Source organism: Rhipicephalus sanguineus, chromosome 3, assembly GCF_013339695.2.
Source record: "Rhipicephalus sanguineus isolate Rsan-2018 chromosome 3, BIME_Rsan_1.4, whole genome shotgun sequence".
Lineage (NCBI taxonomy): Eukaryota > Metazoa > Arthropoda > Arachnida > Ixodida > Ixodidae > Rhipicephalus > Rhipicephalus sanguineus.
The window spans coordinates 148,044,129-148,168,061 of NC_051178.1; the positions used below are offsets into that span (position 1 = coordinate 148,044,129).

Here is a 123,933-nt window from a genome sequence, read left to right on the forward strand (position 1 = left end):
TTAGCAGTCCACAAAGAAGAGACGAGACAAGCACTAGTGCTAACAACTTATGAGTAGCGCCAGTGCTTGTCTCCTCTCTTTTTTATGGCGTGTACTCCCAGAACTTTTTGCAGAGGGGTGCATGCGCATGGTGGGGGGGAAGGGGAGGGGGGGAAGCATTCAGCACTGACAGCCTTTCTATGACTTTAGAGAAAAAAGGCGAAGCACAGGAATAATAGACGCTCTTTTCCTGTGCTTCGTCTTTTTTCTGGTGGTGCTTAGGTGTCTAAATTTTTTTCCTAAACTTTCTATCACTGCCGTTACATGACCGGCAAGCAGGCCCGTAGCCAGGATTTTTTTTTTTTTTTTTTGGGGGGGGGGGGGCACTTGCTGAAAACCTTGACTATTTGAGAAAAACACCTATATTTATTATTTACTTTTGGTAAAAACACGTACTTCACCACAATGTTGGGGGCTACGGCTACGGGCCTGCCGGGAAGGTTAGTCAAATAGTAGTGTGTAACGTGCAGACTTGGCTGCCAACAGAGAAGGCCGGGACCTGAATGTGCTAATCAAGCTTTGTCGCTTATTGCTAGTGCGTAGAAAAATATTATCCGAAATTCCAGGGAAGGGCAGCCCTTGAACCCCTCTCCGGACGCCCATGAGCCCAACCGAAGTTTTATAGTCTAACTACAGCTTCCTCGATCAGTCTAAAACTACCAGAAATGGGAATGGCTGTGTATGCGACATTTTCATTCGTCTTGTGCAGTCGACGTGATAGCACATTTTTCGCCAACTGGAAAGCTCTCTCTCAGGCAAGTCGAATCTTTCACGACTCCTTCATTAATCTTATTCCATCTTGTGGGTTTCCGCCGCACATATTACTACAAAAAAAAAGTAATGATAGTAAGTTCGTCTACATTACGTTTCAAAACCACGATAGGATTGTGAGACTCGCCGTAGTGGGAGAATCCAGATTAATTTTGACCACGATGCATGCGCACGCGCGTTTTTGAATTTCGCCCCCACCGACAAACACAGCTGCCATGGCCGGGAATCGAACCCGCGCCCTCGGGCTTAGTTATCACCACCTAGAGGCTTAGCAGCAAGTACACGTTGCCTCTGTCGAAATATGGAAAAAGAAACATTACAGGATAGACAAAAAAGAAGAAAAAAAGCAGAAACCGTATTTATTTGGAGAGGAAGATTTTAATTTAACAAAATTCATTGATGGTCTAGTTGGTTCATATATATATATATATATATATATCAGGCCCGTAGCCAGGGGGGGTCTAGGGGCTCGGGCCGAAATTTTGTTGAAGTAGGTGATTTTACCTAAAATTAATGAAAATAGGTGTTTTTCTCAAATAGTCAAGGTTTTCTGCAAGTGGGCCCCCTCCGAAAAATATTCCTGGCTACGGGCCTGGTGTGCGTGTGTGTGTGTGTGTGCGCAAACCTCATTAGAACATACTCGTTAGATGACTAAATTTGTTCCCACTTCGTTTGAAATTGGGAATTCGATGGAGTACAGCGCAACGGGTGCAACAGTTACAAAACAAAAAGAGGCGGACGAGCGCTAACTTCCAACTGAAATTTATTATCGAAAACATTGAAATATACGTATACAAACAGAACTTGAAGCTACAGTCATCTCGAACAAGTAGGATAAAACAACAATTTAGAGCAAAACATTTGAAGACATCAAACACCGTGACAATGTTTGTTGTCTTTTGTCCGGGTCCTTTTATCTGCAATGCTTCTACATGCGCGCATACGGAGAGAGTTGGTATGAATACAGCCAGATAGAGTTTCGCGTCATCTTACCGACGCGCTGGGAAAGCTAACGCGCGCCGCGCCGCTGCCGCTACGAGGAAACTGACGATAACGTGATGGAAGTGTCCGCTTACGCAGAGCTCGCCCATCGTTCGAGGTTTGCTTGAAAAATGCGTCGAGAACCACAGTTACGTTAGAAAGGCTACGATAGAGTGCATATAGGGCATAATAATAGTAATTGTTGGAGTTTTACGTCCCAAAACCACGATATGATTATGAGAGACACCGTAGTGGAGGGCTCCAGAAATTTCTACCACCTGGGGCTCTGTAACGTGCACCTAAATCTAAGCACCCGGGCCCCTAGCGGCCGGAATCCGATCCCGCGTCCTTCGTGGCAGCAGTCAAGCACCGTAACCACCGCGGAGGACTACTCTGAGGTAAATGCATTAGTCGATGGTTGTCATTTCACTGCGAAAAAAAAAAAAAGTTTTCCACCGTAAACTGGTCCACAATCGCAAATGAGAGCTTCCTAGACTAGAGACCTTAAAAAATAACGAAAAGTAAAGGAAAATCTTGATTCATTCGAGCTCTGGCGCATGGCACAAGTGGACGGTTTACAAAAATGTTCATGACAACCTTGCTACAAGTTTTTCTTATTTCCCCAACCACCAAGCGCTCGCACCCAGTTCCAGTGAAAGTGCGGCACCCGAACGACAGGTGCGGTGCTCAGCGGCAACAGTACAATGAAAAAAAAAAAAAAAACCTTTGCAGGACAGCCGGCCGTCTTGCAGATTTTTGCAAACCGTCCATTGTATGGACCGACATAGGCGTGCGAGGGGGGGGGGGGGGGGGGGGGGGCGCTGGGATAAACTTTCGCCCGCCTTGCTGGTTGCTCGTTGAGATGCTGCGTGAACTCGAACGCGCGAAGAAAAGGTGACATCAGATTAGTGCCGGTGCTCCTTGTGTTCCCCCTTCTCGCAGCTGGCGAACAGAAGAAAACGTGGAGATCTCGAAAGAACGCGGGGACTAAACGACTGTGTGTCCTCCCCCGCAGTGACACGCTCTAATGAGGGTGGACGCCATGTTGAGGTAACCAGCGCAGAGAACCCGTCTGTGACGTCACGTGAAAACTATGTATATTCTCTTTTCGAATCAATCGTCTGTTTTGCTTTTATTCTAATATTTATTCGCAGCAATGGATGCCATGAGTGAGCGTCCCCTTTATAACGGGGCGGTGACAACGTGCCACCAGGCTCGACAAAAAAAAATATTTTTCCTTTTTTGTTAATGTTGGCCTAATGCCTCTACTTCGATTAAATCTATCTTAATATAGGAAAAAAAAAAGAAACGTAAATTCTCAGCCCAGTTCTCTGCCCTTTACGGCAGAATGTCCTTATATTTCCCAATATTTATTTTTGTCCTTTCTCTCTAATTTTCTGCCACTAATATACTAACCGTCTCTTACTTATTTCAATCGCGGGTGTGTTCAGCTTTCCATTGTTGTCTCTAAGACCCAAGGCTTCATGTAGGCTCGTGCCCAAACGTACACCTGGGTGGATGTCTCCACATTCAATCAGAACATGCTCCGTCGTTTCCTTATCTTCCCCGCAGCACGTGCATTGTTCTTCTTCTTTACTGAATCTCACTTTATAACTACGCGTTCTAAGGCAACCCGATCTCGCTTCAAACAGTAAAGCGCTTCCCCTTGAATTATCGTAAAATGCTTCCCTCCTTATTTCATTTTTGCCTTTTCGATAGTTACTCTGCCGTCCAGTAAATCCTCTCTGCCTCTCTGACATTTCGCTTAACGCTCTTTGTTGCCATATCGCTGACACCACCAGCCGTATATTTAATAGTGAGCCTCCTAGTTCTTTTTCTCCACTGTGTGTCCACGCTCTTCCTTGTTACGAATGAGGTAGGCCCCCTCTGGTGCGCAGCGTCAATACGGGGTCCTGGCATCCCACCGCTGCCACCACTGTTAGGAATGAGGTAGCGTGGCCCATCGCTACCGCCACCGTTGTGTTCCGATGTCGTCCCTCAGGCTCGCTGCTGGGAATACGCGTCGTTGTATCCCACCTCTGGAACCGCTGTTGGGACTCGGGTTGCGTGACCGGTGCGAACACGGGTGTGCATCGTGAGTGATTCTTTATTTCATTAAGCAGGAAACAACGAGGAAGAAGGTAGGAAAGAGGGGAGGAGTGCACGATAACTGCTCGGAGTAGTCAGTAAGGGCGAGGTGAAGAAGGAAAAGATTTTATGTACAGACTATTTACATGTTTTCGCTCTCAGTCAACATGACTGTCAGCCCGACCATGTCGGCTGGTTCGACTCGGTTCGACCTCGTTCCTCTCCGTTCGACGGACCGGCAATCGTCTAGCCGTACATTGTCCTGTTGACCGTCCGCCGGTCGCAAGTGTTGACTTCGCCAGTTGTAGTTGATGGCTTCGCCAGTTGCAGTTGTTGGAAGCGCCATTGTCTGTCCCTTCCATCGCCCTCAGGAATGCTGCTCTCAGTCGTTAAGCAGCGTGAAGGCATGACGACTGGTGTCAGCTGTCGGGGCCAGCTGGGCGAAGACGCCGTTTTCCAGGGTCCCTCATTGTTGGAAAGTCGGCGACATTGTGGCCTCTGTGCTGAGGCACAACGTCCTATACAAATAACGGAATGGGTTGATTAGAAGCGCCATGAAGGTGACATTTCTATTTTCGAACTTCGAGCGAGAACTTCACAGCCAGCACGCCAATGTGACGTCATTGTGCACCATTTCTCTATGAAAAAAAAAAAAAAAGCAGGCGTCATCAAATCTATGACGTCACGGCGAGGTGGTATAAGGCGGCGTCGCCATGCACGCATCATTTAACGATACGAATGGCTTAGTGGGGAAAATAAGAAAAATCTAGGAACTTTAATAGAAGGGTAATGTAAGTCCTCACTCGACGTGATCCCCCTCTCCACACACATTCCTTAGCTGAAGTGTGCTCGAGTTTCGCAGGTGCATCGGGCCAGACACACTCCCACGCTTCTTCCACGAAACTGCCTACCCGGTTTGGGCAGGTGTCAATGACAGCAGGCAACGAGGAGTGATTCGGGGAGATGGGATAAAAGGAGCTTCCGAAAAAGCCGCAGGTCGTTTTGCCTGCACTGCTGCTTTAGGCCCCTCTGCGGGCCATTCTCTCTCTCTCTCTTTTTGCTTCCATTTTCTATGTAAATAGTTGTGTTATAAAACGTCCAGCGATGAAGACGTCTTCTTCCGGAGCAACGTTTCGAAGACGGCGGCGATCGACTGATTTTCACGAAGTTCCTCCGACCCCCTCTCATGCGCAGCCGGCGTCTTCCGAAATATTCTTCCCAACCTAGAAGATTGACAAAGCCATGCACGTCTAAGCAGGTTTAATATTTGACACGCACTCGAGCGTATACAAGGTGCGAACGCGACGTGCATGTCTCCCTCGTGCTACCATTTTCATCTCCTTCAACATATACCCCCTCCCCCCCGTGTTTTCTACCGCTGATCTCCCAGTCATTAGCGAGTGGGGGACGCGTCCCCCGATGTCAGCTAAAGTCCCTAGATTTTAAAAATCTAGGGACTTTAATGTCAGCGTGTCTGCTGTGGCTGCGACGCTTCGGTACACGAAGTGCGTCGCAGGCTTTCTGCCTTCCAAGATGGAGCTTTAGCAAATCTCGGGGGCGTGCTTTCTCGGTCTCCGCCACCGTGCTCTCTGCCTTGATAATTACATTTGTTAAATACGTTTTTATATGTGCTTACAAACTAAAATAAAAATAATTAAATAACTAGTTCAGTAAATTAATTAAATTCATGCAATCAAAGTGCTTTTTAATGGATCTACTGACATTTTTTGGAAAGTATATGGATTTTAGCTGGTCCGGCTACTGATTTTGTCTTCGGGCCATCTGGCAGCACTGGCGGCGATCTCCATCGCGACAAGAACCTGTCCGATTTCTCCCAACTTCGGACGAAAATTTACTGGTGGTTTACAAATACAGCCTAGGTTGGTGTTCTTTTAACAAATACGTTTCAATCAAATCCTCGAAGCGCATTGGATCTGCCATTTCTTTTGATATATTCTCCGGTATGCGTGGATGGCGTGGTTTGTTTATCTTTCGTCGGTTTATTCAATTGATCGTTGTTTTTTCGGCTGTACATTTATGCGCACTGCATCGATTGAAGCGCAGTCGTCCATTGGCGTAGCTAGAGAATGGGGAGGGATGTAAACCCCCCCCCCCCCCTTTTCAGAAAATTATGGCAGCTTTGCACTAGAGGTGCCAAGCCTGAAGGAAGAGCGGAGCTGTAGCTGGGTGGCCTTCCCCGTTTCTCTTTACTAACGCGATAGCGTTAAAGAGCTCATTTCGCAGAAATTCCGGTGTCGGCGTCGTTGGCTGTGAGCGAAAAATCAGCGTTGTCCGTGACCGAAAAATCGAGAAAGATGGCAACCATCTTCGGTTCGAGTGCGAATCAAACTCAGGCCTTCTGCGTGACAAGCAGGTGTTCTACCACAGAGCCTCGCCATTGCTTGAAACAGCTTCGGAAAAAAAAAAAAACACTATATGAATGTCTTGTACTGGGAGGAGTCTCCTTAACGCACGTAATATTGCGATGCAGAAGCGTAGAATCGTGCGAGGCTTCAAAAGAATTGCGCAACGTGTGGGTGTCTATTACGAAGCGCTCAGACATATGTGATCATCATCAGCAGCAAAAGCACCAACAAAGTGAGCAGCTGCGTAGGTTCGCGTGTTGCCTTACGGACGCGTAGAGGGCCCTTCGCTGATTCGCAAAAGGAGGCATTATGGCGTAGTGGACACTTCGCAACTGTACTTGCAGTAGGAATTCTAGGATAGTTCTAAACGGCCAATTTTGCGCGCACAGACTTTCGTTTTCTTGCGGCACGGTTGAGGCGTGCACCGAGAACCGAAGCCAAGCTACTCTTGAAGGCGAAGGTCAAGCGTCCTCCAAGCTTTCTTTTTACAGCGAAAGCTGTAATGAGATCATTTCAACGGCAGTTTTTGGCGCCGTAGTTGTCCGCCGCCGCCGCCGGTGTCCGTAACCACTATCGCTCGAAATAAGAAAAAAAAAACGAAATGAGAAAAAATTTCCACGATGGAACGGGGTTCGAACCTGGGCCCTCTGCGTGGGAGCCCAGTGTTGTACCTGAGAGCCATGCCGGTTTTTTTTTTTTCTTTCATGGTATTTATTCAACATAGGATAGCACTTGAAAGCAATTGAATACAAAGAACTAATATGTTGATTATGCTCTTATCGCAACACAATGACGAACAGAAGGCACTACAGAATTCGCAATCACCTCAAGTAACTGATTTTCCAATTGCATGCTAGAACAGCGGTAAGGATAAACACCTCACCAATGCCGTATACCATTCTGGTTGATATTCCAGTTGCTCGTAGACATCTCTTAGCTGAGTGACCAACCTAATGAATTGGGCTGTTGAGGAAACTATCGGCTCTGCGTTTCTCTGCAACATGCGCGTCTTCCACAGGCTATGCATTCCAATGAGAAGAAACATGTCGAATGGTATGTCATTACAACCCGCTGGCAAGAGATATCGCACGGAATGGGAATTTAGCACAAAGTCTTTTCGAAGAGTTCGTTGGAGCACATCCCAAAATAACATTGCATCTCTGCAGCCTATAAAACAATGTTCAATTGTTTCTGGCACATCACACGGAGGACAATCTACGGACGACACAAAAATGTCTCTTGAACGGAGCCAAGTCTTCACAGGCAAGGTATCTGAATGTAATTTAAAAAAGAATGTTTTTGTCGATGGTGTCAGCGGCATTTTACGTACTCGATCTAGGACATCATGCCCTGGCAGTCCCAAGTATTTTGCACGATATAGTGGTGGCGGAAAGAGCATCGTTATTAAATCTCTGTAAAGATGTTTGCGGGATACACAGCACAAATATTCATTTGAAAACCTATATTCATTTGAAAACCTAACTGTTACAAAACGAACAGATAAATAAACTTCTCGCATAAATCCCCACAGACATGGTCGTGGAGAAGAATCAGATGAAACTACTAGATCAGGCAGCACATTTACCAGATTTACCTGCAAGAATGCTCGAATAATAGGGTGAGAAACGTCGCGGAAAAAGAAGTAGCGAGATACAATTTGCCACACGTACAGATGTACTAGACCTAGCGCACCTGCACTAACTGGTCTGAATAGATTGTCTCGTCTCATGGATTCATATGTTGATGACCATATAAATGTTGCAAATTTACGGTGAAAGCTCTGAATATGCGATCTAGCACAATGCAGCACTTGTAGTACGTAGAAAAGTTTTGTAGGCCAAAAACTTGTTGCACGTTTCCGCTTTACCGAAAATTGAAAGGTTATGTGGTATAAAAGATTTAGCATAACGCTCAAGGCCTGCCACCCTATCTTTCCAGTAGTGTGAGCTTGACTTGTGTGCACTTAGTGGAACACCAAGATATTTTGGTGGCACTACAGACCACTCAATACCGGCAAACTGATCAGGTGTAGATCCCCATGACCCAAACCACAAACCTGAACTCTTAGAATAGTTCACCTCTGCTCCTGAGCTAGACGCTACCAAATTGTTCTACTACATCAACAATCCTTTCAATGCTGGGTTTGTCAGTACAAAAAAAAGGCAATGTCATCTGCATATGCTAAAACTTTAACTTCATTCTCTAGCAGTCTGAAGCCTTGAATATTGTGTGAATAATACGCAAGCACAACGGTTCTAAGTATAGAGAAAAAGGAGCGGCGACATAGGACATCCCTGCCTAACAGAGGATCTGACAGATATAGGCTGCGAGAGATGACCGTTCACTATTAGGCGGGTAGAACAATTATTATAACAAAGTTTCACTCCTTTTAACAATGTTGAGCCGACATTAGCGTGCTGTAAAAGGGAAAACAGAAACGAATGAGAAACACGGTCAAATGCTTTTGCGAGGTCAACTTGCAGTAATGCGAGTTGGTCGAAAGAATTTGAGCAAAAATCTAGAATAGTTCGAGCGGTGTGGATGTTAGTCTGTATAGAACGGCCTTTCAGTCCACATGTTTGATGGGGTCCAACAACAATCGACATTACAAACTGCAACCTGTTAGCTAAAATCTTGGCAAAAATGTTATAGTCTACGTTACATAACGTAATGGACCTGTAGCCATCAGCATGACGTAATTTTTCTTTATCAGTACTTTTTGGAATCAAAATTGTGTGACTTTTGGTGAAAGACTGCGGAAGAGCCTCGATCTCTAACGCCTCTGTGAAAATTCTCATTAGAATGGGACATAGACGTCCCTTAAATGCCTTATAAAATTCACCCGATATTCCATCAGGACCTGGTGTTTTCGATAAAGGTATTTGCTCGATGGCAAGTTCGAGCTCTTTCTGAGTAACAGGACTGCTTACAAGTGAACAATCTTTCATCTAATGGCTTAATGAGGGACATGAACTGATCGAGAAGTTGATCATTTTGAGGCTAGCATCAATGTTCGGTAGTTATTTTCAAATTCTGCCATGATATCATCTGCATTGGTCACCAAAGTACCATTAGAGTATACTTCCCATATCGTTTTTGACATTGCGTGACGGTGCTCGTCGAGCAGAGCCTGACGGGTTGGTTTCTCGGAATTTAGAGCTCGATTATTTCGCGAGCGAATACGCGCACCTCTGTAGCGTTCTGCATTAAAATTTTGAAGTTCACATTTGATACTAGCAATTTCTTCAACACACGAACCAGGTGCTTCACACTCTATCTCATAAAGGCTTCTGAGGCTATTCTCTAGCATCTTTTCTTCGTTTCTCTTATAGAACGACTTTACAGAACTTTGTTCTATATAGCGCGCACCTTTTGCTTGAACAACTCCCAAGCAGCAAATAAAGGTAAATCAGCGTTAAAGCAAGTGGTCATAGTACTACACACCTCAGCAGTAAATTCTTTGTCGCTTAAAAGGTTGGAATTAAATTTCCAAAGAGCCCAGCGAGGACGGAACGTCACATTGGAATTTTTACCTAGTTGAGCAATGACGATGCAATGGTCTGAAAACGATACCGGTTCAGTAACACATGACCACCCACAAGAAAGAATGGTTGAAGAGATGTAAATTCTATCGAGACGTGCATGAGAAAGTCCTTGAATGTGCGTGTACGAACAACTCCCTCTGTGTGAGGCTCCAATATCCACAAGTCCAGCAATTTCAGTAATCTCAGCCAACACCTCACCGCTCTTGTCCCTGCGAGAACTGTGCCCTACACGGTCATTATCATCACAAACACAATTAAAGTCGCCCATAAGCACTGTCTCTCTACCACAATCTATAGCAGGGGGGCCATACTTTCAAAGAAAGCAACGCGTCTACCTATGTCATTAGAGGCGTAAATATTCACCAAACGCCATGCAACACCTTGGAGCACAAAATCACAACATATAAATCAGTATCAACCTGATAGCTGAAGGCGGAATAAGGGAGATTATTCTTAAGTAACAAAAGACAACCTGCCGACAAACCCACAGAATGTAACACACATATGTTATAATCATGCTGAAAGAGCCGGGCCCTTTCAGTCTCGTCATCACTCTCAAGCTTTGTCTCCTGAACTGCGACAAAGTCGAAACGCTTGCCTGTAAGCAGCCGACGAAGTTGCAATTGTTTCTGCCGAGACCTAAGCCCTCGTAAATTTAAGGTGGCGAAGGTGAGCTGCATGGACGCCATGATGACTACACACCGCTTTTCTATTCCAAGCTGTCAGGGGGCGTGGAGGGTGAGAAAGAAACTTCCCTTGCACTGCCGCCAGGCCGTCTGCACCTTGATTGTCGATGCTTTTCTTTGTGTTTAGATGGTCGCCGACCACGTGATTGCTTTGGTACATTGATGTCGTTTTCCTCAGAGGACACAGATGTGTAGGAGGCGCGGCGTTTGGGAACTGTTGTGTCTATCTTGGTGGACACCTCAACAGCAGGTACGGGAGCATTACCTTGGCTCTGTCGCTGGTGAGGAGCACTGCTCGTAGCGACGACAGGATCTGCCGTGACGCCCGTGTTTTTGGCTGACTTGACATCCAGAGACGCCATATCAGCACGTAGTGGCTCCGCCTCACTCCGACACGCAGTTGCCTCGCATCTCTCGGACACGGAGGTGTTCTCGGAGAACGTAACACTGGTTGCTGACGCGTCTGCTGGTACCGACGTATTCATTGTGCTTATGTCCACAGCGTTAACTGTTGGAAGGTCACCTTTCGCATCAATGACCTCTGTAACATCCATTATGTGCTCTTTAACGGCATCCTCTTGAGGCCGGGTTCGGTGCCTTAGCTTATCGGCATAAGACAGTATACACACTCATCCGCAGAATGTCCAAAACGGCGACAGTTCTCACAACGAGGCGTCCGACAATGCCGACGTATGTGACCAACTCTGTTGCAACGTAGGCACAGAGGTGGTCTCCCAGGAATCAATAGAAGACTCTGTACGCCGCAGACAGTAAGCACATGTGGAATTTCCGCAACAGTGACTCCATCGGCTAACGAGAGCACAACATCACGGTTAAGGGTCTTCATGTCCTCCATGTCTGCTACACGCCAACTTTCTCTACTTACTGAAGTCACTTTTCCGAAAGGTTGAAGTGCTTCACGTATATAGAAGTCTTCCAATCGTTCTGGAAGCCACAGCAGCTTCATCTTGACCTCTGCTGGCTCCGGGTCTATGACGATACAGCGGCGGTTTTTAACCATCACTTCACTGAGTGCAACGAGTTTGGTCTTTGCTGACTCCGACTTGCAGGTGACCATCCAGACATGCGACATCTGGAACTGTCCAATTGAACTTATCTCCTTCAGGTCAATAGCATTCCGTAGGGCGTCTCTAAAGTCTTGAACTCGATAGGGGCGGCCGGCTAGGTCAGCGTGGAGAAATACAGAGTCGGCGACGAGCTTACCGGTTGGCAGACGCGGAAGTATACGGTGCGGTACTCATTACTACTGGCAGTAGCCTGAGCAGTACCTCGGCTAGAAGCCGATGATTCCATTGGTGCGGAGAACATCAGATGATGATGATGATGATGACCTCTCACTAGTGGCGCTTACCCATGGAGAACATCAAAAACACGACCGTTTGGAACGTCGTCTTTGTCTTTGTCTTGCAAGGCAGTTCCAAGCACCGACAGAGCCATGCCGGTGCTTGGAACTGCCTTGCAAGAAGACGCTATACAGGCTTCATGTCAAGAAGGAACCACATTAACATAACAATAATAATAATATCTGGGGTTTTACGTCCCGAAGCCACGATATGATTATGAGAGACGCCGTAGTGGAGGGCTCCGGAAATTTCGACCATCTGGTGTTCTTTAACGTGCACCTAAATCTAAGTACACGGGCCTCTACCATTTCGCCTCCATCGAAATGCGACCGCCGCGGCCGGGATCGAACCCGCGACCCCACATTAACATAGCGTGGTAGAAGAGTACAATAAGCACCAAGCGTCGCACAACGCGAATTCTGTAACTAGGCGTCACACAATGCGAATTGCGCAACGAGTGGGCTGTTGGATGCTTCCAACCCATTACAAGGGGCTCTGCAATAATTCTTCATTGTCATCAGGCACAACACCAACAAAGTGCGCATAATGCCTTACATGTTCTTAGCGGGTACCACGGCTCTCCGTTGAATGAAAAAAAATGGCATAGTGGCTGTTTCCCTACTTCACAGAAATTATGATGAGTTATAGCGTAGTGGGTTCCTCGCAAGTGCACTTGCATTGGTTGCCTAGGAAGCCCATAAGCCCATCATCCATTTCCTCAGGGTCTCAATAAATTTCTTCCCTCCTCTCTCTGTCTCTCTTTTTTCACGTCAACGTATGTTACATTGCATGGAGAGTGAAATAGCGACCGGGCGTCACCTAATGCGAATTACGTAACTGGTGGGCCGTTTAAAGCTTCCAACCAATTACAAAGGACTGAGCCACAATTCTTCATCGTCATCAGTCGTCACGTAAACAAAGTGCACATAATGCCTTACATATGTGTAGCTGGAACCTCGCTTCTGCGCACAATGATGAATAATGGCGTTGTAGGTGGTTCCCAACTTCACAATGATTTATAGCGTAGTGGGTACCTTGCTAGTGTACTTGTATTAGTAGCCCCAAGAGAGTTTACAACGGGCTCTAGAAATGCCGCTCTTCCAGCTTTCGCTGTGACTGTGCTGTGCTTTCCGCGCAGGCTTGGCGTTTTTTCGCTTTCCCTCTATTTCTTTCTCGCTCCTTCTATATTTCTTTCGCTTTCTTCCCGTTCTTTCTCTCTCTCTGTTTATCGCTTCATCTTTCTATCTGTTTTTTTTTCTCTCTCTCTCTTTCTTTCTCTCTCTGTTTATGCTTTTCCGTCTTCTCATATTTTTATGTCTTTATTCCCTTTATTTCTCTCCATTTTCACTCCATCTTTCCTTCTATCTCTTTCTCTCTCTCTCTTTCACGTGTTCGTTTTAGAGTTTTAGCAGGGTTACGGAAATACGGTACGCAAATACGGTAAGGAAGTACGGTAGCGTTCCTCCTTTCCCGCTCGTTGTGCTTTTGCCGCTCCCCGTTCCAGTGACAATGCGTACCCCAGACGACAGGTGTCTCGTTAATAATGCGTAGGCTGACGGGCAACAATGAGGCGTGACAACCCCACAGTAATTTTTGAAAAAGCCTTTGTGATGTTGGAGTGCCTTCACCGGCAAACGGTCGCGACCTGGAAAGGAGGAGCGGTACCGTCATACTAAAATCCTTTTTACCTAAGTACCGACAACTGCCTCCTCAGCCGGCCCTCTCTCAAGCGAGTTGGCGTCTGCCGCCATTTTCTTCCGCGAACGCGGCGCGCCTTTCTCGTATACCGTCAAATTAGTGAGCGGGCGACGCGTTTTACCAGGTGCTGGAAAAGCGTTAGGAAGAACATGGTTACCGAAAACGAGCGTTAAATCAATGGTTGTCGGTACTTAAGAAAGCAGAGGGAAAAATCTCTTCATACGTCAGCGTATCTGCGTACCGTATTTCCGTATCTAGCTAAAACATATCCACCTGAGGAGTTTTGCACGACGGAGCACACGGGCCCTTCAACACTATTCAACACCCCCCCCCCCCCAACTTTTTACTTGCGGGTTGCGTAGACTGAAGTATGGGCAGATGAGTGCAGCAAGAGCGGCAGCGGTAGGGTCACGCTGTCCGAAGTTATTCGTTCTAGAAAATACAAAAAAAGAGAAGCCTACCCTCAATTCAATTTTCGTCAGGTCACATGACCCCATTTACTCTCGCCCTGTGACGTTTATGAGCGCCCCAATAAAATGAGCTGAAAACTCCTACGTATGGGAAGCTTGCACATCATTGTTGCTTGTAGACCGCGTTGCCATAGTAACAAACATGGTGCCTGACTTGTCAGAATTTCAGCGGGCGCTGCTGCTTTGAAGCGAGGCTTTGTGTTCTTTTCACATTCCATATCGTTGTTCCATATCTCCCTCCTCTCATCATGAGAAGGGAACTTGTGGAATGACAAGGGCGGTGAATCACGGTTGGTTTGTTCGGTGAGGTGCCCGACGACCTACGAGGGTGCAGCGACATCAATTCAACGAAGAAGGGGATTACTTTCACCGGTTCAGCAACAACCAAGAGCCTACCACACGTGCTGAAAGAGGCAGCTGGCAAACTTACAAAAGAGAAGAGGGAAGAGAGAGAAGCCTTTCATATGGACATCTGACCCGCGCAAGGAAAAAGATTCAGATGCGAAATGGCAGCCAGCGCCTCTGTCGTGCTTTGTAGTTGTAGTGATCTGTTTTTTCTTGCGATGGCGTATATTTGGGGATCAATGAAGAAGCACAGAAAAAAAACGAAACCCAATAGTAATATTAATTTCGATGCCACGGCGCGATCGTTTCTAACGTTACGTTTATCCAATCATAGGCCTGCGCTCTTCTCCGTCATTTCCGCCCGCAATAGTTCTGGCGAGCGCCACTACGCGCTGATGCGGTCGGCAGAGGATGTAGTGATAGTAGTGACTTTCTTGCTTGATTAAAATACTAAATCATTTGATATCGGTGCTTATACCTATGCTAGAATTATTCCCAGCTATCAATCTACGCAAAGCAGAAATAAAAAATAGGTGCTTCAAAAGTATTGGCAGTGGCGTAAATCCAGTTAAATCGCAAGGGGGGACACACATCTTGCCATGGCGGCCATATTGCTTTTATCTTTATTTATATAAAATTTTAAATCATGCTTTGAAATAATTTTTTTTTAAAAAACGAGCATGAGTTCCCAGCTCATGTAACTGCATTGTTCTACTGAGTCTTCTCCGAAAGCGCTCAAGCGGCAGTTGCGATTTCAATAGTCTCACACAGCTGAAGGATATTGACCACAGGCGTACACACACTACAATATAAACAGACATTAACTAAAAAAAGTTGATTGTACCAAGGAGGTAAACCTCCTTGGATTGTACTACACTTAACTCTCAAGCAATTCAAATATATGGCGTTTGAAAGACAAATCTCAAGGGGGGACAATGCAAGGGGTGTCCCCCCCAGCCTGAACACAAGGGGGGTCCGGACCCCTCTGATCTCCCCGGGATTTACGCCAGTGGTTGGAGGGCCCCTTCAAACATCTTCACTGTAAAGTGAGTGAAGGGAGCGCGTGCCGGTTTACGATTATGATAGTTTCTTTTTTTTTTTTACGACGGACCACAAGTTATGCCTCGCCCCTTATTTGCCACGTGCGCGTGTTCATTTTCGCATATGTGCCACGTATGCATAGTTAACAATCGAATGCTACGAAAAAAAAAAGGGGGGGGGGGGCGATTAAAGTTGTCGTTACTTCCAGTATCATCAAATAAATGAACAAAGCAAATGAATCCGAAAGAGTGAGCTGGAGCTGTATAACAGGTGTGGCATAAATTATGTCCGATGACGGACATAACTCATAGACATGTCCGTCACCTACGCAATAACTAACGGACAAAGTTTATACGCCTCATATCAATAAAATTCACGCGACTTAGCAGAATGGTACTACTTGTTGTGCAAGTCGGTACATGGCTTGACAATGTAATTCGGTGCAGTTTAATGATATAACTTTAGAAAAAGGGAGAAGACAGAAAAAGCACCAGTTTTAGTTCCAAGCTTTCTCTTCTCTTTTTTGCTGAAGTCTTTACGCTGCGCCAATTTAGTGTTTATTATACAATATGTTGCAACGCACAGAGCACAAGCTAAACTAAGTCGCATATATAAAGTAACAACAAATATATTATCGTTTTCACAGTAAAGGAAGTATGATACCATTTTGCAAAACAAACCATCGCGAATCGTCAAAATTCGTTCGCAACTCTTGCCCTTGCATAAAAGCTCTTTTTAAGGGCACCGGTGCAAGATACGGCGGCTGTTGCCCTGAGGGATAGGCGACATTAGGACAAGGTCTGGAAAGTGAGCCGCGGCAGATGGAACAACAAACACGGCCGTCAGTTCACGGTGACCGGAAGCTGGCCGAGGAAACGGACGGGCTGCAGACCATCGGTGCGGCGGTACTCTCGGCCAGCTTGTTCTAACGGTGACCTGGTGCGGCGTATGCGCTGCTCAGTATAAATAAACAAGCGGAAATGGCTGCAGACGAGACGAGAGGGTCAGTGTGTAAAGACGCAGCTATACACGCGGAAGGACATGAGATGGCGATTGAGTACCGCGGATGGGCAAGGGCACGAGCTCCTGAAAGCCCATCCAAAGGCTCCACCGCAATCGTGGGCCCGCGCGACTCACAGAACATGCGAAAAAATGAGAGACGCATTAAATAACGCAGTGTTTGCTTCCTGGAGAAGCAATAACAAGGGTGCTGCATGCAAGACCGCTTGGAGGGAGAGGGTGTGACTTCGACGCAACAACTGCCGAAATCTAAGCCGGCCTTGGCAGCAGTCCACTACTGTAATCTCCAGCGGGGGCTGCCCCGAGCATCGCATGAACGCGCGCCGTCTCTTCTATCAGCTGTAGCGCTTAGCTTTGCTAGCTGGCGCATCTTCCAACCGAAGATGGCGGCACCACGGAAAGTCGTCGCTCGCGCAGCTCCGTTAATCGCCGCGCTGTTGGTACACGCCTGCTGGCAGCCGGTCGAGTCTGTTTCGCTGGAGCGGTACCTACAGGACCCGCTTCCGGTACCCGACTTCAACATATCCACTCGCTCGTCCCTGGTAACAGTACGCGGTCGCTTCTGGGACCTGCAGCTGCACGGGCTGTCGGCGACCCGGCTAGAACGGGCCACGGCCAACCTGACCGGACAGACGGTGGAACTTGCCACGCGCACCGATCTGGTCTCGCTGCGCGGTCAGTACGTGCTGAGCGGGGACTTCGCCTTCGTCTCGCTGCACGGCAACGGCACCTTCTGGATGAACGCCGCCAATGCGGTGGCGACGGCTCGCGCAGAGCTGGAGCGAGGACCCCACGGGGGACCTTGGGTGCGAACGGTGAGCGCCAAGCTGGAAGTGGACGACATCAACCTGCACATGGAGAACCTGATGGGCGGCGGCCGCTGGTCGACATTCAGCAACTCGTTGCTCAACCAGATCAGCGGCACGGTCTTCAAGCAGGTGCGTGCGTCAAGGAGTGCGACTTTCAAATGTTTACGTAATGCCAGCGGATATACAAAATATGGCCACATGAGTTCTTGAGAAGATGCACAAATATAACTCAAATTAGATCAATTGTACCTGCCACACCATTGAAATGCGGGTCGCTACCGAAATGGTAAACTCGCATATCTCGCGTCAGTATAAATTCGTATGTCCGTGCATCCGCCCAACGATAATCATCAGCCAGTTCATCTCGAGGACAGGTTATCTTTCTTTTTTTTACCTTTCGTATTCTACGCATATTTATATGCTGTGCATGAGCTCAGTGTTTAAGTGCAGTGACCGCATTCTCTCGCATATTACTCTTCAACAACACGGCGAACTGGATTTCCAGTTTTCTTGCTTCGCTTTAGGCATTCGCTATCTGACTAAAAAACGTGCAGTGCGGTGGAAACTAGAGTTTCTTGCAGTAACAACGATAGAACAAAGTCATAAGTACATTCATAACCGCACGCACGTCACTAGTATAACGGGATAAGAGAGAGAGTGAGAGAATTATTAACGCATGCACTTAGAGGAGTGCAGCATAGCCCTATCAAACAATTTGAAATCGAGAACAGCACGTCAGAACTTGACAATGTGAACTTTTTATTGCGCTAGTCAATTTCCAGCTCGAATTAATTTATAAACTTCCTTTATTTTGCCGAGCGTGTGGTCCGCACTTCAGCGTGTGTCTGTCTGTCCGTTCTAGTAACGTTGGTCTGTCCCTGGTTGTTTGCAGGCCGAGCAGTCTCTGCGAGGCGAGATCGAGGAGAACGTGCGGCGGCGCGTGAACGAGGAGCTGTCTCGTGTGCCGGTGAACCTGACGGCCGCTCGCTCCGAGCGGCTGGTGGACGCCCTGCTGGAGCGCACCGCCGAGCAGCTGCTGCTCGTCGACCCGTACTCGTTGCCGGACCAGGCGCGCTCCTTCGACCAGGACCTGCTCGTACTTCGCGCGCAGGGAGAGATGCGCCTCGTGGACGGCACGCTACACGGCCTGTCCACCATTCGACGCACGGGAGAGGTGCTCGCCTTCTACCAGGTATGTACATATGCGTGCCCAGGGTTCTCCGACAATAAGGGGGAGGGGGGCGAAGTTTTACCGCCTCCCTCTCCCCACCCACTCTTCCTGACCCCCTCCCACTAAGGGGCCCTTACGATCAGGTCAAATACCTCGAAAAGTTTCAGTCTTACATGTATATACATATACGCACATACGAACATACTCAAAGTATGCTTGAACCTCTCCTTCCGTCCCCCCCGAAAAAAATTTCTGGCTACGCCCCTAGCGGCTGCCCCCACTGTGCGCACGCCTATATGTATATAAAGGTTGGTTATATTAATAGTGACAGACGTGTACCGAGAGAAAGGGAATAATTCTAATTAATCTAGGTGGCGCGCGACTACTGACCCGCGTACCATGTAAGCACGCGGAGTTTGTCGCGTCTGGTCGGTCGGCATCTTGCCAAGGTGGGCCGGTCTTTCAGATTTTCTGCATAGGATTAAACAGGAGGTGGTGCTTGAGAGAGAAAAATATTGATGCTGATCTTGAAGACAGAGTACAATCCGCCGTCACGAATGGATGGTGGGGATTTCCGCACCCCATGCTCGCTTGCCGACAAACAGTATAGGTCATTCCATGCTTAACGTCCCGGACATTACGCTCGAACCTCTCAAATCTTGTTCTAAAAAATTTTGGCCAATCACTTTACAGAACTATTCGCCCTCCTACACAATTTTTGACGGAGCGAATTTTTTATTTGAAAGTTGCCGAGGTGGACGAAATCTAAAGGCTGCTGAAAAAATCTCTCATAAATACAATATACTACACGGAGCGCCTTAAATCTCAGCTAGTTGCTAGAAAAGGAACGGCGCTTTCTTCTTCGCTCCAATTGGCATTCGCTGTTCTCTTTTACGATATGCTTTTTGGTGAGGCACTAAGGCTATTCTGCGCCAATTTTGACAATTAAAAAAAAATCTACAATGTCTATAACCACCATATGCCTACATCCTATGCCCAGATAGTTGTCAGTAAGCATGGCAAAAAAGTACGGAAGTCGATGACCGAATAACTTTGAAGAGGAAGAGGCGCAAACATAGAAAAATGTGTGAAATGACTCATGTTCAGGCACATGCAGATTGGTGATGCGGTCCAACTAAAAATGCATGCTTGCACTCATTTGGAAGCATAAACAAAGGAGATTAATTTCAGAAAGTTTAGTCGGAATGATTTTAGTTTTAAGCGGTCAAAAATTTTTATGCTGAGCATCCGCCGCGTTCCTAGCGCGTCGGCCCGTAAGTTCGCTTCAGTGTGCCGCGCCTTTTTTTGGAACACCGGAAAGATTCGGTGGCTGTGCGGGTGGTAGGATTTGTGTTCTTTCACGTTTTGCACGCGTTCGTCAGCTTTCGGCAGAGCTGCCTACAAAGTTTCAGGTGGGTCGCTTAGAAATATGTTACAGAGGGCGATTCTTTTAGAACTCACCTATTTCATTCAGCTGTAGTTTTGTTACAAAGTACCCGATTTTAATGCAGTTTGTGGCACGGCATTCAGGAAGGATGAAAATTTAATGGCTCTTCCCGTGTTTTTGTTGTGGAAAGCAAAACAATAAAATAAAAAAAATAACGAAAGCCGGGGGATGGCTTGCGCATATAAAACGTTGTAAGGTTGTAAAAAAAAAAAAAAAACTTGTCATGCGGCACACTAAACGGGACTAGTAAAGGTTTGTAAAGGTTATTAAAGAGATCAATGTATATAATCACCTAGCCTACAGCAGGTGTTGAAAATGACAACCCTCCTGGCGTAGTCATAAGCGTGCACACTCACCGCTCCATGTTGGCTGCAACACTCTGCAATGTGTCGGCAGTGATGTTTTGCAATACCCCTAAAAATGTCGTCTTTTAATTCGCCCAGTGTCCTTGGCAAATCGGGATAGATACGACCTTTGAGAAAACCAACATATGAAAAAAACCTGAGGACGACAGATCTTGAGACCTCGAAGGCTTCTTGTATGGAATGTCGCGGTTTTCGTTATTTTTTTTTTCTGCCTTGCGCATTAAAAAAAAGAAATAAACGGATAGGCCGTTAAATCTTCACCTTCCACAATCTTCTGCCGTGAACCGAATTAAAATCGGAAAATTTGTAACAAAACTGCAGCCCAATGAAATAGGTCCGATCTAAATGAGTCACCCTGTATAATAAAAGCACATAACATACAGGGTTTTTTTTTTTTTTTTAGACAATGCAGGTTTTTTACAAAAATCGTATGATAGTATAAGGTTCCTGTCGTTTTCGCACACGAACTCCACGTCGAGGCGGAAATACTTTGCCGCAGTTAAAACGACATTGATGCGATTAATGAACAAACTCATTAATTAACTTTTTAATGATTTATTTCAGAGCAGGTGTTTATATTAGAAAGTTATAGTGCGTGCCAATTTATGGCATACCAACTTTTTAGAAATTACGAAAGTTGCACGTAATTAGAGATATTCGTCATCTAATGTCAAGGCCGATACCGAAACTGATTGCGCCCGGCCAGCGCCTCCTCTATCTCCCGGCGCGCAAAAAAAAAAAAAGAAAAACGCGGCCACTCGTTTACATCAGGCCGAAAGAACACGTGACAAGGAAGTGACGAAATTTAAGTGCGTGCCGATCGTATCTTTTCGTGAAAAGCGGCAAGTAATCTCAGCTGTGCTAGCGGATCGCCTTATACCTTTGCATGTAGTGTTTGGCGCTTATCTGTTTCGAGCTGTGTGCAAAAGAAAAAAAAAAAAAAACCGATATCAACCTTTTTTTTTTTAATATGCCTGTCCAGTATGGGATCTTCATGGTCAAACTCTAATCTATATAAACTTGAACGCATACAAAACCGCGCTGCACGCTTTGTCAGTGGCAGTTACAACTTTAACTCCAGTATCACCTGCATTAAAAGTAAATGGAAACTTCTTGAGCAGCGCAGAAAATTCTTGCGATTAAAGTTTTTCCATTCCATCTTTTGTGATGAAATTCGCATTAACAAAAGTTTGTACATGATGCGCCCATACTACGTGTCACACAGAAATGATCGCTCGAAAAAAACCCGTGAGATGTCAGCTGTCGTACCGGTGCCTTCGCTCATTCTTTTTTTTCCTTTCACTATTCGTGAATGGAATGAGCTGGATGCGTGTATTCTCGATCTTCCCGCTGATGCTTTTCATTCGTCACTACGAGATGTGTGCTTTTCGTGAATGCGCACGCACTGCTGCGCGAATGTATATGACTTTTTTGGACTGTACAACTGTGTGATTTTTTTTACCCCCCCCCCCGTACAATAATGCCCACTTGGGCGATGTAGGTTGTACTAATAAATAAATAAATAAATAAATAAATAAATAAACGCGTTCAGAATACGACGACCAGTGGATGCGACATGCGCACACTCATACATAAGTTGCTATATATTGTTGGAGTTTAGAGACGCCGTATAGTGGATGGCTCCGGGAATTTCGACCACCTGAGGTTTTTCTTTAACGTGCACCTAAATCTAAGTACACGGGCCTCAAGCATTTTCGCCTCCATCGAAAATGCCGCCGCCGCGGCCGGGATTCGATCCCGCGATCTTCGGGTCAACCGCGGCGGGTTACATAAGTTGCTGTTCACCCCCGAAGGTGATACAAATGGACATTAAAACAAAAAGAAAGGTAAAACTGGTGCACCTTCACGCTGTTATTCCGAGATCAAACGGAACAATCAAGCTCACATTCAAGGTCATGGAACAATTAATTTTTGGCTGATGTCGTGACCGTACGTGGCAGCCACGATGAAGTCCGCGCGTGTCTTTGTTATGGTGGAGTTGGAGACGCGGCCGGAACGCGACTGGCGTTTGTGAACAACCCACCTCTTTTTCCCTGCCCTCGCGCACGATTGTCAAATGCGTTCTGTCGTAACCTCCCTTTTCTCGTTCACGCAGCTTCTCATAGTGTTAGTACCCGAACATGGCGACCACGATGACGCCTGTAAACCGTGCAAACTCTCTATTAGGCGAAGCGAAGAATCGGCGGTCAGTCAGCAGAGGAATATTTGAACGCGTGAAAACAAACAAACGAAAAAAAAAAACAAACTAACAAGCAAACAAAGGAGATTGGATATGAACACCCTCAAAAACAATTAATAATAATAAGCGCATACCAGTCACGTCGGTCGTCTTCGTCCTCTAAGCAACCTCTCATTTTGTTCCGAACGCATGGGGTGCTCTACGCGATAGTAATTTCTTTCTTGCGATTTTTTTGTTTCTTATTTTTAAATTCGTGTCAGTGTGACATACATTGTGTTCCATGGGTATAACGGCGCCAGCTTTAGCCCCTATGAGCGAACGCCTCCCATCTCCGGCGTGGTCTAGTGGCTAGGATACCTGGCTCTCACCCAGGAGGCCCGGGTTCGATTCCCGGCGTCGGAAGTGTGTGGTCTCATGGTGTAACGGTTAGCACTCTGGACTCTGAATCCAGCGATCCGAGTTCAAATCTCGGTGAGACCTTTTTTTTTTTTGAACGTGGTAATATATACGAATTAAATTTTATTGTTCGTTTTTCTTTCAATGAACCATGCATTCATGGACACGCCCCGCCCCTTTCTTTTCTTCCCCCCTGCCCCCCCCCCCTTTTTTTTACGCGTAATGCTAATTGAATGCGAGCTTTGGTTTATTATTCTTATTATGCGGCAGGGCTACCAGGATGACAACTGAATGAAGCAGGGGAAATTAGAGGAAAAGATCGAAAAGCGATCGGCGACGATGTCACAATTAAGCAACTCGATATAGTAACAGTAGGACCGCTATACAGTCGTCGAACGAATCGAACCTTCTTCATAGCGAACACTGAAAGAATCTTGGGCATCTCTTGAAAACAGGACGGGATGACGTCACTCTCCCCTCTTGTCACGTCACGTGTTGGATGGACATGCGTCACTCAGGGGCGGGGACGGCGCACGTGCTTTCCTCTCCCTTCTCCTAAACTTCTGTGTACCATACGATGGAAGGAAAGAATACTTTTGAGAGAGAGAAAGAAATTGTCGACGGCGGAGTCGCCCGAGGTGGACGGCACCGCCGTGGCCGACGTTTATAGATCAAATATTATTATTGACGGGATATACTGTGCTCTTAGCTAGACCACATTCTTCAAGTTAATAAACGCACTAGAATTGCTGCAATGATACATATGTACGTCAGTTTTCGTGGTATTCGTGACACGCTTGCCAACCGCAAAAAAAAAAAAGGCGAATACCTCGAGTATATTGAAACAGCGATGTTTGATTCAATCTACAAAATTTAGTACCATTAAATTTCTACGCGTTTTATAGATGTTATGTAACCCCGGGTTTTCTACGTTTCAAATTCGTATGTTTCGAGCATGCAGCATTGCTCAACTAGTGTGGTCTCGATGCAACGGAGATGGGAAGGCGCAGGGCAAAGCGAGCACCTTATCACTGCACAAAACGGATGCCTGCGAAGCGTGCGCAGGTCTTTTTTTAAGTTCGTGAGTAAACTAAAGTACGTGTCCTCTGTGAAGTAACTAGAGTAAAGGGCAAGTACAGTGTTTGCGCAATTCTGATTCGGGCATGCGCAAACGTTGTAGCAAAATCCTGCGCGCTAACTGCGATAAATTAAACGATGCGCTAAGACACCCGCCCAATGAACCGAATACGAAACCTCTTTCGCTAGACTCCGCCCGCCTCCTCCCTGCTCACCTCCACTCAGACTTAAAAAAAAAAAAGAAAAAAAAGTGAGAGAGAATTACGCCACTTGCGTGTCAGTGGTATGTGGCATTTCGCTGACGCGCACGTCGCGGACTTTTCGCGGTGAAGTAAATATTTACTGACCTTTCGAATAATTAATTTGGTCTGCATATAACGCGAAACGTAACAGTATAAGGCTCTTGTTTAGGCTATAGTTGATGCATTCTCGAACACATAGCAGGGCTGCCCGAAAAAGGCACGGACAGGACAGGCGCAATCGGTTGTGCCAGTATCCGCGTAAAAACGGAAAATTTAGGCTTTTCTTTCATGGCAAAGTGTTGATGGAGTAGCGCGAGCTACAACACAAGGACACGCGTTTGTCTTCGTATCTTGGTGTGTCTGTCCTCGCTACTATCACACCGTGATGCAACTATCGCATTCTGCCGCCCTCACTGCAAGCTCCTTTTTCCTGGCATAGACGACGAACGGGGAAGGAGAAAGGATCCGTGGGGTGGCTGGCCTTTCCATAACTCCAACGTCCCGTGGCGGAAACCAAGCGATGCGAGCCGTACTTGTCATCTTTTGTCGGCGCAGCAAAGGGCAGGCTTTAGAAATAATAAAAAAAAAAGCGCACTTCGAACTTCCTGTCTGCAACTACTCGCACTCGGTTGCAAAATATCCTTGCAGGAAAGGCAACTTAGGTATTCGTAAAGATCTGGCGAAGTCAGATAAGAAGGTGATCCTGGTCACCGTTCTCGATTGTGATATTTTTAAGGCGAAAGCCTTAGATGCCTCATCAAACCCGAAAATTGACCGTCGCTGTCCAGCGGCGTCGGGGACGAGTAATGCAAAAAATCATCACGTGATAACGCCACCATATGACGCCACAATGACGTCATAGATCGCCATAATGACGTCATTGTAACGACACATGACGACGTCATCACAGGACATCGCCCTTGGTCAAAGGTATGCAGATCACGGAGGCAGTGCAAAATCAGGTGAGGATCGAGTCTCCGATCCAGAAAGCTTCCGGAGGATGGCAGGGCAGAATCAGTACATCTAGAGTTACTGTATATGCTACCTTTAGTAAAGGTAGCATATACAGTAACTCTAAATACATCGACTGAGAAGGAAAAGAACGTGGCTTTCGCCTTCGAGTCTTCTTAGGTGAATGCATAACTGTGAGTTTGAGGAAATTTGCTCCAGTCGCAGGTATTGAACCCGGAACAGTGATATTGACATTAGTGCTGTGAAAAAGAAATTATTTTGAAAAAAATATATACAAATTTCGGCCGCCGAAACCACCATTCCGCCAATTTGGCAATTTCTGAATTTTGAGTGTACTTAGCGAAAAAATAGTCCAGTTCTCGGTCACTGTACTTTTTAACAACAAAGAAGAAGTGAAATGCAACTTTATGACCGTTTTACTCCACTTTGCTGTGGAAGGAGTTTTGACACCAGCGGCGGTGGTCTAGTGGTTATAAAGCTCGACTGCTGACCCGAAGGTCGCAGGATCGAACCTCGTTGAGGCGGCCGCATTTCGATGGAGGCGAAATGCCCGTGTGCTTAGATTTAGGTGCATGCTAAAGAGCACCAGATGGTCCAAATTTCCGGAGCCCCATAATGATATCGTGGTTTTGGGAAAGAAAAATTGCAATTTTGAGAAAGAAAAATCACAAACGTGGTAAACGCCCCAAAATACCTGTAATTCAGGAATTTGTTGCTGTAAGCATGCAGGTTAAACTGAGGATAATAAAACTCGGTGGATATTGACTTTGGTACTTACGCTTTCTTTCGAGATAATTTCCGTGGCTTTGCCACGCACCGATATACTGTACTGTGCTGATAAGTGTGTGGTTTACCAAAAACGCCGAAGTATGGAAATGGTTTTTAAAAAAATGTCATTTTTATTTTATTAGCTCTCTGGTTAAAATCAAGTACGTCGTCTACCATTCTGCGTAAAAAAATTGCATTATCTGAGTGCAAGTTACAATTGCGTCAAAAGTGACCAACTCAGCCTAGCGGCCGCACCATTGCCTTCTTGCTGCAAATCGGATACAGGTTGTTGAAAAATAACTGCAGCTGAGATAGCCAAAGAAGCTGTTCAAAAAAAAAAAACGCGTTTACGTCACATGGTGCCGCAGCTACCGCAGCTCTCTATTGCGATCCGCCATAGACGTGCGCAGGGTTTCCCTTCAGGGGGTGGGGCGAAGGTTCATCGCGGCGCCACCCTCCCTATGAAGACAATGTATGGGGCAGACTGTGCGCCTCCCCCCCCCCCTTTTTAGGTGACTAGGGGAGCGCCCCCACCCCACCCCCTCCGTGCACACGCCTATGCGATCCGCCGTCTAGCAACCTTGAGGAGACTATCGTGGCAAAGGGCGCTTACATCACATCAGTGCCACCTCGATTGTTGGTGAACTCTGCGTAGTGAGCGATGGGAGACCTTGCTGTCCAGCCCCGCCCTGGCAGACCAGCTTTGGCTCGTTATACCAGGGTCCGGGCGGTGAGAGAAGCATGGATTCCCGTGAAGAAGGGACCACTACCATCTGCCACATGCGCCGAAAGCTCATTATTAAAGTTTTTGATTCATTGCACTGCGCGCGGCAACGGTGTATCACTCTGAAAAGTGAAAGCCGTTAATCGCCAGCAAGGTCCATATTATGCAACAAAAGCTCTGCCGGCAGTCTTGCATATCAGAGTTCACATTAGGTCAAACCAGACACGCCGTCGCCGTGCTGTCCCGAACAAAGCCCACGTGCGAGAAGAACGATAGAGCGGCCCGCGCGCTGCACGATGTGGGCGCGAGGATTGAGCCGGGGACATGATGTTGGCTTCCTGCGCTCTGTGTTTCCGGCTCGCCTAGTCGCGTATTCGGAATGGCGCCATTTGACACGAGGAGATCGGCACACTACCGACGCAAATTATTACACCACTGTTACAGTAAATTGTGACAGCGAGTGCTATGCGGCCATAGAAGAGATCTGTTCCATGTCTGGCAAGGGACAGGCGTGCGCAGGGTTCCCCATCAGAGGGCGCAAAGTTTCAATTCAGTTTCTCCCCCTCCACCTCCCCTCCCATTGGTCGAGCACAAGATACAGCATGCTTAACCATGGACCATGGATGAAAAAATTGGCCGCGTATCTGCGTGCTTCGTTGCAAACATAGGCATGCGCAGGCTTTCCTATCAGGGGTGGGGGCGAAGGTTCATCGCAGCTCCCCCCCCTCCTAGGTTATTAGAGGGGGTGGACGCCCCCCCCCCCCCCCCCCCCTGTGCGCACGCCTACGGCTGTAAATGTCATCGAAAGACGATAGTCTTCTGCCGGCCGTACTACACGAGTGCTGGTCTCATCCGCGGCCAACCGTGATGCTGATCCCAGGGCCACTGCCAGGTGGCAGCACCATATCGTCGGCAGAGGGCTTTTTCGTGCACAGCGGCGCATTTTCAGCGCAGCCTAAGAAACACTACGGTCTTTAGAATTACATATCTATGTATTTTCTAGTAAAGGAACACACCACCTAATACTTACGTATTGATGTTGCGCCTCAGACATGCGTGATATTTGCTTTTTGATCGACAAAGTTCATAAGTATGAACGCAGCTACCAGTTCAAGATGGCTGGGCGTTCAGCAAGTGCTTAAACTTTGGCCGGGTGGCTGAATCGCGTGACAGACAGACAGACCAAAATTTCTGCGTTCAAGTATCCCAAGAAAGACTCATCTTTAAAAATGAAAACGAGCGATGATGTGCTTCTCAAATTGTCCTGCTTTTGGTGCCTGCCTTTCCGGGAGTAAAGCTGGGAAGTAGAGTTCTTAGAATGCGACAAAACCTGCGCGGCCATAACACTGCTCTTTAAACAATGACGGGACAGGCCCGACTTAGAGTATGGAGCAGATTTGCCTCCTCCCCCGTGCGCACGCCTATGGCTAGAGAAATCTAAAAACTTTTTTGCCTTCCAGGCGCGATACTTGTGGCTGATTGTGACTCACAAGCACTATATACACGCAGGACGGCACGCTTCTGCTTGAGGCGGACGTGGGCTTCTCGAACCTGACGGGTCACTGGCGCTGGTGGGCGCAGCTGCTGGGCGCTGGCCCCTCGGGCGACGCCTCGCTCGGCGTGCAGGGCCTGTCGCTGCACCTGCGACTCGCGCTGCCCCTGCAAGAAGGGGGCAGCCCCACCGTGCTGGGACCCGTGCGGCTCGAGGCCCTCGAGCTGCGCGACATCGGCCAGGTGTGGCTCAACCTCGGCGGCCTGGGCACGTTTGACTTCTTGCTCGAGGCGCTCGTCAACCTCGTCACCAACGTGTTCAAGTGGTCGCTCGCCGAGGCCGCCCTCGAAGCTGTGGCCGTCGCCCTGAGGACGGAGATCGCCCAACTGCCACCCTTCGAGCTGCGCTAGAACGAGCACGTGCCGAGCGCAGGACTCGTGAAATACTCGAGACAGTTCCTAAACAGTGTCGTCTGGACAGCTGGGAATTTGTGTGCTCTTGAAGTGGCCAACACTTCTATCGCAATCCGCATTTCGCGTATTCTAGTGTATTCGTGCAGATAAGTTGGTCGGTCAGCTGATTGGATCCCGGCAGTGTGGCTAAATCCGCTCCGGGGTACAGGCCTCGAATTGGGCGGCATTAATTGTCAATGGAGATAGTACTGTCCTCTAAGCATGGCTTACGTCCACTTTGGTGGATTGGCCACCAGGGCTAGACAAAATGATTAGTGAACTGTGTTATTAATGAGAAATTGAGGATCAGCCGAAATAAATATACAGTAATATGCATACAGTCCAACCGCGATGTAACGAACACGGACATAACGAATTATCGGTTATAACGAGGCATGTGAAGAATAGTCCGGCCCCAAAAAACAGCGTGAGGAATATACGCTTATAACGAATTTTCGGATATAACGAAACCATTTCCGTGTCAGACGCGACTTTTACTGTACCAATTCAGTTTTTGGTAAGGAAACCATCTGAATTCAACTACGAACTTTCCAGCGGCTCTGCAGACATACCTATGTCAACTTACTAATGAGGACGCTTCCTAAGACGTAATATTAAAAAAATAAATGCTTCCAAATGGGACGCGTCTTTTTGTTCTCCTCCAGAACAATGGAGCGTACGAAAGGTGCCCATGAGCAGGCACAACTAACAAAAGAGGAAATGAGGAAACGTGGTATTCCTTAAAATTTATGATTCCCATTGTGTGGCAGGCAGGGGCGTAGCCAAGGGGGGGGTTGGGGGGGTTCAAACCCCCCCCCCCCCGAAATTTTTCAATTTTGCTTGCGTATATATACACGCGCACATACAAACGCACGCACAAACATACATAAAGTATGGTTGAACCCCCCCCGAAAAAAATTTCTGGCTACGCCCCTGGTGGCAGGCACGTGCCATTTGCGTCATTCATATTTGTGAGGTCCAGCACCAACATCACAACGCATAGTGTTGACATAGCACACTAAAGGGGCCCTGCAACACTTTTCGAAGTAACCACCGAATGGCTCCATTAAAGGAGTTTATTGCCTCACGAATTGACCGCCGCAACAATTTTTAGAATCTGTCAAGTACGAGCGGAGTTAAAGAGATTTGTTGCACGCTGTAATTGCTCTCTCTTTTCTCTTGCCCCGACAAGCGTGCTGGAAGCTAATCAGGGAGGGATTGCTCGAGGGAAAGAAGTTACGTCCCGCACCTTCATGACCTTGAGCACTTTTTCTTTGAACGCGCGGCTTACTTTTAGTGTGGTAGCAAGCGTGGGCGCGGGCACAAGGTGACCTTGTTAACTATGCAGCTAATGATGCTCATATCAGCCAATGACCTTGAAGTTGTGTATGTAGCAAGGTCATTTGGGTATATGGCATCATTTGTAAAAAGAAGAGGGAACGATTTCTAGCTGACTTTGAGAATTAATTGTAAATTCCAGGCCGCATGCTGCGCTATAATATTTGGCTCGCGTGTTTTCAGGAGCCTCGACTACCGATCGGCAGCGTTTTCTGACCTTGCTGAAAAAGTGTTGGAGCGTCCCTTTAAGGTGGAGCCCTCATTACTGTTTCTGATCTCTTTCAGGTCAGTCTGACGTGATTTGAGCCATTGTTTGGCATAGGCAGAGTTGTGGATGGTGGGGGTGGGGGTGTGTTCAAAATCCTTCAGCCCGCCTCCACAGTTTTTCAAAACCCACTGTATGTAGTATATACACCATAATAAAACATGTACAAATACGTAGTACATCGCATGGCATCAGGATTGGCTCACCAAGCCACCCCCTTTTGATTAGTACATTCCGGTATTGGTGTGCTTTACTCAGCCAGACAAGAAAGTGGGGAGGAGGTGCAAGAGTCAGATAAAGTTTTGCTTCAAATGCACTCATGCCTAGCATAAACAATGTTTGTAAACATAGAGTGGACACTGTTTACGTAAAGCCGTCTGTCACATTGGCTTGGTGTTGTTCAGGTAGGGCAACAAGTACAAGGCATTTCTTGGATAAACGTTTCATATACACCTATGAACATAGAATAAATTTTCTCTTGCCTTGCATAAACTTGAATTTATTGCCTGCGAGCAAGACAGTAGTATACTATGTTTGTCCGTTGAAAACACAGCGACTCGTGAGCAATGCTTCGTAAAATTTAATGGCCGTACCAACAGTAAAAAACACACTCAACAAAGAATAAAATTTGGATGGAACAACAAACGTCATCACTGTTTGTTCCCTTGGCTCTCAATAAATCAATTAACTCATAGCCCCTGAGCACAGAAATGCTGCTCTGTGTTGCAAAAATACATGTTACTGTACTTCTCATTGTGACACAATGCCTTAATGTAGGTTAATAAATACATTTGAGCTGCACAAAATGCTGCAGTCTAGTCAATGACACAGTACCTAGTGACCAACATAACGGATCACAAAATCAATCGAAGAACACGTGGTCAGGTAAGCTCACTGCTTGGGAACTGTGCAGGAATAAGGCAACTGCGATGGATAGATGAAATGAATTATGACTTAAAGTACAAGATGCTTTTTCATGCATGAAAAAAAAGGGATGCTGAGGAGTCTGCAGCCTTACTATACTAGTACATGTTACTATGTGCAGTGCTGAAAGAATGCCCAAGCTCTTCAGTGAAGAGATGCCACGTATACTAAACTTGCAGTGAGAAGACCATCAGAGGTAGGCACCCCAGCCAACATACATCTGGCACAGGTTGACCTCGCTAGTTGCCTCCTGCATCAGTAAAAAAAAAAGCAGTGCACAAATACACGAGGATGAATTCAAACAGTGGTTACTTTGAGCAGATGAAAACAAACAAAAGCCATCTGCAAGCCAGAGGAAGTGAAAAACCTGAACGAAGCCACACACGCAACTGCGCATTCTAATCCATTCTCGCCGTAATTACCATTGCATCGCTGCCGCTACATTGCAGGCTCACACAACACAGACACATAGCATAGTCATGCAACACCATCATGCAACCAATACCGATTTGCACATACCATATTTGTATGGATACAGCATTACACTCTTAACTTAAACATTGCATGAACTTTTTAGACCAGAAGTAAAAAAAAGGAAAACCAAGGGGACTATAAATCGAATTAGCATTTAAAAATACGAGAAGTATCCAGGAGCCAAAAAATAGTGTGTTGTAGGTAGCCTGTACTATATTTGACTACATGCTAACGAACAAAGTATGACAGCATGCTGCACCAAGGAACGAAATGTAAGTACGCCAGGATATACATTAATAAAAATTCGGCAGATCCCATGCCTTGTGGGAATCGGTTTCATGCGGAGCAGTCAGCAAGTAGTTCTATGTTGCATCTTTTGGCTTTGAGCCAAGCGTTACGAGGTGGATTTATGTGTTTTTGTAAGTGTAGCAGTTGTGTGAACATTGTGGGCTTACAAGGCACATCGACAACACTGGCGTTTAAAGGGTAACTTACGGTCTGACGTAACATCAGCACTCATGTTAGAGCCCATGCATTCGTATTATCGAAACGAAGTACACTTTACGGTGCGATGATGTAAATATCATACGTAACTTTTCTTAGCGCATTCCTCTGGTGTTGAGCAATGCTTGAATAAAGCTTGCTGAACCATAGGAATACAAATGTAATGCTTATTAGACTGCTATAAAAGCGGAGCCAACACTGGAACCACAGACATTAACCTGACATGACGCCTGTATCGTAGGAGTACATATGCAGTGTTAATTGCTTAGTTATAAAATTAGATAGCCAACACCACAACCACAATTGACGTTGCACCAACATTGCACCTGCATGGGGTGTTTTTCCAAAGCAGTTTCTAGACCTGGTGTGGCTCTGTGGTAGAATACCTGACTGCCACGCAGAATGCTTGGGTTCGATTCCTGCTGGGATCCTAAATTTTATTCTTTGCATTCGTTGGATCAACGCTGTCGATGTTGGTTTTTCTTAATGTTCTCGAATTTAAAGACCAATGTTTGTTCTTGCTGTTTCTGGGTAGATATAAACTGTCAATCACCTATGGCGCATACCCATACACCGTGGTTCCTGCGCGGCCCCTGGTAAACGGTTATGTGCCACACATGTCTTGAAAGGGTTCGACGAACCCGACAAGATTTTCATGTTATTCATGTCATGACGAGACATTCATCTTCATGAAAACCCCTTACCCTCCTGCCATGGCAATTTAGGTCAACACCCAGTTAAGGAGGCGATCACAAGAGCATCCAGACATAGGTGGCTAGATAGCTAGATAGACCGACAGATACATAGATAGAAACGCTCAAAGTGCCTTGGGTTCACTAAGAAATGCTTCGCATTTAAAAAATATCCCATGTACAAGCATTATGACCAGAGATGAACTGCTATTGGCTAGTGAGAGTATTTCATAACATAAGTGAGTACTGAGCACACAGAAGTGTCATCATGTAAAAGAAAGTGTAATGTCGTGCCACATGAATTATGAGCCAAGAGGAACTCAGCTGCAGCCATAGTACTAGAATACGCTTCAGTACAACACCATGTTGTGGTGCATGAGGCACTGACGGTACATAGACATCACGCTAGAAGATTCTGCTGTCAGCCCATAGAACTAGTTTGTACTATTGTTCTCTCATCCTCTTCCCTTAATTTGTACGCTAACTTTATCTAAAATATTTCAGGAAATTGTTCACTGGATGGATCCCCATTCCCTTAAAGATACTTTGTTATTCACTGTATTTAAATCAGCGAGAGTCCTACCTGAATAAGGCTGTCCACTTGACCCTCAACAGAAAGCGGTGGTCCAGCAGGCTTGTTGCGACCCCGGTAGACACCCTTTAGCCTCTGCTCGATTCCATTCACATTGACCAGGGCCTGACAACGGGCGCATAGAGAGTGAAGTAATGTCAAGGCACACCAACATAATGCAAGGCCTGAAACAGAGTAACTGAGATGCACAGTGTATAATGCAAGAGATAACAAAAAAGTGCACAATTTAACAAAAATGTATACACATAGCAAGGTAGACAATTGGGCTAGTTGGTACGTTTCAGTGATGGAATGAAGGTAGCACAAAGCAACTGAAATGAGAGATTTAAACAGGACACCACTAGTACAAGTGCTTGTGGTGTCCTGTCTAGCTCATTATGCCTGTTGTTTTGCGCTACTTTTATTGCCTGCACAGGCAAAAAGAGCTAGACAGGACACCACAAGCACTTGTACTTGTGGTGTCCTGTTTAAATCTCTCATTTTTGTTGCTTTGTGCCACCTTCATTTCATCATGTACACATAGCACATAAGAAACAACAATGTGATGTTAGGGGTGGTGTCACCACTGGTGGTGTTTTGTGAGGCCTGTGTTGTACCGCGATCATGTAGCTATGATCGTGCCCCGCCGTCCAACCGAGGCTCATGCACGGCGTTCGACGAGAGCCCTCGAACAAACGACCACATCAGTCCGACGCCGATGAACAAAGAGCGCGAGGCCCTCTGTTCTTTTATTCTTGTTCCTTTTCCAATGTACAATGTTGTTGGCCGAATGGCCTGTTTCACAACTGTTCCAGTCAGTTAACGGACGTTCGGTGGATTACCACTAGATGACCTCATCAGACATCACATCATCCCCTCCTTGAAAAAGGCGCTCTTAGTTAGTGAAAGCAGAATAACAACGTTACATCCTAAACAACAAGCATGTCTGAAAATATGACATTCACACACGAAAGTAAAGAAATAATGATAAAAAATATTGGAAGGTACTTCTCACATTAGAACAACAAAACGAAAGAAAAAGAAACACAACAGACATATTAATGCACCGAGCAGCAAAATTACAAGACCTCGCATCAAGAGGCTAAAAACTACATCTTGTAGTCCCTGGTCCATCTTGGCGGTTGGCGCTTGCGTACTGGACGTCCAGTTTGAGCGTTCGAATCCGCCTGTTCGCTGCTACTGTCAGCTGATGGTGGCATCGCGTTATCTTCCCCCTCCTGGTTGCAGAGGTCTGCAGCGGTAGATGGCAGGTATTCAGGCGTTGGTACATCTACCTCAGTCAGAGTATTTCTGTGCGGAATATTTGTGGCATTATGGGTAACATCAGAGCCTTCGTCCGTGAGCGGGCAGCCGAAATAGCGAGCTAGTCCGGCATATGAATAATCTGGGTGTGGAAGGCATTCATCAGTCGCTGCACGCGGCGGTATTCGCACTAATTTCGAAACATTCCAAGTCTTACCGTCACTAAGTAGAAATGAGTTTTGACCTCTCCTTTGCATGACTTGAAAGGGGCCTAAGTATTTGTTTGTACCTGTTCGGTGTGACCGAACTTTAACAAAATCCCCAACTTGTACTAAGGGGTACTTGGCGCCTCTACGCTTATCGACATAGGCTTTCATCTGTTGCTGCTTACTCTCTATTCTGTTGCGAGTTTGCGATTTCAGAAATGAACTGTCCTCTGATTGCGCTCCATTATGGGACTGATTGGTAGTTACGTTCTGCGGCAGATTTGGTTTTCGGAACTTTGAGTTCGCGTTACTCAAATCCAATTTTGTTCGAGGCTGTCGGCCATGTAAAAGTACTGCGGGAGAAACTCCCGTTGTCGCATGCGGTGAAAATCGATACAAGGCTAGATACTCCAGAACGGTCTGTTTCACTGGTTTGCCTTCCAGCTGTGCGACCTGTATTGCTTCCTTCAGTACTCTATTAAACCGTTCGAGTAAGCCATTGGATTGCGGATAATAATTCGATGATTTGCAGTGCTGAATGCCTCTTTCCTTTAGAAAATCCTGGAACGGTTTGGAAATGAATTGAGGACCATTGTCGGTAACGATTTGGCTTGGGAATCCCTCTCTGCTGAAGAGAGATTTAAGAAAATCCATGACGTCGTGCGATGTCGTGGAGGAAGTAAAACATACTTCCGGCCATCGAGAGTAATAATCCATGACAGTAATTGCATAAGTTGGACTGGGTGTGATGTTCAAGGGTCCGACTATATCCATGGCTAACTTTTGCCAGGGCTGATCTGGCCAAGGAACAGGTTGTAAAGGCGCAAAGGCCGGTTTGGCCGACTTATCTGCTGACTGACATATGAGACAATTTTTGACACATTCCTCGACTTGCCTATCTAAATGAGGCCACCAGTATCTCTCTCTTAGAAGTTCCTTTGTGCGGACTATGCCAGGATGCAATTCATGTGCCAAATGCAAAAAAGTGGAGCGAAGCACTTCGGGAATTACTATGCGATCTGCGCGCATTAGAAGACCATCTACCAGGGACAATTCATCTTGAATGTGAAAAAATGGGATCAGGTCAGCCGATAGCGCCTTCTTATGTAACCAGCCTTTACTGAGTTGCTGAATTACTTTAGTCAACGTAGGGTCATTGGCTGTAGCAGCCTGTACGGTAGCTTTGTCAACTGCCGAAGTTACCAGCGACACTATTTCTTCTTCTTCCTCAGTACTGGCGTTATGTTCGTTGATGGGCAGTCTTGACAAAGCGTCTGCAACGTTATTTTGCGTGCCTCTGCAATACTCTATTTGAAAGTTGTAATACAGTAACCGAGCTGTCCATCGAGAAATGCGTAATGGTCGACGACCAGAATCTCCAGCTGATAGTAAAGCAACTAATGCTTGGTGATCGGTTCTGAGTGTAAAGCGTCTACCCCACAGATACACGTGCCATTTTTCGCAAGCGAATAAACACGCAAGCGCTTCACGTTCCCCTACTGAATATTTCCTTTCAGCCGGTGAGAGGGTGCGTGATGCAAAGGCCACTGTGTGAAGATGTGATCCCTCCTTTTGCTGTAAGACCGCTCCTAACCCGACGTCCGACGCGTCCGTAGTGACTATGACAGGTAGCTCAGGGTTGAACATCTGCACAACAGGTTTGCATGCCAACCTCTCTTTCAACTGGTCAAAGCCCTTCTGAGCTTCAGCCGTCCATTCGAATGACTGACCTTGTCGGAGCATTTTGCGCAACGGTTCCACCAAATCTGCATAATGATGTAGGAACTTGGCATAGTAGCCGGTCAATCCTAGGAATGACTGAAGGGACTTGATGTCATGTGGTGCAGGTGCACTAACTATCGCTTTAATTTTTGATTCCATGGGAGAGAGACCTTCAGCCGAAATGTTGTGTCCCAAAAATGTTAGTTCTCGCACTGCGAAAACGCATTTATGATTCAATTTCATCCCTGTGTTGTAAATGCGTGATAGCACTTCCTTCAAGTTGCGGTCGTGCTCCGACTTGGTCCTTCCCCAAACCAAAATGTCATCTAAATAACAGACTACGTTAGCACAACCCTTCAAAACATTTGACATAAGCTTTTGAAACGTAGCTGGGGCGGAAGCTAGTCCAAAACACACTCTTTTAAATCTAAATAGTCCCTCATGAGAAATGAATGTTGTCAACTCACGACTGTTTTCTGTAAGTTCTACTTGATGGTATGCCGAGGCTAAGTCCAGCTTTGAGAACCATGTGGCTCCGGCGAGCAGTTGCAGAAGCTCCTCGGTATGCGGAAGAGGGTAACCGTCGACTACGATGGCCTTGTTGGGTTCCCGCAAGTCCACACACAGGCGCAGCGATCCATCCTTCTTTTTCACTACAACCAGTGGAGACACCCACTCCGATGCGTCGACGCGTTCGATTATGTCTTCGTGTTCCAAGCGTGCTAGTTCGTCAGAGGCCTGCTGTCTGAGTGCCAGAGGAAGGCGTCTCAGTTTGGCACTCACGGGAGTTACATCCGGTCGGCGTTTTATCTGATGCACGTAGTCTTTGACAAATCCAAGGCCTTCTGAAAACAGTGCTTCAAATCCTGGAGGCGTGTTTTCCGGAAGCTCCAAATGATTTGTAGTAGTGTGAAGGCAAGTCAGGGTTGAGCCTACAATATTAATTTGTAGCTTCTGGATGGCGTCAAGGCCGAGCAGCGAAGTACCTTTCTGTGTGACGTAAAATGTCACAGTTGCTTGAGTACCGCTGTATTCGATCTCCGCTTCGAAGGTGCCGAGACTAGAAATCAACTTGCCAGAATAGTCCCGAAGACCCAGCGCTGAAGGAGACAAGGTGCAAAATCTTGCAAAATATTTCTGAAAATCGGCGTTATTTACGAGGGATACGGCAGCGCCAGTATCCACAAGAAGAGGAAGCGTATTTCCTTTAAATGTTATGCGGACAATGATTTCCTTCTTGTAACGTGGCAGTTCTACGCCAAGAACATGTGGAGAATTCAGGACAACATGTTCTTCTACAGTGGAGACAGCGGCTTGCGACGCTCCCACTTCTGCGGACTGTTGTTGACGGCAAACAACCGCAAAATGTCCAATCTTCCCACATTTGTGGCACTGTTGACTGCGGGCTGGGCAGTTTCTTGCATTTGCTTTGTGCTTCATGGAACCGCAACGGTAGCAAAAGGATCGACGATCGTTATCTTGGTTGCTTCTGGCACCTTCTTCTGCTGCACGGACGCCATGGCGCAAGCCCGCTGCTGCGTAGTTGCGTCGAACGCTATCTGGCTCATAAACGGGCGCGCGAAATCCAGAAGGTGCTTGAAGGACACACTGCTCATCTAGCGTCTGATTTTGCACTGCAGATTCGTCGATGCGTTGGACTGGTGCTCCATCATAAACAGCGTTAGCTTGCTGTATTGCTTCCAAAGCTTTGCCGATTTCTTCAGCCTTGGCCAACGTAAGTGTTCGGCCAGCGTTCAAGAAACACTCGCGCAACGCTGGGCTGGAGACTCCTTCAACGACTTGATCACGTATGCGTTCGTCGAATGTCGAACCAAATTCACAAGTCAACGCCAGTTGTTTGAGTTCAGCGACATACTGGGTGAAAGGCTCGCCCGGCAGTTGCAGCCTCCTGCAGAACTGATGCCTCTCAACGATGAAATTTGTTGCATCCTCGAAGAGCAGGTTTAAGTTATTCAGTAACTCCGTGTAGTCGTCGGATTCTCCCGTGCGACGCTCAGATGTCGAAACCGGTGCAGTTGAAACTTGAGGTTGCGGGGCTGTGGGCGTTGCGTCTGTAGGGACGCTGGCTGCTGCTGCTTGCTTCACTTCTTCATTGTTAAAGTACTGACGCTGTCCCTCCGCTCCGAGTGATGTCAGGAGAAGAGCCGCTTTTCGCTCTGCTGACCAGTCGCTGCCTCCGACCGACACAAGGTACGCCTTGAAAAGCTTTAGCCATCGCTTCCACGGCACCGGAGGGTTACCAGGTGCAGATAAGAACGGTGCTGGAGCTATGACTGACATCATTCCAGAAGAGGCACGAGTGACGCACACAGGAAACTGAAGTCAAGCGTAAATAATTGTAAACTGAAGCGTTGCACTCACAAGTTTTTTTCTCGTCGCCATTTTGTTGTATCGCGATCATGTAGCTATGATCGCGCCCCGCCGTCCAACCGAGGCTCACGCACGGCGTTCGACGAGAGCCCTCGAACAAACGACCACATCAGTCCGACGCCGATGAACAAAGAGCGCGAGGCCCTCTGTTCTTTTATTCTTGTTCCTTTTCCAATGTACAGAGCCGTCCACTTCTACCCTGAACACCGCACCGTGCGGCCTGCGCTCCGCGGAGCGCCTCTGCCGGGCGCTTCGGAAACTAGCGCGCAAGCGCAATGACAGCTGTAGGCGGGGCCTTCGCCGCGTCGTCTGCTGGAGCGCGGCTGCTCGACCGAATTGCGCCTGCTTCGCGGTGAAGCAAGCATAACCCTTGTTATAAGCGCACGCGAATTGAGAATTTGGTGCGGTTCTCGAGAAGCGCAGAGACTGGCTTTTTTGCAAGCAATCGTACAAGTAATAAACCTCGGCCCATACATGAGCAAAACTTTCAAGCGGCGCTGGCACTGCCACAACTGAGTGATTCGGCGGAACAGAAAGAATATCCCGCAGCTCACACGACTGTTTTTGATCAGCGCAAAGTTGAGCGCCGCAAAATTAGTGATGAATATATCGTGTAAGTTCTGACATAACATCTTGGAATGTTTGAAAATTTTGATTAGTTACTAACCTGTAAACAAAAGAATGTGACTTGTCCGTTAATCTTAGAAAACTGATATTATAGCATTTATGTGTTACGAATAGCGCTGTTTTCATGTGCTGCCGAATTTAACTCGCCAATATTCCACCCTATTCACTGCCTACTGGCAGCCGTGTTTCTTCGTGCTATTGATGCATAGAAATTAAGAAACGTTCTAATAGAGTTTTCAGCAGAACTCGTACGGGGCAATGAGTGCACCAAACAAGCGCCGATGACAAATTTTTACTGCTGTGAGCAGGTGCAGAATAAAGCTTCATTCCTTTTTTGTCTTTGGGCGACACAAGGCCCGCTTATCGCTTCATATCTTTCTTGACTCGAAACGTTAGCCCACTGCTCATGTGACCCTTCAATTCGTAGCGCCGTCAAACTTTTTTTTTTATCGCCGCGTAATAAAGGGGCTGCATATGTTCGGTAGTACTTCATTCCAGTATTGCCTCCCGATTAAAGGACCATGCCGACAGTACCGAAAGACGAAAGACGACGCATCGTAGATTTCTGCCTTAGAAGATATTCTCAACGTGCAATATCTGCGATGACGAACCGTCATCTTGCAACTGTCAACCGGATCATTCAAGCGTACAGGAATGAAGGACGCAGGAACGAGAACCGCACCAACTTCCCAATTTGCGTGCCCATATAACAAGAGTGATGCTTGCTTCACCGCAAAGCAGGCGCAATTCGGTCGAGCAGCCGCGCTCCAGCAGACGACGCGGCGAAGGCCCCGCCTACAGCTGTCATTGCGCTTGTGCGCTAGTTTCCGAAGCGCCCGGCAGAGGCGCTCCGCGGAGCGCCGGCCGCACGGCGCGGTGTTCAGGGTAGAAGTGGACGGCTCTGTACAATGTTGTTGGCCGAATGGCCTGTTTCACAACTGTTCCAGTCAGTTAACGGACGTTCGGTGGATTACCACTAGATGACCTCATCAGACATCACAGCCTGCATGCAGCGGCTTAGTTGCAGGCCTTGCATGAAAGAGGATGTCTAAACAAACAAACAAACAAACAAACAAACAAACGGACGGACGGACGGACGGACGGACGGACGAACAGACACAGACAAATAAATAAGTTAGCAAGCAAGCAAATAAGGAGTTGCCATGAAAGAACAAGTAAATAAGATGTTTCAATTTCTTTCTGCAAATGTGGCACAGCACACAGTACTTTTGCCCTTTCGTTTATTGCATGCAGACCAAACCAGGCTTACTGGTTCACACTGATTCCCTTCTGTCAAAGCAAAATACCACAGAACACCGCGTGTCAAGTGATTAGGCTGCACTTCTTTCACACTAGCTTGCCTTTTCATTGATGATCTCTCCCGACTCCGACTGATGACCTCTTGCACCTTTCGGTGCTTTGCTCCACTCAACGAGAGGGTCATGAACAAATGGTTTCAGCACACTATAAGAGAAAAACAAACAAACCAATTGCAACGAAGAACCAGGTTTCAGTACAGTACAATAACCGAAATGTGCAAACTGTGAAATGTGTGTGCATAAAAAGAAAAACTTCATATGCAACATATCCATAAAGAACACTGCAGAGTTGGAGGATGATCTGCTCTGGTTTTCACCTCATCAGGGCATCTGTCTCGTTCCTCATGATACGTAGTGTTACTTCACATGCTTTTCTGAAGACACCTTCGTATCCCAGAGGACCCTGAAAGTTGCAAAAGAACATTAAGGTGGATAAATATGTAGATTAAGGTGGACAAATATGTAGAAATAACAGAAGTATACTTTGCTGGCAAGCAAAAGCTGTATACTATATGCTACCTTATGGTCTGAAAGTCATGGAAAAGTGATGAAGCTAAATGTCCTTTCTGCTATCTATAAATTTCGGGGGGCCCTTTCTTTCGAGACGTACAAAGCATGTTGCTGGTGACAGAATCAGCTTGTTCATTCCTTGCGATACCCACATTTGATAGCAATCAACAAAATGTCCACTGCCTCGCTATAGTACCATACTACAGTACCATACCATACACGGTGGAAGAAGGCTATGTTTGGCTATCATACTATCAATATCAGGCAACAAATTTATAGGTTGGACGTAAGAACACAATAAACTCACCATGGCATCTACCATGTTGTGTGTCAGGCGGAAAGGAACCTTCTCTGGCCAGTCGAAAGTTTCACCCTGTTAAGAGTCATAAACATCGTCATTGTTTGTGCAGTGAATGCATACCCACCAACCCCCATAACTGTGACCTAGGTTATACAGAACCGATGTAATTAGTGTATGCAGCAAAGTAATAGAAAGAATTTGGACGATACGCAAGCAAAATAGGAGCGATGTGTCAACAATCACACATTATTTACACAATATGGATTGCTCATTGTGTAACTGTTGACTGCAAAAGCAACAAGCATCGCAGGTACTGGCACGCATTATCCTGCATCTCACAAGCAACAAGTCTGTCAAATTTTGTGAAGGCAACGCTTTTACGTGTTTGCAAGAAAGCAAGCACTGAGGAGCTGTCAGCCCGAGATTCCTTAATTAATATATGACTGCTCATATCTCAAATAAGGAGGAAGCAAAGCGTGCAAGCACTTGAAAACCCCAGCAACCAGAGTAGAGAAAAGGTTTCATGCCTTGTTGAAGAGACAGTTGAAATCGACGTGCACGGCGTCTCCGCACGAAGCGTCAAAGAGGATGTTCTCGCCGTGTCGGTCACCCAGACCCAGGATGAAGCCAACAATGCTCATCACAGCAACAGTCTGTGCGTATGACTGCCTTGCAGTGTACCTGAGAGATTAAGACATATAAGTACACACATTAAAACAACAGATGACCATACAGGCAGCTGCTACACCTAAATTTTGTTGAGGTTTATGAAAATTTGTATCTTAAAAACCAGTGTCTGTGCAGAAAGTGCACCTGTTACAGACTTGTGAATGTTCAGCCTGAAAAGTGAGTTGTAACAGTTTTGCCATATACCCATGTCATCATAGTCTAAATATGTGGAATATGAAACAGAAGGCTTTCTAGTTAGCATTGTAAACAGATTTTTGCATTGTATATTTACTATATCTTGCGTTAAGCACATTTCATGCATTCAACTTCAGCCAATGCAAGCTAATACAATTGGTATTGATCACATAACAGCCAAGCAGTACTGCATACTGTGAAAAAGAAAGTATATAGTTTCTGTTATATTTTCCCATGCAGAAACTTCTTGAAGAAATGTCAGTAATAGGGACACTGCATTTCCGAATGTTGGGATGTTTAGAGTGTGAAAGAGCAAACTTTCATGGTATGATCACTGTTCCTACACTTTCCTGTCTTATGTGCATTGTAATGTCTGAGTGAACACGCCAACAATTTAGTGGAAAGCACACTTCAATATTTGTGTCTATTTTCTACAATGTTCGATATTCAGTGCTAAGGTGATCTCAGCACCGCTTTCATGCTGTTGTGATGTGATCCCTTGTAACTAAATAAAGTGTGCCACCCTTACTGAACAAATTTGTCAGCAACAGTCTATAATAAATGTGGCATGTCAAGGCCTGAACGAATGTGTGCAAAAATAACTACGGCAGCAGCAGTACAGCTTTACTGAAAGTAGAAGGCACACACAATTGAATCGCGATATTATTGATGCAGATACTGTAACGAATCAATGGATGTAATGAAGTAAATATATGGCATTTCTAGCTAACATCAGAGAGTAATGAATGTAGTGCGCCTTTAACAAATATACATAGGATGCAATGAAGCTAGTACTTCGATGCCTGATACGACTATGTTGGAATGAATTTTGATGGTATGAGCAAACTTGCAGCTATGCATTCAGGTTGCAGAAGTTGAGCGTTGCGGAAGTTGACCATTGCAGTAGTCTAAACGTGGATGCCTTCTTCAGTAACAAAACTGTGCATCTTGGAACCAGATGATCTCATAATCTGAAGCTGTTGCAGTGAAGGAATGTAATATTTTCGCTAGCAGCAGTTCAATGGACTTTTAAAAAAGTTTGTGTGAACTTTATACATCAATACTTCCCACAATAAACTACAACAATCAGCTTCAGACCATTTTACTGACCAGGCAGTTGGGTCGGGGAAGTTCTTGCGGAACCATTCATAGAAAACAGGAGGAAATCGAGGAAGGAACTTTTCCTTGAATATGGCCAGTTTCTTCCTGTTCAGGAAAAAAGTGAGAACATAAATTAGGCTGAAGGTCATTCGCAATTTTTATTTATTAAAGCACACAGTCATGTTCCTTAAAGCTTCCACCACCACGCATTTCTTTTTGCTGCACACATATTCATCTTTTCTTGTAATAATACGGAGAGGGGAACATGGGAAGTTGAAGACAGTCATGGTCAACAGTTGACAGACAAGAGATTTCACTGGAACTAATGCTTTGACAAGGTAACATGCCCTCATTAAGACAAGTCCCCAGTTTGAAATGTTGCTTCCAGTGACATCACTTGCTCAACCATCATTAGTTATAGAACAGAATCTTACTCTATCAAACTACGCGACGTAGACGTGCTTTATTTTGCAAAGTGTGAACATGAATGGCAACAAGATACGCACTCGACACTTGCGCTGAGGTCAGGCATCATCTCCTTTATCTCCTTGCTGGAGACGAGCAAGCCCTTTTCGCGGTAGGTGCGGTTCAGAATGAGCCGGAATCCCTGCAGGTCTGGAATCCACTCTATGAGTCCACACTCCTCGTTCAGGGGAACCACATTCTATGTCCAGTAAAAAAAAAAAGAAAAGAGAGAGACAGAAAATGCAGAAAGCAGCACGAAGTTAAAACAATAGTACTGAGACTCTCACTATATAACTCATGAAAACAGAGCTCTGTAGGAATACTGAGTACTTTATCAGGCTACAGAATGGGAGTCGACCGAGGAAGCCATTTTGTTTGGCACAATTATATGAAGCCAACAAATAACGAAGCTAAAGGAAAAGTCTAGAACACATTATTTGTAGCTTTTAATTGAAGCCCAGTAATTAAAGGTAGAGGGAAATGAAAGTGGAAGAAAAAGAAAAGCAACTTGCCACCAGAGGGATATGAACCCACAACCTTCGCATTATGCAGACTAACAAGATTTAGTGTAACTAAAAATACGAGAGGTTGTCTTGACCACAGGAAACTACAATCCTTTTGCCCTATTTTGATAATATTTTGACGAGGGAATAACGCATATAATGAGGTAATACTACTACTACGTGCCAAGTCAAAATAGTTATAAGACACTACATACGTAGGTGCGTATGTGTAACCTGCGCTTGAGACCTTCAGCACTTTGTTTGAGGTAGCGGTTCATGAGGTTGTTGAATTCCATGAGCCGGCAGTCCTTGCGAAGGTCATCCTGTGCAGTCAAGCAAAACACATCAGTAATGCGAAACCAATTCCTTGTAAATGAGTCTTGAGAAGTGCAGGTTTGACAGATATAAATTGCAAGATGTTTAACCTAAGATCCTCTGTCACTTTAAAATCTTACACATAGCATAATATCTGCATCACTTATGCACCTCCAACAAGCCCAGAAACCTGCAACTGCAGAAATGAGCAGGCTCTCTATGGTCCGTCGAGATAGGTCTTTGACCTTTGAAGATAGGCCTTTGAAGACAATAAAGCTGGCGTATTTCTGCAGCCATTGGATGCCTTTAGTATTTACACAGAACATCTAAATATGCTAAATGGACATATTTTCACCAAGAGTGTAAGCCTCAGAGCTCTGAGTAACAGTACTCGAGCACGTTATTGTATGTTGCTAGTGAATGTTAAAAAAATAGTGTTTTGCAACAGCTATAGCTACAACTATTTGTGACATGGAGATCTTAGCTGCGAATTCTAAGCAGTGCATTTTCTAAGCAGTGCAGAACTGCATGGTTCCATGGTAGTGGGTTGCATACTGCAACAGATATTAGTGTGCCAATAAGGCCTGTCTATTGATAAGTGCTGTTTTATTTATACCATTGTTTCTATGGAAGTGTGACTACATTACAAGGATGGGCTCTTACAAGGATACCTCAGGACAATAAAGCATAACTCTATTGTCCTGAGGTATCCACATGCGTACTGGCATCCGAGTCCCCCCCTACCCTAAACATACTACACACGTGCACACACTTATGTGTGTGTATGTAACAAACACGCATACATATTTGTGTGCATGCGTTTAGGAACGCTAGCCAGGAGCAGGGTATTTGCCCAAAGATCAGAGACTGTGAACACAAGTATACTACTATAGCAGGATGCAATTGAGGAAGTCCTGAGAAGCCCCCCTCCCCCCACCCATATGACTGAAGCACGGCAGCCGATCGCCTCCGCGAAATAGTCCCGCTCATGCACATAGCAATGTTCTTCGAAGGCGGGAGCACCTGCCGTCCGGCTCACTACGTCAGTCTGGAGTGTGCATCCATTGGTGCAGGTTTGTGTACATCTGCCTTTGAGGAGGAAACGCCGCAGATTTTTAAAGTTGTGTCCGACTATAGGTATGTCTTTAAAAAGTATTATGAAGTGAAAGGAGATGCCTGTGTTGAAGTGACTAACTTTTGGCTTCAGCATCATAGCATAAGTCTTGCCATCACTGCCTTTCACACTGATCTTTTTTGGCTTCTGTAGTGAAGAGAGCACATCAACCTGAAATCAGAGACAATAAATGTTCATCAGTCATGAAACTTGCAGCGCCACAAACATGTGCGGACACGCTCACAAGTATGCAAGGTGAAGCTTCCCTGCCTCCAGATTAGTTCTAACCACTTGGCATTCTTTAATGTGCATTGCAATCTAAGTACAGGAACATTTCAACATTTCAACTTCATTGAAACTTGATTGTCGCAGCGGGAATCAAACCTGCAACCTTGACCTTCGTAATGCAATAACACAGCCACAAAGTTACAGGTGCGGGAAGTTTAAAATAAATGAAAACACTTTGAAAGAGCTTTTAGACACAATTTGTTACTTTGCAAGAGGAGGAAAAAAAATTCATCGTTTACACGGTCATTGATGGAAACCAAGTGGACGGGAGTCTGTGGGAACGGCTTGTGGTCCCTGGGCGTGCCAGCTGTTGGGAGTGACACTGATGTGGCCGACTGCAGAGGCAGTAGGATGCGGCTGAAACTCCTGCACATAGGACAGCACGAGTAGCCTGTGGTTATACACAGAAAGTTAAAACAGTTTAGTGCTCTCAGTATATCACTGCACTTTGTACCACAAAGCAAAAGCACAGCTGAGAAAAAGAAATAGTGAAAAACAAAACAAAGTGGTGAATTATGATACCAGCATCAGAAAAAGAACAACAACTAAGTGAGCAAAAGCATTTGACTTTGCAAAGATTGTGAGAATGATTAGCTGAAGTTACTTGACTGTTGATTGATATAGAAATAACTACACTACTGCATTTGTAAACGATAAGAGACTTAATCAAAAACAGGTTCTGTGGGTTTCTCCCGAATAAAAGACCAAAATTCAGTTAAGTAAAGTTAATTTCAGTACTCACAATGTTAGAACCAAGTACGACTATGTTTATAGTCAAGAAGGATCGAAGGTTGATCAAGTTAGTGGGCATTCGTTGTAGCAAAAGTTAGACGTGCAGACACGGACATTAGAGAGGCTTTGCTGCATTACACTTGTGTTGCCTGCTTCCCTTCTCTTACATCTACGTATGCCCACCTAACTTCTAAGATTAGGTTAATCTATTGTGGTACCAAGCGTGAACATGAGACATAGGACCAGAGAACAAGGACGCAGCACTATGTCCTCGTTCTCTCGTCCTGTGTCTTGCGTTTGCGCTCAGTACCATAATGAATGATTAGCTCCAACTTGCCCACCTCGCAACATTGTTGATTAGGTTAAGCCAAATTATGGCAAATGGCAATAACGTGGGCCAGTCTAGAAACTTACGGCTCCCTCAGCATCTCATGAAAGCCCTTGACGTGCTGCGAGATTTGAAGGACGTTGGTCTCCCCGACTGGCCGGTTGCACAACTCGAGCAGCCTCTCGCAGAGGGCCAACGTGTCGTTCAGGAACTTTGCCAGGCTTGGGTTCTGCTGCCGTGCCAGCTGAAATACTTCCTGACAGCGCCGCACCCGCATCGGGTACGAGGACTGCACGACGAGTTCGATATGTCAAGTGAGTTCACTGGTTGACTCCAGTCCTCAATGTCGCATCAAACGCTCTTCCCGAAACAGTCAACAACAGTCCCCCTCTCCTCGCACCCCAAATGCAGATGCGAAACGTCTCGATAAAAGCTGCCGTTCAATAAATGAAGTAGATGCACGAGGTTTGCTACATGGTGACATTCCTGACAAAACCCATCCTAATGCTAGTTGTGGTGATAGTGCTTCTTGAAAGGCCCACTGAACGGAGGAAATTTTGCCTTGGCAATATCAGTTATAAACAACCGCTACATATAACAGAAACAATCTTGATAAACCTGAAGGAGACACTGGTCCTTAACTTTCTGGAACCTACATAATTTCTGGCAACTAGCCATGACACTGTCTTCCTTGGTTTCAGTATCAGAAATGTCAATTTCTGCGAGTTTTTTCATGGCGTATCTAATTTTTTGCATGGAGACCACAATTCCCTTAAGGTGTCTGAAAATCGGCTCTTTACGCTGTTAAAAGCTTTCATTTGCAGTTGTCCCTTCAAAGTAATCTGGAACACCTTTATTTACTGTTCCCTGCATCTCTTCTATGACACCTCACAGCTTTATGATGAGTGTTACACCATTATTTCATATTAAAGCCCCTAATGGCTGGTACAATTGAGCTGACATTTTACTAATTAATCTGCAAAAGAAATTGAAAGACAAGCAATAGCTGTTCATGAATCAGGCAATTGGGCCTGTACAAATGCATTTGCATGATGAAAATATATGGGAAAAGAAAAGGAACAGCTCACTGAGCTAAATGCGCTGCACAGCCTCATTAACGAATAGCAAAAATATCGGTAGTACTGATGTTTCAATCAGTAGCACAGGCATGAGTAACTGTTACCTTGGAAACTGCAATCATCATCCATACTGCTTGCGGTGCGTAGGTGGCGAGCAGGCGAGCTATGATCTCCTAAACAGAAAACAGGAACAGAGGCATTGAAAGAAGAACAAAGAGTCAGTTGAAACTAATGCAGACATATGCATAAAAGTATAACATGAGTCAAGTAGGAAAGCTGTAATGTTTTCAGCAAGTGCACATCAGTGCATTGAGAGCAACTTTGGTGATGGCCTGCTAGACGGTAAAGGAAAGGTCATCTGGGGTTGCATTTAGGAACAATGACTTTTGGGGATAATGCCATAATACTGTATAATACCGTACCCACAGCCCTAACTTTAACTCTACAAAAAGAAAAAAAAGAATTAGCAGAAGTTCGCTAACAAGTGCTTCGCATTTAAAGGGGTCATGAAGCACCCCTTGGGCTTGTTGAAAAAACACATCCTGCGGAAAGCTGACACGGCTATGAACTGCTCTGCCAAATATTACAGTCGTGCGCGCCGCGTAATGGCCACAAGCGGAGCGCGAAGTTGCCGTTTCCCCAGGCACCCTCTTTTCAAACAGAGGCCGGTTCTCACTCTCGTCGGTGGGCGGGGCGTCTGTCCGTTTACGTCGCGGATCTGTCAGTTTACGTCGCAAGAGACATAGCATGCTTACTGGCCGATAGCCGACGTAAATCGAGAGCGGCGTTCGGATCAGATGCGCTTCTTGCCGCGGGGTGCCGCCACTTGCCAGCGCCGCACTCCTCAGTACACGGTAGCCGCACTTGCGCAAGCGAATCACAGCGGGAGAGCGATCGCGTTTCATGACGCGCGCTGACGTAACTTCTTTCCCCCATGCCATCCCTCCCTGTCTAGCTTCCAGTGCGCTCGTCGGCACGAGAAAAGAGAGAAAGCGTTGGGAGCGTGCGCCAAACATGCGCCAAACCCCCGTAACTCCGCTGATTCTTGACGGATTCGAGAAATTTTTGCGGCAATCGATTCGGAAGGCAGTACACTCCGATACTGAGGTCATTAGATCATTACTTGGAAAAGTGGTTCATGACCCCTTTAAAAAACATGCATATAACCTGCACCCCCCTTTTAAGCACATTTTTTCATTTTTTGATGCAAGTTATATGTGAGAAAATAAGGTATAGCTTTGAATGCATAGTGTTTGGGTGGTTGCGGAAAGGTGGGCAAGTAGACGCTTCAAATCGTTGGACTTGCAAGACCCGACATCCCGCAAATCGACACTGTTGCCGAAAGTGATAGTCTCAGAGCGCCCCTGGAATCGATGGCACTGTCAATTGGAAAATTAGCTGGCATATTACGTATCTGTTTGACCTATTTGGCAACATTTGCCAGGTAACACTAACACGATCAACTGACACAAGTAAAGACGACAGGATGGCATTGCATTCAACACTCAAGTGATGTGCTATGTGTTTGGAAGTGCTTATGGTGGCAAAGCATCAGCACCCGAGAAAATGAGATGGCTTTTTTTTTGGCAGAGGAATAATAGCACTTTCCCCAAGCATTTGAAAACATGGGGGAAAAAGAAAAGAGAGGTAAAGTTGCTAAACCTTTCCTTCCAACAGCCTGGGAATGACACTGACACTTGCCCAAACTGACACTTAGTTGACCCGCTTGATAAGGGCGTAAGCTGTCAGTTCTTGAGCAAAAGGAATGGGGAGATGCAGATGTGCTTCCCATTTTCAACCCTAGCAATGTGAAAGAGGTAACTCACCTTCAGCATCGCTGACACTCGCTCGTGTGAATGGCAGATCCTAGAGATGAGCTGTGGCATTGCAGTGAAGAACAAGTATGGTGGAAGCTGGTTCAGGAGCAAACCCAGTGCCTGGAGAAACGCGAGAAAGAGGCTTACACAAGTTGTGCAAGGAAACCGTTGTGCGAACAAAACGAGACACATTTACAGGGAAGTGACCAGTGCTGACGACAAGGGACCGTGGAAGATTACTTAAACAAGTACTGAGTTGCAAGTAAAATTTGTTTTGCAAGAACAGTGGGCATATAACAAAGGAAATAATGCATGCATACTGCGCTGTAAACAAGCAAAAAAAGGAACAGAGGGGAAGGATGCATACGATATTCAATGAACGAAAGAAGGGAACAATTAACGTCACCTATAACCTCCTCCGCTTCATTATCTGTTGTTTTTCATTAATACAATAAAGGCATGGATGACATTGCTGGCAATCGTATGCAATCACTTGGCATTGGCAATCCAATGCAACCTTTTTCATGGAGGGCAACTGAAGCCGTACCAATGCAGATGCACTCATTCTTATTTCATGTGGTACATATGCCTATGTAACAAGGCAGGTGCTCTTAATCTTGTGATGACATATTAATGTTCTTATAAACAAGGGACTGCAACCACACTGTCTGCACTGCGCACTGCCACAAAATAATTTGGCAGCGTAACACACCTTCTATGTGAAAACTGTTATTTGCAACATGAAAGTGTGAAACTTAAAGTTTCAGTTAATTACATGATACAGAGCTACACCACTCATTGATACGTGTCCAACTCGCACTGTCCCAATAAACAGGAAGGCGAAATGATGGTCTCATATTTTAAGGCGAAAGCCTTTAATGTCTCATACTCTCAGTGTCCGTCCATCCATCCATGCCCTGGCACGGTGCCAGCTGTGGCCTCTCCCCCACACTCTCTCAGCAATCATGTGATGGCACAGCAGCGCAGAGAAACAGTTGCGTGTTGCTCCTTCCAACGCGCGTTGTGCAACTGTTGCACAATGCGGCGGCGGCCTCTGTCCGTTAATGCGCAACAGTTGCGCATTGCTCAGTTGCGTAACGCGGCGGCGGCATCCGTCGGCGGAGTCGAATGGCCACAGGCTTTCGCCGAACACACTTTGAAATTTACAAAGTGTCCTTCAATATTTTTGTCTGGCATAACTATAAGGTGTAGGGAGCAAACACATGCATTGCTATTACTGTTGATATCAAAAGTAAATATGCAACAAAAAGCCAGCTAGCTAAATGTTGCCTGTAAAATCCCTTGTGTCAACTAATGTGAATAGTCCCTTCAACAATCAAACTAATTAACCCTAGTCAACTACAATAGATGTACTAATCGATTGCACGAGACAAGACCCTAGTCAACTACAACAGATGTACTAATCGACTGCACGAGACAAGTACTACCAACATACTGCCTGCTACATTAGCAATCTTCACTGCGATGACAAGTTCTCCACAGCAAGGAAAACATTTATGGCCGATCGTCCCACATGAAGATTTATGAGCATGCGACAACAGAAACCTGCCAACTTTAACATTTTCAAACTCCCGAGCACCAAAGCAAACAGGGTAGCATGCATATTTAGAAAGTTTGCCCTGAACCCATGCCTTCTCAGGGTTAGTACGCATTTTAACGAAGATGATTCCCTTTTGTAAGCAAAACATAAGTAGCGCAAACATTGCAAGAAAATGTGGCATTTTGCACATGCTTAGTTCACAGTTACTCTTTCATTGATTTTGGCATGGACAGTTTCACCTGCTTCAGGAATTCGCTTGAAGCAAGTAGCCTTGCTGCATCCTTTATATATGAGAAGACATTGAATGAAAGGCGAGGGAACAGGTGAGTAAAACGTCTTCGCAGATTTATCTTTTCTAAAACATGATACAACCTTTGTGGGATTTTAAAGCAAGTCACAATACGTAAACTTCATGGAAAGAGAGGCAGAAGGTACGCAGTTGAATCCTAAGTTGAATAAGATAATTAGAGTTACTAAAAAGTTAGAGACAAGGCCTTCACGCGGCTCTTTGCAAAAATGGAAGAGAAAGAGACAAAAAGATATTGAGAGGCGAGGGTATCACTGATGTCGTGAGGATACCTTGGAAAAACATGCGTTAAGTCTGTGTGTTTCAAAGCGCACACACACACACACACACACACGCACCCTATCAGTCATGGTCTTGAGGTACCCCTCGAGCTTTTCAAGTCCGGCAGGCACACGACGTGCGCGGCTCATTTCAGCCACTTGGGAACCCAGGTCAAACCAGATGGACAACATGCGTGGCATGGAGTGGTACATGTGCTGGCAGCCGTAACGCAGAGACTCCCCGTAGTGCCGAACCACATGCACCATCGTGTCTCTGGAAGTGTGGATGAAATCGGGCATATTTTGATAAAGAACATAATCTCCCAGAGAAAACATAAAAATGAAATGGGTCTTTGTTAAAGGGGTCATGAACCACTTTTCCATGTAATGATCTAATGGCCTCAGTATCGGAGTGTACTGCCTCCCGAATCGATTGCCGCAAAAATTTCTCGAATCCGTCAAGAATCAGCGGAGTTACGGGGGTTTGGCGCACGCTCCCAGCGCTTTCTCTCTTTTCTCGTGCCGGCGAGCGCACTGGAAGCTAGACAGGGAGGGATGGCATGGGGGAAAGAAGTTACGCCAGCGCGCGTCATGAAACGCGATCGCTCTCACGCTGTGATTCGCTTGCGCGAGTGCGGCTACCGCGTACTGAGGAGTGCGGCGCCGGCAAGTGGCGACACCCCACGGCAAGAAGCGCATCTGATCCGAACGCCGCTCTCGATTTACGTCGGCTATCGGCCAATAAGCATGCTATGCCTCTTGCGACGTACAGCGGACAGACGCCCCGCCCACCGACGAGAGTGAGAACCGGCCTCTGTTTGAAAAGAGGGTGCCTGGGGAAACGGCAACTTCGCGCTCCGCTTGTGGCCATTACGCGGCGCGCACGACTGTAATATTTGGCAGAGCAGTTCATAGCCGTGTCAGCTTTCCGCAGGATGTGTTTTTTCAATGAGCCCAAGGGGTGCTTCATGACCCCTTTAAAACCAAGTGCCAGCATTGTTAGTACCTTTAGATATGCAGTGTCAGTTGGATGCGTTAACACTCGCAAAATACAGTGATTACATACATTCATATTTGAGGATGTCATTAAGCTGCTGTTTATGAAATAGAGATGTATGCCAAGTGCACTCCAAACACTTTATTCTGCACAGCTCATCCACACAGTCTGGCTCTATCGTAACTACATGGCCTGGATAGACATTGCACTCTGAAAAGGTTGACCATCAATTGTATCCTTCGCTCTAACTCTAACTCACTTAATACCATGCGTTCAACTACAACTTAAGGTGACATATTTTTTTAAGTCCCAGCAGCACAACATAACGCCTGTATCTGCCCAGGCACCTATTTACCGAAAGGCTGTGTGTTAACAATGAAGCACTGTGTGCCGATATAAAACTGCATAATTTAATGCATAACTACTGCTATTCCGCGTTCAGATTTAGAAATTTGCTCTGTTGTTGTTGACAGGAATACTGACAAAACCAAAATTGGATAGGACACAGAGCAGCAAACAATCTTTGTCAGCATTCTTGTAAAAACATTTGCCAAGCTAGCGTCGAAGGTGAAGTTCCAGGTGAAAGCAGTGAATACTGCTAACACGACAAGTAATTAATGTCATGTATAAATAAAACCTCCATTCCATGCACGGTTGTTGAATTGTCGAGCAAACGCACGCTTTCTTTTCCGGCTTTTCATTCAGGGGCAGCATGGTGTCGCAGTACTTGGCAAAGTGAAACAATCCGTCCTCCCAGGAAGAGCAAGCCCGTGCCGCACTCTTGTACAGGAACGCCAGACGCGTACTTTCCACAGCTGCGGACTCTTCACTATATCGTGCCAACAGTAGACGTGCCTGCACACCAAAGAACAGGCTTTGCTTTGAAATAATTATTGGATGGAAATCTTTTGACCTGTACAAGCACAAGCGAGGATCAATAATGCTAAAACAGCTGGGGAGGAATCGTGAACAGAGCACAATTACAATGCATTTTCAGCATAATGCTGCCTGGTGCTGCTATATGGATTTAGTGTTGTACAAGGGCCATGCATTAAATTATAGCTGGAATGCATGCCATGTGGTAACAGATAGAGAAGCACACTACAAAGCGGAACTTGCTTCAGCTATAATACAAAGTAGTTTTGATTACTGCAATGTGTGAAATGAACAGCAAACACCACATCATACAATGCTGAAAATATTCAAAAAGTACATTAGCGTGGTTCCCACTAGAACATACTTCTTTTGCAAGTAACGATGAACAGGGAAAGAAATGAAAACAAGCACACACTGCATGTGACAAATGGTAAGTTTGCACTGTTTGAATGTCCTCTTATCAGAGCAGTGACAATTTTTACAACACACTTAAAAACTATCAGCCCAGAATTTATCTATCTAGAAGCAACTTAGTAGTTAAAGGGGCCCTGCAATAGTTTTCCAAGTAGCCATGGAATGGCTTCACTAAAGGAGCTTATTGCGTCACAAATCGACTGCCGCAAAAATTTTTAGAATCCGTCAAGTACGAGCGGAGTTACAAAGATTTGTTGCACGCTGTAATTGCTTTCTCTCTTCTCTTGTCCTGATGAAAGCGCTGGAACCTAAGCAGAGAGCGGTGGCACGGGCGAAGAGGTTACGTCACACATGTCTCCATGACCACACACTTTTTTTTCTTTCTTCAAACGCACAACACAGTTTCAGGGTGATCGCGTGCGCGTGCGGGCAAGTGGCGACCTCCCGAAACGGCCGCAGTAACTACCGAGCACGTCATGTTCAAATCAGCCAATGCGGTGGAACTTGAGTCAATGACGCAGTGATTTTAAGGAAATAGCATCATTTGTCGAGAGAAGAGAAAGCGATTTTTAGCTGACTTTGAGAATTTATTGTAAATCCCAGGCTGCGTGCTGCGCTATAATGTTTGCCTCGCGTGTTCTCAGGATCCTCGACTACCGATCAGCAGAGTTTTCTGACCATACTGAAAACGTGTTGCAGGGCCCCTTTAAGAAGAGCCTGAATTTTGTGATGAAAATAATGGGTAAAAAACAAGAACGAGAAATAAGAAGCATAATAAGTGCACTATGTTTTGAAAAGAAGGGTGAGCCTGACCTTGGCACACGCGAAGCGTTCTTCGGGCGTGGAGGATGAATCGCTGCTACCGCTATCCGTACTGCAGCCAGGAAAGTGACGTTCGATGCCACGATGAAGTTCTGCGAGGGCACGCTCCCTTTCTCCCTGCAAGCGATGCCTTCAGCTCCAACCATATGAAGACAGTCCATGCAAGTGACATAAGACACACGTGTACCTTTGCCCAGAGCCATTTGGCCTTTTCCAAGAAAATGTCAGGCAGTTCACAGCCGCCGGTTTCCAAGAGGCAGCTGTAAGCCTGCTGCAGATGGCCATTCCTAGAGTAAACACGTTAGCAGTGAGTGTCCATGGCCACAAAAATCCTCGATCTGCATTACACCACACCCTCGAGCACACCTCTCTTGCTCCAAGACCTTTGTCAGTGTGATTGAAACGTACAGTGCTCAGTACACAAAAAGAAATTTCATAGTGCATGTAAGACACACCATGAAACACCTATGTAGCTCAATTTCTTACAAATGTGTCTTTTTTTTACATCTAACAAAAAGCAACAATGACTGAACACAGATGCAGTACCATGCCTTTTATTCAGAGCTGTGCAAATAGCAAAATTTCGGGTGCGAAGCGAATTCGAATATTGAAGTGCGAGTGCAAATCGAATCGAATATTTTTCGAATATTTCTCGAATACTTCGAACCGAAATTGCAGAAAAAGAAGTTCGTGAGGATTCAAAACCATATTCTTATGAGATATTAATGAGACCTAACAGACTATGTCTGTTAGGCCTCATTAATACTGTGTGTAACAAAGAAAAAACGAGCCCTTAAAAGTCTTCTTCTTTCTTTCATTCTAATGAGATAGCAACATGAAAGTGTTTCTTTTTGCTAGGTTGATGAAGCGCTGGTGGGGTGGTGTTTCATAGTTGTCTTATCAAGAATGAAGCAATGTAGAGGCCGAATAGTATTTATGTACATGATTTGGTGCAACCAAAGTATTGCCGACAACATTTTACACGGGATAGGCAAAGATGCCATTTCCTCAGCCTCCCCTCCTCTTTCAACTTCTGTGGAAGCCCAACTGATGTGGCGGACAAGGGTGTGCTCCCTTCAAGTCCGGAATTCCAAAACTGCCTTGTAGACGTCGATACATAAGAACATCTGAAATTTTGGATGCTAAAAAGCTTCGGCTTCCAATTTTTCGGACTTCCTTCCCAAATTTCAGGTCCAAAGCAGCATTAAGAAACCCCCCAACTCTGCCACATCTTTCATCTCCATGTTGGAACCAGCATTTTTTTTAGTTAATACATTTGCGACCGTAGCGGAGCTTGAAAGGCAGCTTTGCCGCAAAACGGGGGTGTGATGAGGTGAAGCATATTGAAACTCCAGGGACCACTTTCAATCGGACACTGACCGAGTCTTGGCCAAGTTCGACCATAACGGAGCTTGAAAGGCAGCTTTGCCGCAATACGGGGGTGTAGTGAGGTGAAGCATATAAAAAATCTGAAGGGGTCACTTTCAATCTGACGTTGACTGTATTTGTCCTTGGGAAGTTCGAATAGTTCGAATAGTAAAATTCCAGTGCGAATCGAATCGAATAGCAAAAACTAATCGAAAAATATTCGAAATTTCGAATATTCGAACATTCCTACTTTAATTTCCAAGGACTTTCTTCAATAACATACCACTCCTATGCTAACACTGATCTACATTTGGGAGTGAAGTGGTTGTTCTATGTCATTACCATACCACGGCAATTTCAGCAACAAAGAGATGGCTGAGAAATTAACCTTCAATGGCTTCAAGTAGCACCCAATGATGCATCAATAAAACTAGCTTACGAATCGCAGAAGAGAATATTAATTCATAACAGGGGGTGGTGCCATATTCCACTCCCAGAAGTGCAGACGTATTTAATGGATGGGCTTTTGGGAGTATGAAAGATAAAACTTCAAAGGACTGTTGAGGTGCACTCACTTTCGTGCCAGCTTGGCACTCTGGAGCCAGCACTTGGCGAGTTCTGTTTGCAGAACATCCTCCATGTCATGGTGCTTCTTTTTGGCAATGCTGAGCAGTGCTCGCCGCACATTCCACAGAGGTTCCAGTAACAGTGGTGAACGCTGCAAGGAACAGATAGCAAATATCCAACTGACCGAGTCGTGGTGACTTAACATGCCACAGCAAAACTGGGCAGTGAGAGACTGCAGTGGATTGATCTGGAATAACCTGAAAACTACCTGGGGTTCTTGAACATGCGTCTGAAATCTAGGTACACAAGTGCATTAATGTTTTCATAGGAATGCATAGCTTCCAACCAGAAATTGTACACACGACTCCCATAACCACTGTGCCACTGTAGCAAGAGACCAGTGTGTCAATCGGAGAACATAAAGTTTATGTCTGGGACTTAGTTTAAGCATTTTTATTAGCATCACTGCTTGCAACCTTAATGCAGTTTGTAATATATGTCTACAGTGTAACTTTGTTAATACGTTGCTTCCGGGAACACGGCATAACTACACACTAAATGGTAGTACGCATTAAACACAAAGTACAAATTTGCATCTCCTAGCATAAGCCATCGCCGCCAGCAAATAAATAGAGTGCCACAGCAAATATTGCCTAAAGTACTCACCGCAAAGCCCTTTCTTTCTTTTTGCCAAAGTGGAGAAAAGATCCTGGCACTATTACAGGGTCCTGGATACGCAGTCAACGCAGTGACCAACATAGCGACAGAACGGACAGTGTCTGCTTTCCATGATGTGTGTGTGTGCGTCTAACCGTGATCTGCTACTAAACGAAAACTGACACAGTTCTAGTGAAACACGGTGCAGCCGCGATCTTCTCCCGGCTAGTTGCATGCAGCGCGTCGCCTACTCGGCTCATGCCGTCACTGCCGGGCCGCTTGCTGTGCCGCACATGCGCATTTGTCGTGGGAATGTTGTTCGTACCCACTTCGCTCCAGATCGTGCACAGATACGGCGAGTAGCTTGCTCGGTTAACACAGCGATGACGAGCTCCATGAAAGCGATGCGCACACCGCAACGCTCTAGCGGTCCTGGTAGCGGACGGAGGCGCGTTGGGTGGTCGCGTAATAAAAGCGTGCAGTATGGTTACAACCGCGCTACGCTTGCTGTACTGTACACGTGCGCTTAGTGTGATAGCGTCAATGCAGTGAGGTTTCTCGGTGCCCGCAACCCGCAACGCTAACTACGCAACAGCGATCTGCTTTCGTTTCTACAAAGCGGTGCGCGCCTGATGACGGCTTAGTAGCGTTGCTGTCGGGCTAGTTGGTAGTACATGGCTGAAGTTCTTTGTCCCTGTCCAAGCATTTGCGCCATCAATTCAACTTCAGCCTTGAAGACGGCCTCGCACAACGAGGCGGCAGCAATCGGCGGCCCAGCGCGTTCAGGTTGTCGCCTAATAAAAGCGTGCAGTAGGCTTAAAAAGTAGCACTGCGTCGCACGTGTGCCCGAGCAGATAGCTAAAGATACTTATTGTGATAAGGTTGTCGGCGATAAGTCATGCCGGTGCGTTCGTTGGTGGCCGCCACCTCGCCTTCGTTCTTTCCCGATGCTTACCCGCAAAAGCGTCGCCGCATCGCGCGGAAGTTGGAATCTGTGATCGACCGATCTCCGCATTTCTCGAAAAGACGGAAAACCTCTGGCTGCACATTGTGGCATCGGGAATTCCAGCGGCGCGGTAAAATTTTATGGCACAAAAAGTTATCGCGGTACGCAGGGTACGCACTAACCGGTAGGCATAGGGCGAACCACTACGGCAGCGAATGCATTGGGCTCTATGGGAATCGGTCGGGGATTCGTCGCAACCACGTTTTAACCGTTAGTACGTTTAAAGCGGGTATGTATTAACGAGGTTTGACTGTATGCGTCTTCCTCCAAGTTCTTGAAACACAACTTTTGATAACACTCCTGCTCAGATATCTGGGGTGGAATCTTAAGTTTATCCTCAGAATTATGAAGGTATCTGTAGCCATCACTGCTGTCATCATGGTATGTATTGAAGCACACTGACACACACTGTGACTGAGCGACTGTGAGTGTAACTGTGACTGTGACACTGTGACAAGTATACATAAACGAGTTTTAAAGTGCTTGCCTTATCTTGGCCTTACCTGAACGAGGTCCTCTCGAGCTTTCCAGACCTCAAGCAGTGATGTAAGCTGCACCTGTTTATCTTCACGACTGTTGCCAGATTCCATGTCAAGTAGTACCCGGAACCCCTGCTCCACTTCGGTCAGAATGTGCAACCTGCGAAAGAGCAAAGAACCATGGGAGCCGTGCAATGCACACGATTATGTTCTTGTGTGCTGAACATTTGAACACACAAGAACCAGTGAAATAATGTCTGCTGCTAGTTAAGGCAACTACTATGTAGGCATGATACAAAGTCACGGACACAAAATGTGCTAGTTACATGTTTCACTGTACATCTTGTTTATTTGCTGTTAGGACAAAGACAGAGGGCACCCCAGTTTTACGTAATATCAAAAATAATTGTATTAATCTACTTTATGTTTGCATGATGTTTGCATTCTTTCAAGATGCGAATGGTAAGAACAGAACGGAGACAACTAAACTGTGCCTGTAATGGAATAGCGCAAAAAACACTAGGACAAAGGCAATAGAGACAATACATTGCACAGAGTTCAAATGTACCCCTTGTTTTGATGACACAACCATATTATTTCAACATGCGGGTCAAACAGCTAGAGAGGTAGCCGACGCTTTTTTCATCGCAAGATTGAGAGATAAGTGCACAAGCCACCCGTCTTCATCCTTGTCGGATAAGGAACTAGGTTTGCTGGTTGCAGGGCTGTAAGCGGCGAAAGATAATTGTAGGTTACTTTTTTCTGTTGGACGGAGTCTTTGCGCATGACCAGTTGTGCGTTTATACTTTGTCTTTCTGAAAAAAAAACGTCAGTTGAAAGATAGCGCCTGCATCGTCTCTCTTGCCTGTGTCCCCGTGTTTCTTGTGCTATTCCGCAATGCGTTCACACCAACTAGCTCGGCTGTCCTTACTAAGTACTGAAATTGTGCCCATTGTGCGATTGAGATGACAAAGTTCAAGCTTGAGCTACTACGAGCACACAGCGCACACCTGGAAACGTAACGGTAGCCCCTTTGGTAGGCCTCCTGTTCCATGGCTGCCGCTGCAAGAGGGCTTGTCTGGTGACTCCGTGCTTGTGCAAGGCTATCCAAGAAGGACTTTTCATCCTGGTATTGCAAAGAAATGGGCAAGCCAAGATTAATTCAAATCGAATATCAGCGTTTAAAGGAATGCTAAAGGGACACAGTACATTAGTTTACACAGATGAAAGTGTTATTTCAAAACTCCATTTCCACGAATTCTTCAATTACAGATTAAACTGATCAAAGAGAAAAATGAAAGCCAAGGTTCAGTTGAGAAAATTTTACACCGAAACCCCAGCTACGTTGATGCGAGTTCATCGATATGAAAGTATTTTCTCCTATTTGGGTCAATAGGGCACGGTAAACGTTTGCAAGCTGAAGTTCGAATTTACGACAAGTTTAATTTCTGGCTTCATTAGTTTACAAAGTGTGGTGTGTTTTGTTATAAATAATTATTCACGCTTTAACAGACTCCATTAAGTATCTGATGTCACTGTGAACTAGTGAAGGAACTTCCAAGGAGGTGTTGGCACAAGTGACATTGTGCTTATAAAATTGCATTTTGCAGAATAAAGAGCTTCAGCCATTAGGCAATGTAAGACGAGATGAGTGTTCACCAGATTGTAAGCAGAAAGGAGAAGTCGACCCGTGGCCACACCCCATGAGCTCCAGCTGTTGCTCGAGTCTTGTGGGATTGAATCCTACAGAAAAGAAGGAAATCCACTTTGAAAAGTACCAAAGAAAGAGAACCCTAACGCAAAGTGCACGAGGAGACAAAAGATGGACCTATCCATTAGAGCTGTGCACGGGCCGTATTTCCGAGCCCGAGCCCGGCCCGGGCCCGCTGACTTTGTCGAAGGCCCGCCCGAGCCCGACAGCAACGGGCTGCGAGCCCGCCCGGCCCGGCCCGACGTACGAAAACACAATCCCGGGCCCGGCCCGGCCCGGCCCGCCTTTTTGAAGGTTCGCTGCGAAAACAAAACACTGTTTTCCGGTAATTTGGCATTTTATTGACCATATCAAATATGATAAAACTACACACGACGAACAGTCTCTATTACACAGATTACAAATTGTCGTGCAAAAACAGCGAGCAGTTCAACGATTCCGGCTTCGACGAAGTGCGGCGCTTTTGCATAATGTAGGCCGCCGAACTGAAGTTACGTTCGCTGCTTGCAATCGTCGCCGGAATTGCTAATATCTTTATTGCCACCCAGGCAAGCTTGGAAATTTTATTTGCATCGCATACCTGCGAGAGCGCGGCACTTTTGCTATACAAGTAGACGGCCTCATGCCAGCAACAATGGAGTTCGCTCGCCAAAGCCGTCACGTGTATGGGGCATATGGGGTATGCCCATGCAAGCGTCAGCTAGCACGAAGGCGATCTACGTCGAGTCACTCGTCGCTGTCGCGTGTATTTTCACTCATATGAGATTTGGCCTTAAATCTAACGCGAACAGTCGCGTGGCGCCGTCACTAGCTCAGGTGGTGTTACTTCTCTGTTTGTCGGAGTGCAACAGAGGCAGTGCTTTACCTATTCCCCTTTTGTTTAAAGTAGCGAATGGAAAAGAAAAGCGGTAAAGGGCGGTCGCGGAAAAGGCGCTGTATGCGTGGTGGAAAACAATTCCCGCTCATTCTATATATTTCGGGCTTGAGTCGGGCTTTGCGCCGGGCCCGAGCCCGGCCCGATAAAACTCCAAGTAGCCCGAGCCCGGCCCGGGCCCGAGCTGAAAGTACGTCGGCCCGCCCGAGCCCGGCCCGCGGGCCGGGTCGGGCTCGGGCTTTCGGGTAACCCGGAGCCCGTGCACACCTCTACTATCCATAGATGCAGAAGGGATATTGCATTGCAAATTTGGTTAACTACCCAGTAGGTACAGTTTTGTGTAATGCGTATGAACTCGAACAGTAATAGTATATCTGAGCATACACTTCTTACCAACTGCCTTCAGGCATGCTCAGCAACTTCTGCTCTACACCACGGTTTGATGATTCGTTCGTAAAAACAACATATATAGTAATACAATACAGAAATAAGAGTCACAGAATGGCAAGTTGAGCTATTTGATGCTTGTTCATATTTGAAGAAAAACAACGCTCAAAAGGACGTACACTCAGACCTCGTTATAACGAACACGGATATAACGAATGATCGGTTATAACGAAGTAAGTGAAGAATAGTCTTGTCATAGCTACAGCGTTACAAATGAATGTTTCTAACGAATTTTCGGATATAACGAAGTTATTTTCCTGGCAGATGCGACTTTGTTATAATGAGGTTTGAGTGTAGTCAAAAAAGAGAGGGAACACAAGAAAGAGTTTTCTTTTATTGATGAGCGTACTATTACTTGATCATTTTTTCTGACCTCACTTGTCAGCACGGCTTTTCACTTATAAGTTCATGTTTCCTTCTAATAAACTTTCAGTTGTGACTGCAGCGCTGTGTGTGTTCCTTCTCTTTTTTGTCTACGTCTTTTTGAGCGCTGTTTTTCTTCAAATAGTAATGTAGTAGTCTGTGTGCATCCGCACACATGCATGAAACTAAATTCTATGACTTTTTAAAAAAGTGTGTGTGTGGTGTTGGAAGGGAGGAAAGGAGAGAGAGAGAGGAAGAAAGCAGCATGTCTAAACTTCAAAAGCAAAGCTATAAGCATTAGGGAGGTTGCCAAATATACGTGCAAACTTACAGATCAAAGATTACCTCCAAGGCGCACATTGTGCACGACTGTCTCGAACGGTTAAATTTACTAGCGGAAAATTTTTATGATTTACCTTATTCTAAAAAAAATCCCCACTATTTCTTACAGGAACGTGTAGGCCTTGTTAAACCGTGCTTATGTGATGCAGACATTTCACATGAAAGATGCACATTTATATAGCAGCAGAAGAAAACAAGTGCACTGCATACTGAGAAACACTGCACGTATTTTCAAACCTAGCAATCAAACTATTTGCCCTGCTGGAAAAAAAAGCTTCATCGAAAAAAAGGAAAAGAAAAGAAAACGATTTTCACTCAATTCACTACCGCTGCTAATGCTTTGTCAAGTAATTTGATCATTGCATGGGCTCCGCAACAACTCCCTTTGTTTTTTACAGTGTTTCAATCTTTCCTGATATCCTGTGCTCCCCATTTCATCATAACAGCGGCATAAAATCCACTGGCAATACAGTCATCACGTGATCAACAGTAATATAAACATTAGGGCGAACAGAACATATTCACAGACGCCCAACAGCATGGCTTTTATGAGGGCAGTGTGCTTCTAAGTGAAGCATCAAAATGTAAAAATTCTTTCACAGGATTTACGCAGATGATATTTTTCTTTTTGAAAAATATCCAGCGCTAAACTTTAAAACAGAAGCACACAGACAGACATGACGGGATGGGCGCTGTTCCCCTCATGTCTTTCTGTATGCTTCTGTTTTAAAGTTTAGCGCTGGATATCTTTAAAAAAAAAAAAAAATATGCATCACCAACTAGCCCCACAAGGTGTTTTGTTATGCAGATGATGGCACACAGTGTGCTGTATACCTTTTGTTACGTGCATACACAAGTTTCCACGTTTGAAGACAGTGAACCTAGATAACAGAGAACACGAAGGAAGCAACAAACTGACCTGAGTATATAGAAACTTCTCAAGCAAGTCCCAGCTGCAAAGTCTCCAGGCGGCTTCCGCTTGGTATTCTATTATGTCCGGCAGCCAGTCGCTCCTAACAATGTGACAAAAACGATCCCTTCATTAGTAAAGAGGCAGAAGCAAACATAAAGCAAAGACTATATTATGCAGGATACGGCTCCCTTGAAGACAATCAAATATGACATTTTTGTATTCACCACTTACGTTTGCGGTTAACGATCTCAAGCGATCCAACCGTAAAAAGTGGAGAAATGCTTATCTAGTACTGAATGGAAACTATTATTTGTGCAGTTCCATTAATCCACTGCAGAATCACATAAAAATTATGAGCATTAATGAGGTACAAAAAACTTGACATTTTGACAAATTCTGATTGGAATAAAGCAAGTGTACATTACATCAATCACAAAGTACAATGCAGGTTTTGTAAATGCATGACATTTACAAATGCACAACATGATGCATGACATTTACAAATGCATGACATGATGCATGACACTTAAATGCATGACATTTAAAGCTTTTTTTTATAACTCTGCATTCTCATTTTTTATATTCTTTTTTTTCATGAACTAAACGCTTCCTCACAAAGCAGTTACTGTACAATGGCAGACACTGCGTTGTAGTACATAATCAGTGATTGCATATGTACATTAAGGCTGGTCCTGAACTGTGCTGAAACATACAGTGTGCACTTGAAGCTGATGCACATAAATGCAAAGCTAAGTGCTAAGAAATTAATAAATTAATTAATTATACCTCAAAGGGCACCTTTTCAAGGGCTTTAAGGTATAATTGAGCAGGATAGCACAAACAGCGGGACATCCGACGCCAGGGCCTCAGAATATCCATACATTTTGGGATTAAAATCCGAGTAACATCCCTCTGAGGCTGTGAAAATGCAAAGTACAGTCACTAAATAATAACTTACAATAAACGAGTGAGGTCCCCAGAAAAAAATCATGCTGTTTAAGATTATAAAGTTTTAAAATGTTCATAACTGCCTATGGGAAGTCAGAGCGCATGTCAGTTCTGTGTGCTGTTGTACTGCCTCTATTAGACCAATGGCAATGCCATAGTGTGTTTATGAGCAAGCAATTACCTCCATGCAAATAAATACATTTGTTTGTTTTCTTTTTACCTCACTGCTCTCAGCAAGCACGTACAGAGTGACATGCTAATGATGGATGATTTTAAGGAAAGGCACAGCGTATATACATTGGGTACACATGCTGCAGCTCATGTAGATGGGCACAGCACAAAACGTATATTGCTGCCATTTGACTTGTCATTTAGTGTGCCATAAAGAAGAACAGAGCCATGCTAAAAGTAATATTAATAACAGTAAATTAACTGCACAATATTTTAGAGGCCTGGCAGTCACTTCTAGGGAGGGGTTGTTAAACAACCTCACTTGCTTTGAGGAATAATGTTGAGACGAGGCAGAGTCTAGTGTGTGGGTACCTCTCTGCCAGCAGCCCTGAGGCATGTGTGAGTGCGGTGCTCGGCTGGTCGAGGCACAGCAGGCAACTGAGCAGCCCCTGATGGTGAGACGCTTGAGATGTGGGCAGTCGCAGTGCTCGCTCATAGCACGCAAGAGCATCCTGCAGTTTCCCTGTGTGGCAATGCAACATACTGGTGTCACACCGCTGGGTCAAACTGTCAGGAGTGTAACAGACTACTGCAGCACATTACAATGACGAGTCTTCTTAATGGCAAACAAGCAAATCTGATAGCGTGTAAACTACTTGTTAAATATATTAACAGCAGATTGCAGCAGGCATAAACACACCCAACTTTAAGGAACTGAATGTGTTCAAGCCAATACTGTGTCGTTGAAAGATGGATGCATTGTGCGTACAATCAACGTGGGCAAAGACCTTAACCTGTAAAAGTTTTTGTAGCGTTAGCTACACTTGCCTAGCCGGAGCCGATTTCGCGTGGATGGTCATGAGCCGTGCTGCGCATGCGCGAGGATCAATGATGTTACACAGCTGTGTCACCGGAGCTGGCATCTCACGTGCTCTCTGACACCGCCGCGCGCGGCTCACCGCTGCTGGTCTGCGCGTTCGGGAGGAGTGGCATCGTAGACGCGGCAGACACACTGGCGCCGCCGCGCGCGCAGGCTCCGCCACCGCCGCGCGCAGCTCGCCGCTGCTGGTCTGCGCCGCATTCGAGAGGAGTGGTGTCGTAGCCATAGACACAGTGGCGCCGGCGCACGTGCAGATATTTGCCTTCGCTGTGCAGTCGCCGTCTGACACTGCGCTGGGACCGCTTGATAGCGCCTCTGACTGGCATGTGCAGGTGGGTAACACCATGGAGAAGGACAGCGCAAATGCTGCTCGACGGCGCAGAAGAGCCGAGAAGTTTATCTCATTGGATCCCGAAGTAGTTGCCTAGCAATGAGTGGTTCAGCGTATGAAGAATGAACAAAAGAAGGCTAATAAACCTAGACAATCTGGAAAGCTAAGAATATTCAGCTGAACCTTTGCTAATGCTACGTATATCCTGGCATAGCCGAGCTAAGCCACCGCAAATTTTTTAGTAATTAACTTGTACGTATGTCGTTTTACGATGAGTCAAGTCGTCTCAACGTTTAATAATGTAACATACAAATAGTTTTCATTGCACTCATAGAGAGAACTGTTAGCACGTTGTGGCTTTCATCAGCTACAAGAGAAAGAGTATCATCTGCATCATAAATATTTAGCAAGGAAAATAGTGCTAGGTAAGCAACAGCCAGCTCACCCATTGCCTGGTGCTCAATGATTTGGTCTTCCAAAGATGGTTGACTATTACGAACTGCGGCTACACCAGCAACTCCATCAGGTTCGTCGAGTGCCACATACACTTTCTGAAATTTTTCAGAAGGATAAAACTGTCAACAGAGCAGGCATACTGTGACAATGCCTAAGAAAATTTTGACCAAAAGCAAGACCGAAAAGAAAATGGCATTACATATCAGCATCATGGTCAGGTTATGTGGCATCCTTTCTGCTGTGACTGTAACATTTGATACATACATAAAAAACTGCATAGTAATGAAATCAGGTTATGCTAGGTTAGGCTATGCTTTAACTTTCTCTTTACCACGGCACAGCTCCTTGAAATGATCACAGAACCCAGCCTTGCATGGCTTATGATATGTTAAAAATGAGTGCTCCTGCAACAAATCTTTGTCACTACTATTGCTAGCACTTTACAACTGTTTCTTTAAGTTTCAAAGAAACATTTAGACAAACTCCACACAGATACGCTTGCAGAATGTACAAACTAGTTTTGTAATGCTACCTATGGATTGGCATGCATCCACATTGAGGGCTAAAGACTCATGAGCTGCTATGGTAAATCTCCAGACCAGCACCTGCAGAAAACCATCGCTGTAAGTGCTGCTGTTATTAAGACAGACATAGGGAGAACAGGCTGACCTGAAGCAACTGCAGATTCTCTTGCACACGCTCTGGACGGTCATGGAGGTATGACTCAAGGTGAAACAGAGCCCGAGTGTAGGCCTGGCAGTTGAATGACACACGTGCCAGGAGGTCTTGTGGGATGCGGGCCACAAAGGATGCCTCTTCATCACTGAGCACTGCCACTGCCGCTGCGACCCCACATGTTGAGCTACAGCACTGTCATCACTGAATGCAACTTATGAGGCAACAATGTCTCCACACAGACGAGAGGACAATGTGATGGGATCAGGCATGAACAAAAATGCATGCACAAATCTGTGAACAGAAAAATTCAAAGAAGAATGAAAAAAAAGAGAGAAAATAAAACCAAGTATTTTGGATGCAGATATCACATAACTGAAAGTAGAGTTTATTCTTTTCTACGGAGAGTGTTGTATTACACACATGAACTACACAGTCAACTGCACCAACATACTGCCTATCTCAAGCTCAATCTGTTGAATTGAATTCTTCGAATTTTTCTGTTTGAACTTCATTTGCCATAGTGCAGTCTAGAGGAACAGAAAGTTGGCCGAGTTTGGACTGATCCATGAAGGTACTTTGAAGCGCATAACACCCATAATACACAAGAAGAACTAGACAAGACGAGTGCTCACTTCAAACTAAAGTTTATTTACAGAAAGTGGCCAGGTTTTATCGTACGCCAAAAGGCAACAGCAATAGGGAAACACATGCGTGAAACAACAAACTAACCGCTGGTGAACAAGTATCACCTCCAAGATAAATAACTAGAGCTGTGCGAATAGCAAAATTTTGGGTGCGAAGCGAATTCGAATAATAAAGATTGAGTGCGAATCGAATCGAATAATTTCGAATAATTTTCGAATATTTCTCAAACATTTTTCGAATAATTCGAAGTGAAATTACAGAAAAAAGTTGCCGAGAATCCCTAAGTATGTTCTTATGAGATAGCAACATGAAAGTGTTTCTTTTCGCTAGGTTGATGAAGCGCTGGTGGGGTCATATTTCATAGTTGTCTTTCTTATCAAGAGTGAGGCAATGTAGAGGCCGAATTGTATTTATGTACATGATTTGGTGCAACCAAAGTGTTGCCGACAACACTTTACACGTGATAGGCAGAGATGCCATTTCCTCAGCCTCTCCTCTTCTTTCAACTGCTGTGGAAGGCCAACTGATGTGGCGGACAAGGGTGTGCTCCCTTCAAGTTTGGAGTTCCAAATCTGCCAAGTAGACGTCGACATATAAGAACATCTGAAATTTTGGATGCTAAAAAGCTTCGGCGTCCGATTTTTCGGACTTCCTGCCAAAATTTCAGGTCCAAAACAGCATTAATTGAGCCCCCAACTCTGCCACATCTTTTATCTCCATGTTGGAACCAGCGTTTTCTTGAGTTAATACATTTGCGACCGTAGCGGAGCTTGAAAGGCAGCTTTGCCGCAATACGGGAGTGTGATGAGGTGAAGCATATTGAAAATCTAGGGACCACTTCCAAACGGACGTTGACTGTCTCTTGGCTAAGTTCGACCGTAACGGACCTTGAAAGGCAGCTTTGCCGCAATACGGGGGTGTGAGGAGGTGAAGCATATTGAAAATCTAGAAACCACTTCCAATCAGACGTTGACTGTCTTTTGCCTAAGTTCGACCGTAACGGAGCTTGAAAGGCAGCTTTGCCGCAATACGGGGGTGTGATGAGGTGAAGCATATTAAAAATCTAGGGACCATTTCCAACCGGACTTTGCCTCTTGGCTAAGTTCTACCGTAACGGAGCTTGAAAGGCAGCTTTGCCGCAATACGGGGGTGTAATGAGGTGAAGCATATTGAAAATCTAGAAACCACTTCCAATCAGACGTTGACTGTCTTTTGCCTAAGTTCGACCGTAACGGAGCTTGAAAGGCAGCTTTGCCGCAATACGGGGGTGTGATGAGGTGAAGCATATTAAAAATCTAGGGACCATTTCCAACCGGACTTTGCCTCTTGGCTAAGTTTGACCGTAACGGAGCTTGAAAGGCAGCTTTGCCGCAATACGAGAGTGTAATGAGGTGAAGCATATTAAAAATCTGAATGGGTCACTTTCAACCGGACGTTGACTGTATTTGTCTTTGGGAAGTTCGAATAGTTCGAATAGTAAAATTTCAGTGCGAATCGAATCGAATAGCAAACACTATTCGAAAAATATTCGAAATTTCGAATATTCGCACACCCCTATAAATAACCATAAAAAAAAAACAAAAAAAAAAGCTACCTTTAGCTCATGAGGGTCACAAAACTAAGGTGAAACAGCTGTGGTGAAAAGACCCAGATCATGCCAAGCATGTGTGTGGCTGCCGCTGGTGCATTCCCAGCGCCACAGACTTATCGAGACAAGTCACTTCACTGTTTTTTAGTAGGTTAATAGACGGCTGGCTGACGTACGTGGGAGCATTTCTGTGGATATGGAAAGCTTAGATTATTTCTCTCAGCTTGTTTCAGTGCTGGAAAAGGACGGTGGTTTTGTGCACTGTCGACATTGATGCGAAAGGTGTGAATAGGGGGCACCTTTAAGGGAGCTGTGGTGCTATCTTAGCCTAATATTCAGGCAGCGGCCAGTCTGGCCTACGTAGCAATGACCACATGAGTAAGGAATGAGGTAACAGAAGGAATGAGGTAAACCATGTTGCGCAGGCAGGAAACAAATGGCATATACTACGATTAGATTTACATGTTGTCTGCCTCGTTAATCTCTTGTCAGACACGCACATGCTTGACATGATCTGGGTCTTTTCACCACAGTTGTTTCACCTTAGTTCTGTGACTCTCATGAGCAAAAGGTAGCTTTTGTTTTTTTGTTTTTGTTATGGTTATTTATCTTCGAGGTGATACTTGTTCATCAGCTGCTAGTTTGTTGTTTCACGCATGCGTTTCCCTGTTGCTGTTGCCTTTTGGTGTACAATAAAACCTGGCCACTTTCTGTAAATAAACTTTAGTTTGAAGTGAGCGCTCGCCTTGTCTACTTCTTCTTGTGTATTTTGTGTGTTTTGCACTTCCAAGTACCTTCATGGATGGTGCAGTCTTTGTAAAAGTCCAGTACCACAATGTTCAGCTGAGCTGTTTGTGCAGTTGTAAACACACTAGTATATACAGCAGGATAACACTTCTAAATCAGAAGCACTAAACGAGATGGCACTCGTAATTTCCATACCATGGGCGCTTAGGTAAATACTTTTGTGAGTGGGCTTGGTTGCACAATCCTACTGGAGGTATACTTTATACATACGTGATGCTGACGACGTCCCAGGAGCTGTAGTGTTCCTGAACATCTTGGCACGCACGGCTAAGTAGTCAAGTATGGAGAAGATTGTCTGAGAGCATAGGTGCAACAGACCAGAATTGTCATCTGTCTGCTCACAATGCTGCAGAACTGCCAGCACTTCAGTCATTACCTGCATCAATATGAAAAAACAAAAACAAAAACACATCGATCTCAGATATATGCTAAATGTAATGCAGGACAAAGGCATTGCGACTAAGCATATATGAGTGAGTCCACGTCAAGCCGCAATTTCACTAACGAATGCTCAACATAGCACAACTTTTGTTCAAATTGGCTTAGAAAATCCATTATTGTTTTCTTGCGTACAGTTCACATTCCAGATTATTGTGATATGCTGATCTACGTGATCCTCTCAGTTCAGGAAAAAACTTCCCCAGAAAAAGGCACACAAAATGCTTTACAGCCTAGATATTTGTGCTGCAAGAATAACTGCATATTTGAAACCAGCACACAAATATACATAAACTGAGCAAGTTTCAACAAAATCAATCAAGAATTAAAAAAAGTTCTTAAAGATCAGCCTCGTCCTTTAAGCAACAAACAAATGAAAGTCGCACCTGCTCCCTGCCTGCAGCATCCGTGTCGGCAAGGACACACACCAGAACTCGCGGCAAGAGGAACAAGGCCAGGTTGGAGTCATTCTTGAAGACCAGGGAGCAGGCCCTGAACACCTTGAGGGCCTTGTCCTCCTTCAACTGTGCATCAAGACAATCACAACTGCGGCATGGAGGTTAAGTGAAGGGCGCACATATTTCTCCATCATTAACCTAGCCAGGGGTACCCCCCACCCTAAAAAATTTATACAAGCAAGTAACTTTCTGTGGCAACAAGGGAATAGCAACAGTCAAGGAGTTTCTGCACGTTAATTGCTGCACTAAGAATAAGAAGCCCAGCGGATTACGCCTTCTGTTTCAACTTGTCACAGCAGACAGTGAATCAGCGTAACCTACTACGTGCACTGGTTTTGGACGTAGTTGCCAAATAACGAGCGGAAATATGAAAAAATTTTTAATTTGCAACAGAGTGGCAAATTTTACATCTTAATCCAGGATAAGTGCCTTAGTAACAAGGCTTTGTATGTTTTATGTTTCCCAGTCAAAAGAAAATGCAAACAATGCTGAGGGACTACATTTAGGTGTGCTGTCTAAGCATGTGCCTTGCATCTACAGCTCTGCTTTCAATATTACAAATCAGTTCTGTGGAATCTCGCAAGGTGGCAGGAAGGTTCAGAAAGGAAAAATTGACAACCCCCCATATGTAGCACAAAGCCACAAGGAAGTTTATACGGATTTCTCAGAAAGAAAGCTTCCAAGTTGATGAAAAATTTATGCTGGTCCGGGGTTCAAACCCGGGACCAATGGCTTTTTGGGGCGGTCGCTCTACCAATTGAGCTAACCAGGATGCTAGCAATTGGCAGCGCGAGGGCGAATTAATCGACAACTCGAATCACATGGGCAGTGATCAGTTCATCAAATCAGTTCATCAATCAGTTCATCTTAAATATTCGTCTTCAAAATTTGTTTTAACTTTGCTAACAAACTCTGAAAAAAGAAAAGGGTAGAAGACTGGAAGGGCACAGACTGGCTGTGCACGTCCAGTCTTCTACCCTCTTTTTTTGTTAGAGCTTGTTAGCGCAGTTAAAAAAAAAACTTCTTGAAGCAGCGAGATTCGAACCTGCGTGCCCTCGATCTGAAGGCGAGCGTCCTAACCACTCGGCTACCCAGGCACGCTTAAGTTGTTGGCAACTTTTCACGTAACACACATGATGACTTCATATTTAAATATAAATGTGCTAAAATCAACTTCCCTGCGATACATTAGTGGTGCAGGTCGGGTCTTCTACATGGCCCTCTCACATTCTGTCACATAAAACTAATACTTCATCCAATATGCAGCCCCTTTTAATCACCTAAAAAAAAAAGAAGCGTAAAATTTTCAGTTTTTTTATTAGCCAATGCTTTACACACAGTAATTCTTGAAAAAAAGAAAAAAAGCACTACCGTAAATGTTTTATGCCATTCACTTATGCAGTAGGACCTCGGTAGAGCAGGCTTTTGCCGAAAACCTCGACTTGCTGAAAACCTCGATTTTTTCAGAAAAACACCTATTTTTATTATTTATTTTTAGTAAAAACACATACTTCACCAAAATTTCGGTTGGGGGGGGGGTCCCGGGCCCCTAGGCCCCTCCCCTCCCCCGCCCCTGGCTACAGGCCTGCTGTAAAGTGTTCCCTTTTTTTTTTCTCAGTGTTTATGAAGATCAGCAATAATACTCTCTAGAGTGTGACAAATAAAGGCAAACTACTAAAAATGAATGTATGCGACTGCCCAAAGCCAGGAGTTATTGGTTTAATGAGCTGGTGCGCATGAATTGTCACTGAAAAAGGAAAAACAAAAAGTGTTGTACGATTAAGTAGGAGTTGTCCTTGGTGCTACTGCTGGAAACTGGAATAATTACAGACCACGCTTAGGGGTTCAAGCTTAATCCACAATAAGCAGGAGTTCGTAAACAATAAAAATGTTGTCAAACCTTGTCCAGAAGGTCGAGCGTCCAGTTTGCCAGCCAATCACGGAAGTTCTGCGCATAGTTTGTGCCGAACAACGGGTGTGGGTAATCCACTGATTCGCTGTTTGACATGATGTATCTGAAACAAGCACATAAAATCGAAGGTGTACGGACATTTTTTCAAAACTGTATAAGCTGCTCTACATGCTTCTCACAAGCAAAAAAAAAACTATGCTTAGCAAACATAAAAGCTAGGAATCATAAGAGGGAGAGCTCAAACAGATAAATTCCTGAATCAAGAGAAAAATGACCTTCAAATATTGAATAATTTGTAGCTGAACACTGAAACACTTTGAACAACAAACAAAAGTATTTGAAATCTTGTGTTTTAGGAGATGGAAGCAACTACTGATGAACACTTCGAACAAAAAAAAAAAAAAAAAAAGATCAAGAGCGTACCTTGAACTGAGCATTGGGGTGAAGATCTCTTGCACCTCAGGGGAAAAACTCTTCCACAAATTTCGCCCGAGTGTAGATTTCGTCTCATTACACTTGTAGATCTTTAGAACCTCTTGAATGGCATATGAAGAACAGTCCTAAAACAACAACAAATTTGACAACATATAAGCGAGCACAACTTTGATGTTTTTTTATGTTAGCAAACTATATATATTCACTACGTTGCTAAGCATATTTTGTTTTTATTATTAGCTCTTCTTGAGAACATTTGCTCAATAAAAATGCAATAGAGGAATTTGAGTTTTGTCCACAGGTTCACAGGAGCAAAGAACGTCATTACACACATAACCCAACAAAGAGCACCATGTGGACCTCTAGAGAAGTATATTGCGGCTGGGCTGGCATGCCTACATAAAAAACATTAAGTGCATATTGAATACAACAGGAAATCAAGCTCAGCCAGATATTTTCCAAGCCGAGGCTGGTACATATACGGTTGTCTCTAAAGCTGGCTGTACGCATGCCTACCAAGCATACTGTGCAACCTAATACATCACTAATTAAATTATTGGGTTTAACGTCCCAATGTGTCATCTGGGCTTGGACATGTGCACACAATGACAACCTACAGGCTACCATGGCCATCTGTGGTGCTGCAATATGCACATATATATCTATGCACACAAGTGTCCCTGCATTTTGTCTTGCATAAAATTCAGGTACCACTGCAGAGAATTCAGCATGTAATCTCTTAAAGGGAAGCTAAAGCACTTTAAAAAAAAAAATGACTTTGGAAAGTGTAATCATTGTTTGATCCTTGCTGAATTCGAAAACCAATGTAAGAGTTCACAGAAGTGAACGCAAATGGCATTTCTTGGCAAAAAAAGAGTGGCTGCAGCCGCAGGGCTTTTTGAACTGCTGAGCCAAGGCGGTGACGTCAACTTCAGTGTGCCGCGTCATCGGCGCCATCAGCTCTGTAAAAGCATGGCCTTCGCAATCAGTTCCACCAACGTGCGCAGCCAGAAGTAGTCACGAAGGCCACGGCTCCGCCAAAACCACGGTGGTAGAATAAAACAGGTGGCCCATCGAGCGCCGCGAGCGCATTGCCGTACTGCTCGAGTTGCTCGTGGCCGCCGCTAGGTTCGCGACGAGTTTTTGGGCCGAAAGACGCGCATTGCAAGCTCTCGCTGGGCTGTAAAAACCGGTTTTTCTAGCAAACTTTGTGGCTTTAAACGGTTGTTTATGGTTTTACTAGCTTGTAGTGGCTGTCTGCCAGCTATGACCGCAAAAGTAAGAGCGCCAGGCTTTATGAAGCTTAAAATTTTTTAATTGGCGCGGGTAGTCCCGATATGACTGTCACAGGGTGCCGATTGCAAGAGACGCGCGCATATATATATATTTTTTTTTCAAAAGCGTGAAAATTTCTACCGGCGTGTGTACAGAGTAAAAAAAAAGCATTTGGTTTTCACGTCATCGTATGTGTGTCGGAGGACTGTAGCTGGAGGTCTTTCCGTGGAATTGCATTTCTCCACAACTGCAGTCGCTTTTTGTCTTTCGGCGCGGAGAAAAGACACAGCTTTTCTTCGCACGTTTTGTAGCCAGATTTGCAATTTGGAGCGAAGCATTTTCGTCCCATGGTGGCTGCCACATCAGCGGCACAGATCGAGCCACCGTGGTTTCAGCCATGGTTCCAGCATGCAAAGTGAGCGGAAACACCGATGCGGTCACGCGCGTTGGTTTGACAGAGCGCAACAAACGCGACACATCAGAGCGGATCTGAAGCCGTGGGATCACCTAATCACGACCACCATGATCTGGCCGTGATCATGACTCGAAGGCTGATTGTGACTTTGCGACACTGGTTGCGTCGCATAGGGACGCTCTTGCTCTTCGGATGCTTGCACCCACACACGCCTCCGCATTTATCGAAGATGACCAAGCAGAAAGGAAGAGACGCCGCTGCAATGCTGGTTACGTTGCATGCTTTCATTAGTGGCGCGTCCGTTCTAAGCGATGGCAACTCTTCAGTGTTGCTCAAGGCATCTCTGGTGTAATAAATACACCGCGGATCTCTTTCTCAAAAGTTAAAGATGTAAATTGCAGTTTAAATGCTCGTGACGCACGCTGGCCACATGCTTTCAAATGCGCCGGAGCGGCGATATCGGCCCAGAGTATACCTGCTGCCACCTTGCGGAAAAGCGGCGGCAACTCGAGCACCGTGACACGCGCGGTGCATTGGCGGAGCGGCGCGTCGGGCCACCTGTTATTCTACCACCGTGGCCAAAACTACCGACTATGACATAGTTCCGGTTAGTTCATTTCCACGCCCACACTTTTGGTGCGCTTGCTTGGGGGGAGCAAAACGAACTTTTCTTTCGCGTATTTTAAAGCTGCTGCTGCCACAACAGCGAAAAAAATTACGCCATCGTCGACAATAATGTTGGTCCTTGTTAACAACAAAGTTTTACCGAATTGTAAAACCACTTCAGCATCCCTTTAACAGCAACAGAGCAACTGAGGGTCTTAATGCGGTGGGTAATCACTGAAGATTGTGAAATGCTACGTGAGCCATTCTGGAATGGTTTAGACGGTTTACACTGAATTTTTGTACCTCTCGCTACATTCAAATCTACCGGTTCTGTTACCTGAACTCTGCTATCTTCAGCGGCAAGGTAAGAGCGGCACAGACGTTGAAGCAGGTCAACTGCGAAGCTCTTGTCATCAACTCCACTGTGGACGGCAACTGCTTTTTCGGTGTTCAAAAGCTTCAGTTCCAACCTGAGAAAACATTTCAGCCACAATATTAAGGTGAAATTATGTCCACCCTAATGTAATGCAAGTTTTGTTTTTGTGTGTGTATGATTACCAGCACGAGAAAATAGATCGTCTTACATTTGGAACGTGATTCGATTTCTCCCTCTGCTTATTTACAGTTAGCTCTAATACAAAATAATTTAAAATGAAACTGCAGGGTTTAATATCTCAAAGCAACACGCACTACAAATAATGCTTCGGTTAGGGCCGATTTTACGTTTACTTGGTGTTCCTTAATATGCATGTACAGTACTCACGGATTGAAACAGGACAATTTAGGGCTAAGAAACTCCCACACTTTCATTTCCACCGTCTTCTATTCGGGTCATATCAGTGCAATTTCGACTCCCGCACGTAGATAAGAGCCAACATTATCTTCAGTGACCAGATTTGTCACAACATGATGTGGTCGTCTCGAGCAATTGCACATACCAGTTTAGAAGAACTGAACGTTGGGCGAGTTGGTATAACATTCCGGATTGCATTTTGCACAAAAAACACGAACACAAAGGGAAGAACCACGAGACGAGCGCAGTCTCGTGCTTCTTCCCTTTGTGTTCGTGTTTTTTGTGCAAAATGCAATCTGGAGCACATACCAGTCGCTATAAAAAAAAACTTGATGTCGCGTTTGAATGCGTGAGTACTGTACATCTTAGCATAAGAACATTATTAACATTCCATCCACCCTGAAATGCAACAAAAGCAGCAGAATGTTACAGTCATTGAGCCAACAAGGTAGGGTCAGTTTGTTGTGTCACATGTAATACTGGTTAATGCTATCTTATACAAGGCTCACTATTGGTCGGAGGACTTTCCCCGTGCTGCTCACCTTCCAGGGTCAATTGCTCCCAGTTCTCCGAAGCATTCAGCCAGAAGGACGTGCACCTTGGAATCTGCTTCCCGGCAACCACTCAGAAGCTGCATTTCATAAGTGGCAAGGAAACAGATGATGAGAATTTCCTCCCTACTACAAAGCACTTTTAATGCATGGCATTATTTGGAGTGGTAGCTGAAAAATCACGTCTGAAGCCAGAAAACCCCTTTGGTCCCAACTTGGACCCAACACCCACAAGAGGAAACACAGTCAAGATGCACCACAACGTAGATGTGAGAAGGAAATAGAATTTCTTACACAAAAAAGGTTCATGTAAGGAATGTTTATAAGAAAATACAGGCAAATGTACGGTATGTATGTGCATATCGTCTTTAATCATACAGCGACAATGCAAACACCACGCTGACTGCCATACAGCTTAAGGCTTAAGTGCGAAGAAATGGACAATGTGGAAGAGAGCGGACAAAAGAGAAACACTTTCAACTAAAGTTTACTACAAAAACCGCAGCCCAAACCACTACCTTTTGCATTTTTCGCAGTAAACGTTAGTTGAAAGTAAGTAGCTGTCTTTTCTCCACTCTTGTCGACATAGTCCATTTCTTCATGCTATGGAGTACCACTGAGACCAGACCACTAACCTTCTATGCCATATAACGTCATATAACAGCATAACGTTAATATGACATATATTGTCGATATGCCACATGCCAATACCATGTGCGTCAATATGCCATATAATGTTACTGTCTTATGGCATATAACACTTTCCGTATCAGTTCTCGTTCAGAGGGGTTCCAATAAATTTTTCTTTCGCGAATATGATCGATAAAAGCTGAAACACTGCAACAGTTAGTTTCATTTCGCACTCACCTGAACTATCAGCTTTGAAACAAGTGGATCCACTGACTCCCGTGTAAGCAGATGCTCAGCCAGCTTGCTCTGTTGGAAGGCAAAAGCGTGCTATACCCACATGCACAGCATGGAAGTAGCAAATGTGAAAAGGACAGAGGCACAGTGACAAGTTACCTGATTAGCTGAAAGCACTTTCTTCAGCTTTCCCAAAGCTAGCACTCGGACGTCAAGGTTTTCGTGTGCAATACCGTGCAAGCAGGGACCCAAGATGTTACTCAGGTTGTTCTCTCTGCACAAACCACAAAGAAACATGAGTTCTTTTCACCAGTGAACAGCCTGAAGGAAAGCGCAAGAGTAAACAAAACAGGTGGCAATAGTGCTTTTGGGCATTCGCATGAGGCTGCACTCAGCACCACAACTCTTAGCACAGTGGTCTTCCACCGTACTTATCGAGGAAAAAAAATTACACGTATTCCCTTTATACGAAAAGGGTGCATATTACATTGCTAGAGATGCATGCATTGTCGCCATTAGAAGATGCACTGTTAACATACAAATAGCAGGCCTGGATGGAAATTAACACTAGTTTTTAGAGCTCACTGCAAATCACTTCTATATAGATGAAGAAAACAACAATAAACAATAGTGGACGCCAATGTTAAATGAGTGACGTGGATGGGGTTTCCATCTTGTGATGGTGAGCGATAAAAAAACTGCTGCAACAGGACTGATGGCTTTCTATCAATTTGGACAGCTATGATTGCAACAGTGTTAATGCTGGCAGCTTAGCCTTCGTCACTTTACAACGATCTTTTTCCCATTTTTCTCTATTGTCTTGAATAAACCTGCAACATTAGCTCATAGAACGAAGCTATTCATATTTACAAGCAAATTTTTAACGATGATAAGCACCAGATTCCTTAAGCATGATTACCTGTTTGGCATCATCCCCATCATCAATAGTATCATCATGAGCCTACCTCATGGCCACTGCAGGACGAAGGCCTCTCCCAGTGACCTCCAACCCACCCAATCCTGCACAAGCTGATTCCATTTTATGCCTGCAAATTTTGCAATTTTATTGTTCCACCTGACCATTTGTCAACCTCAACAGTGCTTTCCATCTCTGATATCTATTTTGTCGCTCTATCTGTCTTTTCTATGATGTGATCTGCCCAGATATGTTTTTTTCTCTTATATAAACTAGGATAACGGCCCTACCCATGTTTGTTCTCTGATCCACTCGGCTGTCCCGTTATCTATCAGTGTTACTCCTATCAATTTTCTTTCCATTGCATGCTGTGTGGTTCTCAACTTCTTTTCAAGTTTCTCCAAGTTTCCGACCTGCATGTAAGAACTGGAAAAATGCAATACATAGTTGTACACATTCCTATTTAGTAAAAGTGCTAAGTTGACAGTCACGAGTTGAGAATGTCTACCGTGTGTGCACCAACCCACCCTTATTCTTTGGTAAATTCCTTGTACATATAATACTTACTAGCTTTAGCACACACACACACAAAAAAAATTTGCAATCACATCATAAAGAGTTGCTAACTTTATAAACACTGTCAATGTTCAGGTACTGAAGGCACCGGTTCATTTAACAATCCTTTCTTTTTTTTAAATAAGTACTACTGAGCACTCCTTAAAAACCCATGTTTCCATGGGAAGCTGAAGCAGAAACTTCGATGTTGTGTCATCACTCATGTTTCATTTTGAGTCTTCCTCGCTTCCTAAACATTTGCTCTGCTGTTGACTACCTGTGCAATACACAGCAGCATAATGAAATGCATTGCTTTACCATAATTTACCATTCACTGACAATGTAGTTAAATTGCAGTGTAGCAAATGCGATAGATTCCTTCAAACAACTTCTATTAATAATAATTACCCTTGGCTGTCTGGTGTTGACACAGTTTGCTGAACATGCTCCAGTTCTGGAACTTCAGAAATGAAATGAAGGTCATGGAAGAAGCTCACGTGCTGCTCCCTGAAAACGGCAAAGAAGTAAGGGAAAGTGCACACTAACTTTAGAATCACATCAAACCTCTCGCTCGGAGCCCAAAAGAACAAGCAAAAGCAATTTGTAAACAGTTGTTGTGTTAGCATTTGCATGCACTGGGCCTTGCAATTTATTGCATTGCAGAGCGATGAGCCATAAAGATTTGAATTCTTTCGGCATCAATTTGTGTCAGCAGCAACAGAGAAATTTTTACTACTGTAAATGAGACAGGCAAGCAGAACCAAAAGAATTTCAGTTCTCAATTGTTCACAACGCCAATATTTAATGCAAGTGTTTCAGCACAAGACATATTGACTTATATTTACTAGGCAGACAACATGTACCAAAGTTGCTTTTGTGTTCTGCAGAACAAATTTCTGTACTTTTCTGCACTGAGACTACATGACAAAGCTTTTTATGGCTGAACTCAAACATCATGCAATGTAAAAACAAAAACAACAAAAAAAGACATCCCAGTCAAGTTCTTTGCAGTGTGACAAGGCAATAACTTTAAAGTAGGGCAGTGACCAAGGATGTAAATGTAAAACAAATGCTCACCTGTTGTCGATGAAGAGAAAGTTGAAGATGTTTTTTGCACCTTCTGGGTCCAACTTGAGCAGTGGCAACAGTGTGGCAGTAATCTGACTCAGCAGTGGACCTGTAGATGATGGCTCGAGGCTATTGGCAAAAAAAATTGACAAGAAATTCTCTCAATACCTCTTGGCAGATATTCGAGAAGCTAGACATAACCTTGAGCAAAGTGTGTGATTAAAAAGGCAGGCATGAAAAAAGCCCATAAACAAGAGGGGGGAAAAAGGACAGCATGACACGGCACCACATTTTTGAAACCTGCCTTCTTTTTAAACACGGGTCCTTACCAAGTCATTCACTTAGGATTATACCTGTGAAACAAAACAAAATTGCAATACTCACGAAAGCCTTTCCATACAAGGAAAAAGAAGAGTACAAAATCAAACAAATGAAAGAAGGAGAATTGAGCAAAGGATTCATTTCTGCTAGACACAGTCCTAGCTCAGTATAATTCCATGCAGTTGCTTAACTTGAGTTTTTTTTTCTTTAAAGGGCCCCTCACAAGGTTTGACAATTTTGAGCTGATGAGCGCAACACTGGGCGTTCACGATCACGTCTGCCAAAATTTGCAACGCAACGCGCCGCAGAAATGGTTCCAATTTCAAGCTGAACGCTGCTTGCCCTTCCTCTCGCGGGCGTGCACACAGAGAATGAGGGGATGACGTACATGAGGGAATGGCCCTACATAGATGGTAGTGCTGTGACGTCGGTCCTCTACGTAGACGACTGTGCTCTGACGTCGCCAACAGCACACTGCGATAATTATTAAAGACGATAGTCTTTCTTGGGGAACTTAAACGCAGAAATTTTGGTCTGTCTGTCTTTCTGTTTGTCTGTCTGTCACCCGATTCAGCCACCCGGCCAAAGTTGAACCACTTGCTTACTGCCCACCCAGCTTGAACTGGTACGGCTGTTCATACTTGTGAACGTTGTCGATCAAAAAGTAAATATTACGCATATCTGAGGCACAACATCACTACGTAAGTATTAGGTGGTGTGTTCCTTTAAGAGAAAATAGTATACATAGATACGTAATTCTAAAGACCCTAGTTTCTTAAGCTGCGCTGAAACTGCGATGCGCCGACGAAAGCCCTCTGCCACGGAGGAAGGAAAGAACTTTCCTCCTCCGTGCCCTCTGCACAAACTCGTTTCCCGACATATTCCCAGATAGCGCCCATATCTCACACAGCGTAGAGTTACTGCATATGCTACCTTTAGGTAGCAGAGTTGCGCATCTGTCTTCCAAACGCCGCTAGCAACCATGCGTTGCGGAGAAGCTGACGCTGGGGCCAAGTTTTGTATTTCTCGATGGCACCGCTGCAGCGAACTGAATTGACACTAGTCATTCACATTAAAGTAGATCACCGGTCTTCGACACGCCAAACATGTCGACCGGTGACCCGGTAGGCATGTCGCCTGCAAAAACGGATTGAGTCTTCGCGACATAGCCATGGTTGCTAGCCAGACCTATGCGCAACTCTGCTACCCAAAGGTAGCATATACAGTAACTCTAAGGCAGCGCTCCTCTAGTATCGTCTTTCGAGGACATTCGCAGCGAAGCACGTAGATACGCGGCCAATTTTTGACACGACATGTGTAGTTTGTTGCTTGAATAGATGAATAAAACTTTAGAGAAATAATGAGACACACAAAGGAAATGTGTGCGTCTTTTTCATTTTTTTCCCGTGAACTGCAGCGAGATGCGGGACTAATGTGCCTCCGTTTCGCATGCGTTCAAGCCCCTGCGGTCAGCGCATCGAGCAGATGCCAGCCCTGGAAATGAAAGTAATGTTCTGGCACGTTCGAGCACTCATTATGCTCATTTATTCTACCACGTCCAATTAAACGTTAATGCGGCACTGGCTCATGCTACCGCCACTCTTGTGCCAGTACAAATGTCGCAACTTTCATGCCCGTCTCGCAGAAACAGGCAGTAAACCACAGAGAATGCCGACACAACGCCCACGGCCACTACATAAAAAAAAAAAAAAGGTAAAGGCCGTGCAACGCCGCTCGCGTGCTCTGGCTGGCTCGGGCACGTCATGCGCACGTGACCATGCATGCGTATGACGTGTTTATGCGTATGTGTCAAGTGAAGAGGGCGGGGAAGGGATTTGGCTTGCGAAGGCTACACGGGGCGAGGGGCAAGGGTTTTAAACTCGCCTCCTCGCATCATGGTTTCGAGCTGCTACAAATTATTGTTTCTCTCAGCTCGTAATGGATCGATTTGAAAAATTCTTGCGGCATACTGCTCTTCATTCGGCACACAACAACCTCCAGCGTCTAACTAAAATTTGCTATGTGGCCTGGTGAGGGGCCCTTTAAGAACATGTGCAAACTTGCGCAGTAATTTATGTTGCCATGAGTGACATTCTCTAAACTGATTGACTGTTAACTATATTTCCAGATCTCTTTGCTCTGTTGCATGAACTGCTTTATATAATAACTAGAGTATGGTTTACTGAGCTTGGCCAAAAACTAAAGCAGACATGTCACACTACTTCAACATCTAACAGCATCATGCCTACACTTGTCTTCAACTATCTATTTAGTTGCCTTGACACACTGAAGAAGCTTGAAGACTATGCATTCGTTATCGTGAGAGACACTGGAGCACTAGTGACTGTAGACGTGAAATCAGAGCTACTGCGAATGTAACCTACCTGCATCAGAGTTTGATCATTGGCAGCGACTGCCATTTTCTTTAGCAATTAATAAAATGCTGTGTCACCATAGCAGTGAAAGGCGGTACCACATTTTGTGAAGACAAACCGCCTTCCTACAGATGCAGCTGGTTTTTATGATTTTACCTAGACTGGCCGCAGACAAAATTTACTTTGCATTTATTTTGAAATAATCAGAAATGAAGGTAAGATGTGAGCCTAGGTTTTCGAGTGGCCCCACAAGACTTCTGCCACCATCACTAGCTATAAAACGAATGTTATGAAGGCAACCTTGCAACTATGTGGCAATGGTGAACACGATTGATAAAAATTGCTGCAGCTGAACTGACAATTGCAACCGATGAAAGAGATTGTTTCAGGTATCAATACTTACTTGTGAACGAATGTGCTCCAAACACAACTGTTGATTGATGGGAATTCCCCGTAAGTGAGCCGTAATGCCAACTTCAGGGTTGCCATCAGCTTCATTCGTAGTGCTGTTACATGTTGCTGGCCCATGAGCCGAAGGATGCACTCCAGGCTTCTTAGTGCCTGCAAAGGTGCAATTAAAACAGTGAAATATTAATTTTAAGGTGCCGATTTTCACAACTGAAAGGATCATTGCCTATCAGTAACCATCTTTACATTGGGCTTCAAGTCATAAAGTAAGAGGTTGCAAAAAAGTGATAACTTTTTAAAGGGACCCTGAAACGGTTTTGACGATTTTGTGCGAACACATTGGGCCGGTAGAGCAAGTCGTAAGGATCATTTACAGACCGATTTAAGCTATGTACGTAAACTGTGTAATTTATTACAAGGCTTTAAAGCTGCGAATCGCCACCGATCACAGCGGCTCAGCTGTGATCCCCGCCCACTTCCAGTGCGTGTTGCACTGGAAGCGCGACGTCACGCAGGTGGCTGATCTGACTGGATATGTCCAGTCCACATCACTGAACCTCCTGTGGGCAACGAGCGTCGTCTGCCTGTGTTACAACGTGCTCCTTGTTGACGTGAGCTGAGCGACAATGTTTATCTCGAGGTTTCTTTTCTTCGACAAAATTAATTGCCCTAGCCGTGTTGTGTACCACATATCTAGCGATTGGTGACTTGTAGCTGCGACATCGTGCAATGTTTGTGAGGCATCTGGCAAGCGGAATCCCTTCAGCTCGTCGCTGCAATGAGCGTCGCGCTCTCACTATCTGTTCAACGCCACGATCCGCATGTCTGCGGCTGTAACTTCACCCCTTAAGACACAACCACATTGCCAGGGTTTACGCTTATCGGTGATCGTTCTCGAACTGTTTTTGTTTGTCCGCATGCTTTTGCAGGTTGTCGCCGTACAGGAGAATAAAATAAGGTCGACTGGTAGTGTGGCGGCACCTGTCGGAGCAAATATTAATCACACCGCGAGCGGCGTGCTGCCGGGCACACTGGGCCTCCGAGATTGCACGCAACCTGTCGGCGCGCAATATCGGAGGCCATGACTGGGCAAAGCTCAAACCATCGAGTGCGCTTATGACAGCGCTGCGATCGCCGGCGATGCCAGCGTGTCTGTGAGTTGAGGGTGCAAGGCAGGGTGAGGAGGAGGGTATATATATAATTGTCCGTAGTGGCCTTGGTACACGGTGTGTCGCTTAATTTCTGGTGCGAATTATTTAGGGATACTCTTGCCTAAACGCTAACAAAACTTCAAAAAACCGTTTCAGGGTCCCTTTAAGGCAAAGAAACATGGCATGACAGAAAACAGCACAACCACTGATGTTTTTATTAGGAACCAGGAAATTATAGGATAAGCAATGTAGTGCCAGTGCTAGATTCCTTCAGCTTATAATCTGCAGAAAATGCAGAGGCTGCTGCCCATTTAAGAAAAAAAAAGGGGGTATGCACTTGCTGCAAAATTCTGCAGATGTACAGGGGTGGTCAAAAGTCCCCAGGCAGCGTGCCACTGAACTAAATGGGATAGAGGCCCGGAAACTTTTGACCATCCTGTACATCGAACAGGAAACTAAATGTTAGTAAGATAGAGGGTATGACACCAACCTCTTTTTTCTTGTCATCAGGTATATTTTTGTTCACAAGCTGAAGGTCAAAAAACGTCAGGAAGCCAAGCAGCCTAGGCTGGAGAAACTCTGCCTGAAATGCCGACAAGATTAGCAATAAACACAACACTGCTGAATCATGCAAAAGCATGTGATACAGCAGCCCTTCACAAATACGTATATTTCAACATGTCAATACGATGGCTTACAATTTAAACTATATGGTCCCAAACATTTCAGTGAAATACCGCAACAGTTTTCCAAGGAGAGCCGGTATCCATTTTTCATTTTTATTTGTTCATTATATTTTCCTCAGCACAAACAAGGCACATTGAAAAGGAGGTCACACATTACGCAAGATGAAATAACAGAACATGTACCAGTAGCAAATACAGATTAATTAACATAACCTGCTGTCAAAATTGTTCATGTGCTTTCAGATGTCTCTCTATAATCACACCCCTGCTCTGCACATCTCTCTATCTTCTGATCAGAATGATCCTGCTCGAATCACAGTATCAGCATGTAATATTGCACATGAACACCTTTCTAACTGCTGACACTGCACAATAGAAAGGTACGCTAAAAAGTTACTATAGGCCACAAAGGGAAGTTTTGAAGATGCTAAAAAAAAATTCTTGGACAAAAGGTGCCAGGGAGACTCGACTAAAAAAAAAGTTGTATATCCCTTTCCATTCTGAGTTTTTTTGAAGGGCAGTACAGCACTTTTTGATGTTCTTTTCTAGTTCAGAGGCTATTGAAAAGCACACAAAAAAATAAAGGAGTCGGCAAGTACAATGATTTTCACAGGAGAACCATGCCCAGTATACTGGACACCGGGATTTATATGTTGCACTTATGGGTATGCACATCCTGCTTTCTTTCTTGAAAGAATGTTGCTTTTGGTCCTGTCAGAAGGTTAATTGTCTTAGAAAACACAACCACTGTTTATTTTTACCCGAGAAAAAGACAAAAGTTTCGTACAGATAACTGTCGCACACAGCATTTAACACCATGGAGGAAAAATAAACTTAGGAGGGAGCGCGCCTAACATCCACAAGCCAACCTCCTCCGAAGCTGCCACGTCCTCGTGCTCATGGTAGAATTCCCATCATGCTCTTGTTCCACTTTATTTCTGCGTGTTCTCATGAAAAAAAAAAAAAAAATTGACGAGCGCGCATGCCTAGCGTCCACAAGCCAACCTCCTCCGACGCCACTCCCTCCTCGTGCTAAATGCTCTTGGTAGAATTCCAGCATGCTCCAGTTTCTTTTTTTATGGCGGGCTTCAAGACTGTCACGTGACGCTCCCTCCTAGTTTTCTTTCTCTCCCCATGTTTGGCACGATGCATGCCAATTGGATCCTAACGTCCAGTGTTCTGAACATAAATATATTCTGGCATTGTGAGCAAACTTCTGATTATAGAGGCTACCTTTCCACAACACTGTTTCAAGTGGACATAAGTTAGCTCACATGATTTATATTATTTGAATTGTGCGAAGATAGCTCCTAAAATAATTTCACATACTTGTGAGCGCACTGAGCGTGCGGGTTCCCTCGTGGACGACACCATTACTCTGAGGCTCCCCCATAAGAAAATGCGGCCGAGGGAGGAACTACATGAAGAAAGATATTGCTCACCTCTTGGAGAAGCTGCAAAAGTGGCTTCAGTTCCAATTTTAGCTTTGCTTACTTTTCTGCACCGTTTCTTTTTCTTATGTCCAGTACACTGGTCACGGGGTCGGAAAAGGATATAAGACAGCACATATGAATCTAGGCAAGGCTAAGTCTGGCGGTCATCACCGGATGCTTTATTTTCATTACATGGTCAGTGCAAGTTATCAGACTTCTATCTTTTTTTTCAGAGCTATAACTTGTTCCCTGTTATCAGGCGCACTCTCTGTGGCCCTTACCAAATCCTTGCTGGAACGGATGGGACGAAAACCATCTTCCCTGGCCAGCACCAACAGGCCATCGTGCACCTGTTCATAGTGGCTGCCGAGGTGGAAGAGAAGCTCATTCAAGATGCGCTGGAAGTCAAATCGAAGCACGTTGCCAATACGGAGGCCTGTCTCTGCCTAGAAGGTGAAATGGTACCAGGAAAATATATCAGAATGTGAAAGAAAAGAAAAGGCACATGGTGAACACTGTGCCTACTTTGTATGCTTCGAGCGCTTTAGTGTTGTATGTATCATTGGAATGATGATATACTGGACTTAGGCAGTCTGTATTAGCAGTCTGTATTAAACAGTTTTTACATCTCCTTGGAAGTTCTAAACAAAAGTATAGCACTGTACCACACGTGTGTAAAAAAAATGTACATTGCCACATTCAATATGACACTGTGTTGTAGGGATGTACAAATAGTAAATTTGAGGTTAGAAGCGAATAGTGATTTGGTCAAAAAAATTCTAATCAAATAGTTCAAATAGCATATATCACTGTCACGGTGTACCGTCACGGTGTACAGTATCCACCGTAGCAGGTTCCTAATTACAGGTAATTAGGACGAAGCACACTTTCTCTGACACACACACGCACACATACATAGAATATAGATTCTTACAACACACGCTTTATATACGATATACAACACAACACTCGCGTCATACACAATAGATACAGGGATCTTATCTAACACCTCCAAGTTAGCACAAAGAATAGAGAAAAGTCGATGTGCGCACATCACCGTTAGCACCTCGCTGGGGAAACCAGAGCGTCCCAGAAGCGACGCACTGAAGTCGTCGGCTCGGTGCTAGAGGTTCCACGCGGAGTCAGATGGCCAGGCGGTGCGTTGCGAACGAGTTCCGTTGGTACTCCGCCGGATCATTGACGTCTAGGTGCACTGTTCGGCTGCCCAAGACGCTGCGCCAACCGTTTACGGCAATAAGCTTGAGGACTCAAACCATCGGCAGGAGCCAGGATTTCTTCTTCCCATGGCTGCTTCTTCCGCCGTTCTGTCCCCGTTCCTCTCCTTTTTTCACGCGCCCCTTCTTTTTCTTCTATTTCTTTTCTCCAATCCTCGCGCCACGAGAGTTTCTCGCGTCGCTCCTCTTCTTCGTTTTCTTCCCGTGGTTTATGCTCCGGTGTCACAGCAGCTTTCTTCTTATTTCGTTGCTGTCGTCCATCATTTTTTTTTCACGTACCTACACGCACCACATCACACTACCCCAGAGTTCAAGTTTTTTTTTCGGAAAAAAAAAACACCAGAAAAGAAAAAAAATGAAAAGCATGCATAACAACAAGATGGTGTTGAGTAGCAGCATGAATAGCACTTATGCACGCAAATGACACCCAATATAGCCTACAGAACCTAAGTATACAACAGTGGGCACTACGATCAGGTAAACAAATGCAGAACATCTTGTGCTAGCAATGATATTTTACTCTAAACTTAGTTTCTTTGTAGCATGAATGCCTTACCACCGTAAACAACCAAGGGCCGTAAAATGCTGTAATGTACTCATCACACTCGACATAGAAAGTCTGCTCCCAAATTTTCGACTCCCTTCATGTGCGCAACCCTAAAATCGAACTCCTGCAGTACTAACGCCCAGTACTAACGTAGTATGTGTACCCTGCAGTACTAACGTAGTATGTGTGAATTCTCTAATTTAGCCTTAGCTAAATATTTTAATGGTTGGTGGTCCGTCTGTACTGTGAACCGCCGACCGTATAAATACAGGGAAAACCTTCGAATTGCCCACACCAGAGCTAGACATTCTCGCTCGATAGCGGCGCACTTGGTTTCCTTTGGAAGTAATCGTTTACTGGCATATGAGATAGGGTGAAGGTTACCCTCATGTTCCCGCATTAAGACAGCCCCCAGAGCGGTGTCTGATGCGTCTGTACGCCGTATAAACGTCCTTGTAGTCTCTCAGGACTTCGTTCACCTGGTGCTGTTGTGTACTGGTCAAGTCCTTACACAGTGGCACACAGACATTGTCGTCATGCTTCACCCCAAGTGTGGGGATTTCACTTGGAAAGCCTGAATCTTCCATTGCCAGGAAGTTGGCTACCACATTTGTCTGGGATGTTGGTTCACAGTCTCTATATACCTTGAGCATATTTATATGGAACAATTGTTTCTTGTGCCCAAGGTCCAAGAGATAGTCGACGTCATTGTGGTTTGCAAGAACACGGAAAGGGCCTTTCCAATGTAGGAACAGCTTGTTGTGACTTGTCGGCAGCAAGATGAGTGCCTTGTCTCCCACCTTTAGCTGTCGACGTGAAGTGCGCAAGTCATATTGTTTCTTTTGATACGCCTGTGCCACCTTGAGTTTTTCATGAGCAAGTCTTGCCGTCCCTTCCAGCTTTTCCCTTAACTCGAGGATATACTCATAGGTAGTTTTAACCTCCCCGTCGAGGTTATCCTCGGTCCACAGTTCCTTCAGCACAGTGAGAGGGCCTCCTACGTGCCGGCCGTAGAGTAACTCGAAGGGAGAGAATCCTAGGCTGGCTTGCGGGACTTCCCGGTAAGCAAAAAGTAGGGGAGCCAAATAACTTTCCCAAGACTTTGGCTTTTCCTGGCACATCTTTCTTAACATTAGCTTCAGAGTTCCGGTGAACCGTTCACCCAACCCATTACTCATCGGGTAATACGGGATAGTTCGCAGTTGTTTAATAGACAACAGATCGTTGACCTCTCTCATTAGGCTTGATGTGAAATACGAACCTCGGTCACACAGTATCTCGCGTGGGAAACCAACTCGTGAAAAAATCTGGATTAGTCCCTCCACAACAGACACTGAATCAATCTTTTCAAGTGCGACTGCGTCCGGATACCGCGTGGCAAAGTCTACGACTGTCAGGATGTAGCGCTTTCCAGTCGAAGATGGGGGTGACAAGGGGCCGATGATGTCAATTGCTACCCTTTCAAAGGGCGTATCAATAACAGGCATCTTGCCCAATCCACCTTTTCCCACCTTGCCTTTAGGCACAGTTCGCTGGCACTTATCGCACGAGGTTACAAATGTATTAATATCCGCTTGGATTCCGGGCCAATAGAATGCTTCTAGAATTCTATCTGTGGTCCGTTTGATCCCTTGGTGTCCAGCTAAGGCACTTTCATGTGCCGTCTCCAAAATCTGCTGTCGAAAAGCAGCGGGAACAACTACTTGTTGGAATTCTTTGCCACTTGATAACTCGTAACGTCTGTACAAAAGTTCCTTCGATAGATAAAACTTCCATTTTCTGCCTTTACGGCTAAATTCTCGGTTCATCGCCTGGAAGCAATTTTTCAAACTAGCATCCTCTCTTTTTGCTCTCTTAAGAACATCTTTGGTCACGATCTCCTTCTCAAAGTTAGCTTTTGGCATATTCGTAGCCTTTGGGACTTTGGCAACTGCGAGAACGTCCCATGCCTGTAAGTCACCCGAGGTCGAACCATTTACTTGAAGTACGCCACGTGTTGTCTTGCTTTGAGAACATACCCATGTGTGGTCGGGGTCGCTCGGTTCGCGAGCTCCTGAAATGTTCCCTAGGATCACATCATAAATAGGCGATTCCATACACCTCGCCAATGTCTCTCCTGTAAAATGAGGTGACGACAAAGTGATCCGGGCCTCTGGAAGAACGTGAGTAGACCCATCAACTAGTATCACAACCCGATGTTCGCCGGTAAGGGATTCTCGAGGCACCAGGCTGCGGCGCACTACAACCGTATTGCTGCCTGTATCACGCAAAACTGAGACCTGGTGCCCATTTAACAAACCCTTTGTCACAGGCATGTTGCTAGAACGAGGAGTTCCTTTGTATTGGTCATGTATCGCGCTTATGATGTCACCAAGAGAAGTGTTTTGATTCTCTTCTTCGGTCGTCCTTTCACTAGACCCAGGCTGGGGATGCCCTAATTGCGCCGTATCTTCGGACGCACGATGAGAGCTTTCGAGAAGACAAGATGCCTCGTCCCGTCGGGACCCTTTATTTGTGCACTGTTTCGCCTCATGCCCCTGTCGACGACATTTCGCGCAAAATGGCGCTTTCGTCTTGGCACGGCAGTTTGGAGCCGTGTGCCCCGGTGTGCCACATAAGAAGCACTTTGTGATGGTAGTTTCTCCATCTCGGACAGGTTTTCGGTTGTGAGTGTTGCTTCCCTCCGAATCTTCCTTAAAGAATAACAAATTCTTCTGCTGCTGAGCATCCATAAACATATCGGCTGCTTCTGCGGTAGCGTTCAATGTGCAACATTCTCTCTCGCGGAGGAAAGTAACTAACTTCCTGTTGCAATTAGATAAAAACTGCTCCTTAACGACCAACTCAACCAGACCCTCATATGCAATGGGAGTCTCCGAGAGCTCAATCCACCTATCGAAGTACCCTTTAATTCTAGACGCGAACTGGGTAGCCGACTCTCCGTTCTCTGGTTTCGATGCTCGGAAACGCTCACGATAACCTTCGGCCGTGAAACGGAAACGCCTTAGAAGAGCTATCTTTACCTTGCTGTAATCTAGACAGTCCTCAGGAGGCAGTCTACCATACACCTTCAAAGCTTCTCCAGTCAGGCACATACTCAACGCGATCGCCCATTGCGATTTGTCCCAGCTTTGACTGGTCGCAACGCACTCGAACCTCTTGAGGTATGCGTCTAAGTCGTCTCGGGCATCCTCAAACTGCGGGAGAAATTTGCGCGGATTTATGGTCTGCGAACGAACCGCTTGTATGCCTTCATTCGGTTCTCCCCGCTGCGTTCGGTCCTCTCGTGCCGCGTCTAACTCCGCGAGCCTTATACGTAGCTGAAGGCTGCGTTCTTCTGCTTCGGCTCGCGCTCGTTCCGCGGACGCCCGTTCGGCAGCTATTTTCTCACGCTCAACGGCAAGCAGATCGCGTTCCTTCGCAGCTTCACGCTCAAACGCCCTTTCATCACGCTGACGCTTTTCCTCCTCTGCCATCCACTCTTTCAACTCTGCCCCCGACAAGCCTACTCGTTCTCCAAGTTCTACTAATGTCCGCGTGTCCATTGCCTTTGCTATGTGTCTGTGCGGCAGAGAACTGCTTCGTCCTGTCGCGGACGCCAAAAATGTCACGGTGTACCGTCACGGTGTACAGTATCCACCGTAGCAGGTTCCTAATTACAGGTAATTAGGACGAAGCACACTTTCTCTGACACACACACGCACACATACATAGAATATAGATTCTTACAACACACGCTTTATATACGATATACAACACAACAATCACATATTATAAAGAAAAATGAGCACATTTCTCATGACCCAACTGACCTGTACAATATTTTTTTTTAAAATTAGAACAGGGCATGTGCAATGTCATTCTTTTTGGTTTGAAATGAAGTAGAAGCAACTTTGAATACTAGCAGAATTTGAATTTCAGTAGGATGCAGGCGATAACCGATGGAATATGTTACTTTTAAAAATTTACTATACTTAGAGCATATAAGCATGTATAACAAGCTTTTAAACTTAAAAAATGATTAATTGATGTGAGGGTAGTATGTTCATTTAACCTTGAAAAGAGGCTTCGCGGCATTGCGGATTTTTCCTGAATAGATGTTTTCATGGCATAGCACACCTAGCTGCAGTGAAACCACCTTTACAGGGGGGTTATATGTGGTCTAATATGCCTACTCGTTCATTTCGAATACTACGAAATTTTAAATAATTTAAATTCGTGTTGAAGCGAATTCGAATACTGTAATATTCGTTCGAATCTTCGCACATGCCTACTGTTTTGTAAGATTCTGCCAAAGAAAGCAATGGATATCACAGAAATTTCACAGAAATAGTGAAGAAAATAAGCAATGTGCATGTCTCAGAATATGAACAGCTTGCACAACATAGGTCTTGTTTGCGATGCAATATGATAAATTTTCTCTAGTAAGCATCACTGCAGCATAGCTGCATAATACAGTGAAGTATAATAAATTATAACAGTGAAAAAATTCACTAGACGCAGTGAAGCATACAGTTAATTATTGTGCCTACTTTCTTGCCTCGTCTAAGGTACGCAATTCTTAAACCTGTAATTACTTTTAGGCTTGCAGGATCTTAGAATAAACCATCAGCTGCATTTCACCTGTCCTGCTGCTTTTTTTTTCGGTTCTCACAATTTTCAATTGTCACATAATGGAATGACACGGGGGCGAGCAGGGTGCATTAAGTAAGTCATACCTCAACAAATGACAGGGCAGTGGCCAGTTGATTGCCCGAAGCGTGGCAGATGAGGTAAGGAAAAATGTGCTTGAAGTTGGTCATCAGCAGGTCTCTACGAACCGACTTAATCTCCTTGGCAAATCCCTTCAACAGGCGAGAACATGTGGGCTCGGCTTGGAGAACCAGCGGGGGCAATAGGAACCGAAGCATGCTCTGTAAAGAGCGCCAGAAATGTTCAATGCCGCTCCACAATTAATCCAGTGCTGCAGGTGATGTTCTTCGTGATAAACACACAGAAGTTTACTCCTCTACCCGAATGCAAACCATTTCATAACAAATCTCGTAGCATCACACCAGCTATTGGTCAACAGCTCCAAGAGGCCGCTTGCTACTACTTTGCATAACATGTGCTATTGCACTAATACATGAAGGAGTGAACTCTGCGAGAAATAAAAGCTTTGCTGGGAACTGAAAACACCAGACTGATAAACTCGCACATATAAACACCTACAGCCTGCAGAGCTCGCAACACGCGACACATACATTCCAGTCTACAAACGTGGCACCAGCTTCTTTTTCATTTCATTATTTCATTATTTTTCTAGAACATGGAGTCTATCAGCAGGTTCACTAGTACTCTTAGTATATACTACCATAAAAACCGGAATATAGGTCGAATTTTTTTCAAAAAAAACGTGATGAAAAGTCGACCTTCGTCTTATATACCGGTCATGGGCAGAAAAAAATGTGGAAGTCTCGCAACAATGGGCAGCTGAAGTCAGAAGCCTCCATTGCCATCGTGAGCATCAGCAGCGGCGGGCTGGCGGCACCGTTGGGCAACGCCATTTTGCTTTTTCTTCTGTCAAGTGTGGCTGCTTTGGTTATCCGCTGTTTTTATTTTTCTGTTTCCTTAAGAAAGGAGTGGTAGCTGATGGCAGTTTACGATAGGCTTTAAGAAAAAAGTTATCGAGTATGCCGAAGCGCACGGCAACCTGGCGGCACAACGGGAATTCGGTGCATTGGAGAAAAGCGTCCGATACTGGAGGAGCCAAAAGTAGCGCATCACATCCTGCAGCAACCAAAGAAAAACTTCGTTTCGTGGATGGACTGCAGTGCACCCCGAACTGGAAATGCTACTCGCCGAGTTCGTCCGGGAGCTGTGTGCAAGGTCGCTACCCGTGACAGCGGAGTGCATCCGCATGAAAGCTCTCGAGATAGCGTGCGACTCTGGGCTCACGAGGGCGCAATTCAAGGGCTCGCCATCGTGGGTGCGCCGATTTATGAAGCGGAAGGGCTTTGCGCTGTGGCGGCGTACTTCGGTGTGCCAAAAGCTGCCCGAAGATTTCGATCACAAGCTGGTCGAGTATCAGCGCTTCGTCGACAGCGATGCTACATGATGAGACACATGGGCAACGCTGACGAAGCTCTGATCTGGTTTGATATGCCCTCGAACACGACTGTGACCGCTAAAGGATCAAAGCAAGTGAAGCTCTTGACAACGGGCAACGAGCATTCACGATTTACAGTGATGCTCGCATGCACAGCTGATGGAAAGAAGCTTTATATCATTTTCAAGAGAAAAGGGCTACCGAAAGAAGACTTTCCTCGGGATGTGATTGTGAGAGCGAACGAAGAAGGGTTCATGAATGAGTACCTCACGCTCGAATGGATCCGGCTCGTGTGGAATCAGTGACCCGATGCGCTTTTTCAGCGACCGAGCATGTTGGTCCTTGACTCATTTCGAGGCCACATCACGGCCGATGTAAAGGGAGCCCTGTCCGATGGCAAGACGGATCTTGTCGTGATCCCTGGGGGACTAACATCAATCCTCCAGCCAGGACGTAATGCTCAACAAACCCTTTAAAGATCGCGTGCGCGAGCTCTACAATGAGTGGATACTGGGCGACAATCCCAAGACCCCCGCTGGCCGCCTACGACGTCCACCTCTCGCGACCGTTTGTGGCTGGGTGTTGTCAGCATGGAAATCTCTCCCGGAAGAGATGGTGCGCAAGTCTTTTCGCAAATGCTGCATCAGCAACGCATTGGATGGAACGGAGGACGATGCACTCTGGGACGTTACTAGTGACAAGCAGGTGTCGTCCGACTCAAGTTCGGACGAGTCTGAGTGACAGCACTTTGTGGCCTTCTGGCGTTTAACCACACATCAGTGTCCAAATAAAAAGAAATGTCACCACAGTGCAGCTGGTTGTGTCGCGTATTTATCAAGGTAAGGGTGCGCCGCGATACTTTGCGATTAAAAAAAATTTTTTTTTGGAGATTCAAAGTTTGGGGGGTCGACCTATATTCCGGTCCGACCTATATTCCGGTTTTTACGGTAGGTGCAGTGGTGGAAGGTTCTGCACAGCAGATGGATATGATAACCTCACATGTTTTGCCTTTAACTACAAACAGCTAATATTATACACCTTTTTTTAGCCTCAATTAATTCATCATGCCAGCCATGGAAAATAGTATTTCTGTTCTGTCGCAGAGCTGACTACTAGGTTTTACAAAAGGCCCAGCAACACTTACAGGGACATTAACTGGAATGTGGTAAACCTATTCCACCACTTATACAACAAGTTTCAGTGAAACGAATGGTCACAAGCACTAGAAATGATAATAAATAGTCGTTAATGCCACAAACTTAAAATAACTTTCCTTTCTGGCAGCACCATGCCACTGATCTGACATTCAGTGAGTTAAGTGTGAAAGAGCCCTTAAAATGATTTGAAAAGTGCACAGAAAAATGGTTCCTAATCCTTACACCTGACTTTACACACTAGTTTGCAGCTCAAAGCATTAAACAGTTACTCGTGAGTTAAGTTAGATAGATAAATGACAATACCAGTGTACAGCTTACAATAAGAAAGTTCCGAACATCAGTGGAGCCAAATATTCCAATCAGGTTGCTGAGGAATGTGTTCACGGAGAAACCACGCTCCTGACTTGCCTTGATCATGCTATCAAATAGAAACTGAAACAAAGAAATAACAATAAGTATTGTACACAAAGGGCAAGACACACACGCCAGCAGATACAAATGTTTACAATTTTGCCATCACCCCCAAGGCAAACAGCAAGAATCATTACTTCCATTGCGTACCAGTTAATGGAAAAAAAAAAATATTTCACTCACCTTTCCCACTTGTGGTCGAAATTTCTTTAACAAGATGCTCGTGGAGGAACCCAAATTCTCCGCAAGCTCCACAAGCTGCAGTGAGAGACTCATGGCAATGACATTCTGACAGGAATGGCTCCCAACTAAATTCTAAGCTACCCAGGGCATTTTGTAGCCTTCCAAACAATAAAACGGGCTTATAGAGAGTACGGTACTCCTGCATATTTAGTGTGCTTTACAGCCTCTGCCACTTACACACTTGCCTAATAGAGAGACCCACAGAACAAGAAGTGTTCATAATTCAGCTACCCGGGACTAGGATAATTATAGGTAGGATAATTATAGTATATGTTCAATAACTGACTCCACTACCACTGTAGCCTGGCGTGTTTGATGATAGCTGCAGCTTTTCATTACAAAGAAGGATCTATGATCATGTAATTATTCCAAGATTCAACAATATGATGCAACAGACTCATATGTAATGTTCATGAGGCTGACATTCCAAGCATGAAGAATCTACACGACAGAAAAAAAAAAGGATAGTACTTACAGCCCTGTTATATCTAAATGAATAAATTCACAGTGAGATACAAGTACAAATACGTGCCAAGACAGATCTTAGCTCCTAATCTCAATTTAAATTTGTTATCTTCATATGTCCATGTGTCTGCTTGCTGGCTTGTCCTATTTTTTGCACTATACTGACTCTGCTTGGGAACACCATTGGGAACACCATTACAAAGGCGCTGAGCTTTACACTGGTATCTTAGAACGGAATTGCTGATTGAGCAACTGAGTAAGTCCTCACCTGCTCACGTGCAATATCAGCAACGCCTGCTGTGCGGCAGAGTATGTGCTCCAGCAGGCATAGCAAAGCGAATGCCTGTGAGTCTTCGTCCCTGGCATCCTGTCCCACGCAGCCAACTGCCGTGAGCAACGTGTACTGCAGGCGAGCATTCTCCGACTGCCAGGCACTGTTCAGAGTCTGCTTCAACCGTGACACGATGTTGCTGCGGACACTGGAGTCGCTTCTCGACATCAGCACTTTAAGAGGCCGATTCCTAAAAGACACCACAACCTGCCTTTGTATTCTTTGTTTAAGGCCTTCACTAAATAAGATCAATGGAATCAGAAGGTCTCAAGTGTGGGAGGATGGTCCTTGAAAAAAAGAGGTAAATATATAACAATGCATAACAGCTTGCTGAATAAGTACCAATTGCTAAAACTAAACTGCCAATATTACAACCTCACCCACAAATGAAAGAAGGGGAATTGTCCAAGGGGCCCGTTTCTTTGTGAGACACAACCAAATGAAATCAATTGACAACAGACCCTTTTCATAATCTGCAAGTGCATTTCCCTGCGCTATATATTCGCCCAGCTAATGGTGGCACCTGTCGTGCTACAAGTGGAGATGAGGTCCTAGTTGCACGTGCTGGGGCTTGTCTATTATGCGTGTTTATGTCAAGAGAGCAGAGTCTACACTTTCCGCATCATAGCGCAAACTGCATTTGAGCATGCTGTTTGCAGTAAGTGATTAACCGTCATTAGTTGGGCAAACAGCATAGCAGGAAAGCTAGCTTTACAATAATGAAAAGGGCCAAGAAAAGCATGGGGAACAGTAGTTGTTCATTTAAATTTTTTAAACTGTGGTGTGGTAATTATGACATACATTGAAAATGAATTAAAGCGGACAAAAAAGCACCCTTTCTGTCAAAGGGACCTGAACCCACAACCTCGCCCAGAAGATATTCGGCGATGTGCTAGTCAAGATTCTGCATGTACAAGATGTACAGGATGGATGAAAAGTTTTGAGATGGGGGATTTCAGAAAAAGCAGAGTATTTTCTGAGCATGGCCATGAAGCCTGTATTTCAAATGTGCTATGTGTACTAGTATACACTACACAGTGTTGTACTGGCTGTAAAGTGAATAGAGTTGACAGTCATCTCTTTCTTGGGAGCTTTCTGTCAGTACAGCCTTAAAACTGTATGTGACTGAAGCCGAATAGAACATTTGAGGATCCCTGCACAATGCAGAAACAAAACCATTACACTCTACTTTACATCCGTTTAATTTGTTTGTTATGTCCCCACACTTGTCATCTTCTGATGCAATTCCATAAACTAAAGAACAGACACGCGGCAATGCCAAAGTAATATCCATGATTAATTAACACAGCAGTGGGTGATTAGCGTAGTAGTAGTGCATACCCAAACTTCATCCTGACAACATAGTCAGCATCTTCCAAAAGGTCCAGTAGACTTGCAATTAGAGAATCATCCAATTGAAGGTGGCAAAGGATGCTGGGCAGGTTGGAAACCATGGCTGCATGAGTAGAGATGAAATGCGTGCCCTTAGCTTATTATGTTTCGTATTATAAAAATCAAAGGTGTGAGCTGTCTGTGAAAGCTACGTGTGAGACTCACCTTCTCTAACAGAACTGTGACGGGAGGTGCACAGCTTGATGACGCAATCGCTCATGCACGTGCTGTCACTCGCAGTAGCAATTAGTGACAACTCTTCTGAGTGAAGAATAAAACATAACGAGGATGGAATACACATACACTAAGAGCAAGCAAATGCCACCCAAAACAAATGAATAGTAAGAGCAAAAGTTATGGCGGTTCAACAGGGTAGAGTTGCCAACCTGGTTAAACACACACACAAGACAACTGGGCACTCAGACCACATCTTAAACTGAAGTTTCAATCTGGCATCACTGCCTCACTGAAAGTGTGAGTGCTACCGATGATTTGGACAACTGGTCACTGAAATAAACATTCTCTCTCTCTCTCTCAATTATCTCCTTTTGAACATCGTCTATTGGTTGTACAGATCACACTTCTTTCCATCACTTGTTAGTGTTACCAAAAAGCTGTAAAAAAATTTGATATATAAAGAAATTTGGAGTTATTATTTACTATATTTATTTTCAATACTGCCAGTCTCCTTCCAAGACCATAGCAGGTGGACATACAGATTGTACATGCAGGTACAAGAATAAATCAGCACCACACAACAAAACAGAAACAGGTATCTAGTGTGGTGCCAGTCATTACAAAGGCGTACAAAGTAAGTTTCCTAATGATAATGGTGAATGAATACTGAGCTGAAAATCTATGAAAAACACACTTGTAATGTTTATAAGTTATACAAACTTATAATAAAATATACAAAACAGATTTTTAACCTCAGATAACACAAAGTAGCCGACCACAAAAGATAACAGAAAGTATACATGAAATGGAGTGGTACACAGACAAGTAACAACAAATGCTTTCATCGTACTGAATGCACTCACAATGTGCCAGTTTGCACCTAGACGTACAGTTTCAAGCTAAAATTCAAGCTAAAAAATTTGGTGTAACCATCACTAAAAGATTATCCTACGTAAAATATACTACCATGTCGCTCAGTTCAGTTCAGCCCAGGCACCTACTGGTATTCAAAAGTAAATTTATGCTGAAAAGTAACTGTTTGCTCCTAACCTGCTTCGCATGCAAAGCAGCAAACAGCGTTTGGTTGCTGCCAATTGTCTCCGGCTTGAAAGCTGAAAAAAAAAAAAGAGAAAAAAAATTTATCACTATGTTTGTTAATGAGTACAATCTGAAAATGTAACTATTGGCACAAGCAGCTGTTTAGTATAAGCTTGCGCACAATCGAGCTGCTAGGAGGATACTTGCCTTTTGGCCTTTCCAGACAAGACACAGCAGAGGTCCCGAACACAATTCACCCATGACAACAAATTGGACTGTGGTGCTTTCTCGATGACTGTGCTAAAAATGAACAATTTCAAATAATGGTTAAATGGATGCAAAACAAAACTTAACATTCAAATAACGTAACAGATTAGGCAAATGTAAAGCCACACTAAAGGGAAAGATTAGTGGTCTAAGATGTGAAGAGCGTCCCTTCTTTTGAAGACACTGCTTTCTGAAGTGAGAAAGTCTTTTCTGTTAGACCTGACCTCCGCACATGGCAAGACTTTATCATTTCTAAAGCTGGGAAGTCTAACCCATCAATCAGGGGCGTAGCCAGAAATTTTTTTCGGGGGGGGTTCAACCATACTTCATGTATGTTCGTGCGTGCGTTTGTATGTGTGCGTGTATATATACGCAAGCAAAATTGAAAAATTTCGGGGGGGGGGGGTTTGAACCCCCCAACCCCCCCTTGGCTACGCCCCTGCCATCAATCTGTATTAACCTGAAACTGTTTCTACATAATGCCAGCTGCAACAAATGCATTCAGTCCACAAGAAGCTATGCAAAGGACCGCTTTCCTTACCAAGAAAATGCCACCCAAGAAAAATTTTGTTAAGAAAAATCTACTGCACCGAGTTTTGCAGAAATAAGGAAGACAATGGTTAGAGTGGCTTCTGTCATTGCTTGCAATTGTCACTTTATAAACAGGGCCCCACATACACAAAAAAAGAAGAGACGTATGTATGTATGTGTCATGTAATTTGATGTAACATTTAAGCCTCGTGCCCCCCTGACAACAAATATATGAGGGAATTCTTGCGTCAAAGATGACACAGGTCTCAACCTATTTACCAATGAATGAGAGGAGTTATACATTTCTGCGACCAGTGGCCACAGCACACCGCCAGTGCTCATGACAAAAGCATAATGTTTCGCTTACAAACAGCACAAAGGTGCATGGATTATGATTTCAATTGAAATGACCAAACGTGCACAAGGTTTAGTTGCAGATTGTGACATACAGTAGACTCTCAGTAAACAGATATCTAAAACGGAATTGCTCCTGAAATGGAACAACTGCCTCTAATATGATTGATCTTGTACTTGAATTCTGCAACCCTGTTGATCTCTCAGTAAATGTACTCCTGTTAAATGGAACATATTTTCCTGGTCCCTTCAGCTTTCGTTTAACGAGAATCCATTGAAGTTATTCCACAGAGAAAGTGTCACTGATGAAATACAACTGCAATGACAAATGCATGCAGTGAGACTTCTATGGCTGCACTACCTGCGTAACTTCCATAGTGTTGACTGCTAAGCTTGAGACGTAGTATAGTAGTGACGTGTAGAGTAGCTTGAAACACTGAATTACTGCACGCAAATGCGACATTACACAAAATACGCTGCGAATTGCTAACCCTGAGGTAAATTTGAGAGCGGACAAGAGTGATGAGCCAATCTGCCTCTTTCATTTTCCTGTGCGCCTTCTGCCATTTTGGTAGGGGCCGCGACAACCGGTATTGCCAGAAGCAAAGCCTCCGAGATGAATAGCTGTTTCGCGACTTTTCCGCTAGGGGAAAGCGCATGCGCCGGGGCGTCGTGAAAAAGGCGGACTGTGTGTCTTTTTTATACATGCAACATTCATAACACATCCTATCAAAACAATTACATTAACATCTACATACAACACTACAGCTGGACCCGATAACCTGTTGTCAGAGGCTGGATGTCTTGAAAAAACATAGCCAAGACCCCTAAAGCAGCCAATTTTACACAAAATATTAGAACCTTGTAACCTTGGATCGATATGTATCACCTGATTTTATGAACCACAGCAGTGGACGCATTCCGCCGCAAGATGCAGTGGGACAACAGTTCTGCACCAGCCCTCTGAACTTCTGTTGATCCTTCAGTCTGCAAAATATTAGGTGCATGATGAACACATAAGAAGTTCAGCACAGAGCTGCTTACAAAGCAATGGTGAGCTATAATTAGGCTCTCCCTAGTGCAAAGCAGCTTAAAACGTCAAGTATTCACAGACACATACTGTCAAGTAAGCTGTTTGCTGCAACTTAACCTAACCTAACCTAACTCAAAATTTACAGCACAGCCCAGTGCGAAATGAACTGTAGATGCATGAAATTAACTTGAGCTGGCTTTTGCATGCACTGCCACTGGTACCTCTACAACCTATATGGTGACTGCAGAGCATTTGTATTCATGGCCTATTCTCAGTTTTCATTAGATAGCCACTTTTTTGAATTATATTTTATTGAAACAGTCAGTCAAGAACTTTTATTCATCGGTCCTGAGGAGTTTAAGCCGCCGGGGGATGCAGGGAGGACACCCTAGCAGCCGCTACCATAGGCGACGCCCGAGACGGGGCGGGAACGTGATGGCGTTCCGCCAGTTCTTGATTGAAACATACAAAACAATAAGAGTGGAATGCTCACTTAATGTGACTTCATCATGCTCTGTCAGATGAGTTCAAATTAATGAACAGAAAGCAACTGGAACTGCGCATAACACAAACCTTTGAAGACATATCGTACGTGATCAAATGTGTAAGATCTCCCCATAAACATGCTCAAATCGCACATGATTGCAGAGTTCACACTAACAGGTAGGAGGCAGCTGAAAAGTACGTACAAAAGCATGGCTCAGCAAGGGCTCCACGTTGAATGTTCCACGTGGCAAAAAGCTGGCCACTGTTAGACTTGCACAAAGTAAGTTGTCAGATCCTTTTCCTTCGAACTGAAGCTTTGTATTTGAAGACTCAAGGCCAGGCACCCGTCCCTGTAATGCAGATAGGAGCAGAACTTGCAGCATCAAGTGGTCCAAAATTAACGAAAGCAAAATAATGGTAGAGCCCGAGATTAACGTAAGATCAAATTAGATTAGATCAGATCAGATTAGCGCAAGCAAGTACACTTTTCTGCATCAGTGCAACAAAGAATCGTCATTAGTAGTAGAAGATGCCCCACCTAACTCTAGCCAGAATTTAAAAATATGTTGACGCACTCTATAATGACGTGGCCAAATTCATGTTGTTGACTACTGCATGGAGTAAGTGACACTATCTTTGCGTTCTGCTTAGTTGTTTAATTAGGCAGGAATGATTAACCAACTTTTGAAGCAATGAAGCTAGGCAAGAAAAATTCCAATAAGCAAGTTGTAGATTGGTTTGCAAAACGACCGATTAGGCAGTTTCTAACTTTCTATTTACTAATTATGAGTATTTTTCTGCTTACTACAGATACCCACGAAATACAAAAATATTACAGCAGAAATGTCACATGGCCCCATTGTGTGCCGTCATTACAGTGCGCTCTAACGTTCCGCGTACAAACGATATGCTTCCCTCGCAATGGCTCATGACAGCAATATGTAGATGCAGCGGTTATCGCTTGTGCTGCAGCAAGCAACAGGTGCGTCATCACACAATCTTGGGAACAGTACTACGACATACATACTTGAGTGCATATAGATGCCTTCGCTTGGAATGGCAGCATAACCAAGCATTGCAGTGATTAAATATGATACTAAAATGTTGCTGCTTTGTAGAAGACGGTTATTATCGCTAGCCAGTTTGCATTTTTTAACATTATTCAAGGGGCTTTTTACAATAGCACCAACTCGGTGCCAAAATACATCCCTTGTAGGATAGCAAAGCAACCGAAGATATTAAACTTAAGTACAGATTTCAATGTCTACTGCTCTTTTATATTCTGCTATATTACCACCGACTCCATTATGCCCGCCTAATATTTCTAGTTGCAACATTCATTCATTTCATTTAGTATTGTCGGCCCTATTGGTCTAGGACAAGAGTAAAGACCAAACACAGACTACAGCCACGATCAAATGCACACTACTAAAGTGATGCTCATTCTTCCTACACAAATCGTGCAGTGATTGCTTAATGATATCTGTATCCAGGTCCTCTAATTCTCTTCCCCACCTGGCAGTCCCCCTCTTTTCATATTCTCTTGTGGCAAGCATAAAGATATAAACAAACAAATTACGTGCAAACTTTGCACCATTCGTTTGTCTGTTTTTCTGTCTCCTTTTCATACATAGTGCAAAAAAGAAAACATGAACAGCCACTAACTACACCCTTTCGATGCCCTTTTGACTCTCCTCTCTACAGGGGACATGCCAGGTTAAGATTACAAATTAAACTAAAGCATTTAACGTCCCCAAGCAAGCAGGCTATGAAAGATGCTGTAGTGGCGGGAGGCCACAGGTTATTTTTGACCATCTAGGACTCCTTGATGAGCCCATAAATCAAAGTAAATAAGCATGTTTTTTTACTTTGCTCCCATCAGAATATGGCCACCATGGCTAGCAAATGAGCCTGTGACCTAGTGCTTTGCAGCTGAATGCCTTTGGGTCACCACTATGGGCATGCCTTCTGCGGCACATTACAAAAACGCGCTATGGGAACTAACTTTTAATGTTGGCAACTGTCCCGATGCTAAATCAACAGAAGAAGCAAACTTACAAATCGGGTGTTCCATGCTACTGCGATGGCAGGAAAGAAACCGAGGAGATCACTTGCACTTGGCACTTCTGAAAGATATGTGAGGAAAGAAAAAGGCTCTGCAGTGGAACATCAATCAACTTCTACAACATATAGAAATATGTAGTCCTCATTTCTTATACTAGACACTAAGTCACACTACCTGTCATTAATAGAGATATCCTCAAACTAAAAAGATATTGTCTTTACAGATAAGCAAACACAAATACAATCTTGCTGTATAAAGTGTTACAGGAGCATGTGCCATAAGGACTCCTTGAAGTCATTGTGTAGTGCATATAATATTTCACAATTATCAGTACTAACATAAAGCTGTCATAAACTAATATTGAATGCTTGAAGCTGCTTTAGCAGGGACAAAGCACACACAATTTTTCCTGCTATGGTGACAATTACGCAGAGATGAGCAAACATAAAACATGACATGTTGTGCATGACTCTATGTAAAACAGCGCACCTTCAAGATAGCCCATTAAGATTAGTCATTCCCCAAAAATATTCTATTCACAACCTGTCACTGCACCTTTATCAAAATCATGAAGAGCAAAGCTACGTTAGTAGGCTTGTGCGAATAGTAAATTTTAGGTTAGAAGCGAATTCGAAGCGAATAGTGATTTTGGTCGAATAATTTCGAACCGAATTCGAATAGTATATATCACATATTATAAAGAAAAGTGAGCATATTTGTCATGACCCAACCAACCTGCACAACATTTTTTTTAAATTGTAACAAGGCATGTGCAAATGTCATTCTTTTTGGTTCAAAGGAAGTGGAAGCAACTTTTAATAGTAGCAGGATTTGGCTTTCGGTAGAATGCAAATGATAATATGTTACGTTTTGAAATTTACTATACTTGGAGCATATAAGCCGGTATAACAAGTTTTTAAACTTAAAAAAATGATGAATCGATGTGAGGGAATATGTTCATTTAACCTTAAAGTGGGGCTTCGTGGCAGTGCGGATTTTTCCTGGAAAGGTGTATTCACTGTACAGCACCCTTCCACTGCAGTGAAACTACCTTTACAGGAGGTTACAAGCGGACAGTGCGGATTTTCCCTAGAAAGGTGTATTCACGGTACAGCACCCCTCCACTACAGTGAAACCACCTTTACAGGGGGGGTCATACGCGGACTAATATACTAATTCGTTCATTTCGAATACTTCGGAATTTTCAATAATTTAAATTCGACTCGAAGCGAATTCGAATACTGTATTATTCGTTCGAATATTCGAAGTGCTCGAATATTCGCACAAGTCTATGCGTTAGGAAATGGAGGATTTAGCTTTAGGCTTTGACCAGCATGTTGAACTAGGTAGTGGTAGCATATTGTACAGTTTTTTTTCAGCGCATCTTACTTCACAATGACGGTAAATCGGGCTAGTCGGCTGTTCATGATCGTAAAATAACAGCGCAAAAAAAGAGTGTGTCTCCTTGTGTTCGTCCGTCGTTTTATTCCGCCGTTATTTTACGAACAACTTACTTCACTACAATACCAATGTAAGTGCAGGTGACAGCAAAGAGAGCCCTGGAACTTCTTTCATACTAAAGCTACTGCCAGAGACAATCACTCACAAAGTGCTGAGCGAGATTTCCCATTACCTTGACATCTCAGGAGGAGCACAAGAATGTGGAACACTTCACACAGCAGCTCATCATCCAAGCGACACTCAAGGGCGTCCTTGAGCAGAGCCAGCACCATCCGCTCGCTGCTGATGTTAAGCTGCACGCGCATGGTTGCTTTTTCAGCTGCTGTAGCCTTTGCTTCATTTTGCAACTTGGAGCTGGGTGAGAAAGAGAAAAAAACGTGCGATTTTCCGAACTAGCCCTCGTGCTATACACATTCGAAGGTTGAAATGTTGTCTGGTGTAATCTATCGGTGGATGTGAACTATACATGATTAGATTTTTAGTGATAGCAGCACACACCCGAAAAAAAGAAACATGAAACTTGACTTCACCTGCAACATTTTGCCAGGCAAAAACAAGTCCCGCGGTGAAATTAGCTTTGCAATGGCCTTTGCTGCTCATGAGCTATATTTATAGCTTACTGGCAACTGCCGATACAAGAGTAGCTAAAGTCGCTAGAATTCTCTGCAGACTACATAAAGAAAAGCTTCTCGTCACAAGCCCGAATTTATCTGTCTAGATTGGCATTCCCTGGGTTTGGACAATAGTGTAGAAAAAATGATATATGGAGGCAACTTCATTACCCACTGTAGAACGTCACATGCCCCTGTGAAAATGACTTTCGGCAGATGAGTACAATAAGTACGCAGGAACACCACTTGAGACAGTTTTGCCGTAGACACGCTCAAGATAAACATGTTCTATCAGGGATTTGTCGAAAGAGTATGTGGCAACAGTGACACAGTGACCAAAGTGGTTTTTTTTTATGTGATATCATGGGTGGCTCAAGCTAACAGGCCAACATCAAGGCAAAAGATTTGTGCGAAAATAAAAACGCCTCCTCAACAGACACAAAAGAGAGACCTACAGAGCAGACGGTTGCAGCAACTGAAGCACAGCCATCTGCAGAGCTTCTAAGCAGACAGCCACCTTCTTCAGACTCTCAAGACTAGTGTCCTGGAAAAAAAAGGAACAGATTAAGCAAGGTACAATGATCCCTTGTGTTCTCGATAGCTGCCACCCTAGTGCATCTCAGTTTTACAGTGTTGCCCATAGTTCAAAAAGAGCTTGTGTATGTAGAGCATATGCAAATTTGTCCCTCTGGAAAGAGTGCGATCAGCCAGCATTGCAACACATGACCTGTGGTTGGCGGAAACAGCACCTTTCAACATTCCCTACTAATGTAGGTACATAACTTCAGCTGGCCGTTGCAGCCAAAGTCGGGTACAACATTAGAAGGCAGCAGCAGTTTCACCTCAACAACGGATGCACTTGAGCCTTCACCATTGAGCACATGCTCTAGGCCGACGTCATAAGCCACATGGCTGTGACCCCTCTTTTGGAGACATCACCGAATACATGAGTGAGACTATTTTTTTAGTCGCGGAAGCAATTGGCTGCCACGCTTCAGATATCTTGGTTTTTAAGTTGTATCTGAATACAGTGTGCCGGCAGAGTTGCACAATGGGGTGTTTCTTTTAGAAGTAGCCTACACTACACATTCAATGCCATGCACACGTTACTTCAACACAATGCACTCGAAGAACAGGTGATGGTTGGTAAATGTAACCAGGGGCGTAGGCAGAAATTTTTTTCGGGGGGGGGGGCACCTCCTTAATCTGTAGTGGGGACGAGCAGGCAGATGTGGTCGAGTGTCATTTTCTGCTCTGTATGCTATGGCAAAAAAAAAATTTCGGGCGGGGCACGGGCCCGGGTGGGCCCTAACGTGGCTACGCCCCTGAATGTAACCTGTATGCCCTAAATAGCAAGCATAGTTTACTAGTTGAATTCTTCAGCTAGTCCGTGTACAGAAGTTTAGGTACACTAAAACTGACGAAGTAGAACCGCAGTGAAATTCCTTGAGAACTTTGAGCGATGATGGACATACCTGTATATACAGGAGCCTGTCCAATTTGATTCCAACAAAGCTGTCCCGCAATGTCTTCGTGATGAGAGAATACCTGAGCAAATAACGTTGTTCACACACTAAATTACACATTTTTGCACTGGCTGCGAAGACTAGGACATGTAGAAAACAAGCACATACCGCACATTTTCTTCTTCACTTTCCAATTTGGCAAGAGCTTTGCCAACTTCCATTACCAGGACACCAACATAGGTTTTACTTGAAACCTACAACAAACAGTGCATTTTGGTAGTGAATTGTACAACAGTGGAAACTATAGGTGAAGTGTAGAGCTGTGCGAATAGCAAAATTTTGGGTGCGAAGCGAATTCGAATAGTAAAGATTGAGTGCGAATCGAATCGAATAATTTCGAATAATTTTCGAATATTTCTCAAACATTTTTCGAATAATTTGAAGTGAAATTACAGAAAAAGTTGCAGAGAATCCCTAAGTATGTTCTTGTGAGATAGCAACATGAAAGTGTTTCTTTTCGCTAGGTTGATGAAGCGCTGGTGGGGTCATATTTCATAGTTGTCTTTCTTATCAAGAATGACAAAATGTAGAGGCCGAATGGTATTTATGTACATGATTAGGTGCAACCAAAGTGTTGCCGACAACACTTTACACGTGGTAGGCAGAGATGCCATTTCCTCAGCCTCTCCTCCTCTTTCAACTTCTGTGGAAGCCCAACTGATGTGGCAGACAAGAGTATGTTCCCTTCAAGTCCGGAGTTCCAAATCTGCCTCGTAGACTTTGATATGTAAGAGCATCTGAATTTTTGGATGCTAAAAAGCTTCGGCGTCCTATTTTTCGAACTTCTTGCCCAAATTTCAAGTCCAAAACAGCATTAATTGAGCCCCCAACTCTGCCACATCTTTCACCTTCATGTTGGAATCGGCGTTTACTTGAGTTAATACATTTGCGACTGTAGCGGAGTTTCAAAGGCAGCTTTGCCGCAATACGGGGGTGTGATGAGGTGAAGCATACTGAAACTCTAAGGACCACTTCCAAACAGACGTTGACTGTCTCTTGGCTAAGTTCGACCGTAACGGACCTTGAAAGGCAGCTTTGCCGCAATACGGCGGTGTGAGGAGGTGAAGCATATTGAAAATCTAGAGACCACTTCCAAACAGACGTTGACTGTCTCTTGGCTAAGTTCGACCGTAACGGACCTTGAAAGGCAGCTTTGCCGCAATACGGCGGTGTGATTAGGTGAAGCATATTGAAAAATCTAGGGACCACTTCCAACTGGACTTTGTCTCTTGACTAAGTTCGACCGTAACGGAGCTTGAAAGGCAGCTTTGCTGCAATACGAGGGTGTAATGAGGTGAAGCATATTAAAAATCTGAAGGGGTCACTTTCAACCGGACGTTGACTGCATTTGTCTTAGGGAAGTTCGAATAGTTCGAATAGTAAAATTTCAGTGCGAATCGAATCGAATAGCAAACACAATTCGAAAAATATTCGAAATTTCGAATATTCGCACACCCCTAGTGAAGTGCATTGGTCATTCTGGAGCAGGTTTTTTTTTGCTCCACAGCGAAGAATTTGTTTTCCACTTAGCTGATTCAGACTAGATTCGGTCACGCAAGCTTAAGTAGGTGCGTATTAAGGGAGGCACAATAAATAAATAATTGATAAAAGTTAGACTTTTAGTTAAGCAGGGTTCATTCTACCAGTGTACCATATGTCCAGAGTAAATTTAGTTGGCGATTGGGGATGTCAAAATTTTCAGCCGAGTGTCATACTTTTATGTGCACACATCTCTCAAACATTATCCCCTTAACAAGCTTCACACATCACCTTTGTCCTTGTGATGCGGATAGCTCACACTTACAGGCTAGACGACTGTATTCATGTAATTCATTGCTGCTGCGACCTAGTCAGAATGAACAAGCTGCGCATCACATGGATTCCAACAAGGGTACTCCCCAGAAATATTTTTGGGGGTGGACACCTTGAAAGCGTGGGAGGGGGGGGGAGGCGGGGGGAGTTATGAAATTTAGGAATTTCAAGTTTTCAAACTTCCCATTTTCGACACACACTCACATTTAATTTCTGGTATCTATGACGCACATTGAAAACGGAAGCAAGGGCACTTGTATTCTAGAGCTGGCACTAGAGTTGGCGATCTTTGAAACCGCAAGGCCCCACCGGTTCATATTATTTTTTATATAACCAGGTAGCGGGAGGCACGGTTTTGTGGCATTGGGTGTGCACAGTTGATATTTATTGGTCCTTCAGGCGTGTGCTTCAGAGGAGTCAATTGGAGCAACGGGTGGTTTATCGAAAGCGGTGGCTGGTGAACCAGAGTGGTGGGCACTGAACCAGAGTGGTGGGCGGCATTTTCACCGCCGGCCAGCTTGAGGAGAAGCCTGATTCTAACTCTCCGTTGGACCTGCGACCATACTCATCTAAACCTCGAATAATGCCTGTTCATTCCCACTATGCAAAAGTGCATTATCAAGGGAAAGCTTTCAAGAAGCACATACAATGTTGGTGTCTGCAGCCTCCAGTAACGGACTCAGGTTTTCTCGCAACTCTAGCAACACGGAGTCCAGGGGTGGACAGTAGCCAGAGTCTGTAGAAATTTTGCTAAACAATTGTGCAGAGGCACCGAGGAGATTTGGATGTTTCTGCAAGTTCTGCATGACCTAGAGAGAAAAGAAATAGAGATTACTGTAATTATTCCTAGTTCATGAATGAGAAGTGTGAATTATGCTTGAGGTGGGTTTCACAAGAGAAATACAGTGATTTTTACAGGGTAACAAAACCTTTGTTTGTTTGTTTTTCAGCAAGAAATGTGCTTGTAGCATGCTCAGTCAGGAGGCACTTGATCGTCTTAACTGCTGACAGGTTCTCAGTGTCTTGAAGATGCACCTCAAGAGTTAACTGATTGACTGATTTCTTCATTTATTACAATGCACAAAATGCAATGCATATAATGCAATCCACACATGTATGCAAACAATGCCAGCATTTCAAGCATGCAGCAAGTATCATATAGAGTCCTGTAAATATTGCTGCAGACCTTAGCTAATCCCAGCAGGACCTCTTCTGAAGCACCTGGAGATACCTGGATGTTTGCCACAGTCTTCAAGAAGTCTACCAAGCGATCTGTTCCAGAAGATCTATCACGCGAGAGCATAAAAAACAAAGACAAAATGATTCTCAGTACGAAACACTCAAAGAAGGTATGCAGAAGAGCTCACAAGACAATTTTTACAGTAAATGTGGTTAAGGTAAAGGAAATAATATTTGTTAAGCACAATTTCCCAGGCACCTCCATATTTGTTCCTGTGCTTCAGCATAAATGTCCAAGAGCAACAGAAGTTACAAACTAGAGGGCAGCTCTAAAGAAAATGAGCTTTGATTCCTGCTGTAAATGTAGTGATTAAACTGCAATTCTCTTCAAAACGTATGCACCAATGACCGAAACGACGAAGACCGTAACAGCAGCATGACAATGACAACAGCAACTGCACGATGACCACACGGGCATGGCGATGACAGTATGATGTGTTCTTAAAGGGGTCATGAAGCACCCCTTGGGCTTGTTGAAAAAACACATCCTGCGGAAAGCTGACACGGCTATGAACTGCTCAGCCAAATATTGCAGTCGTGCGCGCCGCGTAAAGGGTACAAGCGGAACGCAAAGTTGCTGTTTTCGCAGCCGCCCTCTTTTCAAACAGAGGCCAGTTCTCACTCTCGACGGTGGGCGGGGCGTCTGCGGATTGACGTCGCGAACTGCATCGCCGCGTCGCAAAAGACATAGCATCCTCATTGGCCGATAGCCGACGTAAATCCAGAGCGGCGTTCGGATCAGATGCGCTTCTTGCCACGGGGTGGCGCCACTTGCCGGCGCTGCACTCCTCAGTACACGGTAGCCGCGCTTGCGCACGCGAATCACAACGGGAGAGCGATCGTGTTTCATGAAGCGCACTGACGTAACTTCTTTCCCCCGTGCCATACCTCCCTGTGTAGCTTCCAGTGCACTCGTCGGCACGAGAAAAGAGAGAAAGCGCTGAGAGCGTGCGCCCAAACCCCGTAACTCCACTAATTCTTGACGGATTCGAGAAATTTTTGCGGCAATCGATTCGGGAGGCAGTAAACTCCGATACTGAGGTCATTAGATCATTACTTGGAAAAGTGATTCATGACCCCTTTAAGTGCTGTTGTAGTAAAATGGTGCATATTCTAACCCCATCCCATGATAATTATGCGATCTATAGATCACGGCAGAGTACTGCAGGTTGCAGCATATTGCCACGAAAGGAAAAACACCAAAAGAAACCCCCGTTCCAAGCTCTTAACTTTGATCATTTAAGTGCTGTCATAGTAATAGGTGCCCTTTAGCATCAACAGCGGTTAACCAAACTTTACCCACGACCACAACAGCCGTAGCACAAACAGCGTATTCGTCCCATTCCGATTAAAGACAGCAAAGCGCGAGAAATGGTGCACTTAATCCTCCATATTTACTTACGTTAAGGTTATGCTACCTGTTGATATGCAGTGCATGAGCCACGTAACGCTCAGGAGGACTTCCGTCTCAGTGTTCTCCGTCAGGGGGTAATACTGCTTAAGAAAAGCACTCAAAGCTTCAAGACTGGCCTGCATGTAAAAAGAAAAAAAAAATATGCAGACAATGAGCAGCAGCATTTCCAGGGAATGATTAATCTAACTTTTAACCTGAGCTATTTTTATTTCAGCAGAACCAGCATGTCGGACTCCACTGCACTCACCAAGCCATAACAGGGCTGATCAACCCAAGCTTGCCATCCTTAGAACTTCATGAAAAAGCACTAGTAATGTAATAATAATAATAATAATAATAATAATAATAATAATAATAATAATAATAATAATAATAATAATAATAATAATAATAATAATAATAATAATAATAATAATAATAATAATCCTCTGCTTATGCACTATTCAATTATACACGTAAATATTGAGTTTAGAATGGTGCCTAATCCTAACATGGCTTGTGTGGCATTACCCGATAGCAAGGCAAAATCTAATAGTAATACCAATAGTAATATCTAAAACTTGCAAGAAATTAAAAAAAATTGTTTCATGACTCAAAATATTAACTGCTTATCAAACGTGTAATACAGCAAAAAAAAAAAAAAAAACATTAGAAAGTGAGAAGGTATCACAATTATGCTCAGAAGACTCGACTACTCTGATACATAGTGATGATAAATGTGCACTCTGATATAAATCGCTGCAAAAAATGACCTGTGCCACAAATGTTTCATGAAATGTATTCACAAAACACTAGCACTCCCATAACGACTGCTAAAATTTTGGCTTCCAATATACATTGTTTCTAAAACATTGTGTGACGGCTGTGCGGGTAAGTTTGTATAATCTACTGGTTTTGAAGAATCAGGCTCTGAAAAATTAGTGACTGCTTTTGTGTATTTTTGGGGTAAATTTTTCGTCAAAATATGTGCGAACAAAAATAATAAGACTGTTGGCGTTAATGTGACTATCATAAATAAGCTCTAAAAAATCTGAAATTTGACAACTGTAAAATGTCAGAAGGCATGCAAAATCAATCCTTCATGGTGAGGCGCTCAAAGGTGTGCCAATCAACGAGTATTCTTTTTCTCCTGAATTTGCATGCAAGTGCAAACCTATCACATGAACAGACACTTATGAGTGCTCTTGCAAGGGCCACATTTCAACCCCGCAGGAGACTACTATACTCTCGGACAACTTTTCTTGGCAATGAAGGGAAGGCTAGAGAGCAGAACTATGCGTGTGCTACCGCTGAAGATTATAGTCCCACAACTGTGTCCGTGTTTTCTGCGTGAGAATTAAAAAAAAAATTGTTTTATTTTCTACGGGGCACTGTTTGAAGAGAGGGTCAGCGCGCACCAAAGAGATATTTATATTTGTTTTGCTTTATGCAGTGTCATTTCGCGTTTTTGCACCTGTGAAAACGTCGCACCTTTTACGTGCACCTCGCAGTCAAAATGGCGTCTTCGTCTTCGGGTGAGCACTCGTCACCCTCCAGCTTTCCCGACGACTCGCCGAGGGAGCTTGTGACGAATTTCACTAACAAATGGCTGTGTAAGCCTGTGACGGCCGCTCGAATAATCAAATGGCCATCACAGGAGGAACGGAAGGTTCACAAACAAAAACAAAATTCGAAACGCGCGCCGTACTGGACTACTTCGCGGAGCAGTACGTGTGCAGTAGCTGCGCCCCCGTAGCCTTCCCTTCATTGCCAAGAAAAGTTGTCCGCGAGTATAGCAAACTTTTTTAATTATCAACACTGTACTAGTATTCTGCGTTGAGATAATCTTAACATGTAATAACTAATACTCTGAGTTAGTCTCCTGCTGTCCTACTGCCACAACTTTTTTTAATGTGGCAAAGAAGGTACACACCTCCACAAGTTCACCGTTGTCTGCGCTCAGAAGGCCGCAAAGGGAGCGAACAAGCCTGTCCCGTCCGAGTCTGCGATTGCTTCCAAATGCTACCATGTCATCAGCTAAGAACACCAAAAGCTTCCTGCAAAAATGTCACAAGGGTATGCTCTATGAACTCAAATCCCGTTTGCAACAACTGCCCCACAAAAACCCCTGACAAGCATGCAAAACAATAAATAATTTCTATAAAAAACGTACACACCATTTCCTGCATTAATTAAATCCATGGCATCTCGTCAGGTGGCAATTAAATACAAGCCGCATGACACAAGGGGCAGGTTATCTGATAGGGATTCCAATTCCTATCAACTCTGCCATTTCATTGCAAGACATTCCATGCTGGGTACATATAACTAGGAAAAATGTGAGTGTTTAAGAATACCCAAGGAATACAAGAGAATGCAAAATAGAAAAGACTAGGTAAAACAATTACATGATATATAAGAAAAAGTAGTGACAGAGACACGAAACATACACAAGCTACATCATGTGGATGCATGACTAAGTGGGCGCAGTGCATCACATCACAGACTGACCTGGCCGGTTTTTTAGGCAGGGGGCCGGTCTTAGGTTCGAACCAGCAACCGGCAGGCCAGTTGCTGGTCCGCACCTAAGACCGGCCCCATCATTGGCCGCATTTTGGCCATCGTATCGCGATTATTTATCTTTATCTTTTTTTTTTCATTTTATAAGTGTACAGTGCTCATGGATTGAAACAGGACAATTTAGGGCTAAGTAACGCACATACTTTCATTTCCACCATCTTCAGTTCGGGTCATATCAGCGTAATTTTGACTTGAACGCATAGATAAGAGCCTACTTTATCTTTAGAGACCAGATTCGTCGCGACATAACATGGTTACATCCAGCAATTGTGCATACCAGTTGTACTAAAAAAAATTGATGTCTCATTTGAATCCGTGAGTACTGTACATTCAGCAACTTAGAAGACACTAAATATTTTTCGTCAGTCACCAAAACTCTTAGGCAATTTTCAACCAATTTCTATGTTGCACCCACAAAAACACGAAGCAATTGATCCCTGCAGTTATACCGATCATTTCCCCAGAGTGAAAAATTAACATCAGTGGTTACGTGCTTGCATCATGAGCGTAAATTATCCGCTTTCAGATCAGTGAAAATTATGTCAATGTCTGTTCTGAAAGACTAGAGATCTCAACCTGAGAACGAGAGCTGGCTCCTGGCCATGGACACCATGTATTAATAATAATTGCTGGGAGTTTATGCCCCAAATGGATGGCATTATATGCAGATGGCATTTATTTTTACGCCAACAGAATAGCTTGTTAGCGCTGTTTTCTTTTTTTGTACATGTACATTATGTTAACATCTGACTAGGCAGACAATGTTACAATACATGGCACTATGTGTGAAAGACTGAACATGGTGTCTTTTTTTTTTCACCATAAGTTCAACCAGATGCATAAGTAGCCTCCCCCCCCCCCACCCCCCCCCCCCCCCCCATTGTGCCCCTTCTGCGAAAAAGTTCCAACATGCCTCTGACTGTATTATTATGGTGGCCATCACAGGGACACTCAAGGCATGTCCGCATTGCCGCAGTTGCTACTACCACAACTCAGTCCTGGGTGCGAAAATGCATGCATGGTCTGGATGCCAAGTGTTGGAGGCCATGCTTGCTGTGGGTTACAGCGATGGCAAGTCAAGAGTCCTGGTACCTTGATGTGTGTTGTTTTGTTGCGTCCCTACATACGGAGGTCACGTGATCTGCTTAAATCCTGAGGTGTGGCAAAGTGAGATCGTAAAGGATGGAGGCATGGAAGAGTGACGTTCGGAGAAGGCACGCTTGGTTCTACCTGCTGGCAGTCCTAATGCCCATTAGTTGCACCCCCACAGCACATGGCACCTTGCCCGTTTAAAGTTATTAAATATTGCCTGCATTCTAAATGTCCATAAAAATAGAAACCTTGACCTGATTGATATTCCAATATACCTTGCTATCACTGTCATTGCCTCGTCCTTTAAGCAAAAGTGCACCATTTTTCTTAGTATCATCATGATAACAAAGTACATTACAGTATCTGGGTGAGCAACACTGAGAACTGCCGTGCCTACTGTCATGTGGTGCAGCAATACTCACATGAGTGAAAGCAGCAGAGCACAGCCACCGTCCGGTAGAGATATGTAGATGCTCCCTTGTTCAGCCTTCGATTTTTTCACATTTTGTTGGCCAGCAAATGAAAGGGTGACACCAAAGTGACAAGTGGCCATTTCAGTACCACTATTCAGTACACAGAATTGGTAGACATCTGCGTAAAGAGGAAGGAAGGGAAAAAAATTGTAAAAAAACAGGAAAGTACAAACACGCACACACAAACACATGCACATAAACCTAACACCAAGCAAGAATTGTTACTGGAAGCTATGTTCATATTCTGTTGCTACGGTGGACATGTACTACAGGTACAACATAGATATGGCAAGAATTGCATCATTAAGGATTGCAAGCAAATTTTTTAGATATAAAAATGTCTCTGTTGAACAACTGTCTAGTATAAAGCAAAAGCCACGAGAAGTCTTGCTAAATCGATCAAGAAAACAATACTGAACACATCCATCTCACAAAATTGGATGTAACAAAATCCAAAGCTAGAGAGTGCCTAAATAAATACTTTTTGGAAAGTTGTCCAGTTTTCAAGCAATTCTATCTAGATTAAATGCAGGTTGTCCTCACACATCCCAAAACTGCACAATGGGTTAAGATGCATGTCACAATGGAGGGCTTGGGAATATATTTCGGCTATTTCAGATTCCTTAGCACATGCCTAACATAACATACCATTTAACTTTCAGCCTCATGCCCTTGTTCCAACATGGCTGCTTCAGCCAAGAATAGACCACACAACATCAGCAGGACACAGAAGCTAGTTCTCAGTGCATTCCATTGTTTTTACGCTGGTATTTTGAGTATCCATCGATACCAACTCTGTTTCTACCTTATTGCTGTAAGTGAGCAACTGCAGCAAGGAGGTAGTTGCGCTTTTCACCGGGTATGCTGTCCAAAAGTGAATGCAAGAAGGCTCACCAACAAAAACTTCGAGTAGGTTGTCCAGAAATTGATGCAGCAGTCTCATGTTGTGACGCTTGTACAAGGTCAGAAGTGATTCAATGACACGGCAGCAGTGCCCAGAGAGCTCACCAAGACCAGGTATGCTGAGGAGAACGAGAAGCCTTCCAATAAGACTTTCGCTGAAGCCTGAGAGATGGGACAAAGCAGGTGAGAACGCAGGTGATAAAAGCAGACGTTATGCCTTACTTTATATGCTTGGAGCAATACTGCGAAAGCTGACAGGAATGTTCACATTGGTTGCCATATAAAATAGTTCATGATCTACTGTTACAATTTATACAATACCAATTAGATGAACCAATGAAATGTGAGCAGCTTAAGAAGAGCATTTTCAGAAGCCGGCTTTCCAATATACAGTCATGTTTTTACACAGTGATGCTAATGAACATTTAAACGTATAATGGAGCTACTTTCATGCCAGATGCAACTTTACTGTAACGAGGCTTGACTTTAACCTTTTTCAGTGATTTTGCTGCGTGAAAGTTGTAAATAAACAAGTTCCCATCAAGTATTTGAAGTAAATTTGGTGAGAGAGCTAGAAAATGCCTTTTACACCGGTAATCTTGGTATAAACTGGCCAGTACACTATTATTTATTCTTCAATTTATCACTAACTACACCTACATAATGCACTGAAGTGAAGAAAACAATTGTGTAATTCAAGTGAAGAAAAAATTTAATAATAATAGTCGGGGTTTTACGTCCCAAAACCACGATATGATTATCAGGAACGCCATAGTGGAGGATTTTGGAAATTTTGGCCGTCTGGCGATTATTGACGTGCACATAAATCTAAGTACACAGGCCTCTAGCATTTTGCTTCCATCGAAATGCGGCTGCCATGGCCAGGATTCGATCCCACGACCTTCAGGTGAAGCAAAATAAAACAACTGTCGTACTGGGAGTTCCAATCAGAGTAATGCAGATATTGAGAATGCACGCAGATTAACACCAACTGCCAGAAGACACGTGTGCAATTTAGAGCTGCAAAATATGAATGGCTTTGCATGACTGTAAGCATTAGCACTGCTGAAGTGAGGACAGGCGAGCATGAGTGAAGCCAAGTGGTTGCATGTACACAGAATTGCACTCAATGACTCAAAACATGGGAGCGCACATGGCCTCATGTGCTCAAAGAATGTTGATGGATTCAACTTCCTCTCATTTCTATAGTAAATTATATTTTCTTGTTTGGCATCATCCCCAAGCGAGGGGACAGCATTTAGTCATGGAAATAAGAGCTAGTGGAAGCCATGGGTGATCTTGGAGGTTGTGAAGCCACGAAATCCCGTGTTTCAAGTCATATTGAGCGCGACTGTACTATTTACACGATGTGAGAGTAAATGGCACAACAAAGTTCTATATATGTAGTGCCTATTCTGTGAACAACACGGCAGGTTACACACATAAATCAATTGTTTTATTCGGGAAAGGGAAGACCGAAGGTGACAGGGAGTGTAGAAAAGGATAAACTTTTACGTTATTACGTGAACCGTAACTTCGGTTACGTACTGTCACAATTTCTTGAATGCGACAAGAACCACTTACGCAAGGCACACTGTTCAGCGGCGCCTGGCTCGCTGCTTTCCTGTGGCAGGAACAGTACAGGTAACGCTTGGGCGCAGTGTTGGACGCATTCGAGCAAACGTTCTAAAACCGGACGCGTCTGCTCTGCATCTGCGAACGCGCCAGGAAAAACACAACTTGACTCACACATTGATTTTTTTATTAACATTGGTATCCACATCCCAAAGTAACACTGGAAATACGAAAGATACTGCAGAGGTGGTCGTTAGATTGGTTGATAAACCCCGAGCACCAATGCTTTCGCGTGTCGACGCTACAGAATGCGGGCACTGCGGCCAGGAATTAAACCAGCAACCTTAGGCACGTTTGTACGTATCCGTTAATGCATCTATCGATGCGCTCAGGCGTGAAAAGACTCCTTAAGTGACGGGCAGTTATTCTACGCGTACGCAACGCAATACATCAAGTTTCACATAGCCAGCTCACCTTTTTCGGTATCGTTCAATAAAGAAGTAAGAATACTGTCCAAGATCTTCCTGTAGCGAGACGTTTGTTCATCGTGGTGTTCAGTTACTTGTGTTGAGCCTTCTTGTATTTCTCTTATTGCTGAAAGCGCTGTTAGAGAGTCTGGGTGCTTGAATTCCATTTGTGCAGTCGACCTTCTGCCAGAAAGCCTGTAGAGGATAGATTAACTGAGAAAGTTTCACTCTACACTGAGCCGTACCAAGGAATGCTTGTACATATGCTGTGGTAGCCACCTGGAAACACGTTGTTAATCATTTCACATTTTAAGTGCGCAGCAATCAGGATATTCACATTTGCCGGTTCGCGAAGTTAGCATGTGTTTTATTAGGCGCCACTTTCACGAAACGGAAGTGACAAGCATCCGAAACGAAACTTGCTAATAAGTAGACGTAGTGCCGAACTTGACAAAAATAAACTTATTTAAAGAACTGCCGTTTCTACAGTGATGTCGGTGCAATCAAGGTGTATCCGTAGGCATTATCGAAATTGGTTTTTTTTTTTGTAAACTGCCAACTGACAGACTTCTGTGTCTTCATTCGTTTGATGGTGTACCTAGACCGGATATGACGGTAAATGAGCGAAACCGAAATTGTAACCAACTATAGTGTACTAAAAAGTACACTATATAACCAACTTATAATAACACCGTGGTAGAAGTTAAAGCCCCTCCATCGCGTCTACTGCCTTTAGTAGAAGTGTGCTGTGGTAGTAGCCGATTGTAGGCACACAATCCTAATCACCGTGATCCTAATATTGGACCGGCAAAGCAGGTAACGCTGCGTTGAGTGGTAGGAGTTTCACCGAATATTTTAATTATGTAATTTTTCGGCCTGCTAAACAGCCTAACCCAGCGAGTGTACTATGGCTACTCTGAGCTAACGGACGACGAACTAGTCTGTATCCTTCACTTTCGGATGAACATTTTCCAAGTTGGTTTTCGAAGCAACGACGGTGCTGAAGTGCTCTTTAGTGCCTTTTAACAGCGGAACTGTTTAAGCTTTTCGTTCCGCCGTTTCGCGTGACCAGAAAACTAAGGTACGCCTAGCGCGTGCAACGTAATAACTCTACGACTCTACCTGCGAGCTCTCTTCGTCCTCCTCTTTAAAGGGGTCATGAAGCACCCCTTGGGCGTGTTGAAAAAACACATCCTGCGGAAAGCTGACACGGCTATGAACTGCTCTGCCAAATAGTACAGTCGTGCGCGCCGCGTAAAGGCCACAAGCGGAGCGCGAAGTTGCCGTTTCCCCAGGCGCCCTCTTTTCAAACAGAGGCCGGTTCTCACTCTCGTCGGTGGGCGGGGCGTCTGGCAGTTTACGTCGCAAGACATAGCATCAATAGCATGCTTATTGGCCGATAGCCGACGTAAATCGAGAGCGGCGTTCGGATCAGATGCGCTTCTTGCCGCGGGGTGCCGCCACTTGCCGGCGCCGCACTCCTCAGTACACGGTAGCCGCACTCGCGCGAGCGAATCACAGCGGGAGAGCGATCGCGTTTCATGACGCGCGCTGACGTAACTTCTTTCCCCCATGCCATCCCTCCCTGTCTAGCTTCCAGTGCGCTCGTCGGCACGAGAAAAGAGAGAAAGCGCTCGGAGCGTGCGCCAAACCCCCGTAATCCGCTGATTCTTGACGGATTCGAGAAATTTTTGCGGCAATCGATTCGGGAGGCAGTAAACTCCGATACTGAGGTCATTACATCATTACTTGGAAAAGTGGTTCATGACCCCTGTATTGACTGTAAATAAAGACAGTTTACTCTTGGCGAAGTACAGGCTCGTCCACTCTTAAGGTGAACACGGCGCAAAGTGGCCGCGCCATAGCGTAGAACTCTAACTCGTATGTTACTCTATGGCCGCCATGTCCATGATGGCCGCGGTGCGCAGGGTGCTTCGCGTCGTCTGCTACAGGGCTGGGGCGCGCCGCTCTTGCTTTGCTGTGTGGGTACATCACTGTGCGCATGCGTCGTTTAGGTTCAATTCGCCGTCTTGGTGTAGTTCTAAATTCCGCGCTTGATGCAGCTCTACAACCGTGAAACATGAGGAGCTGCGTAGCACGGGCAACCAAGCGATCTCTTGGCAATCACGCACTTCCAAGGCCGTGTCCTCTCTTGCACGGCGCGGGTACCAGCCGGATGTTTCAGAAGCGTTTTTTCTGAATATTAGGTAAATTATTGCGATTATTTTTTGTTATATCTGTAGTTTATACCATTTTAGACCTTGTTAGTTTACGTTGCAGTGGTTTTGAGCATTGTTAGCCTTGTTTTAGGTCTGCATTGACCATTGCAGTTTGCTTGCAAAGGCGCTGTTATTTAACCCATATATACCCAAACTAAAAAACAATGACAAAGCAAATATTTTTTTTTTCACGAAAAGTGTACTTCTACTTTCAAAAGAAAGCACAAGTTCTTTATTTACTGCCAGGTAAACGCAACAATGTTTTACAAGCCGTCCTATACATATAGGACACAGGGAATTAGGGGTGCTATGTGCGGGTGTGGTAAGCCTTGAAATGGTTCACGTGCACACCGACATTGCACTTCTTCCTCTCCATGATATATTTCATACAAAGCACGCATTTGCCCAGAGAAAGCGGTTGGCATTTCACGTGCACTTCTTCCTCTCCATGACGACTTTCACAAAAAGCACATGTTTGCCCGGAGAAAGCGGTTGGCACGTGGCAGCATGAAAAACAAGCAATGTCTAGGCTTGCACACGTTGAGAATGAGGCCTGCTTGATGTGCTGTAAGCGACGCTAGTCATCAGCTAAAGCAATAGCGATGTTAGACCGCATCAAAGAAGCGTCCTATATGTAGGACACTAGGCATATATGGGTTAAACATCACGACTTGCATATAAGATGTTTCGTGTACTTATGTCTGAGCACTCTTGCTCAAAAGGATTATGTTCAATGCCACTTCAACTGTGTAAAGTGTTTGGCAGCAACTCATAAAATGCATGCATCCATCACAATCCGAAATGCACCAGCCCCGACCCTCCACGTACACGGCTGTGAAAATGCAAGCTTGCCGACGCCCGGGGGCACCCACAGGGATCAACAGACCAGTTCCCGCATGTACATGAGGTAGGCATGTTAAGTACACACCGACGTTTACATAAAGAGGAACGTCAGCGCAAAGTAACTGCACGGTAATCAGTTTCTGTCTCGCGATGATGCATATACTGATTATATGTGATGCGCAGTCGCACTTTGAATGTCTCTCTCTCCTGCAAGACGATTGTTAAGACACTTAATACTCGCATTAGCAAAAATGTGACTCCATGCAAGCCTTCATCTGCTCTGCAATACTACACATCGAGGATTTTTGTATGCAACTTCAACCTTTATTTTATTTTAACACTCCAGTGTTAGAATGCTTGGCTGTACACAAAAACTACAATGCACGACAAACAGTCTGCTTAGAGGTTGCAAATCGAACCCCTTCCCCCCCAAAAAAACTTTTTTTTTTTTGGAGGCCTTCAGGTCATAATAAAGGCCGCATAGAAACCGCTACATGCATTTGCCAGCTTTACTGGCACCTAAATACCTCTGCCGATGTTATCACATCC

The 123,933-nt window shown here is 44.8% G+C and overlaps 3 protein-coding genes, 2 non-coding genes and 1 pseudogene across 6 annotated transcripts in view; 3 read left to right on the forward strand and 3 right to left on the reverse strand.

Moving 5' to 3' along the window:
• Positions 1-10,499: 10,499 nt before the first annotated feature.
• On the reverse strand, positions 10,500-11,569 carry LOC119385956 (uncharacterized; annotated as a pseudogene).
• A 5,184-nt stretch (positions 11,570-16,753) lies between these two features.
• Positions 16,754-29,312, forward strand: LOC119387426 (uncharacterized). Its single transcript, XM_037654818.2, has 3 exons — positions 16,754-17,352; positions 18,116-18,415; positions 28,095-29,312. Exons 1-3 carry the CDS (start codon positions 16,798-16,800, stop codon positions 28,485-28,487), a joined length of 1,248 nt encoding a protein of 415 aa, XP_037510746.2. The 5' UTR covers positions 16,754-16,797; the 3' UTR covers positions 28,488-29,312.
• On the forward strand, positions 22,737-22,808 carry Trnae-cuc (transfer RNA glutamic acid (anticodon CUC)). Its single transcript has one exon. It is a non-coding gene; the product is annotated as a tRNA-Glu (tRNA).
• On the forward strand, positions 22,815-22,886 carry Trnaq-cug (transfer RNA glutamine (anticodon CUG)). Its single transcript has one exon. It is a non-coding gene; the product is annotated as a tRNA-Gln (tRNA).
• A 1,384-nt stretch (positions 29,313-30,696) lies between the features above and the next one.
• On the reverse strand, positions 30,697-120,963 carry LOC119387427 (serine/threonine-protein kinase ATR). The gene is made up of 62 exons (XM_037654820.2): positions 120,330-120,963; positions 119,865-119,993; positions 118,272-118,442; positions 117,327-117,495; positions 115,166-115,289; positions 113,242-113,369; positions 111,787-111,886; positions 111,248-111,409; positions 108,897-108,982; positions 108,738-108,810; positions 107,718-107,806; positions 106,824-107,005; positions 105,184-105,251; positions 103,329-103,475; positions 102,496-102,593; positions 100,662-100,754; positions 100,467-100,528; positions 99,405-99,500; positions 99,189-99,303; positions 97,785-98,037; positions 96,992-97,066; positions 96,716-96,829; positions 93,871-94,065; positions 87,652-87,816; positions 85,742-85,834; positions 84,096-84,253; positions 81,006-81,125; positions 80,337-80,435; positions 78,617-78,731; positions 78,461-78,529; positions 77,585-77,673; positions 76,587-76,719; positions 73,942-74,078; positions 73,507-73,621; positions 71,535-71,672; positions 70,921-71,086; positions 67,662-67,834; positions 66,982-67,087; positions 65,698-65,848; positions 64,213-64,306; positions 61,216-61,299; positions 60,567-60,682; positions 59,581-59,716; positions 57,423-57,565; positions 55,667-55,766; positions 55,471-55,596; positions 54,047-54,222; positions 52,449-52,644; positions 50,252-50,362; positions 48,530-48,598; positions 47,433-47,635; positions 46,526-46,652; positions 46,080-46,169; positions 44,785-44,892; positions 44,108-44,265; positions 43,611-43,706; positions 42,164-42,317; positions 41,643-41,708; positions 41,143-41,228; positions 40,868-40,970; positions 33,310-33,423; positions 30,697-31,306 (listed from the first exon to the last, which is right to left on the reverse strand). Exons 1-62 carry the CDS (start codon positions 120,487-120,489, stop codon positions 31,247-31,249), a joined length of 7,632 nt encoding a protein of 2,543 aa, XP_037510748.1. The 5' UTR covers positions 120,490-120,963; the 3' UTR covers positions 30,697-31,246.
• Positions 120,964-123,725: 2,762 nt separating this feature from the next.
• LOC119387429 (RNA polymerase II elongation factor ELL) overlaps positions 123,726-123,933 on the reverse strand; it is a 79,318-nt gene continuing 79,110 nt past the window's right edge. The window contains exon 12 of one of the 2 annotated variants that reach the window (XM_049413510.1): positions 123,726-123,933. This exon is cut by the window's right edge and continues 571 nt beyond it. The gene's annotated coding sequence lies outside the window, so the exon portion shown is untranslated. The other variant, XM_037654822.2, reaches the window with a different exon arrangement.

Coding starts and splice junctions, on each gene's coding strand:
- LOC119387426 (XM_037654818.2), top strand. CDS start 16,798: ATGGCGGCACCACGGAAAGTCGTCGCTCGCGCAGCTCCGTTAATCGCC. Junction 17,353..18,115: donor GCGGCACGGTCTTCAAGCAG/GTGCGTGCGTCA, acceptor GGTTGTTTGCAG/GCCGAGCAGTCTCTGCGAGG. Junction 18,416..28,094: donor AGGTGCTCGCCTTCTACCAG/GTATGTACATAT, acceptor ATATACACGCAG/GACGGCACGCTTCTGCTTGA.
- LOC119387427 (XM_037654820.2), bottom strand. CDS start 120,489: ATGGAATTCAAGCACCCAGACTCTCTAACAGCGCTTTCAGCAATAAGA. Junction 115,290..117,326: donor GCTCTGCTGCTTTCACTCAT/GTGAGTATTGCT, acceptor ACATTTTTGCAG/GAAGCTTTTGGTGTTCTTAG. Junction 113,370..115,165: donor ACAACGGTGAACTTGTGGAG/GTGTGTACCTTC, acceptor TTTTACATGCAG/GCCAGTCTTGAAGCTTTGAG.